At 31.7% G+C, this 119,643-nt stretch overlaps 3 protein-coding genes and 2 long non-coding RNA genes across 6 annotated transcripts; 2 read left to right on the top strand and 3 right to left on the bottom strand.

Annotated features, from left to right (window-relative positions):
- Nucleotides 1–4,832: 4,832 nt before the first annotated feature.
- On the bottom strand, nt 4,833–10,677 carry LOC143043667 (uncharacterized). Its single transcript, XR_012968536.1, has 3 exons — nt 10,476–10,677; nt 6,359–6,499; nt 4,833–5,055 (listed from the first exon to the last, which is right to left on the bottom strand). It is a non-coding gene; the product is annotated as an uncharacterized LOC143043667 (long non-coding RNA).
- A 22,832-nt stretch (nt 10,678–33,509) lies between these two features.
- Nucleotides 33,510–38,798, top strand: LOC143043666 (uncharacterized). Of its 2 annotated transcripts, none has more exons than XR_012968535.1 (3): nt 33,510–33,790; nt 35,066–35,272; nt 38,544–38,798. It is a non-coding gene; the product is annotated as an uncharacterized LOC143043666 (long non-coding RNA). The 2 variants fall into 2 exon arrangements; XR_012968534.1 differs by having other exon boundaries at nt 33,512–33,790; nt 38,541–38,795.
- A 20,596-nt stretch (nt 38,799–59,394) lies between these two features.
- On the bottom strand, nt 59,395–66,671 carry LOC143043665 (transient receptor potential cation channel subfamily M member-like 2). The gene is made up of 6 exons (XM_076215866.1): nt 66,395–66,671; nt 65,474–65,651; nt 63,584–63,740; nt 62,954–63,135; nt 62,051–62,180; nt 59,395–60,499 (listed from the first exon to the last, which is right to left on the bottom strand). Exons 1-6 carry the CDS (start codon nt 66,566–66,568, stop codon nt 60,346–60,348), a joined length of 975 nt encoding a protein of 324 aa, XP_076071981.1. The 5' UTR covers nt 66,569–66,671; the 3' UTR covers nt 59,395–60,345.
- Nucleotides 66,672–67,802: 1,131 nt separating this feature from the next.
- Nucleotides 67,803–79,986, top strand: LOC143043823 (uncharacterized). Its single transcript, XM_076216001.1, has 8 exons — nt 67,803–67,833; nt 68,214–68,255; nt 72,542–72,710; nt 75,304–75,524; nt 76,922–77,206; nt 77,573–77,635; nt 79,097–79,126; nt 79,673–79,986. Exons 1-8 carry the CDS (start codon nt 67,803–67,805, stop codon nt 79,963–79,965), a joined length of 1,134 nt encoding a protein of 377 aa, XP_076072116.1. The 3' UTR covers nt 79,966–79,986.
- Nucleotides 79,987–83,126: 3,140 nt separating this feature from the next.
- On the bottom strand, nt 83,127–107,820 carry LOC143043822 (uncharacterized). The gene is made up of 3 exons (XM_076216000.1): nt 107,730–107,820; nt 104,693–106,450; nt 83,127–85,430 (listed from the first exon to the last, which is right to left on the bottom strand). The coding sequence occupies exons 2-3, from the start codon at nt 106,434–106,436 to the stop codon at nt 83,659–83,661; spliced, it is 3,516 nt and encodes a 1,171-aa protein (XP_076072115.1). The 5' UTR covers nt 106,437–106,450; nt 107,730–107,820; the 3' UTR covers nt 83,127–83,658.
- Between the last annotated feature and the right edge of the window lie 11,823 nt (nt 107,821–119,643).

The raw sequence follows: 119,643 nt of genomic DNA, 5'->3' as shown, positions 1-119,643 counted from the left end.
ATCAAATCATGTATTTTAAAAGACTTACGAAAGGCGCTTCCATACATAATTTTCCTTTCTTTGTCATTTCGTCGACAGTAATCTTGTATTTTGTGATAACAGATTACAACGATTCGACATAAATGTATCACTATTGGTATGGGAAACATTGGCCTGTCATGGTATTCATACACCAATGCATACATGTGGAATTTCCAAATGATTTCAGAATTATCTTGTACTTTTTCGAATGTATCCCTGTGAAAACAAATGTTTGAGACATTAACTGGATTTTTTTTTAAATATCAATCATTTTACATTAATCCAAAACAACATGCACAATGAATGACGTATTTTAAAATAAATCGTCATTTTTTCAATTTTTTTACCACTTGTATTCTATTTCAGATACCTTCTGTTATGATGAAAGATTTTTTCTATGTGCATTGAATGAACAGAACTTTTTTATTTTTGTTTATAATCTTAACTAGTACCGAACATGCAATTTAACTTTAAGCAAATGTAAAAATTTAGCTTTGTGTTCCTTTTTGCAAGAAAAAAACGATTACATCGATAGTCTCAAGTTGAAAAATCCTTTTGTTAAATTTGAACAACATAACGATTTGAAACACCATTATGAAATCTCTGATTCACAGATGACAACGGATGTGTTCCAATTGAAACGAACATGAATTAAACCTCCTGTTCCTGTATAAAACTTACATAATTACGTAATGTTTAAACGTGTTTGTATCAGCGTCAGTAACGTAAATGAGGCAGTATGTAGAGCAGGATCTGCCAAACCTTCCAAACAACATGAAATCACAACCGGATGTTGATGGGTCTCGAGTTACATAGCCTAGCTTTTTATAGTGTGTATTGTCTTATGTTTATTTTTTGTTTTCCCTTGTCTTGACCTATTATGTTTGTCTTGTTTTGTAATAAAATCCCACTCGCAAGATTCATTTTTTTCAAATAGAGGAATGCTCGAAAAAAAAAGTATGAAATGCGACAGTTACGAGTTTTTTGTGCTACAACTGTGTAGACCCAAGATAATCAACATCTCTAATTTGTCTTGCCTATATTTTTGAAGCTCTCTGAAAAACAAAACAATTTCTAAGTTTATTGACTTTTATGTAATACATACTTACGAAAACATCGCAATTAGCATGTTGACTAAAAGAATATTTGTCAGAATAAGATATACAGCCAGCATAAGCGAATTAAACTGATTGTTTTCTGCGCATCGGGACATTGTTCCGTTCGAGTACAAGTGGATGTCTTTCGTGCATTCTGATGGTTCCTTTCCTGTATAAAAAATGGAAAAAACCTAAGTATTTATTTCTAATGAATGGAAAAAACAAGTTATAATAACAGCTCAATTTAGCAGTTGTAATGAGGTGAAAAACAGTGGCTTCTAGTATTATAGTTAGATTAATCTCTCTTCTTAGCTTACACTTGTATAACAGTACACTGCTATAGATATCACGCAAGTGTATACGTTAAATTGTTCTATTTATGTATGTTTTTGCATAATTGTGAAAAGTCGCATGACAGATTTCTAACATTCACATTTTTTTTCAAACTCACAATTTACTTTCTCTACAGATGGGGACAATCGTGGAATTTCTTTAGAATAGAATTGAACAATTTTGTAATATTTTATTCACACTAGTCAGAACATCAAAACCATCAACAGAGAAAAGAATAAGAGTAAGAATTTATACAGAAACAGGGCTGCTTATTGTAGCACAATTGGTGCACATAGGAATACAAAACACATTTGTATCTGACTAAATTTAAATGTAAAAGATAAGCAATTTTTCAAGGTCGATAATTCAATTTTTATCGGTTGAGATAGAGGTTTATTTTGAAATAATCAAGAGTGCATATCATTTGTTTATAATGTTATAATGGAGGTGTTAATACAGGATTTTGTAAAAACTCTTCATACAAAACAAAGAGATAGAAAACTAGTTTACACAGTTTCGACATTGCTTGTCAATTTAACTTCTTGACAATGTTATTAATACCAATAAGTTCAGGAGAAATGCTAGGTCACTTATAAAAAAACATTATTAAGAGGTTATGTACATTCACGATTCCTTTCTGCTTTGTCTAAGTAGATGCTACATTGTATGATTAAATGACTTCAACGATCGATTTCATTATATAAACTGAAACTGAAACTCTTGTCTATGTTAAAATGCACTGACGTAAATTAATAGCATAAGATGGATGTGAGAGGGTTAAGTGTTGATCAGGACACATGTTACACTGTATGTATAAAACTTGTGATCACTTTTGATTTTGTTCAAAAAAATTTCAAAAATATGTCCTTAGATATTTAGAATCTGACAGTTATGTCATTCTAAAACTTTCCGTTTAGAAGAAAAATACAATCATAGAAGCTATACTTAAAAAATGTACCAGTATACTTGATATCGCTGCTATTCAGAATTAAGCATATACATGTCTTTCTTTTTGGAGAAGACGTTACTAAGTTGAAAGACTTGTGTCTAATCCATTTGTCTCTTTTTGGAACAACAAATTATGTTTAAACTATGTTTTTCTCCAAAAAAAAAATCCGTTTATTCTTCGGTATGATATGTTTTGTTTTGATTGCAGTGATAAGAAAAGATAAAAAGTATCATTTCTTTCTTTGAATATGACATCAATAGAATATCGGTGTTCTCATTAACTAGCTTTTTTCTAAATTAGTTGACAAACAAAGATCTTTTCAGAGCAAAGATTCGCGCGGACCGCTCGGAATTTTGTGCAATTTTATTTGAAGTCAGACATTTATACAAAACTGTACTCGTTGTTGAGTTTGACAATCCTGCAAAAGATACACATTATATCATAGTCTATAATACTGTAATCAAGACAATATAACCAAATAGGTAAATAGTAAGCACACAATCAAATTAAAACAACGGAATACCTTCAATGCGATCGAGATTCAGCTCGCCGTACAACTGCCAGTAAGGTAAATAAACAAGATCTTTAAACAGCTCCCAGGGGGACAACACCGAATTTGGAAACAAAACGGCTTGGTACATGATTCCAAAACTGAATACGAATAATGCAAACAGAGAAATAAAAAATGCAAGATCTTTCATCTGAAAAATAAAGATACACTATTAGTAAAAAATCCAATTCAAAATGCATATTGTCAGTTTAATTTGATTTTTTTCAGAAAAAAATGTTTCTATATTTTAAGCAAAAACTTAAAAATCAATAAATATAGATAGTTGAAAACACTGTCAAAACATACACGAACTCAAAACATATAGTCATATGTTTTTAATTTGAACGAACGTAATCTATGTATTACTGGTAAATTATTAAGGGATTTCGTTTCCCTAAATTACTTAAAACCTTTACAAACTGTTTTCATAGATAATGATTTGATTTTGAAGTTTTGTTGTACCTGTAAACAACTTATTTTAAACAGGATATCACATCAAATTTTCAACTGATTTTCATAGTTCTTTCTTAAGTTGTACTGTTATATCACTGTCCTATATTAGGGGAAGGGTTGGGATCCCGCTAACATGTTTAATCCGCCACATTATGTATGTACCTATTCCAAGTCAGAAGCCTTTAATTTAGTGGTTGTCTTTTGTTTATGTGTAACATATTTGTTTTTCGACATTTTTTATACATATATTAGGCCATTGGTTTCCTTGTTTGATTTTTTTCTACCTTGACATTTGGGAGTAATTTATAGCTGACTATGCGGTATGCGCTCTGCTTTTAGTTGAAGGTCGTACGGTGACCTACAGTGCCATTGATATAGTGATATGAGTGAACCATACACGTTAGGGAACGACTCAACATAATTTAACGAATAATAACCGTGAAAGAGAGCACCAACTATTGAATTAAAGCCACTTGTCTTGATGTGTGCGTCGCTGTGGTTATGACTGGTATTTATAAACAATCATTTAAATGCTGAACGTATTGCGTCGGTGTTAAAGCAATTCCCACAACGTGTTATTCTATTCGAATTACTAATATATTTCAAACCCAAACACAACAACTTTAGCCTAACTTATCTTAACTAGTCAGATTTGACAGTTTCACCATCTTCAACTTTGAGAGTGGTTTGACTTTTTAACTTATTAAATGGAGCACCGTTGATGTGTTTTCTGAAGACAAAACACGCTTCTGGAGTCTGATTAAGTACTAAATGATCTTGGTGTAGTCTGAATTGGTCTCGACCAAGGTTCAATACGTCTCGACTAGACTCGACCTTCAAATTAAGTCTTGACTGGTGTAAATCATCCCATCTAACTAAATTAAATATAATTAATTAAATTCTTTCATTTTACATCAATGAATCAAACTACCAAATACACTGGAATGTATAGACAAGATCTATATTTAATTTAGTTATATGTGATGATTTACACCAGTCAAGACTAAATTTGAAAGTCCATACTATTCGAGACTGGTTGAGACTAATCGAGACCGGTCGAGACTTATTGAGACAAAGTCGAGACTAGTCGAGACAGGTCGAGACTGGTTGAGGCTTGGTCGACACCAATTAAGACTACACCAACATCATTTAGTACTAATTCAGACTAATTCAGAGACCTAGTCGAGTACAGGTAAGTTCAGTTAAGTACTGTTGAGACCTATTGGAGACTATTCGGGTAAAATGTGTGCTCGATTTTACTGGTCGAGCACAAAAACTGGTCTTTTCAGACTCTGAGCAGTGTGTAGTGTATATGTAATGAGTGTTTTGGACAGATGAATAAAAATGTTACAGAGTTAACATGTTGTCGGACTTTCTTTAACTGATTGAATATTTACCATCCTTCCTATCATTACGACTTTTGGCCCAATGTATCTTTGGATGAAGAAAAAATGCATGCTGCGCAAGATAAACATAGAAAGAGTAAGTGCATAAGACATTCTGGCAAAGTAAAATTGGTTCGAATTCAGTAAACATCTGAGAATCACCGACACAAGGAAAAGAAAATACATCGCAATGTCAAATATATTCCAGACATCTTTAGCCCAGTACTGAAGATTTTGTGTAAGTGATCCTCTGTTTGTCTGCAATATCTGTGAATAAAATTTGGATATTTTGCTATATCAGGTTAATACTAAAATCTATAAAATAAACAGAGATTTAATTTTCTATTGATTTGACATATCGTATCAGGAATATTCAGCTTAATTAGTTTGGAATCATTATAAGTTAACTTAAAGATTTCAAATTTAAAAAGAAAATAAATCATAATTTCTGAATTCAAAGTTGTAATGCTATTGTGACAACTGCATATATCCAGGAAATGCATATGTTTATGTCCAACAAGTAACATGATTCAGCAATGCCACATACGAAGAACTAATAATTAAATTTTATGAAATTACATGTGTAGTGTTGCCTTCAAATGGATTTTAAATATTTTCGTTGGTATGTTCATAGCTATAGGAATATGTGGTGTGAGTGCAAATGAGACAACTCTCCATCTAAATAACAATTTCAAAAAAGTAAACCATTATAGGTCAATGTACGGCCTTCAACACGGAGCCTTGGCTCACACCAATCAAAAAGCTATAAAGGGCCCCAAAATTACTAGTGTGAAACCATTTAAACTGGAAAACCAACGGTCTAATCTATATAACAAAACAAGAAACGAGAAACACGTATAAATTACATAAACATACGACAACTACTGTACATCAGATTTCATGTCTGATTGTTACAAAACCTAGTGTTTATTTATTCATATCAAATGATCAAATAATTCCTAGCTATAGATAGACAACTTGTATACTGTTTCTTTTCATTTTTTTTTATACACTATACCTTATTAATTTGTAGATGAAAATATATTTGTTTATACGACTTGTACATTGAACAAGAATTATTATTTTGAACTAATTTAACATATTCTACGGTAAATGCCCTGGTGAATGCCCGGTTGAGAGCAATAAAATTAACGGTACCAATTTTCTTGCACCAGATGCGCATTTCGACAATACATGTCTCTTCAGTGAAGTTCCGATCTGTTGGTCAATTATCCTATATCTATAAGTACCAGTAATACTTTTTTAAAATTTGTATTTGGTAAGCAAAACGGTGATAGGTGTAAACTAGGACCACTGACAAATTTTGTAAACGAATATAAGAATGGGTCTACTGAATTGTTTCAATAACACATATTTCATCTAAAAGAATTAGTGTTCAGTTTGACATACAAGAGAGATGTTTGTCTAGCTACAAAACCAGGTTAAATGAAAACGCCTTTAGCAAATTTTGACTACGACTGTTATCATCTATTCGTTTGATATATTTCAGCTTTTTGTTTTGGCATTTGATTCGGGACCTTTTTGTTTTTTTTTACTTTTTTAGCTGTACCTGTCTTATTTCCTCCAGTGCTAGTGACAAAGTCCACAACCAAGTCAAATATTCAAGCGTAGAAGGCGGTCTTTCTGACAAAGGGTACAAATCAGTCAACACAAATAGTGCAAAGATCACCAAGAACGCTATATACGTAACCTACAAAAGAAGGAGAATAAAGGTTTTAAATCAACCATATTAATAATACTTAGCTTATCTGGCAGACAATAGTCCATGAACTTATCCTTTTGTGTATGGTTTCAATATATGATAGTAAAAAATCAAAAAGTGCCAAAAAAAGGCGACCAAGTGAATTGAAAAAAAAAGCATACATTAATTTCTTCCATAGCAGCAATTCCTAAATAAACTGACTGTAAAATGTCACATATGATTTATTGTTGAATCCGTCGATATTTCACACGTGTTCAAGTTAATTTACATCTATATACATTTTTTGAAATTAAGGTATTTTGTATAATGCCTGCAAGTTTAGAATAATCTTTTTTCAGTCATTTAAAAAACGACTGGAAAATTTGAAAGACATTAAAATTATTTAAAAAAAAAAATATTCTTTGAAACTGTACCATTACAAGTTGACCAACAGAGCAGTTTTACGTATACAATTATGTTTTATACTAAATTGTTTTAAATTCACACATGCACCATCAACTACATCAAGAATATTTCAAAACGTGAGGTTTTTAGTTTTGAGATTTGGCAATCATTCTATAAATTGTATTGTTTTTCTTTTTGTCAATCTAGATTTTGTTTAATCAATTTGGATCAACAAACAAATGGTGAAAACGTATGCATTTGGCACACACGATAAACAGTCATTTTCATTTGTTTTGTACATCCGGTTGAGTCATGAGATAAATTAAAGCTACATAGAGTTTGAATGATTAAATAATATTTTGTTTCGATTAAAAAAATGCTCAGAACATGTGAAAATGTGGCACAAAATATCGGTCCGATTGCAGACGACTTTGTCTTTGAGAAATTGACTACCGCCGGAAACAACATATTTTGCTGATCAGTAACCGGAGATTTTTCTTAATATGAGACAGGCTTAACCTGTGAATGGGGACGAAGTCTGTATGTATTATCTTTTTAATTCAAACATGTAAATAAAAGAAACGGAAATACCGTAACGTTCCCGATTTTTGTTCTATTGTTAGGGATTTAGTTGTGACGTTCTTTAAGTTATGACGTCATAATCAATGTAAACAAAAGAAATGCTTTCATCAGGTAACGGTTTTTTTCATATCAAATAATAATTAAAAATGAATTTGTCTGGAGTTCCAATCTTATATTTTACTAGACTGATAAATATAAAAAAAAAATCAAAGTCTCATGCAAACAGGACAGATTTCTGCGCAAATGCGGGGAAAACCGGAACAGGGAGTAGATCTGAAAAAAAAGTTAATGATTTTGAGATCATTAGTAGAATGAAAAATTCGGGAAATTTTCCCTTTTTTTTTTTATTATTGATTTTTCTACCATAATTCGGGACTTTGTCCCCAAATAAGTTAACGAGAAAATTGAACAATTTTTGCAAGTAATATTATTTGCTATTTCCGTATGATTTTGTCTACAAATAGACTAAACGGAGAAAAATAACAAATAAAAAAAAATCTTCGAGCAAGAGGCTTTAAAATCAATAAAGCATACTTCACCGTTGACACTCTTCAACCGTACGGATGTAAACGAATTGTTAGATAGAACCAGGTCAATGCTAAAAGATGTTAGAAAACTTAATTGAGATGTCCAGATATCTATGCCAGATGAAGTTTTTGTTAATCTCACTGGACTCACCAGACAACAGTTTGACGTTGTCGCCACACACGTCACAGACTTGAGAAACTCTGAAGTACGCCCAATAAGAACATGTCTATTTATTCTTCTTGTCAAATTACGCACTGGATTACCAAACACAATCTTGGAAATTTTTTTCAGCCTTCAGTCCTATAATATACGGCGAGCCATACGCTCGGCTCGAGAATCTCTAACCAAAAATGGTGTTCCATCATTTTTAGGATTTAACCATATGAGTCATTCCGTTTTTGCCCAGAGTCATACAACTCCAACTGCCAAAACATTGTTTACAGGGAACAATGAAGACAGAGCTGTTCTGATCCTATAGATGGGACATATATATATACTTACAGAACAGTTCATACCACAAGTTCCAGAAGAACCCCTACAGTATGCATAAAAAACGACGTTTAGTCAAACCCATGATTATAGTTGGATCTGATGGCTACATTTTGAGTGTCTTTGGGCCATATTATGCCAATGCCCACAACAACGATGCCCCGATTACCAATCATTTATCTAAAACCAATGCGGAAGATATAAAGCAATGGATAAAGGACGATGACGTATAAGAAGTGGATAGAGGTTTCAGAGATGCTCAGGCTTTCCTTGAGAGCTTGAATTTAAAAGTAGAAATGCCTGGTTTCATCAAAAAGGGACAAAAAGACTTATAACAAAAATTTGATGGGTAGTAAGTTGAAAGCTCCAATGGACGCATTGAACAGTGGCGCTTTCTGGACAAAGTCGTTTCAAACCACTTCGTTCCCTAGATTGGAGATTTTGTCAGAATTGTTTTTGCATTTATTAATTACTTCCGGGTTCCACTGATTAATGACTTTTGCAATGAAGAGCTTGGCGAAACTATGCTGCATAGAGCACAGCTTGGTAACCAGGAATAGAAGTATGTCGAGGACAATAATTTAATTCGCAAAAAGGCTATCTATTCTGAAGTAAATGGCACGGAAAACGTTTTAGATTTTCCTTAACTTATTCTCCAACAAATCAAAGATATAACTATGGGAGTATATCAACTGAAGCTTGCCATCTTTCTGATGACAATTACATGCTCCAGACTTGCCGTGACTGTCGTAATCTGTTACGGGTAAAACTAACATCCAGACATTCGTGCTTAAGAGTGTAGTCTATGGATTGAATTTATTAGTAGAGATGAAGTCACTGGTTGGTATTGCACCTGTAAAGTTGGCGCCCGGGTAGTCGGTTGTTGTGCGCATATTGCATCTACAATGTAGTACCTTGGTTATAGCAGGTGGGAACTAGAGACACAAAGCACGTGTAAATATGCAGATTCAATTTTGAATGCAAAAGATGTGCCACTTGAAACAGATTTTGATTCTGATAGTGACGGTTTCATAGAGGAATGACTCTCTTACACTCATATGTATTGACAGAGGTTAAGATGTAAATGCATAGAAATAGTGAATTTATTTCACAGGGGTTGGGTTTTTTCATTGTTGTCTTAACAAACTATTTTCTTTCGGAGATCAGTATCCGATTATTGTTGTTGTCTTGCTGAATTCTTTTAAATTTTAATGTTGAATAAGTTTTTTTCTCGCTGAGCGTACATACTTTACTGATAATTATCTGCTCACTAATTGGGAATAAGAATAAGTTGATACACATTTTAAGTCACATGGCAGATACATAAAAAAGTAGATGTGTTATGGTTGCCAATGAGGTTAGATCCATTTGAGTTTAAGAAATAGCTGAGGTATCAGTCTTTTTGCTCTTACTGAACATACTATACATTAAACAGTATTTAAATCTAAATAATGAACTACACTTATACAGAAATATAAAGTAGTTTGGACAAAAGCTTGTTTAAGAATAAATAGAATGTGGCGGTGTCATACATGTCCTAACCTGGGACAGTGGTGTAACAGTACAACATAAGAACGAACTATAAAATCAGTCTAAAAAGGTTGAAATCATCACAAGAAATATATCTATTCAAAACACATAATCGGTTCAATTGATGCACACACCATTAACCAACATAACCATGTCTTTTGATTAAAGTTTCGTCCGTGTTGATATTATCGTATATCAAACGCAAATATGTGAACAGTTTTCAATATTTATACTAAAGAACAACTGTTCAACTTAAGTCTAGCAACGTTCTAATACGGAACATGTAGAGTGTTCTCCCAATAGTTGATTGATAGTCATATATATAAACAACCGTTTTATATGCTTTTGTATTATACAGCTTTTATTTTATTTCAAAGTTTCTCATTTACTGTGAAGCTAGTTTGATCTGACATCAACAAAAATAGTTAGCATTTTATAAGAGTAAATTTACCATATAAAAGAAGAATTTTGCTGCAGGCGCTCTGTAAAACAGGTATACACGATTGAATATCCAAAGAAACGATTCGTCTTTATTAGTGTCGTTTTCTGGTTTTTGGTCCTCGACCTGGTTTTGGAAAGGCTGTTTTTGCTCTGAAGTCATGTTTTTATTTTCAATAGTAATGAATCTTATCTTTTGAATTATCAACATAGGTAGAAATACAGCTGTACAAATCTAAAATATAATACATATGTGCACAAACACTATCATAAAATGCAAACTACATTTTTAAATGTTGAAAGAATATACGAACAATCGCCTATACAGAAGAGCCATCATCATGGATTTATATTGTGTTTCTACTCAAATATGATGTGTTTATAAAATAGTGCTGTTATTGTACCAGCTTGTCTGGGTTTTTTTCAGTATTGAATGTTTGAAAAGCAGACGAAACGCGCGTCTGGCGTATATACTAAATTTAGTCCTGGTATCTATGATGAGTTTATTTACAACCACTGGATCGATGCCACTGCTGGTGGAGATTTATTTCCCCGACGGTATCACAAGCCCAGTAGTCAACACTTTTTGTGCTGACATGAATTGTCATTGATATGGTTATATTTATAAATGTACTGTTCACAAATTTTTTAATTGTTTGAAATACTAAATCTTTTCTACCTCAGGCATTGTCATTTTGTTTATTTTCTTTGGTTACATCTTCTGAAATCAGACTCGGACTTCTCTTGAACTGAATTTTAATGTGCGTATTGTTATACGTTTACTTTTCTACATTGGTTAGAGGTATAGGGGGAGGGTTGAGATCTCACAAACATGTTTAACCCCGCCGCATTTTTGCGCCTGTCCCAAGTCAGGAGCCTCTGGCCTTTGTTAGTCTTGTATTATTTTAATTTTAGTTTCTTGTGTACAATTTGGAAATTAGTATGGCGTTCATTATCACTGGACTAGTATATATTTGTTTAGGGGCCAGCTGAAGGACACCTCCGGGTGCGGGAATTTCTCGCTACATTGAAGACCTGTTGGTGACCCTCTGCTGTTGTTTTTTATTTGGTCGGGTTGTTGTCTCTTTGACACATTCCCCATTTCCATTCTCAATTTTATAGATTAACTTAGCTGTATTTGGCAAAACTTTTAGGAATTTTGGTTCTGAATGCTCTTCAACTTCGTACTTTATTTGGCATTTTAAACCTTTTTTGGATTCGAGCGTCACTGATGAGTCTTTAGCAAACGAAACGCGCGTCTTGCGTATATACTAAATTTAGTCCTGGTATCTATGATGAGTTAATTTACAACCACTGGGTCGATGCCACTGCTGGTGGAGATTTATTTCCCCGAGGGTATCACAAGCCCAGTAGTCAACACTTTTTGTGCTGACATGAATTGTCATTGACATGGTTATATTTATAAATTTACTGTTCACAAATTTTTGAATTGTTTGAAATACTAAGTCTTTTCTACCTCAGGCATAGATTAACTTAGCTGTATTTGGCAAAACTTTTAAGAATTTTGGTTCTGAATGCTCTTCAACTTCGTACTTTATTTGGCATTTTAAACTTTTTTGGATTCGAGCGTCACTGATGAGTCTTTAGCAGACGAAATGCGCGTCTTGCGTATATACTAAACTTAGTCCTGGTATCTATGATGAGTTTATTTTGGCCATTGCACATTTTTTATATATGAGACTGTTTTTTTTTATTGTTTTTATTTGTTCGTATTGTATAATGTGTTAAACATTAAGTCAAGTCGCCCCGTTTGAAGCCGACTTAATCGTATGGATTAAGTTTATAGTCCATGTTATTAAAGACAAATCGATGACCTTCAGCCGTTTTTGTTTGGATTAGATAACACTGACGCTGAAAAATTCGTCCTATTTATTCCGGATAACTACACTTCACAAAAAAAAAAATGATCTAGCATTGTAAAACAAATATGACGACTACTCATCTTTCTTAAGTTTCAACTTCCATACTTTCAAAGGGTAGACTTTGACGTTACAGGCAAATTAAATTGATGTATATTAAGCAAGCGATGTCTTTTTAGTTGGTACTGTTGAAATACTTAAGATGCAGTGATAATAATTTCAATAATACACCAATAACAACTACATAGTGTTTTGCACCCACTATAATCATGACCAATAGAAAAAATTGAATACATCTTCTCGTGAATCAGAAGTTGTTTACAGAAAAAAAGAAATTTATTGTGTGGACCTTGAAAATTCTTATTTAGGGAATAGAAAAATTAGTTCCAACAATGGAATAAACCGATACTGATATAACCAAATGCAAGACTATCTGATCTACAACATATGTGGTTGAGTTTTGTAAATTGATATTATAGCAGAAGGGTAATCTAATCGGTACCAATTGTAACTCATCAATAACAAACTTTTGTTTGTACTTATATAACATGTATAAAGCCATCAAAATGCACAGAAACCTCATTATCAACAATAAATAAATTGTTTAAAGTTCATTTTGCGATCAATGATGTCATCTTATCATATTTTATATTTTCTTTGACTGTATTAAGGGTTTTGTCAATTGTATTTTTATTTAGCAGAAAAATACCCTGTATAATAAATTTTAAAGAGCATTCGTCCAGATCAACAAATATTTTCTGTTCTCTAAAGGTTTTCTAACAAATGCATAAGAACTTAATATTACTAATTGCGTGTTTCAAAAAAACTTAACATACCCTCCAGGATGGTGTATATAACGCAATATTTCCGCTCCATATACTGCTGAGCTTTGCTTGACATGCAGTGTGTGCCATAAATGTCGTCAAGTTTTGCGAGTAAGCAATCGTGAGTGGTGTAGAATTGAATCGACCAACCTTTGTTACTAGTACTTTAAGAGCAGTTTCACGATCATTTTTATACAACTCTGTCATCAAATTGCAAGCATCTAATTCAAAGAGTCTGGAATATTAAAGGATTCGAAGATGTTAAAGCTGCCAAACTCATTAGCACAAGTTAAGACAATGAATAATGATGAATACCGAAAACGAAGAATAGAACAGTTCACAAAATCATCCTTAAAATAACTGTGAATAAAAAAATAGACAGAACAAAGGAAAGTTTTTTTTTTATATATCAAGATTATTAACATGATTGATCAAGAGATTCCTTTGTCTTCAAAAGAAAAGTAAAATACGATAAGTCTTATCAATAAGATAATAATATCTGTCTACTAACACATAATTAAATAACTGTTCAATGTGAAATTTGTTTTATTATTTTAATACCTTGTACCTTGGTCTTGTTTGGATAAATCTATGTATGATAACTTTTAAATATCGGATAATATTTAGGCAAAATAAGGGCCCTATTGTCCCTACTCCTTTGCCTTTTGGTTGAACATAGGAAATTGATTAACGCGGGTTTTTTTTTTTCGGAAGTGAATTAAATTCCTTGACAGTATGAGCACAAGAACAGGTATTTTCTTTGAATATCTATAATGTGAAATATCATCATTTATATGTCAATGAATGATACTGTTGAAAACAACAATCTGTTTTTACAGACATAATCCGTATTTCAAACTCTGGTTATTTAAAATTGATTTTCCTTTGTAGTCTAGTTCTAAGTTGGGAGAGACCTATTCTGTTGTTCAGGCAAATAATGTTGAGTTAATCGTGCTTTGTCGCCTGTTTCTTTGGGTGTTTTTCTTTATTTGTTGTGCATGTTTTGTTTTGGTACATATCATACAATAACGTGTCATTTTTCTCAATGTTTGTATACTCTTCATTATTTAAACATAGTTTTGTTCATAAAGTATTTGTTTTGTGGTACTTTAATGTTTTAACCTTACATAGCGTTATCTCTCAATGATACACAGTGGCCCATATGGTTGGAAAAATGTGCCTTTTCAGCCAACGCATTCAACACTGCACTTGCAAATAAAGCAGAACCTGCAACAAATATATTTTTAAATAATTTATTAACAATCTTGTTAAGGACAAAACAAAACTTTAAAAAAAAATGTAATAAAAGCTTCCATTCCAATATAGTTCAATATTTTACCAATACACGATCCTATAAAAATCACCGGTACTCAAAAACCCTCCTTCCTTGATGGGTGCATTTTACATAGACAAATAAAATCGTATAATATAATCAAAATGAGGATGTTAATTTGATGTATGCCTTTTTGTGCTTCTTCGTTACATTTGTTGTTTTTATAGTGATTAAGATGATAACACAATGTTGACTGCTGTACCCCTATTTTTGACATTTTTACCTATTGTGTCTGTTTGTTTTGTTCACGCATCGGTTACAATACAATGGAATTTGATGCGACTGTCATACAAGTGAGAGGTTTAGCTAGCTATAAAACCAGGTTCAATCCACCATTTTCTACATTTGAAAATGCCTGTACCAAGTCAGGAATATGACAGTTCTTGTCCATTCATTTTTAATGCGTTTTGTTATTTGATTTTGCCATGTGATTATGGACTTTCCGAATTGATTTTCCTCTGAGTTCAGTATTTTTGTGATTTTACTTTTTGTATAATTGTGGATGTCTGCATGATTACGGGACACTTGTTCTAGGTTATAACTGCTGCCTTTGCTGTTTCTCTCTAAGGATATCACCAATAAGATAATCACCACTTCTGTGTTGACATGACATATCATTTGTTTTGTCATACTAATAAGTCAACTTATAACCAAACTTAAGTTTTTTTTTAAATAATGAATTATTTTCTACATCAATTATAAATTAAAGACAAATATTGTAGACATGTTGATAAAAAAAAAGGGTTTATTAAGGTGACTCGGTTGATCTATTTCACAACTGTTTTAAACCACCATTTTTTCCTTTAAAAATGCCCTGTACCAAGTCAGGATTATGGCCATTGTTATATTATAGTTTGTTTCTGTGTGTATTACATTATAACGTTGTGTCGTTTGTTTTCTCTTATTTTTGAGTGTAAATTCACATTGCGATAAGACGTGTCACGGTACTTGTCCATTCATTTTTGATGCGTTTTGTTATTTGATTTTGCCATGTGATTATGGACTTTCCGAATTGATTTTCCTCTGCGTTCAGTATTTTTGTGATTTTACTTTTTGTATAATTGTGGATGTCTGCATGATTACGGGACACTTGTTCTAGGTTATAACTGCTGCCTTTGCTGTTTCTCTCTAAGGATATCACCAATAAGATAATCACCACTTCTGTGTTGACATGACATATCATTTGTTTTGTCATACTAATAAGTCAACTTATAACCAAACTTAAGTTTTTTTTTAAATAATGAATTATTTTCTACATCAATTATAAATTAAAGACAAATATTGTAGACATGTTGATAAAAAAAAAGGGTTTATTAAGGTGACTCGGTTGATCTATTTCACAACTGTTTTAAACCACCATTTTTTCCTTTAAAAATGCCCTGTACCAAGTCAGGATTATGGCCATTGTTATATTATAGTTTGTTTCTGTGTGTATTACATTATAACGTTGTGTCGTTTGTTTTCTCTTATTTTTGAGTGTAAATTCACATTGCGATAAGACGTGTCACGGTACTTGTCTATCCCAAATTCATGCATTTGGTTTTGAAGTTATATATATATATATATATATGTTATATTTGTTATTCATGTGGGATTTTGTCTATGTGTGTTACATTTTAGTGTTATGTCGTTGTTCTCCTCTTATATTTAATGCGTTTCCCTCGGTTTTAGTTTGTTACCCCGATTTTGTTTTTTGTCCATGGATTTATGAGTTTTGAACAGCGGTATACTACTGTTACCTTTATTTAAAAATATTGAACTGATTTTAATCTGCAGTCCATGTAACATAGGCTAAACAAAGAAGATAGCATCTGCACCGTTTAAACGGTGCTCTTCTTTGTAACAAAATTGTATATGTAAAGGCCTTGAAATGCACATATAAGCTATTTATTTTCATCACTCGCATCCAATCTCGATTTCTCTTCACCGTTGACTAGTAATTAACAGGTGGTCTAGACTAACAGTTTTTTAAGTTCTTGAAAAGTGGAGCATCTGACTATGTCACCAGTCGTACTGTAATCACGAACATATGTTAAATAAAATGGTATATTAATTTAACACTATATCACAACCGACTGGTTTATGAATTATGTAGATAAGAATATATCTATAACGTGTTCGAGCAGAAGTTGTCTTAGAACACAACATTGTTACAAAACACTCAACAAAAGGCAATAAAACATCATAGCAAACTCGAATTCATTCTCCGTTAGTTGAAATATCTTACAAATAAGGTCGGTTTCCTGTTTCCAGAAAATCAAAGCCATTTCCCGCCAATTCATTAGCACTGCCCAAACAAAAAGATGATGGTAAGGTTTGTCCTCATAAACTACATGTAGAGTTATTTCTTTTTTGCTTGCACCTGAAAAAGAAATGAAAAAGAGTTGGTTCTGTTAAGAGTTATTATTTCAGCAAAAAGAAGAAACTACGTGTTGTAAAGAAATGCTAGTTATGACTAAAAATGTTGTTTACTCGTTAGTATACTAAATTATTAATTGCATAAAATCACATCACCTTCAATACTAATTTAAATACCAAACTATTCATTACAATAAGTATTTCCAACATTTTTGAACGAATTAAGTATGTTCGTTCCTCTCCTTTTTTTCCTTTTCTTTTGCCAGATATTCGAAATCCTCTGGTTTTATCTATAAAGTGTCATTTTAATTTTTCCCTGCTAACTCATGCTCTCCTTTTTATAATTTTATTATTTATAGTTTAAAATCCCATATTTGCAAATATTATGAAGTCTTATAAGGGTGCCAACGTTAGATGTATGAAAAGTCTATAGAGAATTATTTCAATGGCTTATTTCTCAAAGACAAGCACACGGTTCCGTCAGTGTTTTCTACTGTGTTATTTCCTTTATCTATATACTATCAAGTTATACAAGTTTTTTTTAAAGGTTGCTATTTTGAACCAGATAAACGAAAATCCCCAATTGGTTAGAATGATTATTGATCATCATATCGATATACAGACTGGCGACCTATCACGTAAAAATATTTTGGCAGACGATACCGTTTTTTTGTTAGATATATGAAAATGACACGATTATGAACAAATTCAGGATATACATTTAATTGACATCATAAGGTAGAATAAATATATGGCTTTCTAAAAAAAAATTATAACAAATACTGGTACAAACTATCTAAATAAGACGAATGATAAGCAACTGGAAACAATCATGCCAGTTATAATATGTTCAACCAGGACAGAAATGGCATTTTTTACCAGATTGATTCTAAGATACACGTTAAAGACATCCTTGTAGATTTTGAAAAAGAGCAGGCTAATGCCGCTACAAGGCAGCACTCGCACCCGCAAAGTGGAAAAGGGTTAATATAAGTTGCAAAACTTGTTTCCCAATCCACTATAAATAAATATGTTTAAACTAAGATACATGTAAGAATAAATTGGCTGAATTTGCAGAATTGTGTGTAAATCTGCATTTTATTCACAAACCATACAGCAAGGAACATTACCATGGTCCTTATCATTTGAATGATGCTATCTGTGGAAACACGTAAAGCGGGATAAAGTTGCCTCACAGCTTTATACAAACTATCAACAAATTGTCGTCAGCATTAATATACAGCAGCTCAACGTAGTTTTGTTAATAGCAGCATAGTATAATTACTATTCAATTCGCTTGATTGAATTGTTGTATCTTTAGTGAATGTTGAGTAGAGCGTATTAATAAGAAAAGAACACATTTTCATGGAGATGTAATTACAACTGCTTAATCGGTTGTACAAATCGTTTGGAGCAAATACAAAGCTTCAATCCTAGTGTATATGATTAGTTTATTGTATTGTATAAAAACTCAGGGTTTTTATCTCTGGAAGAGATTGCTTAAGCTTTATTTGGTAAAGTCTGTTTAAAAAAAAATTGTATCTTCAATGCTCTGGAAAAAAATAAAATGACAAATATACTGAAATTCCGAGGAAAGTTCAAAACGGAAAGTCCCTAATCAAATTGTAAAATTAAAAGTTAAAACACATCAAACGAATTAATTACAACTGTCACATTCCTGACTTGGTACAGACATTTTCTAATGAAGAAAATGGTCGGTTAAAAATGTCTTTTTTTTAGCTTACTAAACATCTCACTTGTATGACAGTCGCATCAAATTTCATTATATTGACAACGATGCATGAACAAAACAAATATACATTATAGGTAAAAATGTCAAAAATAGGGGTACAGCAGTCACCAATGTGTCATAATCTTAATCACAAAAATAAATTAACAAAGAAACACCAACAGGCATATATCAAATTTAACAACCTCATTTATTGCTTTCATATGTTTGTATTTAACTTATATATGTTAAATCCACACATTAAGGATCTAACGATTTTCAGTACGAGGACCGAATGTTTAGATTATCATTGACTATGACGTAGATGTGTGCGTTTGATGTCAGTGTGTAAACGTCACAAAGGTAGATATATAAAAATATTTTGTCGTTTAAAGTAAGAAAAAATAGTCTTTATATCTTTTATGCAGATCATCTACATCATGTAAATTAGACGTGTACCTTGTCCTTCTTTCCGTTTGTACAAAAGATGATATCGACAAAGTTTTAACAAATATGAATGATACGAATACAAAAATTATAATATAACATTATAACAATAGCGGGATGTACAGAGCCACGTCATAAGTATAAAAGAAAAACAAAAAGTATCACGGACAAAGCACATATTAGGCAAAAAAGAAAGATAAAACAAACAGCACAATGATGGGATGCATAAGTAAAGAGCCACGTCAAATGGATATCTCTAAAAACAGAACAAATAAACTCATCATAGATATCAGGACTAAATTTTGTATATACGCCAGACGCGCGTTTCGTCTACAAAAGACTCATCAGTGACGCTCGAATCCAAAAAAGTTAAAAAGGTCAAATAAAGTACGAATTTGAATAGCATTGAGGACCAAAATTCCTTAAAGTTTTGTTAAATACGGCTAAGGTAATCTATGCCTGAGGTAGAAAAGCCTTAGTATTTCAAAAAATCTAAATTTTGTAAACAGGTAATTTATAAATATAACCATATCAATAATAATTCATGTCAGCACAAAAAAGTTCTGACTACTGGGCTGGTGATACCCTCGGGGAAATAAATCTCCACCAGCAGTGGCATCGACCCAGTGGTTGTAAACAAACAGTAAAAGTAAAAAACATTATGTTATTTTCCATGTCGAGGAAGATAAGTAAGCTTTTCAGTTTTTTATAAGTCATATTTATTTGAATGTTTTACATGTTTTGTTATATTAATTTATCCAAAGAAAATCAAAGTCGAATGTATTTGTTTGTGTAAGTTTATTCATTTTAGCGGATATTTTTAAATACAATTATTACATTAAGTTCTCAATTCAACAGGCATTAATCATGTTAATGTATTGTTGTTATTTTTTGTGTTTTAGATCACAACTATATTGTCACTAATTTTACACTATACAATCTAACGATTAATTTTGATTTCCTAGTGATCAAATGTTAGAACACATATATGTATACACAACTCTAGACGCACAAGTATGACAGTCATTTCAAAAGATTCAAATGAACTGGATATCAAAGCAGTACAACAATTTAGCAGAAAATAGCAGTGTGTAAGTCATCGGCGTGGTTTTTTTCCTTCGAATTCATTGTTATAACAATAAAATCAATGTCAATCATATTCCGCATATCAACGTGTGTATTTCAGTCTAGCCTCGGGTTATATATAATCATTTGAAAATCTTCACAGTAGCACCATAATAATAGATGGTTTATCTTTATCCATAACTTCGTATTTCAACTTTACATTCTTAATGTTCTCGTTTTTCGGCGTTACTGATCATTCCTTAATATAATGGCGTTAGAATGTTTTTTATTATCATATCATCAATTTTGTTCTGAAAATGTTAGACAATCTATTCAATAAGATTGATAACAAACTAAACAACAAAATGTACTACATATTACATTCATCTATTATACGAAGGCAAACAAGAGTATTTACGGAAGTAAGGGGATAAACCAATCAACATAAAAAATACGTTGTTCTGTCTTATTTTACAGACATGGATAAAATCAAATCAAATTATTAACAATTCTTATAAGCAATAGAAATACTATATGAATAATAATTAGCTTAGCTGTCAAGAAAACCGGTTTAACACATTTTTTATGTGCTATTATAGGTGTTGAAAATATAAAGTAAAAAAAAAACAAAAGAGAAATCTTACCTTTGAGTTCATACAATTTGAATTCTGTGTCTCCAAACAAATCTCTGATAAAATTGTCAACACCATAAAGTATTTCGTTTGATTTCTTTTCATTCTTTTTATCCTCTTTGGAATATATCTATAAAAAACATTTATCAGAATTGAAACACAGATGTAAATTAGCCTTAATTACGTTTATTTCTAGAAACGTCTGCGTATCAATCGTATACCCATTTACAGAAGCCTAAAGTTAATGTGCATTTACATGTACCATGTGCAACAGTTTTCATTTTTTAGGTTAAACATATGAAAAACCAACACTGACCCAGAGAACATGAATCTTGTGAAAGATTTAACTATTTTCATATCTATATTGAGCTATGCTGTTACATATATCTTTTATGTTTTCTCTTTGGAAAACTTGCATTGTTTCCGTTTTTTAATTCGGTAACACTTACTTCAACATTTTTTTCTTTAAATATGAGCATACGTAAAATAAAATATCTTAACGTTCTTACATAGCGTTGTAAAAAATTATTTCGGATTTTCCTAGGGCAATTCTATTAGGGAAAATTAGGATACTAGCCGTTCTCAAATATGTCACGTTAGTTGTACTTCCGATGTTTCGAAATGTCCGACCAGAGTACAAAGTCTACGACGGGTCGTTTACCAGTTATGGATTACTCAGTACAGATCAAGTGCTTATCACCCAGAATCGGAAGGTGTCTTAGAAGGTTTTCGTCATAATTTGAAGAGTATAGATCATGTGCTTATCATCCAGTATCGGAAGGTGTCTTACAAGGTTTCGTCATAATTTGAAGAACATAATTTTAAAAACGTTGTCTTCAATTTGACGGGGACAAGAATGATTATGTTCACTTTCTACTGATTGCAGACCTAACTGATTATCCATTGGTTTTGTTTCCTTTGAGTTAGTATTTGTAGTCGCATAAGGAAACATTTGAATTCATGAAAAATGTGTCAACATGGTAAAAAGTAAAATCACAAAAATACTGAACTCAGAGGAAAATCAATTCGGAAAGTCCATAATCACATGGCAAAATCAAATAACAAAACGCATCAAAAATGAATGGACAAGAACTGTCATATTCCTGACTTGGTACGTATACAGGCATTTTCAAATGTAGAAAATGGTGGATTGAACCTGGTTTTATAGCTAGCTAAACCTCTCACTTGTATGACAGTCGCATCAAATTCCATTATATTGTCACCGATGCGTGAACAAAACAAACAGACACAATAGATAAAAATGTCAAAAATAGGGGTACAGCAGTCAACATTGTGTTGTCATCTTAATCACTATAAAAACAACAAATGTAACGAAGAAGCACAAAAAGGCAAACATCAAATTAACATCCTCATTTTGATTATATTATACGATTTTATTTGTCTATGTAAAATGCACCCATCAAGGAAGGAGGGTTTTGAGTACTAGTGAAAATTGCGCGTTTGAAATTCGCACAGGTAGACATGAAATAATTTTGTCGTTCAAAGTATGACGGGATGCATAAATACAAAAGACAACTATCCGACCCTAAAAGCAGAAAACAACCCGAGGCCTCCAATCAATCTTTAACCCAACGGGAGAATCCAGAACCCGGAGGTTGGTTTTAGCTGGCCCTTATCACAATGTGTTCTTGTTCAGTAAAATGGACGTCACACTAAAGCCCGAAACATAAATATGCACTTATTTTTTTTTTTAATATAAAGAAGACTCATAAAAGCTAGAGACTCCTGCTTTGGACAGGCGACAACATTGGGTAATGTTGAACATAATTATTAAAATCTCTCCCCATGACACTATCATATGAAGAATAAAAAATATGGCATACTGAACACATTAAGTTCGATTTTCTAGATCTTGTCACAAGAAAATTGTATACTGCTTGTCAACAAACAAGTATTGACTAAAAACTTACCAGGTTTTCTTCCTCTATATTTTGATTTTTTGTTGTCTAAAATCATGAAAATAAAATAGATTAATTTGTTTGATTATATCTATAATGTTCGATCATCCAACTTCAATCAAGTACAGTATATCATTCAACGCACACTTTGAGAATGTGCTTGACATAAGAATGAGAAATCGAGAATTCAGTGTCCAAAATTAAATAAACAGGCAACTAGACAATGAAATATTGAACACAACATTACAACTTTCAACTGATATAACGTGTTGTATAAATCTTTCTTTTAATATATTTTCTATATACTTAGAAAATTCAATAAACTGGATACAACAAGAAAAAGGTCCTTCAATATTTCTATGTGGTTTGTTTTTAAAACATCAAAATACGATGTCAGCTATAGTTGTCACTTTGAAGCTGTTGGTGATCAAACATGAAATGAGTTAACATAAACAGTTATTCGTTGTAGGTTGCGCGTATTATACACATCAACATATGCACCCACATAAAAATTAGTTTTAGGGTATTTCTTTCAATGCTAAATTAATGCAAGAAAAAGTTATTTTCCTATCAGTTTTATAACAGTTTAAGAAATACAGTATTTATTTCAGCGTTGCTTCGTACATACAGATTGAAAGCCAATAAATCAAATGCATAGTTGAAGAGAATAGATAAACGAAAAAAATATGTGTCAAACAAAGCTAATACAATCCAATCATTTAGTTTGAAAAGAAACATCGTTCAATATATAATGTCCACACTTTTTTGCATATTACTTAGTTGATTATTATTTGGCTGAAGAAAAAAATCATCACCAGTGGAATCGATCCAGTGATTGTAAAAACTAGGTACCTTAATATGTGTCTGGCGAACACAATTTACGTCTTCAATAATCATGTTCCAAACTATACAATTGCATGAGTTTGACACCGACCAATCATTACATAAAGTTGACCAACAATAATGCCGAGTGCAAAAATTAATTTGTTTACTCTTATTTGTGTGTTTCATAGTAAGTAAAAAAAAATAATGGAATAAAAGAAAGAAAATTTATTGGCATTTTATATAGAAGACGTATACCTTTTCGACAATTGTATTTAAAGAAACTTATCTTTACGAAAATCAAATAATAAAACGAAAGTTTCATTTAAAAAAAACGTTTATTTCTCATGTCTTTGTTTTTAACATATTTGTTTTTCTATTGCTTCTGAAAATATTGAAGTTACAGCTTGACTTACACCCACACATACATTGTTCAAACATACAGAGAGAGAGAGAGAGAGAGAGAGAGAGAGAGAGAGAGAGAGTTTCTGAACATACAAACGGCAAACTACTCACGTTGCTGCTTGTGTCTTCGCTATCACTCGTTGTCTCCTTTTTATTCTTTTTATTCCAATACTGAAAGTATTAAAGGAAAAATAAAATAGACAATGTTAAAACTATTTTCCGATCGTGTTTCTGGACAGTTATGAGTTTTGCTCTAACGGTTCTTCAATAAAACAAAAAAACGCCTTCGGACACATCAGTAGAAACATATATTGTGTTTGTGTTATACATAATGCTTTTATGTAATATTTGCAATTTCAACCAGAGTATAATGTATAGTTTGTAAATAATTGCGCGTTAGAGTATGCAAGTTTTGCTACTAGTAAAAACATCATCCTTAACGTGATTGCTATATTGTAATCAAATGAAATATTTCCTCAAAAAATATCTTTCAGGTTTATATATGTCAAAACTTTCTATGCACAAGTCATTATAGCCAAACTAGATATCATAAAGACAATAACAAGGAGTAAACAAAGACTCACAAAACCAAAGGACATTCACATCAAAAGTTATAAATAATAAATAAGAAACATCACGAATTCCACTAAAAACCGGGAGTGAAATCGGGTGACCCGGAAGGTTAAGCATTTCCTGCACCGTATACGGTACCCGTCGTGTTAGTTCTTTGTTCAGTTCGGTAATGATGGAAGGTTATTATGACTGAGGAAGAATATCAGATATGATTTCTGACACACTTTTGCCATCTCATGATGCAAAAGTAAAATTTCTTGAGTGATGACTTTTTTTGATTGATTCATAGCCCTGTCTTAGCAACTTTTGATAAAGCAGTATTCCTCGTTCAACAAAATCAACGTACTTTGAGCTAGCTCTAGAGTATCGTATCAATCGATACACATATACATGTACTTCATAATATGCTGGTGCCGCTTGGATGTTGCTACACAGAAATGGAAAGTTGACTATAGGAAAATTAAATTCATCGCGTTTGTCATAAATTTTGGTATATAAAAAAGGATGTTTATAAAGTCTCTACGTTTAAATTTACCTTATCAATAAGCTCTATTGCTAAATCCTCTTTACTTTCGTAAATGCACTGAAATATATATTTGTTTTTTAAACTTATCTGAACAAATTTATCTATAAAGGTATAAAACAAAATATATTTGCAACTGAAATTGCAAGACAGGATCAAGGAAATTCAGCTTACTCCCACCTTGCTTAAATCTAGTATTTTGAGATCAAGATAAGCAATGAACTAATAAGTCATATCAAAATTTGCCATTTTCTGTTTTACAAGAATTTACTGAATACTTACAAATGTATTCATGACATGAAAATGCTTAGAAATAATTGTGGATTTGTGGTAGAATCTGCTGTTAATTTTTTTTTTGTAACGACCATATTGAATTAATATTTGAATTGTCGCCACCTCATTTACGAGTATCATCGAAATTATACTTACCCTCCGGTACAAATCTGGTATATAACTGAGAACAAAAGCGCTCATATTTTCTATTCTAACCATTATCAACGTGACAAAGTCCGTCCTGTTCCCTAAAAGCGAGGACTGCAAAAGTTGTGAAACAGAGTCTTTTTTGTATTCCTGTAATTTGAATTAATTGTATTACTATAATGGGAAGTACGTATTAAATTTGTATCGTGCTTTTTTAATTATTTTTCTTTTATATCATATGTTGCGAGATCTCTTCTTTTGTTTGCCTAAATTGGTTAAATCTCATGAGATCACTTGCTTTTTCGAATGTTAAATTGTAATTACAAATATCGAATATTTATATGATATATTTGCTCTCAATAATAACGACTTATGTATATACACTACTCCGCCTAATTGTTGCGCCTGTCCGAAGTCAGAAGCACCTAGCCTTTGAAAGTCTTGTGACTTTAAATTTAAGGTCATGTATGTATATTTTGTAGTTTATATAACATGACTTTAAATGACAGACGAGACATAAAATGATTGTACCAATTGAGTCATGTATCTCTGATACGAAAATGTAAATTTTTGAAGAAGATTAGAAAAAAAATCGAATAAATGGCACAGCTGTATCTCTTTATGTATGTCATACGCAAATAAAACAGTGGTGTTTATCGGTTGCTGTCTATCGTTATTGTTGGTAAGAAAATTTTATTCTTCATAAATCAAGCCGCCGAATAATTTTCTTTTCAACTTTTTCATTTTCTGATATCCCTGATTTTGCATAATTCATTGTACGATATAATTTTACCTCATAATTTATTAAGCGATGACCAGTAATTCGCAATGCCTTGGGTTGGGGGATACTGCTATTAATGGAACCTATACAATATCGACATTCTTTCTACTAAAAATAAATGTCAAAAACGTAAATTACCAGAAAAAAGTGTGTATATGAAATAATATGTTATCATTAATGAACTTACGTCAACAATTTCTTCTATTATCATCCTTAACTTATATCTGTTTTCATCATAAGCTTTAGGACTCTTTTTCAGGTACTCAATTAAAGTTGTAAAAGATTCGGATACATTTGTGAAGTATTTGGCTTTGTTGTCTTCCTTAAACTATAAATATATATATAAAAAAAAGAAGATGTGGTATGATTGCCAATGAGACAACTCTCCACAAGATTTCAAATTGACAAATAAATATATGTAATTGTTTAAAGACATCAACTATCACTATAACTGCATAAAGGGCTATATATCTGATATACCTACAGTCATGTCATAAAAAAAAATATGTATCTAGTTTTGTCGATATTTTACAAAATATTTCTTTGATCTTGCTGTCTGATAATTTCTTATCTGAACGGGTTTTAAGTGATATGAAAATTATCGCTAGAAACTAAGGGGTCACGTGCATGGTTCATGAAATTGACATGAATTCGACAACGTCCTCATAGGTAAAATAGCGATAAACAGATTATCATGGGTTATCTCAACTCGGTTGTTTATCACACTTTCGTCGATCCAGCTCAAGCGAGAAATTCAATCTCGCTGAGATGATCAACGATAATCTATAATAATCAATGAAATTGAATGGTTCGTAATGTTTTATAAAACTGGAGGCTAGCAAATATGTACGTAATAAAACTTAAGATATTCCAGAAATGGCAGGTTTAACTTATGAAACAATAAATGACAAGTAGTACCCAATGTCGATGTGATGTTTATTGGAAATGAAATGTGTTGTACTGATTATTTCCTTCTGGACGTCGTCCTATTCAACGAATATGGTTACAATGCATATACTGCATTGTCTTGAATAGATTTTGACTTTTTTTCAGTTAAACCTGTAGTTATGATATCGACAATTAAAACGTTCGGTTTTTTTTTTTCTTCAAGTTAATCTATAAGAACCATTTAAGCTTATATTGAAGGCATCTTACAACGCATTCGGCCAAAAAAAGATACCAAAAAGTAGTAAACATTTTGCACAAAGTAGTTGGTGCTACGCGAAGCTGTAACTTTGGTAATTATACCACATGTAATTTACATATACTAGTAACAAAATATGATATACCATATTGAAAATATGTCTCTGATGCCACACCAGGTCGTGTAAGGTATTTTCGATTAGACAGAAAATGTATCATCACAACAAGTTTTTAAAATTTATTTCTAAATTCCATTAAAATTTAAAGAGCATATCCTGAAAAACATTGACAACGTCTCGGTCACATGACAAAATAATGTATATGAGCTTAAGACAAACCAAATATAAGCAAATCATAAGACATGCATGACATGTTACATTTAACATTAAATTATAAACGGATAACTACCTGTTCCAAATAATATTCAAATGTCTGTGACCTGACTAATATCTCTTTGCTGAATTCATACTTCTCATGAACCTTTTTAATCAACATTTTAATAGATGTTTGCAACTTTCTCATCCTTCGTGTATTAAGTGTCTGCAAATGATATAAAAAAATGTTCTCTCATAATGGGCGAGATTGCAAAAAGAACCACATGCCGCGATAAGAAGTTACAGCAAAAGTAAATTAAATGAAATGATAATTTTTAGTCATTATAGTAGCAAAAAAAAATCAGAACTTGTTGATGTTGGTATATACGTTGTTTTAACATGTACAATTGCGAAACATAACGAGACGTTATCTTACTTTTGATTAAATTAGCAGTCTTTAGAAGGTAGATGCTATAACATGTTATATACCTGCAACAAAGTCAGTTGACTTCTGTGTTCGGCTACAAATACATCTTTTTCAGCGATGTCAAATCTTTTCCACCTTTCAACAAGTTTCAATTGTGTTTTTACTGCTTTGATTTTTATATCATTTTTGTTTGTCGGTACTCCTGGATCGCTGATTTCCCTATCATAGTAGTCTAGCAAAAGACGAGATAACAACAATGTAATATATTGTCAAAGGCTTTCCTAACAATCATGTAAAGCTCTTTTTTATTTGGTGTTTTATATACCCAGGAATATTTTACGGATAGCCGCTTTTAAATATGCAGCAATATGATAAGGTTTGTCATTTCATTATAGCATAAAGCATGTCCTGATACATGTAAGTATATCGATCATTGATCTTTGATAGCTTTTTTTTTCAATACGCCACAAATTGTATACAATAATATTACTAAGAGGAAATTTTAAACATACACAACACAAAGATCAACAACAATCTAAATGATACTAACATATATCGACAGACTGATTCAAAATAGTTAAACCGAAACTGTGTCCCTCACTAGACTTTCTGTCGACTTTTGGCATTAAGATAATAATGATTTATCTTTACGGTTATATAGAAAACAAAGAAGTATTTGCATGTTTCTTATTAATTGTATATTAAAAATTCTTAAGACTAGTTTAGTCTTTAAAAGTACCAATTCATTTAAGAGCTGCAAAAAATGCCCCTTTACCGATTCATGAAATAGCACTCTCACTCAAATTTATAAAAAGTAGAATGTATTGAATGTTTTTGTGTGTGCCTGAAGTTACAACATATACACATTTCAACATTTTCTATTTTCTTGGTCAGTGATGATCGAGATTAAAATAGTACAAAATCGAAAACATAATGCAAACATTTTAGGGCTTGGTAAAAAAAAAAGGACAAACACATAATAATACAAGATATTATAAATGGCATTTGTCCGAAAAGCTTTAATTGAATTATTCTCATCGGGATTGCTCAATGCCACGTATTTTATGTCAAGGTTGTGTAATAACTTTGAAGCAATATACGACCCAAACGGACCTTAATATAGCAAAATTAAACTTGTTTCAAAATTGTTCAAACCTAAGTGTAAACACGGCCTAAGTTTCTAAATAGTTTCAAAATTGATAAACGAATAACAGAAAGGGTTAGTACAAATCATGTCAGTACCAAAGAAAATCAAATCAGGACATGGATAAACAATTCAGTTTGGTCATTGTAACATGACAACAAACAAACAAAATGACATTTCATTTTTAGAATAAATATCTCGGTTCTTTAAACAGGTTAAACAATGACAGTATTTTTTTTTATAAACTATGTTTATACTGAAATGACTTAATTCAATAATCATTATGATAACACCAAAAACATAATCATACAGTTTATTACATACATCATTTACAGTTAATTCTTTAGCTTTCTATGTTGTGCCATGTGTACTATAGGTTGTCTGTTTTTCTTTTTCATTTTTAGCCATTGAGTTGTCAAATTATTTTCGATCTATGAGTTTGACCGTCCCTTTGGTATCTTTCGTAACTCTTTTACAGTTTTGAGTGCATTAAAAAACAATGGTTTGTCCTGTGAAATGTACATTTGTATTTATATTTGTTAAAACGATCATTTTTATCAAATTGATTGCAGTTTATAATTAAATAAGTATAAGATGCGTGTGATTGTTAAACAAATATTTCAAAAATGTGAGTTGTAGGAGGAATATTTTACAAAAATATTATTTTTTGTATGATTACCTTTGTATATGTCGAACATAGCATTCTGAATAAACTCGTCTACTTTGGCAGTGTTGTCCTCTAGCGAGTATATATTGATCTATAAATAAAAAATATATATATACGCTTCTGGATTTATATGTTCACATATTAAACATATAGAGGACTTTTAAAAACTTCCCAAACAGGAATTTGAAAAAATAAAAATCAGTCTTGTACTGTAGCTCTGAGGACACTTACTACATATAAAGACCGAGCAAATATTCTTCAAATCCCACAAAAAGGAATATCCGAGTTGACACATTTTCCCCATATCAATTGAGTTGAATTTCAAATCATATTAGAAATAATAATGTTGTGGTTCACAAACCTCCTCTTAAAAAACACAACCCATTATAACCCAACCCTCTCCCTTTAGAATCGTTAGCATAGAGTCGTAAAAAAAGAAGATGTGGTATGATTTCAACTGAGACAACTGTCCACAAGAGACAAAATTACACAGAAATTAACAATTATAGGTCACCGTACGTCCTTTAACAATGAGCAGCCGCCCATACCACAAAGTGAGCTATAAAATGCCCCGAAATGACAAAGGGTTGTAGGTTTGGTATCACAAAAAGTAAAATCACAAAAATACTAAACTCCTGGGATCATTTAAAACGGAAGGTACCAATTTGAATGGCTCAATTGAAAGCTCAAACATATCAAACGAATAGACAAAAACTGTTTCATTCCTGATTTGATACAAGCATATGTTACGTACGCTCAATCATTATTGGTAAAGCCCAAACTGTCCTGTCGCACTGGTGATTTAAAACAAAAATTTCAATAGATATTAAACAAAAATCTTGATCACACATATGTTGATAAATGTATTAAAAAACTATCACTATCCAAAAACTTTCAATCGGAGTATTTTTTATATAGCTTTATTCCGATATATTCAAAATGTCGTTTTCTTAAAAGTGGAAATAGTGTTATACTATACATGCAGTAAAAGGCATATAGACAAAGCATATGAGCAAAACAGAAAGACAACATTACATGAATTAAAATCGAACAATAAAACAATGACGAGAAGTATAAGTACAGTGCAATGATTTAAAACATTTTCCTAGATATGAATAGACTCTTTTCGAATGTGAAAATAATATAATACATGTTATGTTTTGACACTTGTATCAATAAAGTTAAAATAAACTTTAACCTGGGAATAGTAGGTTGTTTCACACATTACAAGGTATCATGTTTTTGTAAGATCTGTAATATTATATTCTAACCGCGAATAAAATATTGGTTCTGATTATGAGAAATGCATCTGATTGTAGTTCAAAATAGGCTTAAACGTATTGTCTGTATTGTTTTATTAAAAAAAGTTACCAATTTCGGTTTCGTCAGACATGACGTAGCCAGCTTTGTTGCCTGCTTTTTTGTCTTTTTGGAGTCATCTTCAAAACATTTCTTAATCAATTCTTGTATGTTTTCAACTGCGTTAGAAAGTTTTTCTGGTTCACAGTTGCCGTTTCTGTCCAAAAGGAAAATGTATCATAATGTTTAAGGTTACGTATCTCATCTAAGCTAAAGCGACCCTTGAAACTGCATGCAAACCATGTCTTATCGGTGATGAGGGTTTGGCAGATAATTTATTCATTTTTGTGCAATTTCAATTCTAGTTATATAGAGGACTTTTGGAAAACATCAAAAAGTACTAGATAAGTTGTTTATCTTTGATCTATGAGTTTGTCCCTCTGGTATCTTTTGCCCTTTTTTAACCCTTCGTTTTACCGTTTGAATTGTTTTACACCTGTAATGTTTGGGGCCCTTAATAGCTTGCTGTTCATTGTGACTTGGATGGATAGTTGTCTCATTGGCCTATATTTTTATATCAATGTCATTTTAAAACCAGAGACAAATTCACAGTAAACTTGTTATCTGCGATATGTGTTTTTTCGTGTGTCACATTTATGATGAATACACACCAACTATGTTGTGATATGGCTTTCTTCATCTTAAAATTCATGGTGTTTGTTTAACATGCTTTAAAACCGCTAACATGTTACTCTTTCAAAATCAAATTGCAAAAAGCATGTGATGTTTCTTAGTGTATCTATTACCAACTTTCTATCAGTTACAAATCCTGCTTATTTGTGTCCATCTGATCTGATGAAACAATAAGTTTAACCTTAAGTTCGTTTCTATGTTGTACTGTTACACTACTGTCCCAAGTTAAGGGTGGGTTGGTATCCCGCTAACATGTTTAATCATGAATGTATCTAATTGATATGATTAGTAAAACCGAGTCACAAGTGAAACTGCTAATTGAAAATTGTCATCCAACATAAGAAAGGGTCATATAAAAATGAAATGTAAGAAAGTATTGCATTGTAAATATAACTTAAAAGTATTGATAAAGAAATAATAAACCATCTCATTGAGATTTGACATGAAGAAATTTACACATCAAACACACGTATATACCTATATGTTTGTTGATAGCAAGTTGATAAGAAATCTGCTGCTCCACCTGACCCTTTTATTAGAACAACAGGGTTGTCATTTTCAAGTACACTCCAAGCTGTTTGCATTGCACCAATATCTCCTTCAATTACTACCAAGACAACGGGCAATATTACGTTTGTAACAGACTGGGAGTCTTTCCTTCTTTCATAATTATTTGTAGCCTTAGTCACGTCATTGATTATTTCAGTCTTGATATCTACAATTAGCAATCAATTTAAAGAAAGAAATAACAAATGATACATACAAACAAAATGCAATGCATGAATAAAATGATTATCAACCATTTCCATCTGCTGTAAGACACTTACAAAGGCTGTCAGCATCATTCTATTTAAATTTCGGTGTTTTAAAGATGTGAAAACATTATATTGAATAATGCACTTTTATCCCTCGCAAAAAACCCTAGCCGTATTGGTCACGGTTTTTTTTGGAACTTTTTGTGATCAGTGCTGTTCGACTTTGTACTTGTTTTGGCTTTCGAACTTTTTCATGTGAGCGTCACTGGTTAGTCTTGTGTGGACGAGGCGCAAGTCTGGAATATTAAATTTGAAACCGGGTACCTTGTTAAGTTATTATTCGTGTGTTTCTCTGTCCTATATGTTCTGCCATATTTTTGTATTGTCGTCCTGTCATGTAATGTTGTCATTTCAATGTTATATTTATTTAACATTCCAATAAAAGCAGAGGGTTTGGCATGCCACAACACCAAGTTTAGCCCACCATTCTTGGATGCAAGCAATGCTATATTCTTTTAATTATGGAATGCAGTGCTCACCATGAAAGGCAAATTATGTATTTGAGCATAGAATGACACATCTACAATCAGTAGGACAACCGGAAGCGCCTGAGTAAGGATTTCAGCGCTCAGTGATACGGTTCACTAGACGACGTTGTCAACACATAATGGCGGCCATTATTTGACGTCGGATTTGGCATTCCTCGTTGAAAGTTGCATTAATGACATTCTTGGATGCTTAAACGTTGTGCCACACAACATAAAAGATAAAGCTTTATTCCAGATATTGCAGGTAACTATTTTCAAAGAAGTCGTATATCCCAAGAAATGATTTAAACGGCAAAAATAAAGTGTAAAATAATACGAAACATGAATATTGAAATCCAAGTTTTCATCATTTCCTTTTCATGTAATGAATTTACTATTTATCACTTTTATTATTTTATTACATTCGGATTTCGGTCTGGGGTATCCGCCCTTGTCTCTGGAAATATTATACCCACTGTCAACATCCGTTTTCAAACTGGACAGACAAAATTAAAAAAAAGTGTTCTTCACGATCTCCCTGGAAATAATTCACGCTATCACTTTGTGAACATTGTAAACATGAAACTGCAAATACGGACCAAAACGAATCAAATTTGAAAGCGTGGATGATCATGTTTCATGCCGACTGTAAGTTCTCTAAAAAAAGGGGGTGGGGTGGGTGGGTACTCCATGAATTTTGCTGCACGTCAAAGTTAAGACGTCCATGTACTAAATCATTAGAATGTAAGACATATTCACTTTAACTCTTGGCTACTTTATACCTGGTCTTATATAAATAAATTCCCATTTCATCTGGGAACAATTAATTTTATCTTCATTATAAACTAACTATCTAACTAATTTTATTCAGGATACAATCCAGTACAAAAGGATCATTGCTGAAACACATGAACACATATAAAAACATATACAAAACAAAACAACAATAAAACATAACAGCCAACACTTTTGACACTTATAACAACATGAACAAGCAAGAGACAAAACTCATTATATGTTAATTGTTTATGTGTTAAGAATCAGAATGTATTGTGTATTGTTGTCATTATTGCCCGTCAGGGGCCCTTAATTGGAAAATAAAGAACTTTGAACTTTTATATGTCCCTGATTTCATTTATATAATACATGTACACTCAAGTTTAATATTTTGGTGGTGGTTCCAGGATTTAAATTGAGAAAAACTGGGTTGTGAGTGCCCCCAAAATGTATATAATTTTAGCTTGTATTGTACATGTTATGATATTTATGTACATGTACACTATGATATAATTGAATATAAAAATGTTAACGAAATTAAGGATTGTTATCACACAAATCTGCTCCATGTTATCTAACATGTTTAACACCGCCACATTATTTATGTATGTGCCTGTCCCAAGCCAGGAGCCTGTAATTCAGTGGTTGTCGTTTGTTTATGTGTTACATATTTGTTCTTCGTTTTTTCATAAATAAGGCCGTTAGTTTTCTCGTTTGAATTGTTTTACATTGTCTTATCGGGGCCCTTTATAGCTGACTATGGGGTATGAGCTTTGCTCATTGTTGAAGGCTGTACAGTGACTTATAGTTGTTAATGTCTGTGTCATTTTGGTCTTTTGTGGATAGTTGTCTCATTGGCAATCGTACCACATCTTCTTTTTTATATTATACATAAAAAATAATTTTTCAAGACTTGGAAATATTTTCTTTGCCCATTATTGCCTTTAACTTTTATGTATTGAGCAAAATGCTTGAGGCATAATTATTTATAATACTTAGTAAAAACATGTATTTTCTTGGTAATTCATATGGCAAATTTGTATTAATGTGTTGATAATATTAACAATGCAAAGTTTAATTTTGCTTTGAATAATTTAGTATATAATTTATTTAGTAATTGTATGTACATTTGCTAAATATTTACAGGAAGGAGAAAGATGTTCACTATGAATCAAAAATTCAATACATAGGACTTTTATATATCAACAAAAACACTTGTACATGTGCATGTGTATGTGTGATATACATACAACATGAAAACAGTAATCAAATGGAATGTCAACGACCAGTGTCCAGTAATGTTGAAAGCAAAATGATTTTGATAGAAAACAATAGGACTAGAATATATTATGGGTAAGTAATCCAAAAGTGTCTGTTTAGGGTAAAAATAAGTCAGTTATTTACAGTGTGCTATGATTTCAATCCCACAAATATGAAACAAAAACATAATATACATGGTATGCAGACTGTTTTCATAAGGGAATTAACTAAAAATATCTATATTTAACAGTCAGACATAATTATATACTAAATTGTTCTTCTTTATATATAAAAGTTGCCAATGGAATATATTGAGGATGGAAATTATAATTAATGAGATATAGGTAAAAGAATCATACACAGACTTTAAGGTCGAATGGTATTCTTTTAATAGTTTAAAGATTTTATTCTGTTATCTATGCTGTATAAATGTCAAGATAGTTACATTTGGATTTAAAACCTAATTTCAAGAATGAAGGGTACCATAATTTAAATTTATTTTATGATAAAAAAAAAATATAAGAGAATTAACTCTTACATGATGTGCATCATATCCATGCAAATGAAGCGTTTTAATAAATCTGACCATTTTTATACGACCGCAAAAATTGAAAACTTTTTGGTCGTATATTGGTATCATGTTGGCGTCGTCGTCCGAATACTTTTAGTTTTCGCACTCTAACTTTAGTAAAAATGAATAGAAATCTATGAAATTTTAACACAAGGTTTATGACCACAAAAGGAAGGTTGGGATTGATTTTGGAAGTTTTGGTCCCAACATTTTAGGAATTAGGGGCCAAAAAGGGCCCAAATAAGCATTTTCTTGGTTTTCGCACTATAACTTTAGTTTAAGTAAATATAAATCTATGAAATTTTGACACAAGGTTTATGACCACAAAAGAAAGGTTGGGATTGATTTTGAGAGTTTTGGTTTCAACAGTTCAGGAATAAGGAGCCAAAAAAGAGCCAAAATAAGCATTATTCTTGGTTTTCGCACAATAACCTCAGTAATAAGAAATCAATGAAATTTAAACACGAGGTTTATGACCACAAAAGGAAGGTTGGGATTGATTTTGGGAGTTGAGGTCTGAACAGTTTAGGAATTAGGGGCCAAAAAGGGGCCAAAATAAGCATTTTTCTTGGTTTTCGCACCATAACTTTAGTATAAGTCAATAGAAATCTATTAAATTTAAACGCAAGGTTTATGACCATAAAAGGAAGGTTTTGGAAGTTTTGGTTCAAACAGTTTAGGAATAAGGGGCCCAAAGGGTCCAAAATTAAACTTTCTTTGATTTCATCAAAAATTGAATAATTGGGGTTCTTCGATATGCCAAATCTAACTGTGTATGTAGATTCTTAATTTTTGGTCCCGTTTTCAAGTTGGTCCAAATCAGGATCCAAAATTATTATATTAAGTATTGTGCAATAGCAAGAAATTTTCAATTGCACAGTATTGCGCAATAGCAAGAAATCTTCAATTGCACAGTATTGTGCAGTAGCAAATATTTTCAATTGCACAGTATTGCTATTTTGTGATAAACTTTGGTTTAGTTTTCTGTAATTAGTTAATATTTCAGTTTCATTATGTATATCTCTTTCATATTCATTTGTTAAAATTTACTGTTTGCAATAGCATTAAGTATTCTATATAATAAGGATGTTCTTATCCCGTGCATATAAACAATGCCGTATTTGTCAAAACCTTTTCAACTTTTGATCTTCAGTGCTGTACAACTTTGTACCTTTTTCACGTTCGATCTTTTATATCTAGGCGTTATGTATTCAGGTTTAGTTTTCTGTAATTAGTTAATACTTTAGTTTCTTTGTGTATATCTCTTTCATATTCATTTGATAAAATTTACTGTTTGCAATAGCATGAATTGTTCTATATAATAAGAATGTTCTTATCCCGGACATAAAAACAATGCCGTATTTTGCGAAACCTTTTCAACTTTTGATCTTCAGTGCTGTACAACTTTGTACTTTTTTCACTTTCGATCTTTTATATCTGGGCGTCACTGGTGAGTCTTGTGTGGGCAAGGCGCGTTTTTGGCGTATTGAATTTTAAACCTGATGCTTTTTGTTATCTATTAATCATGTTTTTCTGTATCTAATATGTTCTCCTATTTATTTGTATTGTAGTCCTGTAATATTATGTTGTCATTTCAATGTTATATTTAACTTTGCCATTAAAGTGCGAGGTTTGGCATGCCTTAAAACCAGGTTCAACCCACCACTTTTAATCCCCTTTAAAAGTGTCCTGTACCAAGTCAGGAAGATGGTCATTGTTATAATATTGTTCTTTTCTCTTTGTGTTGCATTTTAACGTTGAGTCGTTTGTGTTTTCTCTTATTTTTGAGATATTGAGATAAGACGTGGCACGGTACTTGTCTATCCCAAATTCATGTATTTGGTTTTCATGTTACATTTGTTATTCTCGTGGTGTTTTGTCTGATGATTGGTCTGTTTCTGTGTGTGTTGCGTTGTTCTCCTCTTATATTTAATGCGTTTCGCTCGGTTTTGGTTTGTTACCCCGATTTTGTTTTTTGTCCATGGATTTATGAGTTTTGAACAGCGGTATACTACTGTTGCCTTTATTGCGCAATATCAAGAAATATCTAAATGCACAATATTGTGCAATAGCAAAAATTTTCAATTGCAGTTATCTTTCTTTGTCCAGAATAGTAGTTGAATCAACTTAAATCATTGTTTTATACAATATACAATGTATATTCACTTTTACTACCAACTGATAAATTAAAACAATTTTTACCATTGAGTGATTACAAGCACTTTCTTTACGTTTTAATATTTTATGATGTATTTAAATGAGTAGTTATTGTTGCAAACTCCATTAGAAATTTGAATTGAGATCAGTTTTGGAATAAGGGAAAGGGGGATGTGAAAAAAATGGGGCGTGGTCAATTTTTTTCATTTCAGATTTTATAAATAAAAAGAAAATTTCTTCAAACATTTTTTTGAGAGGATTAATATTCAACAGCATAGTGAATTGCTCAAAGGCAAATACAAAATTTTTTAAGTTCATTAGACCACATTCATTCTGTGTCAGAAACCTATGCTGTGTCAACTATTTAATCACAATCCAAATTTAGAGCTGAATCCAGCTTGAATGATGTGTCCATACTTGCCCCAACCGTTCAGGGTTCAACCTCTGTGGTCGTATAAAGCTGCGCCCTGCGGAGCATCTGTTTTTTTTTAGATAAGAGAATGACTTGAGCAGACTGTTTTGAGGTCATAGATGGCAATAACAATGAAATACAATATATTATAATTATCATTCTTCATTACTTTTTGATTGAATTAACAAACTTAATTTAATAACAAAATATTTCATTTTCAGTAGACAACACATCCTGTCAGAGGAATAATTTTACTGGAGGATAAAAAGTTTGATACCTGGAATCAGCAATTTATATGAAATTTGTTATGAGAGATATATTCATGTACAGAATGGTATCCGAGGTGGTTCAAGTGATTATAAGCGGACATTTTTGTTGAACTAATGCAGGATTTAATAAATGAAAGTTTAACAGACCATGGGCTCCAAAGTTTAGTAACAAGAGGATTTTTTAAATATGTGAGAGTCATCAACATTAAAAAGTGCAGAAGTGAAATGTCACCATATTTATTAAAAAAAAAATCAGATTATTGACTCAGTTGTTTTCATGAATATTTTGTTTTAAGCAATTTCACTGTTATATAATTAATAAGATTCCACGTTTATTTTATACTCCTGACAACCGAATATTATATCTTCCCTCTGGCCTCAAGTGTTCCCTTTTATTTTGCATGAGTGTAATTTAAAAAAGCTCGCTTTTAGTTTTGGGCAAATTCAAGTTTTGCCATTCCAGAATTATTCGACTTTTTTCCTGGTAAATTAGACATGTACCCACATGTTGTATTTTGCTTTGGTACTTTTTCAAGAAATTGTGGATCAAGGCTGAATTTTATCAAATAAGCTCATTTTTGGATATTTATCACATAACATATCACATACTTGAATGATCTTTAAAATTGAGAATATAGGCAATGTGTCAAAGAGATAACAACCCAACCAAAGAGCAGAAAACGAGCAGAACCAGTGGTATGCTTATATTGATTTTATACTTCACTTTTGCCTTGTTGTTGAGATTGAGTGAAAGAATTTTTGTTTTGTTTATTCCTATCAATTAGGGGGTGGGGACCAGTATTCAACACTGCATAACTAAATGTATATCCCATCACCAGATATGAAGCAGTCAACCATACAAAATAGGCCCCCTCACTAAAAGGAGAAAAGAGATGCACAACATACAAAATATTCCATAAGGCTAGCTACATTGTATCATTTGAAATTATGTTTCATTTATTTTTTTTTACATGTGGAATTAATTGTTTTTTGTAAGTAGTTATTTATTCAATTCAAGGTAATAAATACAGTTACCTTTCAGTAATATGAAAATTAGAAAGTTGGGGTATGATCAATGCCAATAAGACAACTCTCCACTAGATATCAAATGTCTAAAAAGATAAACTTGAACAAAAAAGCAGTTAGTGAGCCACATGTATAAAAGACCCTGTTACATGACACAAGACAGGCTGAAAAGAAATATTCTGCATCTGTATGCAAAAGTGAAAATATGTTTAGAAATAAATGCATGTGTAGCAATGGATGCAAATGAATAGTCAATCCAGACAAAATCTGCAACGTTTTGGCGTATGTGGTTTATGCACAAAATTGTCAACCAAATTTTACATACTTCATTCAAATAATTTACAGTAAAGAGGACAACAAAATAAAAAAAAAAAGAACAGGGCGAATGGGTATAAGGGCAAAGCACACAGGGCGAACAAGTACATAGGCGGATCCAGGGGGCCCCCCCCTTTCGTGGGAAAAATTTGGTTGATACATGTAATATAGAGAATCAATGAAGCATGACTGGAGCCCCCCCCCCCTTTTTTTAGGAAAAGTTCTGGATCCGCCACTGAAGTACTATTGTGAATGGACTAGGATTTCTTTTGAATTCCCACCACCTACTTTAAATAGAATTGGTCATCCCTCCTATGCATAGATATATTGATAGTCAGTATGTCAATGCCCCAAGAAACTGCAAAATGAATTTTTAATGAGTTTTTAAAGTCATGATGAGTTTGAACCTCCACTGTAACCAGAGATTGAGAACCATGAGCCCTAAAAATGACACATGCCTTTGACAAAATAAAAAGAGCATGCCCCTGCCAACGCCCCCTTTTAAAAATAAGGAACCAAACAAAACACACAACGATAATTATATTGACGAAAGGAATATCAACAGCTTTTCTATGACCTAATCAGATTAAATGTTCATTAAAAACTCAGCGGCAGGTAACAATATTCACGGAATGAATCTTGTTTTTTATAAGTTACTTTGAAAACTTTTAGTTCAAGTACGATCATGATTTCAACAAATCAGTCGGGGTGCCATGATGTGTAAGCCTAACACTCTAGGGTACCAAGTATGGTATAACGTTGGTATGGATTCAACATATTGCATGCCTTCCTTGGCATTAAGATTAACAAAATTGCTACAAAGAAGAAAAGAATCCAACTTTTAATGACATTTTACGTTAGCATTTTCGGCGCCGGAAATTGACAACGTTTATGTATATACTGACACAACTTCGGTTGAGGTCGATTCCGGCAATTCTGCTTAAAAAATCACATCCAGTAAAATTTATTGATGTCTTAACATATATTTGATATGTTTCAACTATTTTTAGTGGATAATTTTTTCGAGAGATGAATTACTATCGTGTATTTCAGAAACAAGGTAAAGGGAGGAACAGCCCCCCCCCCCCCCCCCGTAGTGGGGACATACAAAGTAAAGATGACCATTCTCCATTTCTACTCGATAGAAGTGCCTAATTTTTTCAAAACACATACATTTTGTACCAAAGATTAGCATATGAAAGTTTTAAAAAAATTGAGTCGGAGATTTTTTAGAAACACCTCATAATTTTAGCATATCAACAGACGTAACGGAAAAATAGCCAAAAATGGCGCCTTATTCAATTTCGAAAAAAATCTATAATTTTACAAATCAGTGACACAAACTGCTATATTTAAAGTGGTTTTATACCTAATGATTCACCTTTTCATGATATTTGAATAAATATTTACTTGAAAAACAGAAACTCTTCCAATTTTGAAATCTACCGACCATGCAAGGAAAAACCTATAAAAGATTGAGACCCCTACTTTAAAATGGGAACAAATTTTTGCCCTGGCTTGGACACCTCTGTTCTTTACGAATTTCGATGCCAACAACTCGCGAGAATAGGTTGTAAAAGTTTTTAGCAAATCGAAGGATAGGTATTTTTTTGTTCCCATTTTTGATATAGCCATTTAATCCTATAGTGCAGAAAATCAAAATCCGAAATTCTATGTTCAGATGTAAAAAAATAAGATTTCCTTATGTTTCAATGATCAAAAATGAAAATAATATGTAAACTCATATATTTTTTCCATGTAGATATGCTTAAAATCGACAGTATTTATCGTCCGCACTTTTCCGCAAACGAATTTAAAAAAAATACAAAAGCGCGCCATTTTTCAGTTGACGTCGGCCGACGCAAAATAGTCCAATTTTCGGCGTAGGACTACTGAGCGCCGCCGAATCACATTTTGGCCGAAAAGGCACATCCGGTTGTCCTACTGAATGCTAAAACAACTTCGCTGTCTAAGGTTTTTACTGATATTTTTAAGCGAAATTCAAAGTCGAAGGAAGACTGCACAACGTTGACGGTATTACGTGAATTGTTAGAGGTCTGATTTCATTTTTTCAGTGAATTGGTTTTAATCTGTCTTATTATTATAAATTGATTAAAACGCAAGCTCTTACCTGAATCTTTGATATTCCGTAGGAAACTTTCGAAAGCATTTCTGCATTCGGATGAAATATTACGTCTGATATGTTTGCCTGAATCCTCTAGGAAAATAAACTGTGTATGATTTGGATCTAATGTTTCCTTTGTTGACTTAACAGGAATTGTAGTAATGGTAACAGGCTCTTTTTCATATTCTGTCAGAATCTTGACAGACTTTGTGGTGTCTGTTATCTTACAAAAATAAAAAATAATTATGTACTCTTATGTTATCAATCATCAAAAACAAATAAAAAAGTAGTTTACAAATAAAAGTAGAAATTTCTGCGTCTAAGAAAATAACAGCAGTTTATATATTGTAATATCGGTATCAGGGAGGTTTTTTGTGTTTGTTTTTTTTTAATTTAAACATCACTGATTATTGTCGATTGTAGGAAAATTAGTCTAAATTGTTATGACGTCTTGAAAGACTATCAACGTTTTCCGCTTATACGCCTTACAGCAAAGTCATAGCGCTGAAGCAACCTTTTTGTTGGATTTTGAGAAGGACTTTTGCTCTTACCAATTTAGCTGTACATTTTTTATTGAAGGCTAGACATTTTTGCATGTATAACAATTCTTACCTTAATTGTGTTTGCTTGTACAACCTATATCTAATATTTCCCTACAAGGATGATAAATACATCCGAGGCGGAAGATTATCTACTGCTTTTTTAAAACATTTACACAATGTATCTGATATCTTATTAGGAGATTATAAAATATATTTTTGTGCCAAACTCTGTTAAACTGGACAGACACGAATTTACAGAACGCTTGTTCAACATTATCCGAAAATTCAGGGCCGTCAAAATTTATCGAGTTTGGTGCAAAATATATTTTATACTAAAATAACAGCATCTTAGGGAGAAATCTGCTCAACGTTTTAATAAATCAGTAAACTCTTTCTTAACGTTCAACTAAAAATATGAGTTTGGCGTTATGACGCCGATCTACGGCAGCAAAAGAATCAGAAATAAAAGCATTTGAAGACGTCAAAAACAGTTGCAGAGCACAAGTGTTGCATGGTCAACTTCAGACGGGATTTATGTAGTACGATTTTAACCTTTTAATTCTCATGAATTAGTTTTAAAAGATACAAGATTGATATTTTAGTGAATGCATATAAGACTAAGAGTTCATTTTATCTCTTCAAAAATGTCTCGCGTATAATAGAATAAATTTTACATTGCACTTATCAATTCAAAAAACATTTGAAGTATTTCTTATGCAACCTATTTCTATAAATGACATGTTTTAATGATAGTTATTCATTCTGTTGAGCATTCTATCTATCTCGGGTTGATGAATTTAGGCATTGGTAGTATAACTCTTTCCAGAAGTCATAAATCGGTTGATAGAAAACAAATCTGGTTCACAAAATAAAACCGAGGGAAGAACATGAACTTTAAAGAAAAACAAAGGGACAATATATATTTGCTACTCTTTTTTTTTCACTAAACAAAATGCACGTTATTCTTATTGGACCTTTTGGATTATAGCTCTTCATTTTTTATATAAGCTTTGAATTTCAGATATTTTGGCCACGAACATCACTGAAGAGACATGTATTGTCCAAATACGCATCCAGTGCAGGAAAATTGGTACCGTTAAATAAATGTTATTAGTGTACTTGAATTATATTACCACCATTGCATATTCAATATTTGAGTATATAGCCTGATATTTCTTTATGAAGTATTCTTTTTAATTATTATATTTTACTCCTGTTTAATCGCTTATTTACTTCATCTAATACTCTCTTTGTCATAATTCCAACTATCGGAATATTGTAGGTTGTCAAAGTAACATGGTCATTTACAGCGTCTTTGATAAATTGTACTACTCCGGATTCTGAACCACAAGTAACAATCCAAGATCCTACAAAATATGACACAGTATACAATTCATAATCGTGCTCTTGCTTATTCTTCAGTTTTAGATGTTGTTTTTTGTGATATTCTGTATGTCTTTTTGTGCGTTTTTTTTTTAACATGTCATTGACAGTTTGCTTTAGATTAATGACTTTTTTACATTTTTGTATGTCATTTATTTCATTTTTATGAATTTGTATCTTGGAGATTTGTAAGTAATTTATGATATAACAAATACAAGGCAGATCGAAAGTAGGTAATTGATTTTTCGAATTTAGGAATGGATAAAATCAAACAAACAAACAGAAACAGTAAAAAACATCTACGAATGTGTCAACATAGTAGACGATATCTGGTACACTGGAATCATATAAAGATTCAGATTCATTAAAAAAGTATGTATCAAAAGGAGAAAATGAATACTTTTTTTTAGCACACGACTATCTTAACCTCTTTGTAAAGGATCACTCTGATTTAAACAAAACATTCTCTGAAACTGACATTATCAACATGCCTAATTTCTTGATTGACAACATATGTGTTTCGTTCGGAGGACGTGTTTTTCAGGAACGAATAGTGCCCCTCTTCTTGCCTACTTGTTTCTTTATCATTATGAGGCTGACTTCATACAGAAACTTCTTAAAAAGAAAGATAAGAAGTTAGCAATATCCTTTAACTTTACTTTCCGCTATATAGATGATGCTCTTTCACTAAATAATTCGAAATTTGGTGACTATGTTGAATGCATCTACCCCATTAAACTGGATATAAAGGATACAACAGGTACAGTTAAGTCGGCCTCATATCTTGACTTACATCTAGAATTTGACAATGAGGGTCGATTGAAAACAAAACTTTACGACAAAAGAGATGAATCCGGATTTCCAATTGTGAACTTTCCATTTCTAAGGAGCAACATTCCAGCAGCACCTGCATACGGTGTATATATCTCCCAATGGGTACGATATTCCCATGCTTGTATTTCTTATCATGATTTTCTTGATAGAGGGTTGTTGCTCACAAGCTATTAAATTAAGAGTATCAAATGGTAAAGTTAAAATCGCCTCTTCGTAAATTTTACGGACGCCATCACGAGTTGGTTGACCGTTAAGGAATAACCGTTTCACAAATAATATCGGATATGTTCCTTAAGTCGTAACCACAGTCCCCTTCCCTTTCATAAATGTGACCTACCGATTAAGACTATTTACCGGATTTTTTATCTCATACGCAACACGACGGGTGCCACATGTGGAGCAAGATCTGCCTACCCTGCCGGAGCACCAGAGATCAACCCTAGTTTTTGGTGGGGTTCGTGTTTTTTATTCTTTAGTTTTCTATGTTGTGTTATGTGTACTATTTTTTGTCTGTTTGTCCTTTTCATTTTTTTTTTGCCATGGCGTTGTCAGTTTATTATCGATTTATGAGTTTGAATGTCCCTCTAGTATCTTTCGTCCTTCTTTTCTAACGTTTTGAGTATTTTCAGATACCGTACAAATCCATTGTTCCTTTAAAACTAAATAATATGTTCCTTAAAATAACATATTTAACGCCGCCATATTATGTATGTATGTGCCTGTCCTAAGTAAGGAGCCTGTAATTCAATGGTTATCGTTTGTTTATGCGTTACATATATGTTTTTCGTTCATATTTTGTAAATAAATAAGGCCGTTAGTTTTCTCTTTTACATGTCTTACCCTGTCATTTCGGGGCCTTTTATAGCTGAATATGTGGCATTGGGCTTTGCACATAGTTGAAGGCCGTACGGCGACCTATAGTTCTTTATTTCGGTGTCATGTTGTTCTCGTGTGGCGAGTTGTCTCATTGGCAATCATACGACATCTTCTGTTTTTCACATTTATAAAAACAAATAGAAATATTCGTAATTATTTGAAGAATGTAATGGAAAAAAGTAAAATCACAAAAATACTGAACTCCGAGGAAAATCCAATCGCAAAGTCCCTTATCAAATGACAAAATTATATGACAATACACATCAAACGGATGGATAACAATTGTCATGTTCCTGAAAGAGTGAAATGAAAGTAAATTCTTTATTTTGGAAGCTGGCATGTTGAATGAATGTTTGATAGGTTTCTGTATTAATGAACTGATACGTGTTTAAAGTATACATGTAGCATTAGCGATGAGAACAAAAAATGTTTTCTTAATTTGTATTATTTTACCAGTGCTTATTACAGCCTCAATCAAATCTTTTTTCAGATTGCGCTTGTCTTTTATGTTAAACTGGTGACGTATTCCTGTGATTGCTATAATACCATCAGGCGGAGATATATTCCATTTGTTTGGTAATACGTCTTGCAATAGTTTTGTTTGGTCAACAATGTCAGGAACTTGAGTAAACTAAAAAACACAAACAGTTTTACCAAAATGAAGCTAATACTAATTAATTGACGCTTTACTCTTTTATCAGTAACTCTGTTAGATTAATAAAGATAACCTACCAGTATGGAAGGACGTCTCCTTTAAGAGTATTTCTTTTATACATTGCCATTTTAGGATGGAAGGCACATCCTGTTAAACTAGTATAAGTCAAAATTCATAATTACTCTGATGGCAAAAATATATATTATATATTTTTCATTAGTTCTTATGTCGGTTACATCCTTGATATTATCGACGAATTCAAGCATTTCTAAGTTCATGTGAGAAAAATGGAATACTCAAGGAATTATAATAGGCAAGCAGATTAAAACAAGATTCTGGTAAAGATCAGTTTTTCTTAACCAGATGAAGTTACAAAACGATTTTCAGATGAACATTTAAACTTAAGTCAGTTATCCATTGTTTTCAATCAATGCAGTTGCAGACTTTTAAAGCTTACGTTTTTTAGTTCTTTTACATCCTTGAATTTTAAATGTTTGCTTTGTGTTTTTGTTGAAGGAAATCAAAAAAAGCTCTCAGGACCCAAAACATGTGGAAAGTGTTGTTTTCAATTTTAAAAATATGTTACCATTATTTGATAGCATACACTGTTTCTCTCTATTTAAATCATTTATATGTTGTAAAGCATATTTAGTGTTGTTACAAAATTACTACTGATTTATTCAATTATTTCTTTTGTTTACACGATGAAGTTTAAATTTTTTCAGGCAATATTATCTTACGTTGATAAAATGTAATCAACACATGCATTATCTTTAACATTTCACAATTCTTAATCATTTATGTTGCAATGATAATTTAAAATCATATTGAAAATGATATTGTTTTAGATAATGATACGCATATAAACCAGGCCATCATAGAAAAAAATTGCAGAGTTTAAAAACATATATATCTGACTTAACCATACACAAACTATTGCAGTGAGGCAATCTATTCTGTGTCATAATATTAAACACTAAAACCACATTATTGTGTAAAGTCTTCTATATAAATGCAGTATGCTATTTATAAAGAAGTAAATATAGCTGTTCGACAAATCCTGATCTACAAGAAGCTGATCCAAACCACTTAATCTGATATTAGTTCAGATCTAAGAGTACGTACAATCACTTTTTATTATTAGGACATGTCGACGAAAAGTGACGGTATTTGAAATACCGCATTTGGAAAACTTATTATCTCTAAATTTAGTTTTGAATAATGGTCAAATGAAAAATGATTCTTCCTGGCTATTCTTAATTATGATATTGAATGTAAAATTACTTGAAAACTACATAGCATATGACCGAACCTACATATCTCTGTTTTCTCTCTGTGTATTGCATACATAAAACCTCATAAATGAAAATGTTAAGTGTGATTCAATATAAATATTAGCACTTGTGTATATAATTTGTATTTTCCAGAGTGATGTTCAATATTTATTTTAATGGTTTTCAGATAATTTGGTTGTGGTTTCATTGTGGTTTGAGTCTCAAACATGTCATAAACGGGGCCTTACTGGCCAATCACTAGGTTGATTTGCAGTTGTGAAAGATTCCTATCCAATTTAAAAATGAAATAAAGGAGCAAGCCCAATAATTACAACATTGCAGTATAAAGCAAGCAACAATAATTGAAACTCACATCTGGATGAAACTTTGTGCTTTAAAAATTGCTTCAGCAGTTTCTATTTCTTACGTAATACAGGTCTTGAAAAAGTAATACATAGCTTATGCTCTTTATATTGTTCGGTAGAATATGTCATCAAACACAAAAAAGGTGAAGCACATAAGTAAATCATGAAAAAAAACTTTGAAAAAAATATTATTATTATACGATAATTATGTATTTGATCACTTAGCATCTTAAACACAGTGACATTTTACTTACCAGCACTTCCCTGTATACTTTTGGTTTTCTCTTGAGAACAAATGACCGATTACTGTAACCATAAAAAGATGTTAAAAGACATTTTACATTTATTCATAAAAAGGTAATGATTATCAGAAACATTACTTTTGGTTTGTAATATTTTTTTAATTGCAATGGCAAATTACTATTCTTGGTACATAAAAGATTAACACAGATTTGTCTGACGTCTGATTTGAATGCCATTGAGTTGGTACACATGATAAGCATATTGTCTAGTGCATTGGTGATACATTTTTTTTCTCTTTTCAAATAGACCCAATGTTTAAAATCATACATTGTAGCTTTCAATCATATTATCTTATTTGAATCTAAACTAAAAAGTTCCAATAACCTACTATTTGCCGATTAACATGTTATAAATATAGGTCCAAACATATATTTTAGTGTATTTACAAACAATAACAAATACTTGTACATTACATTTCTTTCCGATGGTGTTCTTTGGGGTTTGAACGTTTCCAATCCATGGTTTTTGAAAATACTTTTCTGTTTTGTTTGTACTTTGTTGTATAACTTTGTATCATGTGGTATTAACTTTGTTTCTCCATTTCCTAAACAATAACAAAAGAAAATAACACAAATGATAATATGTTCAAGCAAATCTAGAATTGGTAGACAATTAAAACTTTCTTACTGCAATATCTTCTGAATTTAATACTGTTATGCTGGCATGATTTTTTTTAATTTTTTTTTTATTTATTTTGTTAAAATGAATATTTATGTTTGTGTATTAGTTATTGTTTGGCTTTCAAAAGCTTTCGGTTACTGAGTATACTCTCAAATCGTACTTTTGTGTTAGTTGTTGAAACAACTTCCGTTTTTTGTTATTCAATATCTACTTATTTTTGTTATATCACGCACCACTATTCTCAATATGAACCTTCTTTGATTTCTATTTTGTATGACGATACATTTTAAATGCTGTTCTCGTACTATGAACAACATTTTTTTTTGTAAGACATCTTTCGGTACTATTCGTAGCCCTTGTTTGTTTTATCAGACGTAATTTTATCAGATGGAGAGTTGTCACGTTGGCACTCATACCACAGGTTCTTATTTATATCTCAGAAATCATTAGGAAATCATAAAAAAATGCAAGCGTACTTTAGATAATATTGCTTTCTTATTTGCCATGTCTTCATCGTATACTTATAAAGCTGATATACCAAATATATTTATCATATGTTTTCATAATAAGTTTGACATTCCTATGAATAACGATTTTTTTGCGGCAGATGATAATCGATAAAGAGAAAATGATATATTATTATAATCTTATCTTTACTTATAGCTGTTAAGTAATTTAAGTAGCTTAAAGGTAGGTGACATATTTGAATAAATAATATATATTTTGTAGCGCCTTGAAAAAAACAATCTCTCGTATATAAATGTTGAACGACAGGCACGTGTTTTCTCTTCAAAAGACTCATAAGTGACTGTGACGCTCAACTCAATACAATGTATAAAGCCAAAAAGTTCAGGAGCATACAAAAATAGATGCAATAACAATAAACTTGATAGATTTTATGTCGTTACTGTTTCTCCTGTTTTTGCTAAATTTTACTAGTAACACAAGTGCCAGGTGGTTTTATTTTTTAGTTTAGGGTACGGACTCGTTTGCTATATTATTATATATTAATTGATTTACCTTAACTCTTGAATAATGTTGATAGAAAAGAAAATATTTTGAATATATATTAACTTGCCATTGAAAAAGAACATAGTAAATAGAAAAAGTATAGTGAGTTAAATACTTGTCAGTGCATTATGTCAGAGCGGTAACACATACACAACATATGATTTAAACGCGGGACACTTTTTTGAAAATCATATACATGTTTAATAAGAACATAATTCTTCAAAACAAACCTAGTATTTAAACTCTTTGACACATATTGTTCACGATTAAGCTAGTGCTTTGTTTTGATAACCTAAATATTTTTAAACATCACATTAAAACGCACATGGAATCTTTTAATTCAGGTCGTAGAAATCATGAAACAACAAGGAAAAAGTAAGGACTGTTATCGATAAAAAAAATCACAAATTATTTAATAAAATAGACATATTTTTAGAACTTATAACCACTTGCTAAACGTGTATAATTATTGCAAATTTATTTTCATGTTGCATCGGTTTTTTTTTTAACAAATATAGTAAAAATTGTATTACACCGATGTTTCATAAAGGTAAATCTAGTAGAGCGCATCGGACGCATATTAATTATAAATAGAAAGTGTTGTTTTTTAATTCTAACACTATTTAAAAATCAAAACTGCAGTAGTATTTGGTAAAAATGAAGGATTTTGATTTTAATTAGCAGTTTGCAATTATTTTGATTGTTTTTTCAACAAAACGACAACCGTAAAATATCTGTTTATATATGTCTATAAAGAAACAATGTTTATAATCACATGAATCACTGAGCACGTCAATTTGACATGAACGGTTGTATATTTTTTTATGTTTGTTAAATATCTAATATCTGGGATACATTGTGCTATGAAAGGAGTTATCCTAAAACGAATTGATCAAATGACTTATTATGAAAGCCCATTTGAATTGTAAATGAATTAGAATGTTGACAAGACGATTTGTATAAACATCATTTTACTTGCAATTTTAAGGGAAGTCTTAACACATTTGATATTCTAACACATTTGAATTTACAGACTGAGATAGCTGTTTCAAAAAGTCGTTAACATTAACCGGTTCTTATTTTTATGAATGATACACACAAAAAAAAACAAGCCACAATTTGCTAACATTTAACAAAATATATCGAAAATAAGGCAATACCTCACTGAAAGACAAATGAATTTCACTAGTGAACAGCTTGAAGTTTAATCTGCAGTTATTTTGGAGCTAATCGATCGTACTATGCTCTCTATCTCTCTCTCCTGAATTTAACATACACAATAACGTAACAGTTATCAAGGCAAAAGGCAAATTTTGCTGTGGATATTTACCTGTTATTTTTATGAAATATAATTCATTTTGATTTTGCTATCTTTTGATTGTTGATTAAATTAACCTCCATTCTATTGTGCAATAATACATTGTCATCAAAATATTTGAAAGCAATTGTTTAAATTGACCTATATACTTCAAAAGGTTACATTGATGTGTTAGCCGTTGCAATCTAAATGCCTTTAAAAAAAACTGAGCCTCTGAAATTCATTCTTTGTAGTTTTCATTTCTTTTGAATTTTGCATGTGTATATGAATAAGGAAAAACATTTTTTCTTCTTATTGAATTTACTTTTGTTTAATCATTAACGCATTGTTTTTTCAACCTTTAAGCAAATACTAATTATCCAAATATACTTATTCGAGAGTTGATTTTACGTCTGAATAGTTCATAAATAATTCTGATCCATCAAATCTCTCTTGGGTTCTCGTAGAAATTGATTAGGTGAACAGGTTTTGAAAAAAATAAGAATTGTAAAATAGAACAAACAAGACAAATATTTGAAAAATATAAATTATTTAAAATCTTACCTAAATCAGGAGCCTCATTGTTGCAGAAACCAACAGTTTGAACATGTTAAATCTAATTCAGCGTATTTAGATATTATGAATTTTGTAAATTTAAATGTCTTATAATTGGCGTACATCGTGCATTGAGAGAATGATTTTGTAAAGAAGTGATTTTAAATGAAAATTTCAAACGGCTTGTTATATGTATGACAGTTTAAATTGTGCATCAATAAGAAGGCTGACAAAGCGATTTTTGTGAACGGGATGTTACTTGCAATTTTTTTCGATGTACGTTTGGTACAGTAGCATTTTTAAATTTGTTGAGGTTACAGGAAAATAATAAATTGTTGAGATTACAGGAAAATAATAAAATATATTTACAATGTTTAACACAGTTGACACCTTATAGCGAATGTTTCTCTGCCTAAAAAAATAGAAAATTGCAAAATATGACACAAAAAAGTTACGGTATTGTAATATCCAAAATAATACAACACCTGACCAAACAACGAATGAATTAAACGTCAAGTGATCATCAAGATTTTAATTCTCAGTGGCGTTCGATAACAATTGGTCACATTTTTTATATTAAAAAAAAGCAATTAGTTTTATCTTTTATCATCATTATCATATAGAAAAACATAATCAGAACACTTTCTTGTGATAACTGCAATATTTGTTTAAAGCAAACAGTGATGAATTTTATATTTTATCATTAGACGGATTTTTTTCACATTAACTAATAAAATCAATCTCTAACGAATATTAGTATTGTTGATTCTAAAGTTAAACAAAAAACAAAAGTAAATACATTTTTTGATACTGGAAACACCATATCGTATACTCCTATTATGTACATCTTGTAAATATTTTTGTCTTAAATCAAATAAGATATCTAATGAAACTTTTGCAACTTGCAGGGTGCCTGAAGTCAAGCAGGATCTGTTTGCCCATCGTGATCCCTTGGAATCAATCCCAGGTTGATTATCTAAAAGGGGCTCGGTTTTTCTCAGTCGTTAGTTTTCTATCTTGAGTGTTGTGTACTTTTGGGTGCATGTTAGTGTTTTTTTTTCTTTTAAGTCAAGAGGTTATTAGTTTATTCTCGAGTCTTGACTTTCCCTTTGGTATCTTTCGCCTATATCTGTAAATGATATCATGGACATATATCGGATCCTACCTGCGTAACTATGACTGATATCGATATGTTATCATATTGACTTAATAATTATTTAAAAGTAAAAAATATTTTAGTTATTTTTTAGTAATAGACGATATTGCTCAAAGTTCTTCATTAACGGATTGATAGTTACCTGAATTTGTGTCGAGCTTTTATATTACATAATTCAAAATTTCCTTACTCTTCTTTCAAATCAAGCTTATAATTTTATACGCCAGACGCGCGTTCTCGTCTTTATAAAACTCATAAGACTCATCAGTGACGCTCAAATCAAAATATTTAAAAATCCAAACCGGTATTAAGTTGAGGGACATTGAGGAACCAAATTTCAGAAAAGTTGTGCCAAATACGGCTACAGTAATATATGCCTGGAATAAGAAAATCCTTAGAATTTCGAATAATTCATACTTTTGCAAGCAGTTATTTTTTGACGTGCTGACTACTACTCTTTTGGACGAAACGTCCGACAGCAATGGCATCGACCCAGTTGTGTGAAAAGTTATCAAAGATACCAGGTTTTGATTCGTCAGTTGCGTGTTTTGTCTTCATAAGACCGTCATTATAATCTTCCGAACATCATGTAAAGTTGAACACCTGATTTAAATTTTACCCACATACACATTTTTGTTAGACTTTAATTGATATATTCGTGAAGCCACGAAATGCAATATTCACTGTAGAAAAAGCCCCCAATGACAATAAATGAATCCACAAAATAGACATTTGTCAGTTTTGAGAGTTTATGTTCTGATAGGTTGTTTTTTTTAATATTGAATAAGAATGGTTTGTTGATAAACATTGCGAACGTTAATGTAGTAATGTCTACAGCTATACATCATAATGACAAAGTATGAATTTAAAGAAAAGAGACAAATAAATGGATGAAAATAAATCACATTTTTAATACAAATTGAACTCAAACGATATTGAATTTGATTTAATACTTAAGCAATGTTATTGGAGTATTGTATTTAAACATCAGCAAGTAATATATGCGGTACTAGAAATCATATTGAACACTATTAGCTATTTAGAAAATTACTTAGATAAAGAAGCACGTTTCTATAAAATAACAAATTTTAAATCGATGAGAATAAATTGAATGTATCTTGTTAAATATCCAATAAATTTATTACAAAGGACATGTTTTGTTAACAAAGACGATATTTTACAATAATATAGTGTTTCATGACTGACGATGCGTTACAATTGTTTAAATTGTGAATATTATGAAATGCTGTCACGTCAGATCATTTGAAAGCAATTACATTCAACTTTTGTAAAATGTTTTAATCTGAAAGAATCAGTTAATGGTTGCATAAGTTTTTATGTATTTAAATAAAGTGTTTATAATGACATAGTTGACATATGATATTAGATTATAACATCTTTTCGATCTATATAATAAACTATACATTAAAAGCTTTGAAATCTAGAAGCCAACCGTGTTTTTGTTTACTTCAAGTATTTGACCGTATTCGATTAGGGCTTCGGTGGCCGAGAGGTCTAGGTATGGGAACTTGTGTTGAGTTCGAATGGCTAATGTGGCTGGTTTTTCTACCACAGATCTGTGGTTTTCTTCGAACACTCCAGCTTCTTCCACAATATCAACTAACCAAACAGCACAAAAGTGCAGAAATTGACGATACATGCCTGTCAATTAATCAATAAATATTGAGTATAAGGACAAGCTTCTAATTCAATGTATACTATATGCATTTGAGCGTGTAATTTGCAAAAACTGATTTAGGTATATTATTATATTACTTATTTAGAATTCTCAATTAAACGTTGAGTTTAACACCATTTTCATTTTGTAATAATTATTCGCTTGTAACGAATTCGAAATACTTAAGATCAGTTTTCTGTAATCACCAAAATATTTCGGCACGCTCTAAAAATATTTGTTTTGAAATTATATTGAACACTATAAATGCTATAAGCTATTTAGAAAATTACTTAAATCAAGAACCACGTTTCTACAAAATAACAAATTTTAAATCGATGAGAATAAATTGAATGTATCTTGTTAAATATCCAATGAATTTATCACAAAGGACATGTTTTGTTAACAAAGACGATATTTTACAATTATAGTGTTTCATGACTGACGATGCGTTAAAATTGTTTAAATTGTGAATATTATAAATTATTAGTTCAATAGAGCCACATGAGATTAACAAAAATATTCCCACACTTAACCCGATATGTTTACCGTTTCCTTGGTAAAAATATTTTTAGAATCACATGTGTTATGTTTTGTTACGACAGATGCATAGGTCCGTCTCTTATAGTTGGTTATAAAGTGTTTCTCCATATCTTCATATCGGCAATATCAGTCATGGAAAACAAAACTTTTAAATTTATTTGACTTCAATGAAATATTTATAATATATTACCAAATGATGAAGGACCTAATAATATCTTTAATCGTAAAATTAAAGTAAACATAAACATAAATGAAGCATTGATTCCAAAATCGTGTTTTACATCTACAGTAAAATCTGCATATGCCGGCCAGTTATAAGACTATATAAAAATGGATCTGCTGTATTTGTTACATACTAAATATGCATTCTTTCTTTATACATGGATAACAGAGATAATTATTGTTGACTATGGTGTTATCAATTTTAAAAATATATATAACATATCTACCGGTTTCGTCACAAAATGTCGTCCATTTTCAATAACAAATGTTCATCGGAGGTTTCCAAGATTTTCTTGATTACATTAAACATGTTTAATTAATGCGTATGTATATCATTATTTTTTATCAAAAGCAAATTTAAAGATATTAAATTCAATAAATCGTGTTTTATTAAAACAATAAAAAAACTCACCTAAATCACGACACATGTCACTACCAATGAGAAAAATTCAAAACCAACGTTTTTAAATTAAATCTATTTAAATTTCCGATATATGAGATATAACAAATCGTATTGTCATGAAAACATTGATATTGTTGTTTCTTTACATAAAAAGAAATCAATTGTAAAAAATCGATTATTTTGCAAACATTTTTAAAAAACTGTTTTTTTTTGTTTACCATGTTTACATTTCCTTATTTCTAGACTGAAAGAATCGGTTTTGTAAAGAAAATCTTTCAAAATAATGTTTCACAAAGACTTTTATACAATAACTGTTAACAATGCAGTCTTTTTGTAACAAAATTCCTTTGACATTTTTGTTAATATGATTTTATTAATGACATGTTATGAACCTTTTTATCTTTAAAAGAAATGAGACCATGTTATGTGTATCTTGCTAGAACTAACACATAGTCACACTGCATAAGACACTCTCATTTAACTACCCAACAGAAGAACAACTGGAGCTCTACATTAATACGAATGAGTGTTAATGGAGAATACTCAGAAAATTTTTAAGCAATTGGTAATTGGTTTGTTGTATCATATGCCTGTGTTTTTTTAAACTACTTGATATAAGCCTTGTCATACATTCAAGAGATATAACTGATCACATTGTCACCCACATGGTTTTTTTCGGTTGAACTAATCTAAACTCGAAAAGTAAATCTGTTCTCGAGAAATTCGAACTCATGAAAAAAAGACTGTACATTGTTAGTTTATATTATAATATCCATATTCTTTAAATACATGTGTTTTCATTTTTCATTCGTTCCATGGCTTGTAGTGTGTACCAAGCTATAAAAGTCAAAGAAAATATATGGTTATTCCAAACGCACAAATACTAACTTAACCTAATTGTTTTAAGTTTGCTATTACAATTTTAGATGCAACATGTACTACATAATGTTCAGGGGCATTACAAGTCACCATTCCGCTTTTAAGTGCTATTCGTATTAAGAGACTTCGTGTGTATCCTTTGGTTTAGTGACACATAGATACTTTATTCCAAATTCGTTATTGAGAATAAGATATTCAGACGAATACAATTTGTAACTATAAGATGCATTGTCTACTTCGATACATTACAGATAAGTTTTTCATTCCCAGGTTACTTATAATTGAATGTAATCCATATTTAAGATATTATAGCTAAATCCGAGAAACAGGTACACGGCCTCAAAGTTCACTGAAATCTGTTATACAATTTATATCCCAATGACACATTTTATATATGTGTTGAAGGCCGTACATTGACCTATAATTGTTTACTCTTATAAATTGTTATTTAAATGGAGAGTTGTCTCATTGGCACTCATACCACATCTTCTTATATCCAATATGATTGATCATTGCTTTCAAAATATTGGTGTCTTCTATGATATTGCTGATATAAAGATATGATTCCAATTGAAAAACAATTTAAGGATGTGTACACGTGGATAAATTGAGGAAGATCGAACTAAACGACACATTTAAACATTTGTACCAGCGTGTTGAACGTTTCTTGATTCAAATCATTCCAATGGTATAAATAACCGTCGCCTACACTATCAGTAGATAATGTTTCCTTTTTTAAATTAACTTCAACAATACACTACATTGAAGGACGAATATCAAAGTATTTTAAATGATGCACTAAACAGAAATTTATTATCTGACTTATCATCGATGAAGATTAATAATAAAGTCGTGTTAAATTACACAGTGTTACTTCATGTCAAGAAAGGTGATAGTGTTTTCTTTAATCAGTAGATGATTCAAAAATCCCGTTTAACACAGAGTTAAGTTTGATTTACACTGTCAATATTGCCGACTGGTAAAAAGAAAGAAAATATTTTAGAGAATTGTTTTAATGTAATATTGTTTAATTCTGGTTTCTTTGATTTTGAAATCAAATTTTCAGATTTCAATATATAAACGAAGAAATGATAAAACTGTCAAACCTTTTAAAAGCGTTTTGTGGAGCAAAAGTGTTACACAGATAATAAGCATTTATACGTCGAAACCAAGATGGATGAAACAGTTGTAAATGGGTCAGATACATATCAAAACACCCATAATAATGGTCCTTGTATGAATCTATTACCATGTAAAACAACTTTTATTAAAGTTTAGGCAAATGTATGTAGAAAACACGATTTTCTTCATCAGGGTCACGTGATTTACGTCATAACACTGTCTTGTGCGTTTTAGCTTGCATTGTTTGTTTTGGTAATTTTCCTTAGTTTTCATCAAACACTATTTTACTTTGTAATTTTCCTTTGATAACGTTGATGTGATTTACATGAAGCCATTTTTTTTAATTTATTTAGTGGGTTTCTTTCATATAATTAATTAAAGTGAACACGTCGGTAATCAAATATTCTTTATACATGTACATCTACAAAAGTTCGAATATAAAAATAAGAAAATGTTACCATGAAGGCTATTTACAAGGAACATGCCATTCTGCAGTCAGCAATCAATAAAGGTGTCGAAATGGCAAAGAAAAAACTTAAGCAAGCAAACAAACATTCTGACCTTTGATGTTTTCGTATTAGCTGGAAACCTAATCAAACTTATTAGATTAATCACTGTATATTGTTTAAAAAATGATACATTTAAAAATGGATTGTTATTGATATAGTTCAAATTATAAATCAACTGTCTACAAAATGTTAATTTCTTTACGAAATACTAACGGTTATCTACCCCAGGAATATATTATAAAATATGGCCTGATAAGCCATTTATCTATATAAGAATACACCTGTACCAAGTCAGAAAAAATGGAACTCGTTGTCCATTTGTTTGATGTGTTTGAAAATATTCGGACTTTTGGATTCTGTTTGCCCTTCAAATACATACTTATTTAGACTTGCTAAATTGTTTGATTCGACCATCTTGGAAACGTCATTTTTCGTCTGGTTTGCTTATTTATACATTTTAAGTTTTGTGTTGATACAAGAACTTTAAATTGCAGCTTCAACGTTCATATCTATTATTGTTTTCAGGATACAAGACACGACATGAGTTTTATCCTAATGTCTATATTTATCTAAATGTTGCTTGACTACATACCAAATGATGACAAATACTATACAAGAGGGGTGAAGGGTACCATTGAGACATGCATAAAGAATCATGCAGTTAAGGTTTGAGGGAATTTGACCTTGGCTGTTAGACATGCTTGATCATAAGGTTTTATAGAATGATAACGATAACGACCGATGTTTGATAGCAAGTAATGGCAAAATTTGAGGTAGTTTATTCGATCAATTATCACATCTTTTATGGAGAGTAGAACATTAGTCAGTTTCGGTTGTATCCGGTCGTCAATATGTGGATTGTACAATGCAATACCTAGTGAGATAAATATACAACATTGACGATGATGAAAAGCTTGATCTTTTCTCTCTTTGGAAATCTTAAGTAATGCTGATATATTTTATTTCATTTTTGAAATGATAAACATTGCTTTTTACAAAATGCGTGCAATCAGCATTTTAGAAATTATACAGAAAAAAATCATAATTAATTCAAAAACATTTTATTACAAAATAACAAAGCGATTAGTTTAGTCGCTTTCATATACCTTGCTTGTTTTCCAACTATTGCAACAAAGGTAAAATAAGATAACTAGAAAAACGGAAAAAAGAAGTAAATAACCTCATATCATATTTATCTGTCCCTCTCGTTGTTTGAAACTGTCCTGAAGTACAAACAGCAATACACTTTTTAACACGTTAACTTGAATTGGTAAAGGAAAAGTGCTAGTAAAACAGTTTAAAGAAAATGTGTTGATTTTGTATTTTAGTTAAACACTTGCTGATGGTACAAAGTATAATGCCTACTGTTTTAACTGGTTAATCAATAGTAATTGACAACGGAAACGGTCAAATCAGGGGTTGTTGTTTGTTGATGTGGTTCATAAGTTTTTTGTCTTTTCTCATCTTTTTAATATAACATGTATGATAAACCGTTGTTTTTTATGTTTGATTGGTTTTCATGTCTCTTTTTGGGGCCCTTAATAGCTGTTTGAAGTCAGCCAAGGCTCCGTGTTAAAACGTATTATCATCTATCATTGTTCACCTTTACAAATTATAACTTGACTTAGATTGCGAGCCTCATTGGCACTCATGTTCGAATAAGGAGAACATTGAAATTCAATATACATTAAGTGTCACTTGGTGTCAATAATGTTCTTAATATTTAAACCACATCTGAATACGGCCATTACATCGAGGAAAACGGGTTCGATCTTGATCTTATAACAAATAGTCATGATAGTAAATACAATACATAAGCAATAAAACAAACAATCACACAAAGCTCAAGGAATGATCTCCAAATCTACGGTTAATAAAAGTTGGATAAATATATTTTCTTATTAATCAATATTAATTGTTCTAAATAAATATCAAAAGAGTTTTTTTTTTATATTAGTAAACGTTATCTTGACTCAAGAAAAGTAGCTAGTTGCTATGATATGATTAGTAAAAGTCTCTCCTACGGTGTGTTAATCAAATTGTATTAAATCATTATAGATGCAGTATTATCGCCTTGGATTCTCTAGATATGCAACCGGTTGTCGGTAATCTAAAATTCGAATCTCCTGTATCAAAGATTCTCTCATTCGTTGTATTTCCTCTCGTAATTCCTTTATGTCATGCTGGGTAGGTGTCGAATCGATTTCCTTATTCATATCCCTGAAAAAAATAGAAACGTCATTGCAAAGCAAATTGCATTTTCGCTGAATTCCAGGCAAAATCGAATACCGTAATTATAAATATATAATATCACCATTGATTTTCCATAATGATCAGTCTTTGTTAAATTTGCACTTTTCAAAAAATTGTGCAAGATGTATCTTTGTTTCAAATAAAAGAATACTTAGCATTAAAAGTAAAATCACAAAACTACTCAAAAAATTCAAAACGGAAAGTCCCTAATCAAATAGCAAAATCAAATGATAAAGCACATCAAGCGAATGAACAACAACTGTCATATTCCTGACTTGGTACAGGCATTTTTAAATGTAGAAAATGGTGGATTGAACCTAGTTTTTATATCGTTAAGCTGCTTACTTGTATGACAGTCGCATCATAATAGTTTTTTTTTCCAGTCTAGTACATCTAGTACTATAAACAGAGTTTCACATAGCATCTCGTTGCATATTCATCACTTGTTGTTCGAACATTAAATGTTCACCTTTTTTTAATCTGTGTACACGTTTAGTAACCATGTTACCTCAAGTTCCAAAGTATTCCAAAAAAAGTATGCTGGTGGTATGAAAAACACATGATATCTGTTAATGACCTAGATATTTTTTTAACGAAATGAAATGTAAGATTCATTTCCTACCGTCAATCATTATAAAATACGAAAATTCACATGACCACATTTGTATGATAGTTGATAGTTACCAGGATTATGATTTAGTACGCAAGATGCGCGTTTGGTCTGCATGAGACTCATTAGTGACGCTCAGATCAACAAAATTATAAATTCAAACAAGTACACAGTTGAAGAGAATTGAGGACCCTTATTTCCAAAACGTGCCAAATACGGCTAAGGTTATCTATTCCTGGGAATAAAAAAATCCTTAGTTTTTCGAAAAATTTCTAACAGGAAATTTATAAAAATGAGTATATAATTGATATGTATGTCAAAGTATGAACTCTACTTTGAAAATCAAAACAACAATTCATTTTTACCTCAATATAACATGACTGGCACATTATTTTTTGTCAAAAATAATACATTTAATAGTGACAATGTTTACAAACGGACTGTGAGAATGAGAAAAAATACATTAATATAACTAACCTTACAAACGGACGCGCAGACCAGAAAACATAATGCCTTATAAACCTGGCATAAAAAATCTTCATCTTAAAAAATCTGTTAATCGGTGTTTTTATTTTATTTTTCCAAAACTCGATCAGCTTACAAAGAGTAAGATCCCTCTTTTAGTATACAATGTGATTGGTTTCGAAAACATCAAATAAAACTTACAATTGAAATGAGGAATATTCCAAAGAGATAACAACTCGACTTAAGAGAAAAAAACAGCCGAAGGCCACCAATTACCTTACTTAACGTCGCGAGAACATCCCCCGGGGAGGTAGATCTCAGATGGCTTATGAATAAAAAAAAACAGTGTACTAGTTCAATGAAGATGGACGTCATACTTAACTCCGAAACATATAAATGAACTCAAATTCAAAATTAAAATAAAAGATTTATAGTATTTTTACCTTTCATCGGTCATCATGTTCCGTGCATCATATCTACTACGAACAAAAGAAGGTCCGCTCTGAAAGGTTTCGTATGCATTTTTTTCAACAATATGTAGTCTTTCAATTTCTTCAGGCTTTACATCGAACACTACAAAAAAGGTTTATTAATTATACCAAAAAATGTTACAAATATACTAATATGTTGTTTGAATTTTTCCACGTAGACGTCACACCAACACCATTGTTAAATGTTCATTTTGGTTTGTTCCTTTAAAGATTTTGGAATATAAGATAAATAAACATTATAAATTCCCGAAATTTTCAGATGAATCAATATAAGTTTGTAAAAGTTTTTTTGTCATCATTGAAGATTTTCTAATAACAAGATTGTCATTACAAAAAATATAACTGAATTTAGTTATGTATTATGAAATGTGATAATTGGTTCAAATGTATATGGTGTTGGCATCACAATGTATCATTATCCAATAAACGAAAAATGCTTCAAACTATTGACATCTGGAACATTATTGTCCGTTCAATGCAAGAAAATGTAAATCACTTGTATTTGATATTTCACTTTGATATTTAGTCAATTGTTTTTTTATTTCTACTTTAGGAATGAGAATACAATTTGTCATTCAATATACACTTTCAGTAGTGGTTGAAAACAATATTTATTCTGATTAAGCCATTTCGCCATTTTCATTTAACATGCTTATGCAAACTAGATGTTGTACATGTGGTATGCTTAACAATTAAACAATCATTCAACAAATTTAAAAAAAAAAAGGATGTAAGAAAATTGCAGGAACTTTACGGTCTTTAGCAATGAAACGAAACCTTTACCGTATGAAAAGGTTGTATAAATTAGATAGCATACAATGCTTTTCAACCCCATAATATCTTGTAAATATTTACCAAAGGCGCCTCCATACTTCTTAGTTTTACGTAGTTTGCCATTACAAAATACAACGATTCTCCATAAGTGTATAACTATTGGTATGGGGAACATTGGTCTTTCATAGTATTCATATACCAATGCATATCTGTGGAATTTCCAAATGATTTCGGAATTGTCTTGTACTGTTTGGAATGTTTGACTGTAAAAATCAAAAGTTACGCAATATATCCGTTGTTGTTATAATACTCTAACTTGACAAGTTAGACATGTCCGAAAGAAATATTAAGCACTGTATCAGATAAAATAACATGGCGTTTAAATTATTTGTTTTTACTATCAAAATGAATTCTTACAAAGCAACAAAGGCATAGACAAGGCCTTTCTTAACATTGTTTGTTCGTACGAGTGTGTAAGCTTCTGAAACATTCATTATTCATTTCATGTAAAACAAATAAAAAGTACTGAACACCAAACATTGTATTCAAAAAGAGAAATTTACAAATAAACTGCAGCTGTTGTCTGCTCTATGGTCGGGTTGTTATCGCTTTGACACATTCCCCATTTCCTTTCTCAATTTAATTACTACGATAGTGTAATATAATTTTACAGTTAATCCAATATAAATGTGCATCGTATCAATTACTTACGAAAACATAGCAATCAGAATATTGACTAAGAGAATATTCGTTAGAACAAGATACACTGCCATCATAAGCGCATTGTACTGGTTAGTTACTGCACATCGCTCCATTGTTCCGTTTGTGTATAACTGAGGGTTATTCGTACATTTCGTAGGTTCTTTCCCTGCGTAATATCAACATATAATTCAGGTAAAAAGAGCAAAATTAAAATTAATCTAGACATATAAGCAGTATACTTAATGATATGTAAGTGGTAATCCAAGGTTAAGACGAGAAAAGATATGAGAAGTACGCTTGCAATTGGTATGCTTAACAAGTATATAGTGAAGAAATGGGATAAACTTGACAATGAGAAAACAAATGTAGTCAACTAATGGAGATATCTAACGGTAGAACTACTAATTTGAGTATTTCTAGGTTTAAAAAACAAACAAGAAAATTAAATCTTATCCGTGTAATCTTTTCTTACTAAATTTGTTATCATCTTAAAACAAAACACAATTTGTTTTCATATTGAATATAATGTTATTCAATAACTGTGTATGTTAGGAATGTAAGACTGTACGAAAATTCGCTGAGTAATAGATCAAATTAAAACTTATTCCTGTCAATATATTTTATTTTGCGGCACCATACAAGACAGTAGCATATAGCGCATTAGTGGTTGTTTGTTTCATTTTCTTTTTTATTTATTGTTTGTTTGATTTCGTGTTGATTTTTTAGTTTAATCGTTTTGTGGTTTTTGTTTTCTTGTTGGCAATCATAAAGTAAACATTTTCTTTTTTTTTATCTGTTAAGATGTTATTTTGTTTAATGCGTTAATTTTATGGACAGATCATTCTTCAAGGTGCACTCATACCACAAATTCTTATGTCTATGTTGTTAAGAAGTATTCAATCGATAAGCAATGATATATCTTATGTATCTTCATTGGTTTGTGTAACTTGGAGTATTTAGTATTGATGACAAGTTTCTGATAATTCATTTCAATGTATTGACAAATCTAATATTGGAATTCCTTTTTATAACGTACACGTCTGTATTGCAATGGTACTTTGTTAAACATATGTCCTTCAGATTATATGTCTTGTCTCATTGAAATATTGTTGATGTTTGCCTTGCCCATTTCTTTGTTTATTCGACTTCTAAATAATTCTTGAAATCTATGCAGACTTATTTATTTGATATGAGTGCCAATGAGACAACGCTCCATCCAAGTCACAATTTAAAAATAAAGCATTATAGATAAAGGTACGTTTTTCAACACGGAGACTTGGCTCAAACAAGCTATAAAGTGCACCAAAAATGACTAGTGCAAAACCATTCAAACGAGTAAATCCATTTCATACAAAAAACGAAAAATGAGAAACACTAATCAAGTGGGACACCAACAAACGACAACACTTGAATATCAGGTTCCTGACTTAAGACAGGTGTAAACAAATACAGCGGGTTTGAAGATACCACCCTTCAACCTAATGCGAAATAATTGTGTAACCTCACAACATAGAAAGCAACACTATACAATATTAATCATCTAAACTTTCTGTGTGGAATTTAGGGAGAAAAACATAGCATGTTCCCGATAGAATATTGAAAATTATTATAGAATGACAATACGATCAGTAATATGGTACATTTGTAATAGCTTGTGTCATATGTTTTGGTGGTTTATGATCAGTCAATTGTATCTGTTATTGTTTTAAAGTTTTGCACATACGAAATTATTAACTTACCAAATGTGAATGAACATCTTGAAGCTTTTAGAATACAGAAAGGTACGGAAACTAAATTTCTTCACTCTATTATATAATCAATTAGGATATATTCAAGCAAATATGTCTTATTGTATAAAAAGTAAACAAGTACGAAAACATGTATAAACATAAAAGATACCTTCAATTTGTTCTAAATGTAGCTCGCCATACAACTGCCAGTATGGTAAATACACCAGATCTTTTATCAACTCCCACGGGGAAGACACTGAATTTGGGAACAATAGAGCCTGGTATATGATTCCAAAACTGAAGACGAACAGTGCATACAAAGCAATGAAAAACCCTAGGTCTCCAAACTGTCAACAAAATGTCAAATTTAAGATTAAGATTATACTTATCGGCTTATTGATTGTTCGCAAAACATCTGATGTTTTAATTGCAAACGATTCACATTAAAACAACAATAGAGGGGAAAAGGCTGACAAACTATTTTAGGAGCATGAACAATATCTTTAGCAATGCTATTATGTTCAATCTAATTTATTCAAGCATCTTAAATATACTAAGCTTTACAATGAAATAATTTAGTAGATTGAGATATTTCATATTAACATGTTCTTTTGTTTTTATTAATTTGACTTCTATGTTGTGCTTTTCTGTGTATTTTTGAGGTTTTGTTACCACAATCTTGTCCATGTCATTTAATGCCTGTTTTGTTTTCTTCGATTTATAATTTTGCTCGACATTTCACTTTTATATTATTGAAAATGTATAGTATTATGTCATTATACTAGTAAAGTAAAAAAAAAAAAAATAATTCATATTTTAAAAAAAATCTCGACCCTATACATTATGGGAAAGAACTAATATGAAGTCTGGTATATTTGATATAACAGTTGTTTTTGGATCCTCTATGCTCTTCAACTTTGTATTGTTTGGCTTTATAACTATTTTGATATGAGCGTCACTGATGAGTCTTATGTAGACGAAACGCGCGTCTGGCGTACTAAATTATAATCCCGGTACTTTTGATAACTATTGTTACAGTTTGTAGTCCATCCATAATAAGATTTTTTCATTTGTGTAAATATACGCTTACCATTCTTCCTATCATTACAACTTTAGGTCCAATGAATCTTTCGATGAAAAAGAAATGCATACTGCGTAAAATAAACATTGATAAAGTAACGGCATAAGCCATTCGTGCAAAATAAAACTGGTCCGAATTTAATAAACATCTTAGCACAACAGACATCAGGAACATGAGATACATAGTTATGTCGAATATATTCCAGACATCTTTCGCCCAAAACTTCAGATTTTTTAGTAGTGAGCCCTTGTTCGTCTGCAATATCTGTAAATAGAATTTGTGAAATTTGTAAAATAAGTTTAACAAACCAAGTTAATGACCAAAAGTGCAAGTTTCAGTGTTGATTGTTTATATTATTTTAAGACATCTTGATATGCTGTAAAAATGTCTGCATCTGTAATATAATTTGATAAGATGTTATTCAGTGATATGTCAAGGAAAACCTAATTATTTTGAATTTCAAAATGACAAAAGTTTGAAATAAAAATCATTTCACGTAAAGTGTTAAATCAAAACGTCTGATTTGTAGTCGTACAACTGCATTGCTAGCCTGGCGTCAAAAAGTTTTAAATATGTGTGTCGTAAAGGTTAGTTGCGTATTGACGTGTAAACCTGATCAATCATTCATATCTTCGATCTGGCAAGAATATGTACGATTATATATGCGGAGCAGGATCTGCTTACCCTTCTTAGTTTTTGATGGAGTTCGTGTTGATTATTCTATAGTTTTCTATAATGTGTCATGTTTTCTATTGTTTGTGTGTTTGTCCTTTTCGTTTTTAGCCATGTAGTTGTCAGTTTGTTTTCGATTTATGAGTTTGACTGTCCCTCTGGTATCTTTTTTATTTTTAGCCATGGCGTTGTCAGTTTGTTTTAGATTTATGAGTTTGACTGTCCCTTTGGTATCTTTCGTCCCTCTTTTAAGATCAACGTATACAACGTTAGCGATCGATGTTTTGTATTTGATCTAATTATAATGGACATGAGAAATAATTACTGATAACAAAAGGAAATAAAGTAATTTGAACTTATTAAATAAACATTTCTGATTCCATGTACTTTATATTGTGTCTCTATATTCGATTTCTAAATGTATTGAGCATAACATTGCATTTAACTGATAGTGGCTAATGGGGTTGTGTTTGCTGAAACAATCAGTATTCGATATTCTAACTTATTCTTAATATCATTTGATTAAATTTATAATAACCATTGGGATATATTAGATTTTAATAAAAACAATTCAAGTTTTAAACGGTGACAACCGTTTGTTTTTATTGTTCACACGGTTAGGTAAAATTTAATATTGGCTCAAAATTAACAATTCGAATCTTCGGTTTGTTAGGTAATTAATTGAAATTCGTTTAATTACTGAAAAAAATGAGTTTTTAGGCGTTGAAGAAGTCTTTGATATAAAATGGGACAGTGGTTTTTAATTCTGACTGCAAGTGAGTACACGCGTTGACAAATAAAATGTGTTGAGTGTTTGGATTCATCAAAGCTTATATACTTTTGTAAACATTTTGGCACAAAAAAGAATTCTAAAATATATATACGTACAAATGTCCTACACTCTTCGATTTCGATTTAGAATAAACCGGATTTGAATTGAACGTGATATATGATTTGCCAATGATGTACAGTCATAGCATTTCACGATGATTAAATCAGAAAATAGACTATGCAGCAATAGAAAATAATATTGTTTGTAAATTATGTATAACTTGTATATTTAACAAAAGTGTGTATTTTGTCACATTTATTTGTTAAAAAAAATGCATCATATACATAATGTAAAATATATATATATATTATATTTTCCTTTCAGTGATGTTTAATATATACGCTACAACAACAGAAACAGTGTATGGTAAGTCTGTACTCTAAAATCACTCACCATTCGTCTGTTCAGGGTCGGATATACAGTGAAACCTGTCCAAACCGAACACCCACGGGACTTAGCGTTTTGTTCGGTTTTCACAGGTGTTCGGATTGTAGAGGTAGACGGAAGTCGACACCAAAATAATTTTGGCAGGAATAATAGGTGACACAACAGCCGACAGTTTATTTTTGTGTTGATTTAGATGTAAATGTAAAAATAAAAGAAGATAAAAGATAGACGTTTTGCCACATTTTTGTTTATAAATCTAACGCCACTCCGTCAATCACGCTCGTCGTTGGGAGATGTCCGACTTGGAGTGATTTTGCTTTTTATAATTATTTTCTCATCCGTTAATTCACTGACCAATTCAGATTCACAGTCACTGTCATATGACGATTCCGTAGTTGAATCGGGAATGTCATTGTACACACGAGTTCTCGGACTAAACTGGTCACCCGCTGATTGATACTTCGTCACACGATAACAGTGAAACAACAACAGGGGTCCAGTTTATTCTCGGACTTTATCGTTGCTAAATAGCTAACGGAAGTCTTCGGGAGCATTCGAATCAAATATATAGTACCTCTAATGGGAATCCAGCAATCGAAATCCATTGACCTTGTTGTGTTGCACGACTTCTTAATCCGATGAAAGGCTTTAAAACTATTATTTAATAAAACAGTTTAGCTACAGAATGACAGTTTCGATTTTGTGGCAGTAATTATTTGAGTAAGGTGCATTTAATTGATCTGAGGGAAAGTTCCTTTCTTGTCATTATTTTTTTTTTTTTTAGGGCAAGAAAAGGGGTGGGCTTATCTCGCCCCGTTAACACAAAGATATAACAGTTAAGGATATTTAACGGGTTTGGGCTCATATAGCCTTTATTTTATCTATTTTTCTTAATTTCAAATTGTTCTTCTTAGCCACTTCTTCGATGTTCAATTTACGTTCTTCTGAGTACAAGAAATTCATCTTGTCTCGTACGTCTAACCAGTGGTCATGACTTCTTTTGATGGCGCTATAGAAAGTCGGATCTTTTTCTTTTTCAATTAGTTTATAGGGGTACAGTTTATCTGAATAGACAAGGATAAAACTGTTTTCCTTTTCTATCTCGAACAGAAAGGTCTTTTGTGGGAGGTCGAGAGTGATCTTTCCTATCCTGTATCTTGAAGTTCGTTCAGTTTTAGTTTTAGTTTTTTCCATTCCTGCATAACTTGCTGAAAGTTGACCCTCGGCACCTGTTGTGCAGGCGGGATCCTCGTGTGGTTTACAGGATAGTGTTCTGTCAACATTGGGTACTGTGATTAACGGTTCTTCCTGTGTAATCATTACCTCTGTATGTTGAGCGGTATTTTCTCCGTTCTCTTCGGTATTGTTGGTAATCTCTACATCGGGGTCATTTTCTAGACATTTTTTTTGAGCGGGTTTTCCATTCTCACTTGTCGTTGGTGTGGACGTCGATTGTGTGGACTTCTTGGCTATGTAAGCTTCTAGACGGCGTTTGTTCCTGTCAGATCTAGCTTTTGATGACCGTTTCCGTGTCTTTTGTGTTGTAGGTGACTCGGTCTGCACTTCATGTTGTCTGGACTTTTTCCATCTTATTACTAGCTTGTAATCTCCATTCCTTGCTGAGAGGTCCCAGTTGGCGGTTTGATGTTCAAGTAAGTGTACAATGGTGAAGATATCTCCAGTCAACAACGAAGGTGAGCATGACTCACTGCTCGATGTCATAACGATCCACCTCTGCCTGACATGTTTAACTAAATGTGGTGATTAGTCAAATAATTTTGACAGATGTATACTCTCTGAATGAATTGTCATTATCGGCGATGGGGGTAGCTGACCAGTTTAACGTTTCTTTACAAAAAATCACTTTATACATGCACACAGACATGCTAATTAGTTTGTAATAACAACTCACAAGTTCAATAAACCTCAAATACCTTCGGGGATACTCTGCCATCCTGTGTTTGTTTAATTAAATCATGCAAATAATTAATTATATTTTATTGTTTTGATTGGTATTGATCGATTTTGACAGGTAATTTTTAGATACAAATTTACTAACGAGCCTTCAAAAAGCGTTCGGAATTTGGTGTTGACAGGGTTCGGTTTTTTCAGGTTAGATTAACGTTAATTGATAGGGAAATTTTGTGGGACTTTGAAAATTGTTCGGTTTAAACTGAAATTCGGTTTTATCAGGGTTCGGTTTACCCAGGTTTCACTGTACTACTTTTCGATTGTAAGTCACTATATGTAACTCTTTTTCTTTTTGTTCTGTTTCTGTTTACAAACACACACGAATACATTACTAACAGAAAAAATGTACAAACAAATAATATAATAGACGATACTGACAATGATAGAATGGAAAGGCAATTTTATATTTTTTTCTTCTACAGACGGTAAGACATTATAGGAGATTATCCAACTTAAACTGTAACAGAAACTTCAAAAATTATGTTGGTTGAAACAAAAACCAGGACTAGCCTCACAGCAAAATTCAAATTTGGTATAACAAACCTATTCGGGATATGACAATGATGGCATTGAAAGGCAATTTTATAATTATTTGGACAACAAACGATACGACATAACAAATAATTCAACCGAAACCATGACAAAATCATCAAAAATAAATACATGAATGTTAGATGTACAAAATACCGAGAAACGTCGTAAAGCAGTGTAAAGTCACTCTTGGTATAAGAATCATATTTTAGCACACAAACGACACAGATGTTAAACCACAATCTAAGAGGTGGTACAAATGTCACTAATCCATTTGAATACAAACACATGTTATAGATATATCGTATAAAACTTAACCAATCAGGTATATTAAACATTTTCATTTTTTGTATAACTAAAATATTCTATTTGTTATGTTTCTCGTACATTTTTAAATTATCAATTTTGATCAAGACGAAACGGATAATAATTAAGATTATTCATTTTCAAAGATTTATATCAAACAATGTTTGTAAAAACGCAGAGAAAAAAAATGCATCTTATTTTAGTTTTGACATAATCCGTGTCGATGACAACAAAAATAATGACTATTGAGGGCCCTCATGGGGTTTTTGATTATGTGATTACTTGGCCGTTTTTTTTAATGATTATTTGATTATTAAGCCAAATATTTCATGATTATTTGATTACCTAGGACTGTATTTTTAGTTTATGATTATTTGATTTCTAAAGATAAGCAAATATTTAATGATTATGTGATTATATTGGCAAAAAAATGGTGATTATGTGATTACTAGGACCCCCCCCCCCCCCATGAGGGGCCTCACTATTGTAATATGTTTTACCCAAATCTCTTTCTGCAACTATTGGTATATACAGTCCATATGTCTTTCTTTCTGTCTCGTATCTGTACCCTCGAATATTCCTAGAACACTTGACGTTATTGAAAGATCATGATAATACTTTGGAATTTTCGTATGTGGATTGATTGTACATTACAGTGCAAGTTCCTATGTGTTCATATCCACTTATATTAAACCCTTATCCGGTGTTCATGAAACCGATGCAGAATAAAAATCTAAAAATGTGTTTACTTAATTACAGTTTTACTGACATGTGCTTGTGATTTCCTCAACGTAAACAATATTGCATTACCTTGATCAAGGTATTAATTTAGTTTTTCTTACACTTCTTGGCGATTTTTTTTTAATTTTCATAATCGTCTTTTCTTGTCCAAATTCAATCTGTTTTTAATGTCTTCAACCCTTGTTACATAGATATCAAGTCGATGCAATAAAATTAACGGTACCAATTTTCTTGCACCAGATGCGCATTTCGACAACACATGTCTCTTCAGTGATGCTCGTGGCCAAAATATGTAAAATCCAAAGCTTATATAAAAGATGAAGAGTTTTAATCTAAAAGGTCCAAAAAGTATAGCCAAATCCGTGAAAGGAATCAGAGCTTTGCATGAGGGAGATACATTCCTTAATTTATAATATTTTCTCCTATTTTGTAACAGCAAATTTTAATAACACAAAAAATCCGTATTTTCATGCCAGTACCGAAGTACTGGCTACTGGGCTGGTGATCCCCTCGGGGACTAATAGTCCACCAGCAGAGGCATCGACCCAGTGGTAGTAATAAAATTAACGGTACCAATTTTCTTGCACCAGATGCGCATTTCGACAACACATGTCTCTTCAGTGATGCTTATTTATGATGCAACTTATTTTGATTATAATATGTAGAATGGTTGGCAATTTAATTTCTGAAATTTAAATCACATTTCTACTATTTAGCTGGAGATGGTTGGAATGAAAATAGTACAGTATTTTACATAAATGAATCGGTCACGTGGTATTCTGCTAAACATGCGCACAATAGGGATTGTTTATTTGGAAAGACTGTGGTCAACCGACAACATCTCATTACGAATGTTGCAATATACCTTGATTCAACAGAACTCAGGTAGGAAAAGAGTTGAGATATCTGCATGAAAATTGTAAAGCACAAAATACTGTCATATAACTTACTTGGTACATGCATTTTGAAATGTAGAAAATAGTGAATTGAACCTGGTTTTATACCGCTTAACTTCTTACTTGTATCACAGTCGCATCAAATTCCACTTAAAAAACAAAACACTTTTAAAGATTTAACGGATTGAGTATAAACTAGAAAATATCACACAAAAACATTTTATCAAAATACTTTTTTTTTTATTAATACCGACTTTGACTCGGGAGTTTATAATATTTTATCTACTCTAGTCTAACATTCTGGTACTCTGTCAAGAGCAACGAAAACAAGTAAAACCAATCTTACCATCTGTACAATTTCAATGGATACTTTTTTTCGTTTTATTTCGATTTCATATATAACAGTTAATTTTTCCACTAATTTAATCGAGGGTAAACAGAGGAGTCAAAGTAGTTATTTGAAAACATTCAGATTGCAAGAATGATCAGCACTAAACTATCTTTTTCGACTGACGATATTTGAGATAGAGTTATTTGTCCATGTTGTCTCATGTATAAGAAGCTGTGATATAAGTAGCAATGAGATAAATTTCCATGCATATGTATGCAAAGTGAACCGTTATCGGTCAAAGTACGGTCTTCAATACTGAGCCGTGGCTCACACCGAACAGCAAGCTATAGAGGACATGAAAAATTATTAGAGTAAAAACATGTAAACAGGAAAACTGTTGGCGATCAAGTTTTTGATTACTATATTTCACAATATATGCTAAATATAAGTATGCAACCGAGTGATCCAAAACCTCACCAAATGTGGTACAGAAATGTCTATGATCGATTTGCCAGAGAAAATCTTCTACAGAGATCAATAAATAAATCTAGTTTGTAAACACATTTTTTGGTTACAATCCCCACCTCTTTTCTGCGATTATGATATCAAGGAAAAGTACCCATTATCTAATTCGTGCTTATCATGAACCATCGCAGAGGTTTCACATGTAACTCGAGAACAAAGTAATTTCGAAGTGCATTTAAAAAAAAGACATAACTTAAAAAATACACCTGGTCTATAAAAAAAGTTCTTTTGGGACAAATTATTTCAATATTATAATTTATTAATTATTAAATTATTAAGCGATTTCTGTTATTTAGTTCTTTTTTATTTCGATATTACCTTTTTCTCCTATTAGTTCAACAAAAAAAAAAAGGACATTAACAAAAATGTATGCTTCTTTCGAAGGCAGATTGTGAGCGTAAATGAACGTTGACCCCAATTTTTATTTCATTTTTCTATTAAGTATAAGATAAAGTTCATTTATAGAAAAATATAGAAAAATCCTATATTAAATTTTTAAAAAATGATTTAGACCCGCGATCCCCCTTTAGGATGTTCTTAGGTGAAATGAAAATAATCTAGAATTTAAAATCGATACTAGAAGTCAGTAAAATACAGGTTCAGAAAGAAAATACGCTTAACATGTTGATATCATATGGAGCTGCTTTTCGAAATCTGTAATTTGAAAAAAACACAATTGGGAGCCATTGAAGTCTTATATAAAAAAAAAGGGTGTTATGAGGCAAAATATTTTACCCTGTATCGTAGAAAAAAACACAATGAGTCTGAACCTCTGACAAAAGTTCCTTAACCTCACATTAAGTACATCTTTAAGGGGGCCTACAATTAAGTTTAACAGCTACATGCGTACTAATTTTGACCTTTTCAAACTGAATCAAATCATTGGAACATAATCCGCATTTTCCTCCGCGAGAGGGCGAAATCAGCTCCGCCTTTTATGGTTGATATCGCTTAGTTTTTAGTTTATAATGTAATGTTTGGTAGATTGTTGTTGTGCTTTGCTCACAGATTGTGGGAAAATAGAAGAGAGCAAAATCATTGGTTACTGGAAAATGTTATCATGTTGGACATGGTTTTGGTAAAAGAGTTATAGATTTACAACATTATGTTTATTAATTTAGTTTCCTACAGTAACTTATCGTCTTTGTCTCAATGTAAATGTAGCTTAGATAGAACAATTTTAGACCTACAATCGAGGAAAGTTGTTCAGAATATTTTGACTTGTATATTACAAATAGGGTTGCGTTTGAAAGGTCAAGACTAGTCGAGACAGGTTGAGACATGTCGAGCCTTGGTCAATATATCAAAAAGAAGATGTGGTATGATTGCCAATGAGCAAAGTCTCCACAAGAGACCAAATGCCACAAAAATTTAAAACTATAAGTCACCGTAAGGCCTTTACCAATTAACAATGCCAATACCACAAAGTCAGCTATTAAAGGCCCAGAATGACAAATGTGAAACAATTCAAACGAGATAAGTAATGGCTTTATTTATGAACAAAAAAAGAACGAAAAACAAATATGTAACACACATGTAAACATATGTATACGCGAGCATATTTTGTACACTTCATTTCGATACTATTTTTGATTCGATTGTCACTGCGTCTTTTGTCGACGAAACAAGCGTCTGACGTTAATACAAAATTTAAGTCCTTGTATCTATGATGTATGTGTTTATTCGTATTTAAATGTCTGTCGTTGGTATTTTTTTCTGAATTAAGTTTCAAAGATACTGTCATCTGGGTTGGAGCACTTAAATCAGAGCACGATGGTTTGTTGTATTACTCAGACACATGTGAACCGGTGAAGGACTACATTGTAAATAAAATAAATTTACCAACTGTCTCAGGAAACAGAGAATGTCTTTTATATGATATATCGTCAAAAGTCTATTCATATGGGAACTGTTTAGAAAAACATCCATACGTATGCATTTCAAGAGGTAAGTTAAGGTGGTACCTAACACTACAGGAAGATAACTTTTTGTCGTATTCATCCCCCCCCCCAAAAAAAAAATTTATCTTGGCGATTAATAAATACAGTGAAAAACACATTGTAAAAAAAACCATGAAAGCAAACAAACCGACTTGAAATAAGAATGTCCGTCTGTGTATGTCTATTTCCAAATCATGGTTAGGTGCTTTGTAAGGATAAGTTTTCTAGGCTTCTTATTTAACACTATAAATATGCAATAGCCACTTTAAAAACTATGCCTCATAGATATTTTGATTTTATTATGAATTATCAAGATTATTTATTAAATTTTGGCATAATCAAATGATGACTCATAATAAAAAGCTGGGAAAGTTGCTTATAAATTTTCACAAAATGAATTTCTCATATTTTGATATATACCATTGTTATGCATGTTACAAACTTATGTTTAGCTAGTTTATAAATATAAAACAACCATTTTCCAGTTTCAATTCAAAAAACAAAACTACAGAGCATGCAATCTTGACGGACTTTCGATTCCATAATCTTCAAGTAAGCCTTTACTTTCTTATTTGGTTTTTTGAATTATGTCTTAAATTAAAAAAGAAACCAAGTTAGTAAATAGCTATAAAATGACCAAAAAGTCATTGTTTAGTATTTACGTGTAATTTCTTATTTCACCTATTTATTTACTGCAACGAATACAAAACAAATTGCAAGCAAAACATTTCACCAAAACCCTACGTTAATGTAAGTGTACTGAAAAGATACGCATTTATAAACGGGTATTTCAAGATTTACCACTGAATCAATGTCAAAGTATTGTAGAAATGGAAACTGAATTAACAGAAATTAAAGTCTAACATGCCTTTGTTAACGCAATGTGTTAAATTTTGTGTCTGCATTATACGGTTTATTTGTAATATTTACGAGCTTCAGTCAAACGACTATAATGTTAAGGACAATTGTTTCAATTGCCAGTTTATCAAATCTCGTTTTTTTAAACAAAATTACAAAAACAATTCAACGGGAAGGTAAGGCTTTTGGTGAGGCCCCTCATGGGGGGGGGGGGTCCTAGTAATCACATAATCACCATTTTTTTGCCAATATAATCACATAATCATTAAATATTTGCTTATCTTTAGTAATCAAATAATCATTAACTAAAAAAACAGTCCTAGGTAATCAAATAATCATGAAATATTTGGCTTAATAATCAAATAATCATTAAAAAAACGGCCAAGTAATCACATAATCAAAAACCCCAAGAGGGCCCTCAGGCCTGTTTAGTTGTTGTCGTCTGGTGAATAGTTGTCTCATTAGCCCTCATACCACATTTTTTCTAATTACTAATTTTTTTTAATTGTATGGACATAAGTATTAACGTTTACTCATTCATTTTAGAAGGTGATATAGATACAACCACGTTAACAACAGCTAATGTGTCGTCTGTAAACATAAATTCACCATACGTTAAGTCATCTATTAAACTGCATGCATCCTTTGAGATTTGTATGGAATACTGTGAAGTCAACAGCATGCATTGTTTGGGAGCTCTGTTTAACCACACTGAATCTAATTGCTATCATTATATGGACAAAAACTTTGGTGATATGGAGGCAAAACATGAATTCGTGTTTGTTACAGCGGAAGATAAAACACAGTTCTACTGGAAATCATGGCAAAGAGGTGTGTATTAACAAAAATTGTAATGGTTTACTTGTTCAAAACATAAGCTTCTGAATAATCATTTTCGGGTGTTTTCTCAACCAAAGATATAAATAGAAAAAATATATTAAGTTTTACATAATCAAAAGTACATGAGAGAGAGAGAGAGGGAGAGTAAAGGAACATTCACTTAGAAAATAAAGTATAGTGCAAACATAACATTAAAAACGATCTAAGGAAATATGATTTTAACAAAAACAGATATATATTGTTTAAGAATCTACTATAAATCCACAGAAACATATTACGCATTTTAGCATTTTTTCGTTGTTTTTTATAAAGCATACAGCGATCTATTTTTTTTGTTTGTTTTTTTTTTTATTTTAGTATACTTTGCTTTCAATCGATTTGGAGGCCCAGTGATAGATCAGACCGAAAATGTATTCGATTGTAAGTGTATATTTTTCATATTCAATATTACCGTCGACTTCAGCTTTTCTTTAAAAGAAGTGGAAAAAACACCCTGGATATTCAAACTGATATGTCGAAATCTCAGACAATAATCTGGAAATAAGCGAAACACGATATAGAAAACTAACGACTGGGCAACAAGAACACTAATAAAGAAAACTATTGGTTTGAACTGGTTTAGTTTATATCGCTTAGCGTTTTGTTCAATACATTTATTTGGGTTTTGAGTGCCACCCATTTTTAAAAAGTCCTTGGTTTTTGACATAAATGTTTCAACATAATGTTAATAAAAAAAAGACCACGTTTATGGTTCATAAAATTACAACGGATATGTTCCATTCACCGTTATCACAATCCCGTCCGACTTTCCACCGAATAATACCTACTGAGATAGACTTATTATCAGGTTTGAATTTGCACTCGATATCAAAACTTTACAAATACTCCACATACAACCATTATGTATATAACACTAAAATGCTATATATAGTCAACACATACATTACGAAACGTCAAACAATTAAAAGTACATCGCAACAGATGCATTATTTTACTAGAAAAAGAAAATCTGACCAACAACAAATAACTACAGCCACTGAATTTCGATCTCAAGACTTGCGACAATCATATATACAGAATATAGCGTGTTAAACATGAGTGCGACAGTTCATGACATTGATTGTTGTTGGTGTATAAGTGCCACTTTTAGCTCCTCTGTGTGGCTATATTTTGCCCGCCAGAATTATTGATTGAGGAAGCCGGAGTGCCCGGAGAAAATTAGTGAACTTCGATAAGAAAACAGAAAATGCTAGACAATTAAGATTGAAAAATAGCGCACCAGGAAGAGCAGTGTTCGAACTCAAAACATCCGTGTTGACTGACTATCGATTATATAAGTAGATAACTTAAACGACTTGGCCACCGAGACACCTTGACATGGATCAGTTGTGTAATAATACAAACTGTTACAAATAGTTGGAAAACACTAGACTCATCAGAAGACCACAAAGCAAAACCACAACTGACAAAAAGATGAACACAGAAATTATCGATTTTGGAGAATTCGGATATTTGAAAAGCGATCAAACAAGTGTTGGCTATAAAACGCGTTCTTTTTCTATTATTTTGTCTATCCTAGTGAGAAAATTAAAATGTTTTATCATTGCTTACTCATATGATCCTTTATTGACATGGAGATGTCTTTTGATTTGTGTGTCATTGGGTCGCTATCTTATTGACGTTTATCCTATTTTTCGTCCTTCACTAGTGAAAACCAATAGCTATGCAACATCCATAAGTGATGACAGTAGCGTTTAACACCGATCAGTTAATCAATCAATTAATAAATAAATCCTGTTTAACTGTGACCTGTACTGATGTTTAAGTACTATTGTCTGTTTCTAAGATAAGGATATATATACGTATGTAAATGTATTTTAGGCTTTGACGATGGTACTACTGAAAAGCAAAGTAAGTATTTAATTACATATGGAACGTTCGCTACAAATAGTATTGCTACCATACAAAACTGAGAATAGTCCTGAGAAGAGGTCAAGCATCCGAATAGAAACCATTCATGATGGTATACATGAACTTGTTTTGACTACTTGTGAGGCAAAATTATGTAAGCTATACACTCAAAAAACGCCGTTTAAAATAAACAAAAAGTTTCTGTCAAGGTGAACAGTCGACCTCCAGATGTGGAGATTAGACCGTACAAACTCTATGACAGGATTTAATCGACATACGTACAATGAAGTCGTAGAACAAGTGAAGTAAGATATCCAGTGTGAACTCGAAAAGCAAAACTCCGATAACAGAAGCCAAAGTCATGGTCAAAAATAATAAAATAAGCAGAACGTCTAAATCTAGATATGAATACGGTTATGTTTACAGTTTTGCGTATTATTTAAACCACGAACATGCAGCATAGGTTTAACGTTTTGGTTTTTAATATTTATAATTCTGTTCTTTAAAGTGCTAAACTGAAATATTATCATTTTAAGAGTGTTATAGGTACACCTTTGAATCTCAACACGTGTACATGTAATTGTCCTACTCCAAAGTCCAGTACAGTCACTATGGACAACGTTCAGGATATCACAGCCGAGATAAAGAAAAACCTCTCAATTGCAAAGGAAGACTTGTCTGCAACAAAAAGAAAACTGACATGCGCAGAGGATCCACGTCCATCATCGAAAGCTGTTGGATCTTTAGGAATTACACTGTTAGCGATAGTTGTTTCTGTACTGATGTTGACTGACATTCAGACCATTTATGTTTTCTTGATAAAAAAGATAAAAGAATAAACATAATTTTACTCGTTGAAATATTATTATGTAGTTAGATAAAGTGGTTTCGGTGATTTATATACAATTTGTATGATGATATGCACATTGTACATTTTATTTTTCTTACAAATGCTGTATATATATAATCCAAATTTATCAAATTCCATTGCGTACATCATAGTTGTAGATATTGTTGATTAAGGCGACATTACTTCACCAATGTTGAGATATCGTAAATATTGACAACAAGCAAAGTCAGGTGCCAGGTTTACTAGATTTACTAGACCAAGGTCCCAGAATCAAAAGAATGTTTTTCGTTTTTACTGGATGGTTTAGGGAATATTTTTATTCTTCAATATTCCGTTTCTATAACTCCTTTTATTTCAAAGAATCTCAAATCAGATGAACTACTTCAGGATATCTAGTCGCTAGTTGTGTTATAGGCGTTTTGTTCCCGTGCTGTGTCATCCTCAGTAGCATTTTTGTGGAGAATTTATGATGTTTTTGCATCATTTAAGATAAGGAAACCATTTTTCGCCACGACATCCAAACTGAAATCTACAGACTAGTTATATCAGCAGTTGCACGTAATACGGCGAAGTTTTACCAACAAGCGTCACAATCATTTATTTATTCTACTCTTACAATATGTATGCCATTATATTTTAGAACCCGTTAGTCACCATACTCAAATTGCTTTTCCCTGTCCTTTTTTTCAAATTGCTCCCGGTGTATGAAGGTAGTTATTGTTATGTGCCACATGTGGAGTAGTATCTGCGTTCCTTTCGACGCACTTGACGTTACCTCCAATTATTGATAGAGTTCGTGTTGCTCGGTCTTCAGTTTTTATGTTGTTTTCCGCGACCTGTTGTTTGTCTTTTGGTCTGAATGTTCCTTTTGTATCTTTCGCCTCTCTTGTATGTTTTCCATGCATGTATACTACAACGCTCTGTTATCTTGATTTCTAGCAAAATATTTGGGTTAAGTCACTCATCTAAGAAATTTGAGGCAACAGTAACTTTCATTGCCATAAATCTATTATAAAGATACAATTATAAAACAATATTTGGTAAAGATCAAAGACATATGAAATTAAATCTGATAAACTGTCAGTCAATTTGGTGCAGGAAAATTGGTACCGTTAATTTTATTACTACCACTGGGTAAATGCCTCTGCTGGTGTACTGTTAGTCCCTGCGGGTATCACCAGCCCAGTAGCCGGTACTTCGGTACTGGCATGAAAATACGGATTTTTTTGTGTTATTAAAATGTGTTGTTACAAAATGTTAAAATTTATTATAAATTAAGGAATGTATCTCCCTTATGTAAAGCTCTAATTCCTTTCACGGATTTGGCTATACTTTTTGGACCTTTTGGATTATAGCTCTTCATCTTTTATATAAGCTTTTGATTTTAAATATTGTGGCAACGAGCATCACTGAAGAGACATGTTTTGTCGAAATGCGCATCTGGTGTAGGAAAATTGGTACCGTTAATGTTATTATTGTCGCGGATACATTATTTCGCATTTAGACCATTCAATCTTACTTCACGTCTATTTAATTTCACGATTTTCACAGTACTCGATGTAATGAAATACGAAAGATCCAAGTTTTACATATTTTCTACGGTTAATATTCGCGTTTATTTCTACTTCCTAAAATTGCGTAATTAAATGCAAAAATGGATTCCTTTATCTCTTTCGTCTCGTTGCTGTTTCGAAATAATTGCTGATAATGTCAACACAAGATATCAGTTACAAACTAGAGGCTCAAAAGAGCCTGTGTCGCTCACCTTGGTCTTTTTGCATATTAAACCAAGGACACATGACAAAATTATGTTTTGGTGTTGGTGATGTGTTTGTAGATCTTACTTCACTGGACATTCTTGCTGCTTACAGTTATCTCTATATATAATGAATTTGGCCCAGAAGTGACAGTTCTTCAACGTGAAAGTCACTTCTGAATAACAAATCTTTCATCACTTAAGTAACGAGTTGCCTCCCGTTCGTGAGAGGTGTGCTAGACTTCAATTGACTAGGATTATCAGTTTTCCTATCGAAGGTCGGTGGGTTGCTCCGAGTACTCCATCTTCCGCCATCAATGCAAACTTACCATCACGGAATAGCCAATATTGCTGAAAGTAGCGTTAATCACCAAACAATCAATTAAAAGTGATTGCATATAAAACTAGTTAACATTTCTTATACTGGTAGCAGATTTAAGGTGATATTAATTCATATTTGGAGCGCTGTGATAATTTATAATAGTATCATTAACTCATCATAGATACCAGGATTGAATTTTTGTATTTACACCAGACGCAAAATTACAAAGAGTTTTAAAAAAGGCAAAATTTGGATTTGACATATTCCTTACGGGGTGTAGGGTACTGCCTTTGATAAATGCAAGACGTTTTTAATCAGGTGACAGAGAAACTAAAATGAATAAAATTTGGTACCTCAATATTGTTAGAAGTACGTGAGGCAATGGTTAACGTAGGTCATTTACGTAGCTAGGTCAGAAGTCTAATTTCTTGAAAATGTGACAACCAAGTGATGCATTTACTGAAATGCATTATAGGACAAAATTGTTAATGAATTAAATATTTGATTGCAGACATAATGGATAATCTACAGAATTTTTAATATTTGACAAGGAGCAACAGTGAACTAAGGTAAACGTGTGTGAAGAGTTATCAAAGGTACCAGGAATGTAGTTTAGTACGCCAGACGCGCGTTTCGTCTACATAAGACTCATCAGTGACGCTCATATCAAAATATTTATAAATCCAAACAAGTACAAAGTTGAGGAGCAATAAGGATCCAAAATTCCAAAAAGTTGTGCCAAATACGGCTAAGGTAATCTATTCCTGGGATAAGAAAATACATAGTTTTTTAGCAAAAATTCAAAGTTTTGTAAACAGGAAATTTATAAAATTGACTACATTATTGATATTCATGTCAACACCGAAGTGTTGACTACTGGGCTGGTGATACCATCAGGAACGAAACGTCCACCAGCAGTAGAATCGACCCAGTTGGGTAAATAGTTAATTCAAAGGTACCAGGATTATAATTAAGTACGCCGGACGCGCGTTTCGTCTACATAAGACTTATCAGTGACGCTCACATATAGGAATAATGGGTAGAAACGCCTGGGTAAATGGGTTATTAACACCCAGAGGCTCTGGGATTTGTAAGGACGTGCATTAGCCAATCAAAAGCCTAGAAACATACTTAGCCGGAGATTAGGATCGTTATTCTTCGATGAATAACTTCAGTGTTCATATTTACTATATGAATTTTAAACGCAAGTAAAAACAAAATCATGACTATCATTATAAAAGGCTTCTGAATATTTATAAACGTGATGTAAAAGGACGAATGTAACGTATACTATTACATGTATTAGCAATGTTCATTTGAAGATTAGCATACCAATATTTGACAGTAAATATAAAACAGATTAAAAGAGTACTAAAAGTCTGCATAACTGTTTGTCCTGCTTTTTATTTATGTTATTATGAAACGAGTTAAACTTTAAAAAAAAAAGTGTTAGTATTGTTGCTTAGGGATGAATAAGTACTTCTGATTTTCCGTTACATAACACAGTTATCAAAACAAACATAAAATTTCCAGTTATCATATAATAAATATAATATTTACAATGTTTTTGATTTTAATAATATGTGTATCATATACTCATTCGTCTATTCATACAAAAAGGCCAATATCAACGAAATAAATCCAGCTAAAGCAAGAAAAATATATTTCCTATTTAAAGCACAGTTTTGTATCAATGGCAGTAATACAATAAAATGTTGTTTCTTTAATGTAAAGGTGAAGGCATTTTCACCTCCATTTGTACAATGAAATGGGTCTGCGTTGTGTTTTAATAGAACTTTCACTACTTCTATTTGACCTTGTTCACAGGCTGTGTGCAGTGGACTGAATCCCTGTACTGTGTAAATATTAAGGTCGGCCCCATTCCTAAGTAAATACTCGGCGATATTATTCCGTCCCTTTGATGATGCAAAGTATAATGCAGTGATACCTGTGTTCGATTGATGATTCACATTTGCTCCATTCTGTATTAGAGCTTGAACAACATTTAAATGACCAAGTTCCGATGCAGTATGTAAAGGACTAAAATCTTGGACAGTGCACAAATTGATATTAGCATTGTGTCGAAGTAAAATGTTTACGACTTCGATATGAGATTTACGAGCAGCAAAGAACAATGCAGTTATTCCACCCTCAGTTTGCTGATTGACATCTGCGCCATTAGTGAGAAGAACAGAAATAACAGCCTCGTGTCCGTTGTCAGCTGCGCCATGAAGAGGACTGCATCCTGTCACAGTGGATTTGTTGATGTCAGCACCAAGCTGAATGAGTCGACTGACGGTTTCGGTTCTACCGTTGGCGGACGCATAATAGAGTGGAGTGGATCCTGAACTTGATTGAAAGTTAATCTCGCTATCATTTTCTAGAAGAATATTTACAATACCCAAATGACCTCTTTCAGAAGCGGTATGAAGAGCAGTATTTCCATTTACACAACGTCTTTTAACATCTGCTCTATTTTGCAACAGATATTCAACAATTTCTGTGTGACCGTTTTGGGAAGCCGTATATAAAGGCGATACACATTGTGCGGTTGAAGTGTTTATATTAGCTTCGTGTTTTAACAAAACTTCAACGATGTTTTTATGGCCATTACTGCAAGCTAAATGAAGTGGTGATGTTCTATTAGTACATGCGGACAGTATATTTGGGTTCGCTCCATTTTCTAGTAAAATTCTTACAATATCAATGTAACCCTTTTCTGATGCAGTGTCAAGAGCGGTAAATGATCTAGACGTTCGTTCATTTACATTAGCACCGAACTGTATAAGCAGCTTAGCTGTTTCAAAATGTCCATTTGCTGAGGAAAAATAAAGCGGTGATACATGATTGTTTTCGATTTTTGAACATTCGTTCGCTGCAGCTCCGTTATTCAACAGCAAATTAACAATGTCAACATGACCAAATTCTGAAGCAGTATGTAGAGCTGTAAATCCCTCTGATGTGGCTTTGTGTACATCGGCACCACTTTGAATAAGAAGTTTTGCTATTTCAAAATTACTTCTACGGGAGGCTGCATATAAGGGACTCACACCATTTTCATCACAAAGATTCACGTCAGCCGAGTATCTAAGCAGTTTTGTTACAATGTCAATATGTCCCTTGCTACAAGCAAACCCAAGCGGTGTTAGTTTTCCTTTACATGTTGACATAACATTTGGTTCGGCACCGTTTTCAAGTAGCATTTGGACAATATCTCCATGATTAAATTCAGATGCAGTGTGAAGCGCTGTAAAGCCATTTGCAGAGAAATTATTTGGATTAGCACCGTTATTTAGTAGTGATTTCACTTCACCAGTGTTGCCATTCCTTGATTCTTGAAAAAGATCTGTATTCATGTTAGAAATGAATTCCTGAATTTAAAATAAATGCATTCATCAAATAGTGTTTGTTTTTTTTATTGTTGCATTGGTTTTTTTTAGATGTAAATTAAATGGGTGTAGACAACGGAGATCTAGGCCTCAAAAAATCATATATTTACATTGTTAATACGGTCAAATCCATGACATTGAATGCACTATGCTACAATTCTACAGATTGTGTGTGAATAATATTTGACACTTTTTGCTATAAATGTAATTAGAAAAAAAATCACAGATGCAATGTCTAATAAAATCCGAAATTGAAGAGCTCTAAAACCTGTCATAATTACAAAACTGTATGCGATTAAATATCTCTTCGAAGATCAACATTTAATTTGCAAATGCTACACTTTTCGTTAAATGTGTTATACACGTGATCAACTTTAAAAAAAAAAGAAGAAAAAAAACGAAAAAAATCTATCTTCATCTAGTTTCTTAATTGTTTTTAGGATTCATATACTGTTTACCGACAAAATGTGTTATGTAATAAAGTAAAATAATGTTCCTGTCTTTGCTAATTTGTAGTAAACAGCGAACAAACGTTTTTTTAGTTGAAAATTACTCACACAATTGCATTGATAATTGTTTTCAGAAAAAGAGAGAAAACAATTCACTACAGCTTTTCGATTTGCATTTTCAATTCAAACCTACTGCAGCTGTGTAAAATTTCATCAAAATCTTGACCAATTTCCAGAAACTTTTCCTCTTGCATGTTAATGTAATTACAAAACAACTCAGAATTTAAAAATAAAATTTTAAACCAGAACTAAAGCAATTGTAAAATTTCCATATCTATGTGAAAACATTCAAGTTGATACGTCATTCCAGGGCTTGCATTTCCTGTTATGGTTTAATGATAATGGATGCTGCACAAAATGAAGATATTGAACCAGGAGTTTTATTCCGTGAAGTTGAATTTGGTCCCTTCTATTCCTGAACATGACCTACTGAATTAGACTACTTACTCGATGTATACTAAGATGAGCAACTTGACGGATGCCACATGTGAAGCAGGCTATATTTACCCGAGATCACCACCGGTTTTTTTGTGAGTTTCGTGTTGCTCTGTCCTTAGTTACCATGTTATGTTTTGTGAACAAATGTTTGTCTTTTTGTGTGTTTTGCTTGTTTTTCCATGGCGTTGTCAGTTTATTCTCGCCTTTTGAGTTTCAGTGTCCCTCTGATATCTTCCGCATCTCTTTTATTTAGATAGACAAACATGATGATTATCATATTGCTGATATTTGAATGCAACACATAGATATACCGTGAAATGAAATACACGCAAATTTATCGCCGAAACCTTGTTCGTGAAAATAAGTACACACGAAAAAAAAAACAAAAGAACACATACAGTCATTCATTGGGATATTCAAAATCAAATGACGATTTAAAACATAACAATCATAAAGGTTAAACAGAAGAATAACTTACTCAAGTTCAAAGGACGATATGTTTTCTCATGAATTACCTATGACAACAACAAAAATTGAAAATTTTTATAATTTGTCAAAGGGTGTCTATTAAGTCCGAAAAGAAATAGAAACGAAAAGAAACGAAACGAAATGAAAAGAAACAAAACGAAACGAAAAGAAACGAAACGAAACGAAAAGAAACGAAATGAAACGAAAAGAAACGAAATCAACATAAAACAGAACGAAACGAAATAGGAACCAACGAAAAGAAAAGAAACGAAACGAAATAGGAATACCATTTAAATAAAATTGAATATTAAGCCGATTATATTTTATAAATATTATTTATTGTCTAGTTTGATACAATGTCTTTTAAAATTGAGGAAAAAAACTGTGAAACTCAGCGTAATCGTTAACCAGCTGTGGTTTAGGAACGACTTAAACACAATATATAATATTTGATTATGAACTCTATAAATTATACTAGACAGACACAGGAGGGGGAGGGGGGTTTATAAAAAATATCCTGGCCCTGATTTAGGTAAAAAAAAAATATCTGTCCAGCACTTGGATTGAAAAAAAAATAATCTTGCCCACATTTTTCCAATAAAAAAAAAAATAATTCCCAAATAAATTTTCTACATAGAACAATGAAAACAATAATCTGTCCCGCGTAGCGTTCGAAAAAAAAATCCCGGTCCACATGAAAAGACCAGATTATTGTCTTCTTGAGAGAGGTAGCTAGGCGATATTAAAAGAACGTTTGAACTTATAAATCACGAAAGAAACTTATCGCCATGGAAATGCAAAACTTTAGACTGGAGACAGCAGACACAGGGGTAGTATATACGATACTCCGAAAGGGCGAGTAGACCTAGCTTCACAAGCTACATCCTTCGTTTTGCTCATGAAACTACACAATAGTACATTGACGTCACATTCAATTAAGAGAATTTCTGAAAGACAATTAGAAGATATCCTTCGTCATCTGTATAACAGGCATTTCAAAACATTCAAATTTAAATGAACTTCCTTTTTGTTATCTTATCAAGAAATAGAAGAATGCAGTGTAATTAAAGTCCTCAAGATAAATTTGGGATTCGATGACATCATAATCCTAAGAACTATGCCGCTTTAAAATAATAAATGATAATGTTAATCAGAAACCTCTAAATCTTGTCGATACTAATACTTTTTTGCATTAAAATCATGCTTTCTCTGTTTGTCTGACTGTAGAATAGTCTGTTGGACGTGTATAAATCTGAAAACTGTTTTTTGTAGTTGTAATTCTCTTTGAACTAGCTTTCAGTAATTTACATAAGTTTTGATCGATACCTTATGAAATTTATTTGTTGGTTGTTTTATTTTATCGTGTCGAATTCGAACTGATTTTTACATTGTTATATTGTTTTATATGTGTCTCCTATATACTAATAATAGCTACACATAGTGCACGTTTTTCTCATTGTTGAAGACCGTACGGTGACATGGCTGCTCACATCCGCGTCGTTTTGGTCCGTGTTATATATAGCTGTCTCAGTCGCAATCATACTAACTACTGTTATATTAATATTGAGCAGTTGAGGTATATTATTCAGTTAGGAACATTTAATTTTAATATTGGTAAAAGCGAGGATAATTTATTTTGAACATAAACAAGCTTCAGCTTTTTGCAAGTAAGAAGATTTGATTCATTTTTTGAAGCAATGAGAATGACGGCGGAATTCAAGGCAATAAAGTTTACTTTTGTCTCGCATAATACTGCTCTCTTTAACATTAAAAATGTGTCTGGAGTTCTGAATATATATAATATATATTAAAATATATCAAGGAACTCAGGAAGATGGCCATTGTTATATTATTGTTCGTTTCTGTGTGTGTTGCATTTTAACGTTGAGTCGTTTGTGTTTTCTCTTATTTTTGAGAAATTGAGATAAGACGTGGCACGGTACTTGTCTATCCCAAATTCATGTATTTGGTTTTCATGTTATATTTGTTATTCTCGTGGTGTTTTGTCTGATGCTTGGTCCGTTTCTGTGTGTGTTACGTTTCGGTGTTATGTCGTTGTTCTCCTCTTATATTTAATGCGTTTCCCTCGGTTTTAGTTTGTTACCCCGATTTTGTTTTTTGTCCATGGATTTATGAGTTTTGAACAGCGGTATACTACTGTTGCCTTTATTCAGTGCCACGTGATCAACACCCTTATGTGGGAATATGGAACTTCAAAGGAACTCCAAAGTGATTTGAAAAGCAAGGTCGTAAATCAAACTGGCATCGATCAGTTTTTTTATTGATTTATGTTTGAAGCAAAGAGGCTGGGTCTGAATTAGTACATTAAGTTTTGAAGTGCCAGTAACAATCAAAGTAAATTAGTATAATTTCAATCAACGAAGTATTTTTAAAATCAATAGCAAATAATTTCAAACCATATATATTTATAAAGACAATAAGGCACATACACTAGTAATACAATATTGTATATGTTTAAGTATTTTATGATCTTTTTTAAGTTTTGTTTTTAGTTAGATAAAAAAAAAGATTCAAGTGATCCGTAATTTGATTTCGTTTCGTTTCTTTTCTTTTCGTTGGTTCCTATTTCGTTTCGTTTCGTTTTATGTTGATTTCGTTTCTTTTCGTTTCTTTTCATTTCGTTTTGTTTCTTTTCGTTTCGTTTCGTTTCTTTCCGTTTCGTTTCGTTTCTATTTCGTTTCGCACTTTATAGGTACCCTTTGTCAAATGCTTATTACAAAAAGTTTGTGGCTATTTTTGAGATTTATAATGATAGGTTTTGTTTTATTCTTGATGTAGATGTACTATCAGCTAGATAGGTCGATAGTTATATATCTTTGTATGCCTTATTTATGGGCATTATATGTTTTGGTCCATGTGTCCGTTCGTCCGTTCGTCCGTTCGTCTGTCTGTCCCTTTTCAGGTTCGAGTTTTTCGTCGAGATAGTTTTTGAGGAAGTTGAAGTCCAATCAACTTGAAATTTAGGACAGATGTTTCCTATGGTATGATCTTTCTTATGGTAATATATTTATAATAGAAAATTTACCCCATTTTCACGGGCAACTGAACATAGAAATTAATAGTACGGTGGGGCATCCGTGTACATAGGACACATTCTTGTTCTCTTTTGTTATGCCTTGTTTTTTGATTTTCCCTTCTCTATTTATTATTTTGGAAACCCATTTTCAATACTTTTCTTGGATATGGAACACTATTATGCTTGTTATTCCTATTTAACACACTTTTAAATATTTTCGAAATGTTCGTCGTGATGATTCTGCAATGTTGTTTTTTATTTGTGCCAAATACATTAAAGAATTTAGCATTCTTTCCCACGACATTGTGATGCTAAAATACCTATGGTTGCAAGAAATTTTAATTGGTTTTGAACGTGGCGTTTTTTTAAAGATATTGAGGTTCGCACCATGATATTAGAGTTTAAATTACAGGTATATCCTTTCCTTTAATCTTATCTAGCTAGTTACAATGCATATAAGGTTTTTTTTATAATACTTTATTTGAAATTGACCGTTTACTGGAGTTATAAACACGGTTATTCTTGCATTTCATTGTTTATTGTAAAAACGCTACTGCAAAGAAAATAACTATAAATTGTGATCGAATAAGAAATTATCAAACAATTATGATTCCTTAATTGAATAATTATCATCAATTGACAGGTAATTACCTTCTAAATAGTAAATGTCAAATATTAGTCATTGTCAATCAGCAATCAATTGTAAATTGATAATAATCACTTATATTATACTTTCAGACAAAGATGAACTGTGTACAATTATTTAAAATGTCAATCAACAAAGACGTAAGGTAACTTATAGTGGTAAATGTCTTTGGTTTTTGCTGCTTGAGTAAGTAATTATACCACATCTTTTAATTTTGATAGGACCTTAGAGAGGAAAGTTCCATTCAAAGAAATGATTTTTTTCAAAATAGCAACAGTATTTCATATATTATCCATAAATCTTTGTCATATATGTTGAATATATCATAAAGCAACATTTTCAAATTCTTACCTTGAAAATATTCTAAAACCTTATTAGTCGATATAAGAATATGTGAAATGAGTGCCAATGAGACAACTCTATACCTTAGTCACAATTTGTAAAAGTAAACCATTATAGGTCAAAGTACGAATTTCAACACGGCAATTTAAAAAACCCATGTAGGTATTTATAGACATTTGTAATGATTTTTACAGATTTTTCGAGAAAAAAAACGATAAGTGCATATGAACCACCAAATCTCATTTTATCTATCTAAGTGCATGGGACCTTTATAGAGAGTTTGTCTAAGACGTGTGGGCTATTGTATTAAAAGCTTATTTCTTCAGTTGATTTTAAATCTCTATGATAGTGAGCCCTTTACAATTTATATCAATAAACTGAAATATAAGTACCAATACCATCTCAGTTTTAAAGACAATTCGTAGAACTGGATTTCAAGAAATGTTTCTTAAAGTCGATTTTTTTGTACCGAGTCACTTGCAGGTTTTTACATTTGTTATACTATTTTCTGGATATTGGTTTTGTCAAAGCTTAGAAAGAAAAAAAGATATGCATTTAATAATGCTCATATACAGTTCCTCCTTCTCTGTGTTTTTATGAAAATTTCAAAACAATTTCGTTTGATCCTGTAGTTTTACTCAATTAAAGATAAATATGTATATTAAGCACAAAATACGTATCATTGTCTAGTAATCTATTAACAATCAACCAACAATTAAGAAACAATAAATGCCAACAAATATTCCTTTTCTCCTCGGGTGTTCACTCATCTTTCTTCATCTTGCATTACACTAGTATATTCTGTTATTTAAAAGTTATTTTTCTCTTATGTTTTATATGTTTCTCTATTGTATCATATTATCATGATTATGTAAACATTGTTCATGTTTTTGTAGCCTTTGAAAAACAAGAAGTATTCAGATCAGAATGTTACATATAGTTAATCTCTAACTTTGTACATTCAGTATGCATTAATGTATTGAAATTCAAAAATTCAAAATTTTGAATAATGTGACAAATTTTGTAACGATATTAATAAATTTAGTATTCCTTCATCAAGTTAGGTTATATAAGCTATTTCTTTCTATATTGCTTAGTTGAAATAAAATGAACCAAACCAGAAATATTCCGTCATTACATTTGGAAAAAATGCTCAAATATTAACGTAAACGTAAATTACATATCATGAAATCGTTGTAAAATATCAGCATTTAGTGCGTTCTTATTAACAAGATGTGACCTAAAATATTTATATGGTTTATAAACTGAAGTTTATTATCAACATATTCACTTTACTATAAATTTGGAATTAATTATGGTGAAAGTGTGATGAAAGACTGTTATGATTAAACCGTCCTACGAATAATAAATTGTAAAGACGAGTTACTAAAAATAGTTATTGATGCATTCTTATTTACTCTCTAGACACATATATAGTAAATCTACACAGAAAACACTTACCTCAAATTAAACCTTAATTTAAATGTTATCCGATAGAGTATCAATATGTTCGAGATAATATAAACAATAATGCGATTAAGTCATTTATAAATATAACATAAGTAATTCAAAATCCAAAAACGATATTTATAGATGGCATTGGCAAGTAATCAACAATAAAAGACTTTTAAATATTTAAGGTAAATCAGGTATTACTAGGTAGATTTCGCACTCTGTCATTGAATGATATTATACCTAGTGCAGTGTTCTAATTTGAAGACATGCAAGAACTATGCTAATTTCAAGACAGGAAAGAGGAGAATGACGTGTGATTTATTTTATTGGGACGAGTTTTTCAAACACTTAATATTTGTTCGTTTAAAAACAAAATAATGGAAATAAATTTTAGAAAACTCATTTGATACACAATTATTCAGCTTTTTATTTTCGTAGTCTGTAACATGTGTAATTGGTCCGTCACCATTGTCACCGTCCTGAATATTATATACTGTCGAATCCAGAAATATTTTACAAGATTCTTTAGACATGGCGATTAACAATTCATTGTGACAAAGTCATAAAAGAGGTACGAAAGATACCAAAGGGACAGTCAAACTCATAAATCTAAAATAAACTGACAACGCCATGGCTAAAAATGAAAAAGACAAACAGACAAACAATAGTACACATGACACAACATATAAAACTAAAGAATAAGCAACACGAACCCCACCAAAAACTAGGGGTGATCTCAGGTGCTCCGGAAGGGTAAGCAGATCCTGATCCACATGTGGCACCCGTCGTGTTGCTTATGTGATAACAAATCCGGTAAATAGTCTGATTCGGTAGGTCTCATTCATGAAATTCGGAATATATCATGGTGAAAATATGATGAAAAAATAATGTTTTAACTGTTCTACGAATGACAAATTATGAAGACAGATTACTTTAGGTGTTATTGGTGCATCTTTCTTATTTACTCTCTAGACACACGTAATAAATCTTTGTTTACATACAAAATACTTACCTGCAATTAAACGTTAATTTGAATGTTATCCGATAGAGTAGCAATATGTTCGAGATTATATAAAAATATGCAATTACGTCATTTATAAATATAACATAGGGAATTCAAAATCCAAAAACGATATTTATAAATGGCCTACGCTGATCAACAACATTGACAGACTTTTACATATTTTAGATAAATCAGGTAGATTTCGCACTTTGTCATTGAATGATAGTAGATCTAGTTTAATTAGCTAAGTTGAAGACATGTATGAACTGTGCTTATTTCAAGACAGGAATACAATTGATATGGAATATGATGAAATATCTATTCTATTGGGACGAAATTTTTAAACACTTTATATTTATTTGTTTAAAACCAAAATAATGGCACCAAATATTAGAAAATTCAATTGATATAAAATCATATAGTTATTTTATTTTCGTATTCTGTAATTGGTCCTTCACCGTCCTGAATATTATATACTGTTAACTCTAGAAAAGTTTCTGCAAGATTCTTTAGACATGACGATTAACAAAACATTATGACAAAGTCATAAAACATGTATTGTTTTTAAAAACAAACAAAAATGAAAATTGGAAATGTATGAAACAAATGCCGCATTAGTAAAATTCAAAAGTGTTGGTTTACGCTCTTTCTAACATATCTAAAGATTTACAAACATTTTGATGTCAAAACCATGTGGTACTCAAATCCTGATTTACTTGAGAAATGCTGTACATATGTACATATTTAACTAGCAACAGAATACAGTGACAAATGCTTTTTTAGTAAAGAAAACTTTTCCAAACTTCCAGGTATCAGCCAAGATATAGTTAATTATATTGAATAATTAAAATCAGATTTAGACACATTAAAAAACCTAAAGTCAATATTTTAACTTTTAATAGAATTGCGAATAAAAAAGGGGAATGTGTCAAAGAGACAACAACCCGACCAAAGAGCAAAGAATATCATGAACAGTCGAATGATAACATTTATCTTGTTTTATCATGTTCTAAAATTGTTGAGTAAAATCAATAAATTGATTAGTAACTCAGGCTATTTACCCTCTCAACTGATACAGTATGACATGTATCTATTTTAGAACAGCAGTGTAATCATAATATACATGTAATTTATATACCAGTAGGTTGACTTAATTAGGGATAAATGTGGATGTTATGCGTGAAATACTATATTATTGTCTGGTCATCAATCCACAATTAACCAACAAAATCAAGAAACAACAAATGACAACTTTTATTCTCGTGTGTTCACTCATCTTTCCTCATCTTTCATTACACTAGTACATTCTGTTATTTAATATTTAAGTTATTTTTCTCTTATGTTTTATAAGTTTGTCTAATGAATAAAAAAATAAATAAAAAAAGTACTCAAATCAAAATGTTATATATATAGTCTTTAATAGTTATCAAAGGTACCAGGATTATAATTTAATACGTCAGACGTGCGTTTTGTCTACATAAGACTCATTAGTGACGCTCAAATGAAAACACTTAAAAAGCCAGAGTGTTTTTATACGAGCCTTAAAACCACCCTGTTATATAGGCGCCAAAATAGTGTTTCTGATGGATTAAAGAAACAGAAATTTGATGTCATTTTCGGAAATTGAAACCGTATTACTACGCATTTCGATATACAAAACATTACTGGTGTAAATAGACTTCACTTGCAGTTATGTTGTACACGATTGAATTTAAACACCTTTATATTTATAAATAAACTGATTTTGAAATAGATTAATTATATATATAGAATAGTGTGTCACAGTTGGCTGATTTCTAAATAGACTGATTTGTATTGACCATTGTACAATAGTATAATATACTATTGCGACACTGAAATAGTATTTTGTATAGAAGAACGAATATTTATTTTACACTCAAGGTTGTGATTGGTGTAATACCTGACATTTGAGACATTTTTTTCTGAAAAAGAAATGAGTGAATTATTGGAGTAAAACCATTTATCTGAAGTTTAACTAGGTGTATTTTTTGTTTATCTGTAGCTGTATATAAATGTACTGATAGTGTTTGATTGCTGTATTGAAAATCATTGGTGTATCTTTTTTTTTATTATTTTGTATAAAAAGAAAATATAGATTCATGACATAGCCTAACCCCTTGCATGTTCACATAAACTCGTAAAGTTACACATAACCTTGCTTCTGCTGATTATACAATAAAAAAAACAGTACGGTAAGTTATTATTAGTTGAACATAGAAGCAGTACAAGTCATTGATATTTCTTTTTCGTAGTGGAGTTATCTACTCATAGTTATTAGTAAGTATATAAAGTGCAATAAGTGCCAGGTTGGAATACGAAGGTAAATAGTTCCGTATTTATTCTTTGGGTGTGCAGTGGTTTTGAATTACAGAGATTTTCATATTGCTGACATTGAATTGTTTTGGTAGAACTGTTATTTTCGTGTTTCTGGTATAAGCTGCATAGTGTCAGTTGATATTGTATCTTATTTCCATTACTGTAACAGTTTACATATGTATTAATTTAAAAAATATTGTATTACATATTTACTGCTGATTTAAGTAGTAAGTCTGATTATCTTATACACATTATTTTGTTCAGTGAGGTTCATTTATTATTATTAATTTCATTTTATTAGTTTGACATTTAATTTATCCTTGTTTAACATTTTATTTTTCAGTCAAGTAGTTACTACTTTATTTTTTTGACATTCGGATACTTGCGTCATATTTTGTAAGGACCAGACACGTAGTTACTATATACCTTCAAGATGCCGCACTATATATAGTGGAAGATATTAGAAACAAATGAAAAATTTTGATGGCCAGCAGCTTATAATTTTTAACTATCGTTTAGTCAACCTCTACATGCTCTATACCAAATTGCATGCTTGTATCACGATTTGCACAACTATCTCCACAATATCTCCCACTAATAGCATATACCGTTAAGAACATTCAACATGTCAGATTACTTGACGGACGAAGAGATTGCTAATATGGTAAAAGATTTCAACGATATGGAGATACGACCATCTGCTAGCTCACCAGAAGAATTAAGGACTTGGTTAGAAGAATACAAGGATTGGATCCTTATATACCTAGGATATCGACATTTACTGGTGATGATACTAACGCAGCTAAATACGATATAGAGGTACGAAGTCTTATGCTTAATCAAGATATTAAAAGGAAGATGTGGTATGATTGCCAATGAGACAATTGTCCACAAGAGACAAAAATGACACAGACATTAACAACTATAGCTCACCGTCCGGCCTTCAACAATGAGCAAAGCCAATATCGCATAGTCAGCTATAAAAGGCCCCGATAAGACAATGTAAAACAATCCAAACGAGAAAAACAAACGGCCTTATTTATATAAAAAAAAAATGAACGAAAAACAAATATGTAACACATAAACAAACGACAACTACTGAATTACAGGCTCCTGACTTGGGACAGGCTCATACATAATTTGTGTGGCGGGGTTAAACATGTTAGCGGGATACCAACCCTCCCCCTAACCTGGGACATTGGTATAACAGTACAACATAAGAACGAACATTAAAAATCAGTTGAAAAATGCTTAACTCATCAGATTGACAAAAATACAAGTGGACGTAGCCGGGTACTTTAACATCCTGACACAAAAAGACACAATGAACATATCTGAGAGTACTCGCAGTTATCTGACAGCTAGTTCAAAGCCACTAACAACTAATAAAAAACCATGCATCTAAGACTAAACTATCAATCCGTACACATCTAACATCCAATGGATTAAGTGTAAAGAAGTCACAAACAGCCAGAGAAAAACATGACCTTGTGCAATGCCAAGTTACAGGTATCGACAGATTGTAGTTCCATGAATATGTATATGTATATAACAAATGTATAACATACGAGTAATATTTAGTTAACTTTTGATTTACTGATACCAAAATCAATATTTATACCAATAAAAACAATATTCAATTCAAGAACCGTTATACTCACGCAACTATCAAGATGGAAATTAGAAAGTCACTAAAGGGAAATGCTGCAGTACTACCAATGATATTAGGAGTAAATGCAACAATAGATGATACTATCGATAGGATGGATAGTATCCTTGGTTCTGTTTTTTCCAGTAGAAGCGCTACTTGGACAGTTTTATACTGCAAAACAACATGAAGACGAAGATGTCGCATGGGGATGTCGCTTAAAAGATATTTTACGAAAAGCAACAGACAGAAGGAAAGTTAATCAAGAGGATATGCTTATATCTAAATTCTTTGAAGCACTTAGACTTAGAATTGACATCAGGAACATTGGAATATACAAAATGGATTATGTCAAAGAGTTTGACTTACTGTTGAAAACATTTCGAATTTTAGAGAAGGAACACAATCTTGGACCAAAAAAAGAAACCACAACAGAAAAGAAATCACCCATTAAACCGAAACAGCAGACAACCATAGAGAATAAACAGATACAACAGCTTACTGCAAGAATTAATCAACTAACAACTGAGATTCAAGATACGAGACAGAACAGTGACGAAAGCAGTGAAGAGCAGATTAGATGGAGACGTAGAGATACTTACCAACAACCAAATGAGACAATACTACATCGTCCATTATACCACAATAAAAGAAAAACTCCAAGATCAGAAACTATTTGCTGGGGATGCTAACAAAAAGGACATTATGCCATTGAATGCGCCATTCGACTAGATCATTCTCGAAAAACCGTACCTACAACGGACTTGTGTTATGGGACATACGACTAACTAAGATTTTGATTCTAAGCCAGATTCAATACTGATCGGATCAGCGAATGACGTTACAGTAATTCTGAATGGAGTACCCACTAAGGCATTATTAGACACTGGTTCAACTGTGTATACCATATTTCAGTAATTCTACGAAAGACATTTACAGGATACGACATTGAAACTTTACAACCATTTTCTCAACATAGAATGCGCAGATGGACAACGGTTACCGTACATGGGTTATGTTGAAGCATATTTACATCTCACTGGATTATCTAGATTTAAAAGTTATATAGGATTATTTCTGGTAGTACCAAACAGTCCGTACTACAAAACTGTTCCGTTACTTTTAACAACAGTGATGACAGACATTTAAACTTCACATGGCGAACGTTTTCTTCAAGACGCAAATTTGCATACGCCGTATCATCTAGCTTTTAGATCAATATCATTAAGAGAAAAAGAACTAAAACGTCACCAAAACAGATTAGCAGTAGTCAGATCCGCAGAATACAAGCATATTACTATGCAACCTTAAAATGAAGTAATTGTTAAAGGACATGGATAGAATGATTACTTATTCATCTACCGTATGCATGTTACATGCCACACACAACTCTATCGTACCAGATGATTTAGATACTGTACCAAGCCTGGTAACTTATGACAACAACAACAGACTAGATGTAATACCTGTGCATATCTCCAACATCACAACTAGAACCGTTACTATTGCACCAAGATCATTACTTTGCGAACTTCACCCCGTAGTAGTTCAAGAAAACAGTAGTTCATCTACATCAGAATTGGATCAGATTAATTTACCGAAAGACACATTGGCTTTTGATGATTTAGATCTAGAAACAGGAGTTTTTAGCGTTGAAGTGGGCCGTGACGGAGAAGTTCAAGGATTATTTACTTCAACAAGGATTTACAGTATTGACGGATAATAACCCTCTCACATATGTATTATCAACAGCAAAACTAGACGCTACAGGTCATTGCTGGTTAGCTGCAAAATATTTGTTCAACTTCGACATTAAATATTGTCCTGGTAAAAATAACGCAGACGCCGATGGAATGTCTCGATTGCCTTGAATAACCAACCAACAAGCAACCATCACGTTAGATTCAGTAAAAGCCGTCTGTTAGTCAACACTTCAATGCAACTATGTGGAGTCTTTAACACATTCATCAGAAGTATTGGATGATATACCGAAAGTTTTAAATGGCCAACAGATTGATATAAGAGAAGCTAAAAAAGAAGACCCGATTATTCGATATTGGTTGACACATGTCAGTAAAGGTATCAAACCACGGAAACATTATATATATCCATCTCCATACAACAACCTATTATTCACCAACTATGAAATAGTGCGGTGACTGAAGGCAGATTTTTTTTAATTTAATCTCCCCACCGAACACACACCTATATAATATAGCATTGGAAAGAGGAAACCTTGTACTATAATAATATGCCTGTCGTCAGGAGTTGATATGGTCACATTTTTTTTTCAAATTGAGGTCAAAGGTCATCTGTACAAATCTGAAAAAAAATTTGAAGGGTTTCAATTTTGACATTTTTTTAGATTTCTAAAGTTTTGTTGCAACAAAATATACAAGTGCTCCAGTTGAACGACTGCATTCTAGAACGCGTACAAACATCTGAAACTGAAGGACAATTTAACAGTCCGATAATTGTCTGTCGTCATTAAATGTCAGGTTAGAAGCTTCCTCACTCTTAAAGGGGGAGACCATTCTGTTTACTTGTGAAACTTTTGTAGCATGAACGATGGTAAACTGGATACAGTTATTCAAATTCACAGCTATCGCATGAAACAACTTGATCTCCACCTCATCCAATCTTTTATTCATTGCAGATACACAAGTCAACTTCCCTATACTGGTAAATTGACTCAAACTTTCAGTCCATGTTTTGGTATATTTTAAACACTGCATAAAATTTAACAACTTTTGTATTTTCTTCGTATTTGACGAAGCAAGTTCCAACGGACCTGGCGAATCTTACATGTCGCGGAATATTTACTGAAACTATCCGTCAATTATTTTGACTATTACATTACGACTTTTCTGACAAAGTATATTTAGTTTTTTTATAACAAAAAAAACGTAGGATATAAACACAAAATACAAAGTATATGCCATATATTAGTGAAATTTAATGAAAACATTTGTTAATAATAGCAAAAAAGGTAAAAATGTCATCTATCACTTGAGAGCAAATTATTGACTAATACGCAAAATTTTATAGAAAGAAAGTGATTAAGTTCCGTGTTGAAATTGAGGTTTTTTGCTCTTTTCTTTTTCCATTGATTTCTTAGGGCTTTTCTCCTATTTAGGTTCCGAAGTTTTTATCAGTAACTAGTGTTATGAAAGGCTATATGCTTAAAATATTATGAGATAATTTTTATGACTACTTTGAAGAAGAAACTAAATAACGGCAACAGTAGTATACCGCTGTTCAAAACTCGTAAATTTATGGACAAAAAACAAAATTGGGGTAACAAACTAAAACTGAGGGAAACGCATTAAATATAAGAGGAGAACAACGACACAACATTAAAATGTAACATACACAGAAACGGACTAAGCATTAGACAAAATCCGATGAGAATAACAAATCTAATATTAAAACCAAATACATGAATTTGGGATAGAAAAGTACCGTGACACGTCTTATAGTAATGTGAATTCACACTCAAGTATAAGAGAAAACTACCGACACAACGGAAACACAACTTTAAAATGTTACACACACAGAAACGAACTATAATATAACAATGGCCATTTTCCTGACTTGGTGCAGGACATTTTTAAAGATGAAAATGGTGGTTTGAACCTGGTTTTGTGGCATGCCAAACCTCGCACTTTAATGGCAATGTTAAATATAACATTGAAATGACAACATCATATTACAGGACTACAATACAAATAATTAGGAGAACGTATTAGACAAAGAAACACATGATTAATAGATAATAAAAGGCATCAGGTTTAAAATTCAATACGCCAAAAACGCGCCTCGTCCACACAAGACTCACCAGTGACGCCCAGATACAAAAGATCGGAAGTGAAAAAAAGCACAAAGTTGTACAGCACTGAAGATCAAAAGTTTGTGTCAGAATTTCCATTTAAAATCGCCTTAATTTTAAACAGTCAAAAGTTAGCAAATGTATAGATTAGAACATGTAGAAGAAAAGAAAATACTGAATAGAATGTTTTGACAGATGAAAATAGCTTCAGACAAAAATATTTCAATTAAATGTAAGCAAACCTACACAAATTTTCATTTTGAAAAAGGGGGGTTGAAATTCTCCAATATACCACTAGTCATTAAAACGACTTTTTTAAAAAAATGTGACCATACGAAATGCTGACGACAGGGCAAAATATAAAGAAGATATAGTTGTCTTTAAGTTAAGACCATTTTTTGCCGTGTGTTATTTGGGGAGATTAAACTCTTAATCTAGACGACTTTTTACACTTCTGTCACCGTACTAAAAAGCTTAGAATAAAGAAAGGACTACTGTACAAAAGGATCATGATTGAAAACGAAGAAAAACATCAGCTAGTATTACCAACTTCACAAATACAAGCCCTACTGATGACATTACATAACAACATGGGTCATCAAGGACGAGACAGAACTACATCACTTATAAAAGAAAGATTCTTTTGGTATGGCATCACGAAAGACATAGAACAATGGATACAAAAATGCTCAATATGCATCTGGAGAAAGACACCAACAAATGGAAGAGCACCACTTAAAGCATAACAACTAGTCAGCCTATGGAAATTGTTTGCATTGATTTCTTGACATTAAAGCTTTCTAAAGGAGGATATCAATATGTTCTTGTGATAACAGATAATTTCACGAGATATGCAAAGACGATCTCTACTAAGAATACGACTACAAGAACCACCGCAGATGCATGATTTTGAAACTTTGTTGTACACTACGGTTTGCCTCATCGAATACATTCCGACCAAGGTGCTAATTTTGAAAGCCGTCTATTTAAGGAGCTCTGTGAAATCACTGGAATTAGAAATTCAGGGACAACACCGTACTATCCACATGGAAATGGTCAATGATTTAACAGAACTCTTATTAACATGCTAGTAACACTCTATAAAGATCAAAAGAGAGATTGGAAATCGTACTTAGCTCATATAACACATGCATACAACTGCACAAATCACGACAGCACAGGATATCCACCGTTTGAATTGATGTTTGGACGAAAACCAAAGTTGCCAGTAGATCTTATGTTTGGACTTACAGATGATTAAGAAGTGAAAAGTGCAACAAAGTATATACATGATATAAAAGTAAAGCTGAAGAAGTCATACCAACTAGCATCAACATCTGCCGAAAAAATATCACATAAGACAGAACAAAGGATATGACGAGAGAGTAAAAGGTGCTATACTCCATAAAGGTGACAGAGTATTAGTCAAGATACTAGCATTCGAGAGAACCCATAAACTTGAGGATAAATGGGAAGAAGATCCTTATGTAGTTTGAGAACAACAGAACATTGAAATAACAGTTTTTGTAGTCAGGAAGGACAATGGAAGTGGAAGAAAAAGAACACTTCAAAGGAATAGCTTGTTACCTATTGGAAGTATAGATGTTTTGGAAGAGAAGGTTAGGCCAGTACCAGAACCAAGAAAACCTGTTCCAAAGCCAAGACTCAGGCGTACACAACCACAAAAAGAAACTCCAACCAAAGTCATATCAGACGTTGAAACTGTCTCGGACAGTGCGGAAGAATCATTTGTGATAATGTGGAGTGAACCAGAAAGTGAAAAGATGACAGATATCATCGTGCCATCAGACGATGACATTGACACTGTACCTGATGAAATTGACGTTCCTGGTAACGTTTATGACGATCAAGTCCGCACCAGTGAACCGGATTTTAATTTAGTAGAGGACGCTCTCGATGCTGATGATGAATTACAGATCCAAGATCGAAATGAAGAAAACGACGAAGCAAGTAGTTCTGTCCAAGATGCTCCAATAAAGGAATCAGGAATCAGAAACAGAAGATGAAGAAGACGAAGAAGATGAAACAATAGATAATGTAGTGAGACGATCCACTAAAACGAAAACATCGAAGGCAACTACTGTGCAAATATGTTGTGGCAAAGAGTGCCCAGCAAACTAATTGGGTGATACGAGCATAATATCTTAAGTCAGTTGCGTCTTCAGGAATTTTCTCCAAATACGGCGATGATGTGTGAAGGCCATGCTGAAGCTAATTACGAAGTCAGATTATTGAGGATATTGAAGTGAATTTGATTTAGACGAGGACGTCTTTTACTTCAGACCTATTCATTTCTCATACTGGTAACAGATTGAAGGTGATAGAAAGTCGTATTTGGAGCACTGTGATGGGATATAATGGTATCATAAACTCATCATAGATACCAAGATTGGAATTTTGTATTTGCGCCAGACGCTTGAATCACAAAAAGTTAAAAAGGCCAAAAAAGTACGACGTTGAAGAGCACTGAAGACCAAATTTTCCTTAAAACGTTTGCCAAATACCTCCTGCGGGAGAAAAGCTTTAATACTTCAACGTTTTGTAAACAGTAAATTTATAATTATGACCAAATCAATGATAATTCATGCCAGCACAGTCATATTATAAGTTAAGATGGCTCGGGCCTTTTCGAAATTTCTGTCAGAAGTTCCTTATTTTTTGTTATTTTAATCTTTACCGTGGATATGGATATGTTAACACCCTGCAGTACCCAAGAACACCTTCGGTACAAAACGCGAAAACAAAGTGTTTTTTTTTACATTATCTAAAAACGTTTCATTAAAATTTGGATTTGACATATTTCTTACGGGTTAACGTTCTTAATCCGGTGACAGGGAAACTAGAATGAGTAAAATGTGGTGTTCAACATTACAGACATAATGAATAATCTACAGAATTTAATATTTCACAAGGAGCAACCAGGGAACTAAGGTAAACATGTGTGAAGTTATAGGAATAATGGGTAGGAACGCCTGGGTATATTGGCTAGCAACAACCAGGGGATTTGTAAAGACGTGCGTTAATTAATCAAAATCCTAGAAATATACTAAGCCGGGGATAAGAATCGTTATTCTTCCGTGAATAACTTCAGCGTTCATATTTACTATATGAAATGTAAACGCAAGTAAAAAACAAATCATTATAAAAGGCTTCTGTATATTCATAAATGTGATGTAAAATGACCAATGTAACGGCTACTATTATATTTATTAACAATATCTGTTTGAAGATTAGCATACCATTATTTGACTTTAACTATAAAACAGATCAAAAGTGTACTAAAAGTCTGCATAACTGTTTTGTAATGCTTTTTATTCATGTTATTATTAAACGTGTTAAATTTATTAAAAAAAGTGTTAGTATTGTCGCCTAGGGATTAATAAGTACTGCTGCTTTCCCTACACGATAAAACAGTTATCAAATCAAACATAAGAATCCAAGTAAACATTAAATTAATATAAGTATTGACAATGTTTTTGATTTTAATAATAATGTGTATAATATACTCATTCGTCTATTCATACAAAAAAGCCAATATCAACGAAATAAATCCAGCTAACGCAAGAAAAATATATTTTCTACTCAAAGCACAGTTTTGTATTAATGGCAGTAATACCAGAAAATGTTGTTTCTTTAATGTAAACGTGAAGGCATTTTCACCTCCATTTGTACAATGAAATGGGTCTGCGTTGTGTTTTAATAGAACTTTCACTACTTCTATTTGACCTTGTTCACAGGCTGTGTGCAGTGGACTGAATCCCTGTACTGTGTAAATATTAAGGTCGGCCCCATTCCTAAGTAAATACTCCGCGATATTATTCCGTCCCTTTGATGATGCAAAGTATAATGCAGTGATACCTGTGTTCGATTGGTGATTCACATTTGCTCCATTCTGTATTAGAGCTTGAACAACATTTAAATGACCAAGTTCTGACGCAGCATGTAAAGGACTAAAATCTTGGACAGTGCACAAATTGACATCAGCATTGTGTCGAAGTAATTTGTTGACGACTTCGATATTCGGTTTACGAACGGCAAAGTACAATGCAGTCAATCCACCTTCCGTCTGCTGATTGACATCTGCACCATTTGCAAGAAGAACAGAAATAACAGTCTCGTGTCCATGGTCAGCTGCGCCATGAAGAGGACTGCATCCTGTCACAGTGGATTTGTTTATGTCAGCACCCAGCTGAATAAGTCGACTGACGGTTTCGTTTCTACCGTTGGCCGATGCATAATAAAGTGGAGTAGATCCGGAACTCGATTGAAAGTTTATTTCGCTACCGTTTTCCAAAAGAGTATTTACAATACTTAAATGACCCCTTTCAGAAGCTGTATGAAGAGCAGTATTTCCATTTACACAGCGTCTTTTAACGTCTGCTCTGTTTTGCAACAGATATTCAACTATTTCTGTGTGACCGTTTTGTGAAGCCGTATATAAAGGCGATACACACTGTGCGGTGGAGGTGTTGATATTAGCTTCGTGTTTTAACAAATCTTCAACGATGCTTTTGTGGCCATTACTGCAAGCTAGATGAAGTGGTGATGTTCTATTTGTACATGCGGACAGTATATTAGGGTTCGCTCCATTTTCTAGTAGAATTCCAACAATAGCAATGTGACCATTTTCCGATGCAGTGTGAAGAGCGGTAAATGATTTAGACGTTCGTTCATTTACATTAGCACCAAACTGTATAAGCAGCTTAACGGTTTCAAAATGTCCATTTGCTGAGGAAAAATAAAGTGGTGAAACATTGCCATTGTTTAAACTTTCATTCGCTGCAGCTCCATTATTCAAAAGCAAATTAACAATATCAATATGACCAAACTCTGAAGCAGTATGTAAAGCTTTAAATCCCTCTAATGTGGCTTTGTTTACATCGGCGCCACTTTGAATAAGAAGTTTTGCTATTTCAAAATTACCTTTACGGGAGGCTGCATACAAAGGACTAATACAGTGTTCATCACAAAGATTGACATCAGCAGAGTATTTAAGAAGTCTTGAAACAATATCAATATTTCCTGTGTTACAGGCAAATCCAAGCGGGGTTATTTTACTTGCATCGGATGACATAACATTGGGTTCGGCACCGTTTTCAAGAAGCATTTGGACAACATCTCCATGATTAAGTTCAGATGCAGTGTGAAGCGCTGTAAATCCATTTGCAGAGAAATGATTGGGATTTGCACCGTTCTGTAATAGAGATTCCACTTCACTAATGTTGCCATGCATTGATTCTTCAAAGAGATCTGTATTCATTTTAGGGATATTTTCTGTAGAAAATAAGTTTATAAAATTATTAGTTATTTATCTATCAATTTTTGAAAAGATAATTGTTTCTTTATATAGACTTGCATGATAGAAGCTTGTTACAATATAAAATGAAAACCAAGATATTCAATGTTTTGGTTTCGTTCATTGAAATAATTTTACATGGTTGCTACTAGAGTCACACAGCCTCCTATAAACCATCTAACTAGTTTTAATTAATGATATTCCAAGATTTGGTATTGTTGAGTCTTTCAATGATTTAGTCTTTAGACACCTTAGAATTATTGGCTTCCTTTTTTAAAGAACTTAGGAAAGAGGTCGCATTGTAACATGGCTATTGGATATCGTACTACATGTATCTTAAATTTATCCTTTATGATTTGTCATTGTTCTGGTGGTGTTTTTTTATACTATTTTGTTTTAATGTGGTGTTTATTGTTTGTTTCAACTTGTATTTCCAAAAAAACTGTCAATGTTTAATGACAATAAAATTGAATTAAAACGTGTAAAGTTCGTCTGAAATTTTCAACTCAATTAGATTCTTATTACGTTGCAGGGAATCTCTCGATTTTCCCATTTCATATTAGTATGAATTTGCTTTTTATCAGTATAGAAAAAGTAGGGTTGTCTGGTAGGGACTCTGATTATCCATGTAAGAACAAAGGAATTGGTGTGTAAGTCTGTGTTAATAAAAGTTACGACAGTAGTCCCTTTTTTTCTTCCTGTTTATCCTTTAAGTGTACTTAAATAATAAAAGATACGACAGTAGTCCCTTTTTTCTTTCTGTTTATCCTTTAAGTGTACTTTAATAACTATGTGGAACCTGAATAATCGCAAGATAATGACAACTGCAGAAATATAGAATATTTGTGAATTTCCTGTCTGTTGTTCTATTGAGTGTTTTTGTTCCGTAATAATGCAAAAATATGTTTAAATCTATTCATAGAATGTAGTCATTACATTGAAATGGGTGACATGTTTGGCAGTACGGTCACCAATAATTTCTTACATCTACGTCTTTGAAATAGCTGTCTCATTGGCAATCAAACCAAATTTCTTTTTTATATCATAGTTATGTGTTGAATGTTCTTTAAGTGAATATTAATTGTCGTATAATATTCACAGTAAACAGGTTGACCTCTGGTTGTCTTTTGTGTATCGTTGTTTTATCGACGTATTATCCACAACTCTTATTCATGATATGAAATTGATATGACACCAAAATGTTCGGTTTGTATACATAACACGAAGCCACATCTATAACATCTGATTATATCTTACCTCAAATAGTGTGTCAAGGGAGAAAGAGTTATCCAGGTAGGATTATCTAAACAGAGTTATTTAAAATCATGACGTATTCAATTCAAAATCAATAAAGATAAAGTTATAAATAGCTTCGTCCTATTTACTATATTTAAACCTAATATTTAAAACCCGGACTTGTTGTAAACAAGAATGTGTCCATAGTACACGGATGCCCCACTCGCACTATAATTTTCCATGTTCAGTGGACCGTGAAATTGGGGTCAAAACTTTAATTTGGAATTAAAATTAGAAAGATCATATCATGGGGAACATGTGTACTAAGTTTCAAGTGGATTGGACTTCAACTTCATCAAAAACTACCTTGACCAAAAACTTTAACCTGAAGTCGGACGAACGAACGAACGAACGGACGAACGAACGGAGGCACAGACCAGAAAACATAATGCCCCTCTACTATCGTAGGTGGGGCATAAAAACGCCATTAATATCTGTAAATATTATGCATGTAAAGGCTTATTAAATATGTTGATATGTTTAAGGTTTTAAAGACGTGTTGTAAAGAATTTTAAATGCAAATACTTCATTAGCACAAACTCATCAACAATAAATGTTTAGTAAATAGAAAACTAAATAGGAATTATGACAGTTGTTAATAATTTGTTTGATGGGTTTTAGCTTAAAGTTTTTATTTTGCCATTTGAAGACGGACGTTCTTTTTAGAATTTTACTCGGAGTTCAGAATTTTGTGATTTTAATTCTTTAACATTTTTTATTTCCATAATCAGTAAATGTTTAGGACATTAAAGGTTAACAAAAATAAACTGTTGACACAGATATATGTATCGCCTGTATGTCATTTCGATTGTTTGATTGATTGATTGATTGTTGGTTATTTAAGGTACAATGGCATCAATTTCATGAACGTCCAGGACTATATGGATTTGCTATATTATGTGGTTATTTTTGGTCATATAGTTTCAGTTCCTATAAATCCTTGGCTCTCAAATGTTAGGCATTGAGCGTTCCTGAACAAGGTAAATCCAGAAAAGCATGTCGGACGCATGCAATTTATAACGTGTTGTTTTAATTTTTTTATAACAGGCAAATGCTGAAATTAAAATAATACTTTTAAATGTTAACTATGCGAAATTGCAGTCAATAAACCATGACTGAAAGGTTGGGATTAAATAAGCGCCACAAAAACTAATATAATTAACAAATGCTTATACAACTGAATACTAGCAAATACCATATATATAAGTGGTTCCTTTTGAACTGACCTATACTTACAAACTTTAACATTGGAACGATAAAATGTATTTTAAAGTCAATACATTTTTTTTAAAACCATAACCGAGAGTACAGGGCCAAATACGGACTTCATACAGGAGCTTCTTACGAAAAATGTCAAACGCTAGAAATATCCAAACTATACAGATGATGTCTTTTCATTAAATAATTCTAAATTTGGTGACTATGTTTAACGCATATATCCTTCGACCTGTATCAAAAGATACAGCAGGTAAAAAAAGTCAGACTCATATCTTGACTTTCATCTTTATATTACCCGTCAATGTTTTATTGAGAATAAAACTATCCAACAAAATAGACACTTTCAGCTTCCCAATTGTGACCTTTCCTGTACTATGTAGCAACGTTCCAGTAGCACCTGCATTTGGAGTAAATAAAACAACAGTAGTATACCGCTGTTCGAAACTCATAAATCAATTGAGAGAAAAAAAATCTGGGTTACAAACTAAAACTGAGGGAAACGAATCAAAGAGGAAAACAACGACACAACAGAAACACAAAGTTAAAATGAAACACACACAGAAACGAACTATAATATTACAATGGCCATTTTCCTGACTTTGTCATGTTGGTACAGGACATTTTAAGAACAAAATGGTTGGTTGAACCTGGTTTTGTGGCAATGTTAAATATGACATTAAAATGACAACATTACATGACAGGACTACAATACAAATAATTGGGAGTACATATAGGACAGAGAAACAAACGAATAATAGCTAACAAAAGGTACAAGGTTTATAATTTAATACGCCAGACGTGCGTTTGGTCCACACAAGACCAACCAGTGACGCTCAGATGAAAAAAAGTTTGAAAGCCAAAACTAGTACAAAGTTGAAGAGCACTGACGACCAGAAGTTTCAAAAAATTGTGCCCATGTGTAAATCTCTCTCAACTGATGCGACACTCCAGAGTTATAATTGTCACGTATTGGGTCAGACACTTTCGTTTCATATTGAAACAGACCTTGTGGTGATGATTTATTATATAAGTGGATTATTACAAGAATACATGATGAATGAAGAATCATGTGTAAAAACAAAAATTACATTATTCAGTGTAAAAATTGTTTTACTGACAATAGTTTAGTCCTTCTATTGGTTGATTATCAGTTCCCATAATACAATTCAACCTGTCCAATAATTTCCAGTTTTATATTGACAAGATTGAATAGTGTGTGTCTAATAATTTCAGATCTTTCAAATTGATTATTTGTATTGAATCTGAAGTAAACAATCTCTAGGTTCAGACTGACATTAGACGCTCATACATGTTTCATCTATGCCCTTTAGAATTTTAGTTCCTGGTTTCATATTTGGATTTTCAAAACTCTTAGTCTCAACCATAATATTTTAATATGTTGCACATTTGTGAATATAAACAAATTGAAACATGCCCTTTAGAATTTTAGTTCCTGGTTTCATATTTGGATTTTCAAAACTCTTAGTCTCAACCATAATATTTTAATATGTTGTACATTTGTGAATATAAACAAATTGAAACATGCCCTTTAGAATTTTAGTTCCTGGTTTCATATTTGGATTTTCAAAACTCTTAGTCTCAACCATAATATTTTAATATGTTGCACATTTGTGAATATAAACAAATTGAAACATGCCCTTTAGAATTTTAGTTCCTGGTTTCATATTTGGATTTTCAAAACTCTTAGTCTCAACCATAATATTTTAATATGTTGCACATTTGTGAATATAAACAAATTGAAACATGCCCTTTAGAATTTTAGTTCCTGGTTTCATATTTGGATTTTCAAAACTCTTAGTCTCATCCATAATTTTTTAATATGTTGCACATTTGTGAATATAAACAAATTGAAACACAACTATACAGATCACATTTTATTTGAGATTTGACAATGAACTTATATTAGACAACAATATGATCTGGGAGGGTCCCTTTCATAACATTTCATAATTAAACTTGCAAACATAGGTCTAACAGTATCATACTGAAAGGCTATTAAATCTATTATAACTGCTCATCCAAGTATAATTAGCTTTATAGAAGATAGCAATACTAAAGTATTGACATTCTGGTTTTTTTCGGTGTTAAAAGTTTGATACGGCTTATTCTAATAATTCAAAGGAAGTGGATCACTGGAAAAAAAAATTGAAAAGTTAATACTCTGATGAATTTTGGGATTATTTCCTTTAGGACAAAGTTTTTTTTTCTTTTTTTTTCTGTTTTCCTTTAAGACAAAGTATTTCTGAAAAGTTCGGAAGATTTCCAAAGAACAAAATGAAAATAAACCCCAAAAACAGATGTTTGTTTCACAGTTCTACCGTCCACAGTTATAACAAATATTGAAGATCGTAATACTTGGGTGAGCTGTATGTCTATTTTTCATGCAAATTTAAATGCAGTAACACAGAATCAATATAAAGATAAACATATTCCTCTTTAATTCTACTTCAGATTAGAACAAGCTAAAATTCTCCTTATAACTTCTTGTTCTTATCTGCTGTAGACTTCAATTGGAATAAATTATCTTAAATCAAATAGAAAATATATTCAAAGGTGTTCCCATGGAAACACCTACCATGATGAACACAATGAAATATCATTCCTGAATAAAATTTACATCAACAATTCATTCATACAACTTAAAATGCACCACAATTTTGTAATAAATAAAATTCATTTACACCAAGAAGTTTTCTTTTAAGAAGTATCCTATTTAAAGATTAAAAAGTTGTTAACGATGAAATTTCAAGTTGTTAGACAGTTCATGGTAAAGGAAGCAAAAAAACAAAGATTCTAAATCATAAAACAACAAGATTTCAAATTATTGAACAACTAACTATAACTGTTAATATGAAATATGCAACCAAGACTAATTTTGAATATCTAGCAGTCAGGTACAGTATATTCAAAGGAGTAAACATGTTGTTATAAAGGTTCTAAAATTAAATGTTAAAACAGTTCTTAATGTAGCCAGCCAAGTCAAGTAACAGCTTGTAAATAGACTTTGTCATATTAGAAGTATGTGTATATGCATGATATACTTGTGAATTACAGTATAAAATTTTCAATTAAGACACACATATATTTAATTGTATCAAATGCAAAATTTATGACTGCATTTCTTATCCTTTCCACATATTTTCAAACTAGTTGAAAGTAATAAATGCTATTCTAAACAAGAAGTAATTGTAACAGGATGCTGTTACGAAGTCTCCCAAACAAAGCTTCCATAACTCGCCATTCATATGTTCATTTGATTTGATTTTTTGTCCCAAGAATATATATGGCTTACGAGTAGGGATCTCCACCATTTACAAGTATTCAAACAGGAGGGGGTGGTGGTGACCCCCCAGGGAAGTTACCTACATTTCATTTGATTTGTTTTATTGTCCCCTACAAGAATATATATGGTTTTAGGGTGGGGATCTGGACCGTTTACAAGATAATAGCACATTCTCAAATTGAACAGGGTGGGGCGACCCCCAAGAACTTCTCTTTAATTTCATTTCATTTGTTTTATTGTCCCCTACAAGAATATATATGGTTTAGGGGTGGGGATGTTGACCGTTCACAAGTTTTCAAACAAGAGGGGGTGGGGTGACCCCCTCCAGACTTCCCTTTTATTTCATTTTATTTGTTTTATTGTCCCCTACAAGAATATATATGGTTTAGGGGTGGGGATCTGGACCGCTTAAAAGATAATAGTACATTCTCAAATTGAACGGGGTGGGGGTGACCCCCAGGAACTTCCATTTAATTTCATGTGATTTGTTTTATTGTCCCATACAAGAATATGTATGGTTTAGGGGTGGGGATGTTGACCGTTTACAAGTTTTCAAACAAGAGGGGGTGGGGTGACCCCCTAGGGACTTCCCTCTTATTTCATTTCATTTGTTTTATTGTCCCCTACAAGAATATATATGGTTTAGGGGTGGGGATGTTGACCGTTTACAAGTTTTCAAACAAGAGGGGGTGGGGTGACCCCCCAGGGACTTCCCCCTAGGGACTTCCCTCTTATTTCATTTCATTTGTTTTATTGTCCCCAACAAGAATATATATGGTTTAGGGGTGGGGATGTTGACCGTTTACAAGTTTTCAAACAAGAGGGGGTGGGGTGACCCCCAAGGGACTTCCCTTTAACTTCATTTCATTTGTTTTATTGTCCCCTACAAGAATATATATGGTTTAGGGGTGGGGATCTGGACCATTTACAAGATAATAGCACATTATGAAATTGAACGGGGTGGGGATGACCCCCGGGGACCTCCCTTTAATTGCATTTGATTTGTTTTATTGTCCCAATCAGGAATATATATGGTTTAGGGGTGGGGATCTGGATCGGTTACAAGATATAAGCATATTCTCAAATTGAAGGGGGTGGGGATGAACTCCCAGGGACTCCCCCTATATTTCATGTGATTTGTTTTATTGTCCTATAATCATTTCTGAAGACTGCATGTATCTACCACTTACAGTTTTCAAGTTATATTCATTTGAAATTTTTAGAAAATAAAATCCCATAGGGTTCTATAGTAAACCCCTCCCTTCTTACTACCCCCCAAAATAGCCCTTAATAGACCCCAATGCACAAACGAAAGATTGATGGCTCACCTAGACATATTAGTCTACCATTTTACCAAATCCTAAGTCAATCTGACAAGCGGTTTTGGAGAAACGCTGCGGACAAGTTCATTTTTTAAAGTGGCGGAAGAGGAAGAGGAAGAGGAAGAAGAATAATAAAAATAATAAGAACTGACCAAAAACAATAAGTCTCCAAACTTTGTTTGGGAGACTTAATAAAGAAATAGGACTCCATTTAATAAAAAAAATATAATAATAATAGGCTATAAATAATTTAGATTTTTGTTATCAACTTTATAGTCATTACATGTTTTGTAAAACCCAGACCTTTTTTTAATAAGCTAAATATTTTTTTTAACTTTATTCGAGTTCATTTTTTTCTTTCATTTTACTACATATTGAATTAAAGGTGGTACCTAACAGTACAGGGAGATAACTCTGTAAAATCAGCTAAATGTTTTAATTACATTGTCGTTGTTAAGGGAATATTAAGCTTCTCAATGATCAAAATCAGTGTTTGTCAAACTGCTATATAACCAGTGTAATTTTTCTAATAAATTGGTTGGTTCAATTTTTTTGAAATTTTTATATTTTTGTCAAAGGGTCAAAGTAAATATTATGTTAAAATTTTATGAAATTAAACGAGCTAAATTAATTATAAGTCAAGATGTTGGGTACCACCTTAAAATCAATCGGTATCTACTTTCACTTTATGAACAATAAACCTCCAACTCTTTCTCTCACAACTCAATTCATATAAAACAGAAAAGTCTTATCACAAACTAAATTAAATATCACACATCTTAAACTTTCATACCCTAAAACTCAACCTTTTTGCTTTCTTTATTCTCATGAATATTCATTCAATTTTACCTCATAATTTACATACATAAACTGAAGCCATGCTTCATACTGAATTATATATTTGAACACTACATAGACAATTACTTTTTTTTTCATTATACACAAATGTAAGGGTCTAAGGGGTACCTTACATTTAGGTTAATAACAAGTGCTTCACGTTTTTATTTCTAGTAAAATTACTAGAATTTAAAGTTTTAAATGTTAGTATCAATAGGTCACTTCACACAATATCTTGTGCAACAATAAAAACATAACAACTACTTTGAACACACTAGCCTGTGTTATTAATTAACTTAAAACACTTTTTAAAAGATTTTGTACTTTAAGTTCCTTTATTTGTAAAAATGTCACAATTGAAGTAGAAGTCAACTTTAAAAAATCATGTTGCATGTGTCTGATCCCATACACTGGAAAAAGTATGAAAATCAATTAAGTCTTCCTTTACTTCATATAAATGTTAATAAATCTATAAACTGGTTATTATATAAGGTGGTAAATGCAACACCTTCCTGAGAAAATTAAGTATGATCTACATGCCATTTTCACAGTGAAATTTCAATTTGTGCCACTGAACACGATAAGAAACTTTCCCTAATTAAAGTCCTAATAAGACTAAATTTGAAAATGATTAAATCTGTATATTTGATTTTTCATGAGAGACATATTTTGAAAGTAATTCATCTATATCAGAGAGATTATTCTAGATATCTACTGACGCCCCAGTGCAATGTCAAGTAAGTTTTGGACCTCCTTTCAGTTTTTGATACCAATTGTATCGTTACGATAGAACTCCATAAGCTTAATTACAAATTGATTTTAACCACTATTTATCTTAAACAAAGTGCAAAAGAATAAAAATCAGCTCATAAAATTATTGGTCTGAAAACACAGACCTAGTTTTTACTAGGTAAAGTATATATCAAGATTGGTGTAGAAACAATTGGTTTTACCAACATATCTTAACTTATGGTACTGGGTGTGCATAACACAAACCCTGGTGGATTCTCAATTTTGACCATATTAAAAGATCAAAAATAAAGAAAAAAAGGAAATGTTAAATGGTTACGAGACTTTAAGTCCTACTTTACAGCTGACATGCTTTTTATGAAAACACATTTAAAATTATGAACAAAGAAAGATAACTCCTATTCAAAATATTGCTAGGAGGTATTCCTCTTTGATTAAAGTTCATAATTTTATGAGATATCACTATAAGACATGTTTAAAATGAAGCTGTGGCAAAGTTGTACAAACTAATTTTTTTTCGGTCGTTAAAAAAAATGCCTTGAACCAGTAAAAAAATACCAAGTCAAAAAGTAAATGTGTGAATTGACTCACAGCAAATTTTTATAGTTCCACCCACATTGCATAAAACTTTAAATTATGTTGTTTATTTCTTCATTATTCTGGATCTGCATTATTATAATTTAAAATTGTATTCATTTCCCCACTGTGTGATAAATTGTTGAGCATGTCTACAGCTTGACCATTTTAGAATTTCAAACAACTAAATTACCAACAATATATCATTCATATCTCAGGTTGTAATTAGCATATATAAACAAGAGAGAATACTTTTTTAACCACAATAGGTGTAACAAAATAACACAAAACAATGTCATTACAAATCTACATGTAACATAAATTACTTTAATGATTTTAAGGTGGTACCTAACACTACAGGGAGATAACTCTGTAAAATCAGCTTAACGTTTTAATAACGTTGGTTTGTTAAAGGGATAGTAAGCTTCTCAATGATCAAAATGTTTGTCAAACTGCTATATAACCAGTGTAATTTTTCTGATTGAACGGTTGGTTCAAAATTTAAAATTTTTTTATATTTTTGTCAAGGGGTCAAAGTAAATACTTTGTCAAAATTTTAAGAAAATTAAACGAGCCAAATTAATTTTAGTTAAAGTGTTGGGTACCACCTTAACACGTTAACACTTTGTCAAAAGTGTTACCATAACAACAGAAACCAATGATATTTATAAATGAGGAATAAATACACCCAGTTTAAATGAAAATTTAAATATGCAAAATATATTTTTGCAACAGTTCAGGCCTCTCTCATGAAATAAACAACCATTAACATCTGTATTTCAATATTTTGACATTCCTATAAGCTTGTACAAAAATAAAAATGAAATGTTGTTAAGCATGACATGAATGCTTGCTGAATTGGATAGTTGCTGTTTAGAGGGCAGGTGTCATATTTTCAAATTTTTTTCAAGTTATAATTTTACGTGTGATGTATCCCAATATTTCTCATCTTATCTGATTCCCTTTTATTTTTCTGTTACAAAGCACTGTTTACTAAGTAATTTTTACCTTAATTTCTACTGAATGAAGACCAGATATCATTTCTATATATTATCTGAATCTGATTTTTGATCACACAAAAAGAGAACTTGAGTAAGAAATGAACGCATTCCTCCACTATCTAATTACATCAGGCAGATATTAACTACAAGATTTCTTCAACCTCAGTCATGATGATTGGACATTATATACAAAATAATTGTCTAACCTTAAAGCTATCAGTGTTTGAAAAAGTATACTGGTAACAAAAAAAAAAAAATTCAAGGTAAGTCCATAAAATATGACAAAATTGAATGTTGATTTTAAATCTGTATTCAGCGTCAGTCATGTGATTTTACATTAACCACTTAAAATTGACGACCTAGAGTTCTGTTTTTTTCAAGATTATGTCATTTATACAAGCATCTTTAAGACCATAGACATTACAGCTTTTTTTTAATAAAGAGTTCAGTGAAACAGATGAAAACTAATACAGAAAAAATAAGAAAAAGATGTATTTTTTCTTTAAATTTCATACCGAATTATAAATTTAACCCTAGAGCAACAACTCTGGTTTAAGTCAAACACACTTACTGCACTCATGTTTTTAAAAAAGTGCCAAAATTGTCTTTTCTTGTTTGATTCAACAGATTTAAGACTGCTTAGTAGTTGAGTGGCATATAATTTACATGAAATGAGTTTAATTACTGCAGTTACTAGTTACTAACTTGGCTAAATAAATAAAGGTAGTTAAATAGGGTTAATTTACTTATAAGTCATTGCACCAAATTTTTTATTGACTAGTTAGATCTGATGCAAAATTGAAAATATTAAGCTAATATATTCTCCTAACAGAAGAATTGCATACTGATTATTCATATATTGTAAAACTTATAATTAACAGAAAAATCTGTATATCTAAGTTAAGCATGATTTTTCAGTGTCAAATTACTTCCTACAACAAACCAGTCAAGTGTCAACTTAGACAATGAATATTGATGTTTTCAACTCATTTGGAAAAATGATTTTTTTAATGAATAAATTAAATTTAATTTGATTTGCATGTACACAATATTAATTAGTCCCTTAATTTTTTTTCATTCATATTAAGTTGGAAAATAAGTAGACTTTTAAGCTCAATGTTCTAGTAAAAAATAAAATAGTTTTTTTTTCATAGTGAAAAATGTGTCAACTATTTCAAAGAGAATAATAGGTTGTCTAACATGTCCAAATTGGCATTGACAGGAACAAAATGTTTAGATGCTGACTAAAGGTGACTTTAAAACATTTCTACACAATGAAAATATTTAAACAATGTCATGAAATTCTTTTAATTGAATAACAATGACTGAGATCATATCTTTTTGTGACTACAATTGTCAATTCTATACAGAATTCAAGTTTTGCCCTTACTCCCTTAATGAATAAATTGTTGACACAGTGATATGTCTTGCCTGTGTAACCTTATTAGAAACTATCAAAATTAATGATCTACATGATGGAAAGCACACTATTGGAGGGCAGATTGACCAAAATCACACTTTTCTGTTTTTAAGAATGCTGTGTGAATGATTAATTTAGAGTTAACTACTGCCAATTCAGAAATTATTGCAAAAAAAGTAACTGGGTTGTTATCGCAATAATTTAAACTCGCAGTTTGTAAAAAAAATTATGAATTAAATAGAATTTTTCTCAAATTCGCTCAAATTAAAATCCATTTTAGTCTAAAATGACAAACCCGCAATAATAAATGCATGAAATAATTTGTGAATTTACAGTATTTTCTATACTGGACATCCTTGCTTTTCTTTTTTAAGAGAAATTAAAAGAGAAAGGATGGTTAATTGAATTCCTTTATCATTTATTTGACACTTATGAAGATTCAAGTAAAGTGGGTTTTTTTTTATTCTTATATGGTATACTTTTCTGCTAAGTTTAAATTCATAATTTATATTTCTAATCTTATTTTTCTCCCTACGCATGCTTACAGATACATATATGTAACTGTGCTCCTGAGACTTAACACCAAGATAGTGTATGCTTCAATTACACTATACTTAATGATTCTACACCATGAAAATCTTATTTCACACACTACACTTAAAAGGCACACATACAATTTACTTTATCCTACATTAAAACACTCATTACAAATTAAATATCTTATTTTACTTCAGTGGTTATAATGTTTTTCAGTGAGATTAATTCACACAAAATTTTATGTGCAGTTAAAATTAAATTAAATTTATTAGGAACAATGTTGCCTACACTAAAAGCATGGTAGCAGTACAAACCCTAGAACCTGATTATAGATATAACAATTCTAGGAAAGAGTCCTTGTACCCTTAAACCATAGGCACTCTAAATGATTTTTTTTTTTAAATACTGTAACTTCAGAAATTGATGCTTGCAAGTTTTACAGCAAATTGTTGTCCATTGGCAAAAATTCAAAGTCTACTTTACGTGAGCAATGTGATTTCTAAAATTGTATTATTGAAAACCACTACTGAAAATTTTGAATGCAAGTTTTTTTTGCTGCAAACCTGATTTTGTCTCATTTTTATCCTCAATATAATCATCACAATAATTTCTGAATTTACATTAAAAAATAATGACTAAAATATCTACATGGAAATAAAAAAAAAGCTTAATCAAAGAACCTTTTAAAAATATCATAATCATTTTAACTAACTTTATCTGATTAAAGAAAAAAAATAGTTATCATCACTTACAAACCAAACTACTGAAGAAAAATAATCAATTTCATTAAAAATGTGAGATAATTTGATACTAACATAATACAATATGTGTTTTTGTGGGTACAATTCAAGGTTTTAATTTGTAAGAATTTCAAATCAATTGACAATTTTATTTTAAGGGTGATCAGGGT

Source organism: Mytilus galloprovincialis, chromosome 8 (genome assembly GCF_965363235.1).
Source record: "Mytilus galloprovincialis chromosome 8, xbMytGall1.hap1.1, whole genome shotgun sequence".
In the NCBI taxonomy this organism is placed as follows: Eukaryota; Metazoa; Mollusca; class Bivalvia; order Mytilida; family Mytilidae; genus Mytilus; species Mytilus galloprovincialis.
The sequence above is the reverse complement of the archived record's forward strand: the minus strand, read 5'-3'. Positions and strand labels throughout refer to the sequence as shown.

Bases quoted from the DNA above. Each gene is read 5' to 3' on its own strand.
- LOC143043665 (XM_076215866.1), bottom strand. From the start codon at position 66,568: ATGTATCTCATGTTCCTGATGTCTGTTGTGCTAAGATGTTTATTAAAT. The intron at 63,136-63,583 runs GTAAGTAATTGA...TGATTTTTACAG, and splicing joins ATTCTGATTGCTATGTTTTC to TCAAACATTCCAAACAGTAC. The intron at 60,500-62,050 runs GTAAAAATACTA...TATTTTTTTCAG, and splicing joins AACATGATGACCGATGAAAG to GGATATGAATAAGGAAATCG.
- LOC143043823 (XM_076216001.1), top strand. From the start codon at position 67,803: ATGGGACAGTGGTTTTTAATTCTGACTGCAA. The intron at 75,525-76,921 runs GTAAGTTAAGGT...CATTCATTTTAG, and splicing joins ATACGTATGCATTTCAAGAG to AAGGTGATATAGATACAACC. The intron at 79,127-79,672 runs GTAAGTATTTAA...AGAGTGTTATAG, and splicing joins TGGTACTACTGAAAAGCAAA to GTACACCTTTGAATCTCAAC.
- LOC143043822 (XM_076216000.1), bottom strand. From the start codon at position 106,436: ATGAATACAGATCTCTTTGAAGAATCAATGCATGGCAACATTAGTGAA. The intron at 85,431-104,692 runs AGACGAATGAGT...ATTTATTTTAAA, and splicing joins ATTGGCTTTTTTGTATGAAT to TTCAGGAATTCATTTCTAAC.